Source organism: Gavia stellata, chromosome 2 (genome assembly GCF_030936135.1).
Source record: "Gavia stellata isolate bGavSte3 chromosome 2, bGavSte3.hap2, whole genome shotgun sequence".
In the NCBI taxonomy this organism is placed as follows: domain Eukaryota; kingdom Metazoa; phylum Chordata; class Aves; order Gaviiformes; family Gaviidae; genus Gavia; species Gavia stellata.
In genome coordinates this window covers 91,501,545-91,645,723 of record NC_082595.1, presented here as the reverse complement: position 1 = coordinate 91,645,723, position 144,179 = coordinate 91,501,545, and positions in this window count along the sequence as shown.

Below are 144,179 nucleotides of genomic sequence, written 5' to 3'. Positions count from 1 at the left end.
CCACCCTTTGATTTTGTTACTAAATGCTATGAGTTTGACTGACAGCATACTGTGGAGGTGGGATGAAGTAATGAAGTGTTCATATTCTGTTGTACTGTCTTCACAATTATATACAGGATTTTTAAAGTGTATCTCTAACTGGGAGTTCAATCCAAGTCAACTGTCTTGCATGTATTATTAGTGCAGAGCCAAGGAATTTTTATTCTTAATGGAAGTGAAAGGTAATCACAAAAGAGTGGCCCAGAAATATCTTGAGGTGCAAAATATTCCCATACCCCTTAATTGTTGTAATTAAGGTTCAGTGAGGAAATTAATTATAGCTGGTTTCATGAGATAAGATAAAGGAGCTAACATTGTAGTATTCATCTCACCTTCACTCAAAACCATTTCCAGCAACAGACTCTATTAACATTATTTGCAATATACTGATAGTATACAGCCTCCATTTGCATTTCCCCCTAAGACAGTTTCTAATTCATTTTAAAGATCATTAAGCAGGCCAATGATTTTCAAATATGTATTCATGTTTATTGCTGTTTATTATTTTAGTAAAACTAATCATGTTTTTCTTGTTCTTTCTTTGCATGCATGTTCAGTTCTGAACATCAGTGCTCCTTGCAGGGCTGGGGCGTCTACTGAGTTGCTTAGAATCATTCTGATTTCTGTACCCAAGAAAGATCTGTTGATAACAGATACAGCTTCCTAATTTTCAAGCCTAATGTTTTTAGGATGAAACAGTAGCCCTGCTTAAGTCAACACATCAATCAGTTAAATCATGTAAAGCTGCCATATGACCTATTCTGCGTATATTGCGTGTCAACATTTCAAGCTAAAGTCTCAGCTAAGTTTTCTGCAGTGTTTGTGTGGGAACTTTTTCAGTATTTCTGGCCAGAGGATGCTGAAACTTTTTTCATTTTATAAAATGGCTTAGCTGTTAGGTTAACTGGCTATATTATAATAAACTCAAATGGAGGATATATAGAGGTGGAGTAAGTAAGATACAGATATAGATTGCTTACAGGTATAGATTTCTGAACCGATTTAGCTACTACTAGAAAGGAACTGATATATCTAACTGGGGTTACCCCCAAAAATAGTGAACAATTTTCTCTAAACTGAGGGCTCTGATACTGAGATCACTGAACTGTATTCAGTCTCATATTACGGTTCTCGTTCATGATTCTGGGCCAAATTCATGAAGTAATTTAAATGCATATGTTCCAGTGCAGAGTCCTAAAACCAAGACTTAGGCATCACTGAGATCCTTAAAACTCCCCATTCTTAAACTGCCCATATCTGATATCTTAACGGCTACAAAGGTGTTAGGCACCCAAATAATCCAATTTCTACTTAGGTGTATTTGTATTACCTTCAGTAGGTGTGAACACTTATTTTCTGGTACTGAACAAAACCGCAGCTACCCAAGCCTTAATATTAAACTTTAAAAAATAAGCTTTCACTTGCCTATAATACCTTTGGCAGTGGTTTTTAAAGTGGTGATTTTGCCCCTAGGTAGCGGGAGGGGACATCCATTCCTTAAGCCAGAAATACCAATTTCAGTTAGTAGGAAATGTTTTGGGTGGGAAGAACACATGTTCTTTCTAGCCTCCCAGACTGAAGACTACAATAGGGCTGGGTGAGATGGGAAAAAAAATCTGTTTGAAACAGAGAAATGAGAGGGGTCTGGAAAATGCAGATATGTACAATATATGTCCTGAGAGAGGATATCAAGTTTCCCAAATGAGCACTCCAGCCAACAACCTGTAATGATGCTTGATTTTTCCTCAGCCTGGTGAACATGCTAATGATACACCCACTCAATCTGTTTGTGTTGTGAACCATGGGCTTTTTGTAAGACAGCACTGGTCTGCCTTTAAGTCTCCAAAAATAAGGAAAAAAATATGTGGCTGAACTATGTTCTGGTCTAGAATAGATGCATCTCCTCAGCATTTTCTATTGACTAGTTTAGGTACATAATTTTTCAGTCTATTAGATTCTGTGAATGTTTTTCTTTGATATGGAGGGTTTTGTTTACTTTTCCCCTGTTCCTTTTAGGAACCTGACCACTGAACTTAAGGTAGAAGATTTCATTTGGTGACAAGAGTGCCAAAATATTTGCTACTGAAACATTTAGCAGTGTGACTCTGGTACCTTTGTAGAAATTCTCTTAATTTATGACTTCACTTAGTGTGCCCCCCTGTTACATAAAAGCAATTGAGACATTATGAAAATAAAATGAGGATGATGTGGGAAACAGGAGCTAGAGAGAAATAAAATATCTTGCTCTAAATGCTTTGTGTTTCCCTATTCTGTCATGGTGGAAGATTAAAGAACCCTTTGCATAGACTCATGACTAAATTAATAATTTTTTTTTGCAATAATTCCTATTATTCAGTCTATTTAAAGTAGACAACTTTAAAAATAGACATGCTGTCTTACAGTTCAAACTTGCAAAGTACAGACTGTTGTCTAAGGACTGCTTGATTTCTGCTGATTTCAAAGGGAAGTGAAATCTCTCAGCTTCACACTGATTCCTTGGATCTTCTGTGAAAATTTTTAAAGCTGTCTAAGATCCTAACTAACTCCCATGAGAACAATTAAACCTAAATAGCTTTAAGTATCTGGACCTTAGGCTAAAGTCTAGTTCCAACTTTCAGTAAATAAGAACACTGATACTTTCCTTGGGAAAAAAATATCACATACCTTTTTCAGTGATTTAATGTATATATTTCAGCCTCACTCTTCACTAATTAATGTAAAAAATGCTTCTGTGTTTTTAAGAAAATGCAGCTGGACTCTCCCAGGTTTTGTTGATATCTCTGGTGGAGATACACTTTAATGATGAAATTAATGCATAACAGCATTGAAATGTAACTCAAGTTACTTTCTCATCAAACATAACACAAAGCAATGGAGCTGGGAATAATGAAATTGTGATCCTCAGCATTCTTGAGGTTTCAAGTACAGGTGCTCTTAGAAACAATTTATGTGCAAACAATTCCATCTGAATTATTGTATAGCACACAATTGTAATAGATGCTGTAAGCCCATTGAAGTCAATAGAGTTCCATCTGGGATGAATTTGACCTATTCTGTATACGATTTCAATTTTCTAAAATTTGTATTGTTTGTCAGTCTTTACGTAACTTCTAACATTATTACAGTTCCTGCCTAAGCGATATAAGCAGGTTGAATGCTTTGTTTCCTTTGAAGAGAAGTAATGTAAGAGGTGATTGCTCTTTTCCATTAATAGTCTTCCTTTTTTAAATGATCTTAACTTACAAAGTTTAGTTTCTTAGTCATTTTGAGTACAGATTGTTTGAGTATAGTGTAACAAAAGAAGAACCATGGTAATTTTTTAATACAGTGGAATACTTTCTGTTCAGGGAGGAACAGCCAAAGGAAACTAAACAGTATTTTTAGCATAAAGCTTTCATATAAGTTTGCTCTTTTTTTCTAAAAAGGAAATTCCCTTAAGAAAAAACCACAAAATCTACTAAAAATTTTATGCTTATGTTTACTGCAGTGGCTTGCCTTATGCTGTTAACCTAGCCTGACTCAGTCAGAGGAAAGATTCTCCCTGCAATCATGTTTCAATCAGACCTCAGTTGAATAATATGATATTGAGATCCCCAGTCCCTAGTTTTACAGAAGGTTTTGTGTAGACTGTTATAGAAACAGAAGGTCATCACTGAATAATTATTCTACTCCAAGCAGGATTTAATTCGTTAGTAAGTGCAGGGGATTATCTGATGTCCTACCAATTTTTATCCTCTTTAAACAAATCTTCAGGAACTGGATAAATGAAAAATTTTCATGGATGTGGCACCAAAACAAATAATGTTCATTTCATATTTCAATGGAGACAAGATTTAGCCTTTTTTTTTTTAATATCAAATATAAAATATGTACTATTACTAGACATGAAAATCAAAGCTCTGGTTTACCTACTGGTCCCTGTTGGTATTTATAACATGGGACACAATTTAGCAAAGCTAGTGTAGGAAGGAAAAGAAAGCAAAATCTAATTTCCTGGCCAAATTAATGTCCTATGCTGTTTTACTTCTCTGCCTTCTACTTTCCATGAGACAACTTGGAAAACTCACATAGAAGGTAGGCAGACCAGGAATATGGCTACTTCTTACAACCCCTTGTTTCCTCGGGTAGGAAATCACCTGGAAAAAATTTTACATCCTTCCTGAGCAGTTCCAATTACACTCTGAGTGGTGCAGAAAGTAGAGGTTTCAGTAGAACTGCACATGCGACTAAAGATAAGTATGTGCACAGGATTGGGAGGACTGGACTCAAAACTTTTCTAGCTACCAACATGAGGAACTACTTACAGCTTGACGACACCATTTTGTTTCCAATATATCTGTTATTTGTGGGTGAAAAGCTGTTATTCACCCAATGAAACAGTGCAGAAAACAAGTGACTATAACCAATGTGTTCATTGTTTTAAGTTGGAAAGAAAAGTTTACAAAACTATTACCTTTTTGAACAATCCTTGAAATGGTCACTTGCCTTTAGGGTTATTTCTAGCACACACTAAACTAAAACAGACTCCAGAATGCCTCTCTTGTGCTGATGAGCCTGCTGCAATAGACAATGGCATATTAGCTGTCCTAAATGCAAGGCAATATCATACCTAGGGCTACAATTTATGAGGCAGTATTTAGATAGATTAGAAATGTTCATGGTGCGTTTGGCTAGCTGACATTTAAAGTGATATTTCATTAATTATGACAAGGCTGACATTCCCATGACTATTTGTTTGTTTGTTTGCTTCTTTTTCCAGACTTTGGGTACGAATGGAAGGAAGTGGAAGACAGATGATCTAAGACAACCGAGTTTCCTGGCTATTGGAAATGAAAAATACATGCAGCTATACCTAATCTGTAGGGATTTTCTTATTTTTCTTAGAGTACAAAACTGCCACGTATAATCAGTGTCTAAATCAGTGGCTATTCTTTCTTTCTAAAGGTAGAATGACTTTGCAATGCAGCCTCCTTGTATTCCTTTATTTCTCTGCCCTGGGCAGGCGTTTATGGTTCAATGGGAACTGGAGCAAGAGGGAGTCTGAGTTCAAATCAGCTCGGCTTTCTGCTGTCTAAAGCAGCATATTTATCTTCTTTCACAGTGCTGAACATAAGCCATCTCTGGTCCTTTATGTTTCCTGAAGGAGTTTTTCCCTGAGCACCTAGTTGTGAGAAGTGTTAAGCGCACACCACTCAGCCAAAGACCAGTACCACTAACAGTGGTAAAGCACCTTACCATGCTGTTTCTATGCAGATCTTTGAAATTTGATGAATTTTGCTTCAGTGAAACAGCTGAGGAGCCATGGGCATTACTTTATTGGGAATATGAACAGACATAGACTTGTATGTATGAAAAAAGGTTCAGAAAACGTGGTTGCTGAAAGCATAATACGGAAGTAAAAACAAAAGACTGACATTCAAGAGCTAAATCCAGATAATCCATTAATACCTCTAAACTGTAGCCAACACTTTTAAAAAGTGATAAAACTATTAAGAAAATGTTGTTTGTTGGAGAAGGAAAAGAGATGAAAGTTGGAAAGAATCTCTTAGCAATACAGTTTCTGATTTGTCATTTTGATAAATTACTGAACAGAGTTTCTGCAAGCAAAGAGGCTTGATAGAGATGCCCAGATTCATCACAGTCTGAAAGAATCTGCAGTCAGATTCTTCCTGGAAACTTCACAAGCAGTTAAGTCCTGGAGTACCTAAGGAGCAATTGCCCCTATCTTTTCCACCCTCATTTTCCACCTGCCATGACCAATACCAGAAAGGTGTCCATTAAAGGTTAAAGATTTGCAGGAGAAATAGTGTAGAAGTAATCAGGCCTTATTTATACAGCTACCTTACAACAAGGAAAACTGAATTTCAAGAGATATATTTACCGGTATAGTTTGTGTAATAAAAAAGAAACACTTACAATCACAATTAAATGGGTCAGCTGCACAGCCACAAAATGTCTCATATAACATTGGAACACGTTCTTCTATTGACCAATCCCAATGACGGGGAAGAGCACCAAAATCCCCTAATCTTCCCTTTTTCCTAGTGAATTTGTTCCCATACATTATGGCTTATCATTAATCTTCACTTTTGATTCTAGACTGTCACAGACACTAAATGGGTATTTTGAAGCATTATATAGGCAATATGTGTGTATATAAGTAGAGGTTGATGGGGAAGGGAGAAAAATTCAGTCTGAATGCTGATCTAAGATCTTTGGTCACTTCTACACTCAAGTCACAGGATACAGATAGGAACAACCAACCTCCTCTTAGCCCAGAGTTATACAAATTACACAAACCAACTGCATCAAAGAGTGCATCTACTGAAATTATTAATGCTGCGGTTACAAACTGCATAGGTTAGGTTGTGCTCTAATGTACATTAACCAGATCAAGAACTCAATCCAGTTCTGATATTTTGTTTCCTGACATCAACCAAGTCCCTATATTTGTGCTCCATAAACATATCCAGTATACACCCTAATGATTCAAATGGAGAGGAAGTTTGCCCAAGGCAATTTAGTAGGAAATTTACTTTAGGACATAAAATAGCAGAAGCAATTTTCTCTTTAAACAGAGAGCCTGCAAACTCAAGATACCCACAACTTAATGAAAAAACTTCCTCTGCCAAAAGAATTCACCTGTCTCTTTCTGTTTAATTCAGAAATTCTGCTATGTTCATGTCTTTGGTCTCTCCTAATCACTTGGCTATGGTCATATTCCAGCTCCAGGTCTGGCCTTGTCATGCTGACATTATTAGTGACGCTGACCTATCTTGTCCTCACAAGCCATCTAATTTTCTCAAAGAACCGAGCAGGTTCACAGGGGCAGCACCAATTACATGTGCTCAAGACAGTAAAAAAAAAGCAGTATGGCTCATTCACATACAGTGAGTATCCAGGAAACTAATGGTCATATTGCATAAATAGGAAATTCAGTGTACTTATAGACAGGAAAATAATAAACTGTCATGAACCAGGATGCTTTGTAAATAGGGGACTTCTGCATGCTGTCTTTGTAACTGAATGCTGACTGAGACTATCTGTGATTCCCAGGTCAGTATCCATTAAGCAAACTCTTAAGCTGTACTGTGGCTTGTAATTTTAATGAAATAGCCTTCTGGTGTTGCACTGTTTTGTAGCTGGGTACTCCCATTACTTGAGCTTTTCTAATTTTGAAGCTGAAAAAAAGGAAAGAAAAATCTTGCAACTGGTAAGAATTCTGTAGAATTTCTTTTCTCTGTGCGTGAATTAAAATGCATATATGTAGCATCTCTGATGAAAACTGTGCTGTGCTGAACATATGAACAAAATAATGTCTCAATGCTCTGTTCTTTAAACACTTTTTTTTGCCTAGAACTTAGATATTCTCTGTGTACCTGAGAGAAGTGCAGCTTTCAAAAAGGATGCAGATTTTGGGAACCAGGTCCTTCTTGTCCCTGAGTACTCTGAGTCAGAAACACATGGAGATTAGAGCCCAAATGACTTCTCATCACTAACTTTTTTATAAATTGTTGGGTTACTTTCTCTTGCATACAGTTACCAAAAAAAAGCATCAGAGAGATGAGGGGATCTATATTCATAACAAACCCTGCTGTGGCTTGCCCACATGGGCACCAGAGAGCACTCAGGTTCTCAAAGCCCCTATGCCTGAGGCAGTCTTTTTAACCTAACAGTAGTAATGGTAGGCAAATGTGGATGATGGCTGTCTTCAGATTCCACTGGATGGAGTATGGACCTCACCCTGGATTTCAGCCAGCATTAAGGATTTGGTTGCACTTATCTTTTAAACATTTCTCACAGGTATTCATTATTTTTATTATTTAGTTTTTCTCCCTTCTGATTAATTCATAAAAGTTTTTAGCTCTTAAAAAAAATACTATTTTAAAATACATTAGAGATCTAATACATTTTGCTTATTAAGATTGTATATGATCTGCCAGTAGAAAATCATAACTGCCTGAAGTTAAGCAACTATTTATTATTGATTCTCTGATCACTTCTTTTTCTCAAAAAAATTAACACAATGTAAACATCCTTCCAAGAGTTTCTATCATGTGCAATTGTCCTACAGGGACAACTATAAGGTAGGAATTGACTTCATGTTCCCAACTTATCCATTCTTATTTTCTTACTGTCAGAATTTAAAATCTAAAGAGACAAAACTGAAGGAAAATGGTACTACTATCTCTATGTATTTTAGCACTGTGAACTAGAAAAGAATAAGATGCATTCCCAGGGTCTGGTGAGAAGGCTTTGGTATGGAACACAAGGTGATCTTCTCTCATATGAAGCATTCCTCAAGGACAATGATTGGTGACTATAGTCATATTGAACTACTTACAGGCAGGTTGCGAGTTGGAAGATGGTTATATATTGTTAAGCATGTTTTTCACTGTATTTGAAGAACCCAGCTGCCTTTACAACAATGAAAATTCATAGAGATGGCAGATCAAGAGCAGCAGGATTTGAAACTATTCCTGAATCCACTACATAAAGCCTTCAGTCTGACACATTATTATGATGGGACTTATACATCCTTATGTATCATGCTATATAAAAACCCGAGAAAGCTAAATACCTTCCTCCCCCACATCTAGACCATACTGAATGCCATTACTGAATGTCAGTCCAGTTTGGCTGATATCGTGCTTATATACCTTTTCATGATATTTCTGTTGATGCAAACAGTGTTAAAATTAGAACAGGTTGATATTTGTAAATTCCGCTATGCAAAGGAAATTCATCATTTTAACATTAATCTTCATGCCATAATAGGGCATTTTTCATAGGATGGACATTCAGCACAGTGTATCTTTGATAACACTAAGGTGATTTTTAGTTATATCACACTGACTGGATATACATAAAATTAAAACATTTAATTTTATTTCATTTTATTTTGCTTTGTTGAATTTATCCAGAAGACTTCATTTTAGACTATGGAAGCAGTAAATTGTTTGTAACACTGCAGTTCAGGACTCATTACCCCTTTTGCCTCTGACAAGATTATAAGATACCTTCTGCTTTAGTCATAATTACTTCCCTCATGTAACATCTGATGAAAAACGTAGTCTTCCAGGGACCTCAAGGTTCTCTGACAGTTAACTGCTGGGAAAGACAGCCTAACACTGTTGTGAACTGTGAGATAATTCATGTTTCAAGACTGAAATATCCTAATTTAAGATGATAAGAAATTGAATACTTCAAGATTAATAAATTATTGAAAAAAACTGAATTTGTCAAAGAAAACTGTGTAAGTGCTAGGGGATACAAATAATTTTGATTGACAATTCTGCATCAAATCTAATTAAAGCTTATTTTAGTATTTTTAATCAGAACAATGTGGTTGAGATCATACTAGCTGCATTTCCATTCATTCCATTGGGTTTTTTTTTAAGATACAACTGTGGCTTTATTCAGAATTGTTTGGTATTTAATATATACTATCTGATGTAAAGGAACAACAGCCATCCATTACTTAACTATTGCACAGGATGCAATTATGTAGACATAACATCTGATAATGGGAGGAGATAATTTTGTGTAGGAGGGAGGAGAGAAGGAGATTTTGCCTGATGTGCATCCCTAATGTTGCCTCTTAATAGCAGAAAAGCAGCAAGGTATTTTAACTACTTATGTAAGTGTCTGAGACAAGAGTTAGCTTTTCAGTATGCAATAATCAAACATACCTGAGAGTGGAAAAAAATGAACTTTCATGCCAAGATATGTGACCTTAGAAATACCTGGTATCACATTCTGAGATGTGGTCATCTACGATGTTGATGCATGGAAGTTATGACGCCGAGTACTGCTGACTCCCTATGCAAAGCATGAAGAAAGCTTTTGATTGGGGCCCACAAGAATCTGTTGACTTAAACTGTTGAACAAGCTTACAGAAATCAAAACAAAGCAAAACAAAATAGGGACATCTTGATCTTTATACATTTTTACATCACAAGCACGTTACATTGGTTGCCACTTAAGATCTATAGCCTTGAACTGTGTCAGTGAATAAGTCACTCCGTATTTTTCCATTTACCTTAAGAATTTATTCGAATAATGAGAAATCCAACAGTTCCTTCTGCTAAGGATATGTCATAACTACCCGGCTAAGAATCAAGCTCTCTTCTTTTCTTTATTTAAGGATTTAAATATTTAATTGTGTTAAATGGATTGGTTCACCACAGAAAGTCAGGAAGTGATTTATGTTGGGGGCATAGTTCTAGCAGACTCCTAAGAAGCAGTTTAAGATGAAATCCTGTCAAGCAGAAGTAGGACTTGATTTCAGCTCTCCAATGTCTTAGAGGGTCTTTTACAAACTGTGCTCTGAGAGATGATCAAAATGAGCTATAGCACTAAGGTGCATGTGACGCCTATTTTGTGAACCTAGGTAGAGTTTAGTTGGACTGCAGGAAAGGAACTTTATTTGCAGATTAAAATGATGTTCTATTAAAAAAAAAAAGGTTGATTGATTATTTATTTATTATTTTCAGGGTTTCTGAGCTTTTGTCACGTTATGGCAGGTCTCTGATAAGTATATCTGGAGAAAAATTCTGGAAGTTTCTGATGATTTGCTGCAGGTGTAAAAAGCATGAAAGCTGTAGTGAATTCAGTCCTGCAATGACCTAGTAAATCTTCCTGTAGCTATTCAGTAATAGATACTGTAAATTCTGGGCACGCTTAGCAGGAAACAGACAAAACAGCTAGCTCCATCTGCACTGTAGGATTCCCAGAGATACTGAATAATTGTAATTTCTGGAAAAAAAAAATAAATTCTGTTTGTTTCAAATCAAATTTCAAAACTTTCAAATTTGAGTTTTCCAGTCTTTCTTCAATCAACTATAATCATCAGTGCAGACAGAACTGAAGTGGAACTGTAATTAAGATTTTGAAAAGAGCCTAATCCAGAGACAATCCATATTAGTTGGACTTTTCCCATTGCCTTTGGGGTTTATGTCAGGACCTCAAAGAAAGGTTCAATAAGATTGGCAGCAAGCAAAAAAGACCGGAGAGAAAACTGAAAGAAATTATTTATTCTTTAGACAGAATGCGATTAGTTGTATTGCACTCTAAGACTATGCAATGTCATGAAAAAATGCTTGAAAAATAGTTGGAGAATATTATCTCTTTTATAAAAGTAAAAGTTGGGTAATTATACAGTCCAGCATCTGTGAAGTTTTGCCTTTAAGTTTATGAAAGTCATGTACTCAGAGGCAGTCATTTATGTGTAAAGGAAAGTGTTCATAATGGTGTAGCTTGACATCTGTGAGCTTGAAAATTTCAGAGCTGGAGTCTAACTTGATCTAAAACCCCTTGACATTGCTTGGACATGTAAAGGGGGCTAGAATGGGCAAACCCCATCTTCTTAAATTCCCTTGGCTATCCATTTGAATTCAAAAGTAAATTTCAGTAGAACCGTAACATTGCTGTTTCATGTTTGCTTTCAGTATTCTTTCAAGTAATCGAGCCTTACTGGCATGAATAAGTACAAAAGCAAGAATTAAGTTCAAAGGCTTGAAAACTCAAACAACACAATATAAGGCATAATAACAATTTCATAAGAACCAATAAATAAAACAGCAAATTTCTCATAAACTACTTACATTGCACTACTTACACAGAAAAAAAAAATGTCAAAAAAATCACCAATCATTTCAACTGATGGGTACAGTTCAGAATTTTGCCATCAGCACAAATTAAAACTTGACAAAATTTTGGTAATATGACAAAATATTTAACACCATTTTGCCCTGTGAATAAGCCCCATTTCTTCTTGGCTTCCAGCCGGGAAAAGATATAAAAAATTTGATTTCTTGACAGAAGAGGCTTCTTCTCTTACCCTTCTCATGGTGAGGTGATTGTTCCTTAAAGAATATGCTCTTCATAAGGATTTAGTTTTGGAAAAATTCGGATATGTTGGCATACTGTAATTCATGTAACTACGTATCATCAACCAAGTTAGTAATTCAGATATTTATTGCTCCAGAATCTCCAGAGCCACTTTTAACTGCTTTTGATACCTATAATATATGAAGCTAAAAAGTTAGTGATGTTTAAACACTTTTAAACACTCAGTACTGTGGGAAAAAAAATGTGGTTATGGAACTTAATTGATAAAATATCTTGTAAACTTTTCCATTATTTTAAAGTTGCAGTAATGGTATCTATATATAAAATCTTTATAAAAAAGTGGAGAAGCTATGCAGTTGTACTATAAGTGATACTTTTTTCTGTTGAAAAAAATGAGATAATGACAGTACAGGTTTCCAAACATGTGAAATGTTCCTAAGACACTGATTCTCATTAATTGTTATGTTATATAGAATTTTAAAGGCTGCTAAGTTGTCAAGATGACAACTTTTTAGTTAATCTTAATGGCTTGACACATCATAAAGTTTATCGCTGTATTTCTATTAGCCAACAGACACTATAGTGTCTTCTATTAACTAGTAAAATCTCTTTGCCTTTCAAAAATCTTAAACATCTTTAATAGTTACAATAAAAACACTTGCTCAGTTTAAGGTACTTAGGTGTGATGGCGTGCTTCCCTGGCCCCGTAACCTGACCTTTGTCTTCCATAACCCTGCTCAAGCGATAACCACCAGTGGTGGTCGTAATGGCCCGCCCAAAGTGGATTTGGGGGAGATGGATAACAACACAATAGCCAAGGGCTAATTTGAGCAATCCGCCCACCTAACCACAGTGCTGGTCAATGTAAAATCTGTGGTCGGTGTGCAAATATGACTATGAGTCAATCATCTTACCCCCATAAATAGTGAGCAGCCCAAGAGCCTTTTGAGCTCTCCTGAAACAACAGCGGGCTGCACACCAGGATCTCCCCTTGAGTAGGGATGCCTTTCAGGGTTACTCTTTCAGGTTGAGAGATCCCTTGCCACAACAGACTCTTGGTAAGTGACTAATCGCATGCTAAACTTTGAAACCTTAGCTAAGTGAGATGAAGGATTCGTTGCACATATATATAATCCTTTAGACATAAACGGTTGACCAAGTCTGGGACTAAGGCTGAATCCAGCCACACCTAGACTCCTCTCTGAGGAGGAGTTTAGAAAGCAAGGGGGTTCTCTCTGATCCTCATGACTCAATGGGAGGGTCTCACTGACAGTTTTGTCTGACCCCGTCCTCTATGAGGTAAATAATCAAGTGTATCTTGCCATCAAATCTTGTTAAACTACTGTTGCATTTACCATTGAACTTTGTTAACACACTGTCTTATATCACAGAAGTACAGAATGTTAAGGGTTGGAAGGGACCTCTGGAAATCATCTAGTCCAATCCCCTGTCACAGCAAGTTCACCTAGAGCAGACTGCACAGGAATGCGTCCAGGCGAGTCTTGAATATTTCCAGAGAAGGAGACTCCACAACCTCTCTGGGCAGCTTTTTCCAGTGCTTGACCACCCTCAAAGTAAAGAAGTTCCTCCTCATGTTTAGATGGAACTTCCTATGACCATGTTTGTGCCCATTACCTCTTGCTCTGTCACTGGGCACCACTGAAAAAAGACTGGCCCCATCCTCCTGGCACCCACCTCTTAAGTATTTATAAGCATTAATAAGATCCCCTCTCAGTCTTCTCTTCTCCAGACCAAAAAGACCCAAGTCCCTCAGCCTTTCCTCATAAGAAAGATGTTCCAGTCCCCTAATCAGTAAATATCAGTAAAGTATGTTGTTGCTTCTCTCTTATGAGTGAAGTGCATTCCCTATCACTACATCCGTGACATGAGGCTCCTAAAAAACACCTCCCTCTCAGTTGCCCACTATTAAGCCTCCTGCAAAACTTCATTTTCTTTGGTGGAAGAAGCTTCCTAACACCTTCAAATCCTTCAGTAGCAGCTCCTGAGAAGATTGCCTTTACACTTCCACATTTTTCACATCTGTTGATGCTGTCCAACAGGCAGCAATTTTAGGCAGCTTTTCATAAGAGTGACAAGAAAAGGTGACTGTTCCAGGCCTAAAAGAATCACAGAATCATTAAGGTTGGAAAAATCCTGTAAGATCATCAAGTCCAACCATCAACTCAACACCACCATGCCCACTAAACCATGTCCCACAATGCCATGTCCACATGTTCCTTAAACACGTCCAGGGAGGGTGACTCCACCACCTCCCTGGGCAGCCTGTTCCAGTGTTTCACCACTCTCTCAGTAAAGAAATTTTTCCTAATATCAAGTCTAAACCTCCCCTGGCACAACTTGAGGCCATTTCCTCTAGTCCTGTCACTAGTCACTTGGGAGAAGAGACCAACACCCACCTCTCTGCAACCCCCTTTCAGGTAATTGTAGAGAGCGATGAGGTCTCCCCTCAGGCTCCTCTTCTCCAGGCTAAACAACCCGAGTTCCCTCAGCCACTCCCCATAAGACTTGTGCTCCAGACCCCTCACCAGCTTCATCGCCCTTCTCTGGACACGCTCCAGCACCTCAATGTCCTTCTTGTAGAGAGGGGCCCAAAACTGAACACAGTGTTTGAGGTGTGGCCTCACCAGTGCTGAGTACAGGGGCACGATCACTTCCGTGCTCCTGCTGGCCACAGTATTTCTGATACAAGCCAAGGTGCCATTGGCCTTCTTGGCCCCCTGGGCACACTGTTGGCTCATCTTCAGCCGGCTGTCAATCAACACCCCCAGGTCCTTTTACACCAGGCAGCTTTCCAGCTACTCTTCCCCAAGCCTGTAGCATTGCATGGGGTTGTTGTGACCCAAGTGCAGGACCCGGCACTTGACCTTGTTGAACCTCATACAATTGGCCTCAGCCCATCGATCCAGCCTGTCCAGATCCCTCTGCAGAGCCTTCCGACCCTTGAGCAGATCAACACTCCCGCCCAACTTGGTGTCATCTGCAAACTTGCTGATGGAGCACTCAATCCCCTCATCCAGGTCATCGATAAAGATATTAAATAAGACCAGTCCCAAAACTGAGCCCTGGGGGACTCCGCTTGTGACCGGCCACCAGCTGGGTTTGACTCCATTCACCACAACTCTCTGGGCTCGGCCATCCAGTCAGTTTTTCACCCAGTGAAGAGTGCACCTGTCTAAGCCACGAGTCGACGATTTCTCCGGGAGAATACCATGGGAGACAGTGTTGAAGGCTTTACTAAAGTCCAGGCAGATAACATCCACAGCCTTTCCCTCATCCACTAGGCAGGTCACCTGGTTGTAGAAGGAGATCGAGTTGGTCAAGCAGTACCTGCCTCTCATGAACCTGTGCTGGCTGGGCCTGATCCCTTGGTTGTCCTGCACACGACCTGTGAGCACCCTCAGGATGAACGTCTCCATAATCTTCCCTGACACCGAGGTCAGGCTGACAGGCCTGTAGTTCCCCGGATCAATTCTCTTTCTGGCCCTTCCTGTAGATGGGCGTCACATTGGCAAGCCTCCAGTCATCTGGGACCTCCCCTGTTAACCAAGACTGTTGATAAATGATGGAGAGTGAATTTGCAAGCCCTATGAGCTTTGTTTTTGTTTTCTTCAGAAAAGGAATACAGTCTTGTAGGTTATGGTACCTTTGGATCGAAGGAGTATTTGCTCTGATGCTGGCCTTCCCTCATATGCTAGATATGTACATCATATGCTAGGTATGTATATCTACCTGTTCATTTGCTCATTTACTTTGTGGTTTAGTCTAATTTCAATTGAGTAAAGATTTAAAACACATTTAAAATTACATGGGACAAGTAGAACTGAAGGAATCTTGTAAAATGCAGAAATTTAGCAGGGAATCAAAGTCAGTTATAATAGTGGATCCTCTGCCTTAGGTTTCATTGCAAAGTTAATCCTGTACTTTTATTATTTAATCCTCAGTTTCTCTATTGTATAATTAGGAAAGTGAAAGCTTCCCTCTGGAAGCTAGTCTGCAGCAACTAGGGTTTGGACTAAATGGATGGGCTGGTCATTAAAGGAGTCAGATAATTAAGTTTTTCTCTGTAGTGGTTTAACCCCAGCCTGCAATTAAGCACCACACAGCTGCTCGCTCACTCCCCCTCCCAGTGGGATGGGGGAGACAAGCGGAGAAAAAGTAAAACTTGTGGGCTGAGATAAAACCAGTTTAATAGGACAGAAAAGGAAGAAAATAATAATGATAATGATAAAGGACTATAACAGAACAAGTGATGCACAATGCAATTGCTCACCACCCGCTGACTGATGCCTAGCCAGTTTCCGAGCAGTGGCCCTGCCCCCTGGTTTTTTTCAGCATGACGTCATATGGTATGGAATATCCCTCTGGCCAGTTTGGGTCAGCTGTCATGGCTGTGTCCCCTCCCAGCTTCTTGTGCACATGGCAGGGCAGTATGAGAAGCTGAAAAGTCCTTGACTAAGTGTAAGGACTGCTCAGCAACAACTAAAACATCAGTGTGTTATCAAAATTATTCTCATCTTAAATCCAAAACACAGTGCTATACCAGCTACTAGGAAGAAAATTAACTCCATCCCAGCCGAAACCAGGACATTCTCATTCAATGCATTCAGTATTCCCCTCCCTTCTACCACAGATACATGACAAAACCCAAACAATTTTGCATGACTGGGAGGTGGAATATTCAAAAAAGTTCACCTGAACTTCTTCTAAATGCACAGCTAATCTAAGGAGAATATAGCTGTTGAATTGGGGATGATAGCAATAAATATACTTTAGATAAAGCCTAGACTAATTTTTTTTCAATCAGAACTCCTCTCTTTTAGCATCCTAAACTATTTAGTTGCTGTCCAAAAAGTGGAAAAATGGACAAGCAGCTTTATGATCAAGTCAAAATAGAATCAGGAACAATATTGTACAGTCTTTCTTCACATTATTATAATTGTCTTGTGCTATTATATATCATTGCTCATCAGTGTATATCAAAGTACATCACAAGTTTGGTACCATTAATTTCATTTAAAGAAAAAAAAAGAGACTTTACCAACATTGCCCATCAGGCCAGCCAGGAATGGAGCAATGGATATTTAAAGCCCTTCCCAACAGCTTTGCTGTTAGGTACATTGTTTCATTTGGAAGCAAATTGAGTAAAACCCCTTTGAAGCAGGTGGAAGGCTATTTTCCTCTTGCAGATAAACATAATTCATAGCTTAGACGTAATTGTTTAAAAGACCATCTAGGTTCTTAATAAAGCTTGTTGGAAATAGTCCAGAATTTCATCAAAAAGGTCATATTCACAGATGCTAACTTAAGCTTAACAAGGCTTACCCTTCACATGGCTTCTACTGTCAATAGACAGGCAGTTACTCTGGAGAGCAATTTGAAGCAGCAGACTCCTTTTGCTGTTCTGAACTGACCTCTGGAGGTGCCCATCTCTCTTTTTCCATTTCAGTCATCCTCCACAAACAAATCGAGTGTGGGTTTTGCAGGTTTTTTTTACCAGCCTGTGACCAAACATAACCAGGAATCCTGCTCTTAAAGATAATGTCTTCTATTCTTTTTTCACTAAGGATAAATCTTTCTACCTGTTGGTGATAAGGTTAATTTTTGTCCCACCCCCTGCCTGAGACGACTCTTAGCTTATTTGGATCCTGCCTGTCTGTAAATGCTAATCTTATCTCAATATTCATCACAGGACTTTATCGTCATCCAAATGGCCATCCCATTCTCCATTTAATAGTGTCTCTGCTAAAACAAATGTCTTCATGCACTCAGCTTACATGATAACTTTTCTCACTGTTCAGTTTACCTCAAACTTTGTCTTCCTACTTCATTTTGTATCTCTTTAACTTATATGCTACATAAACTAGATCTCTTTTACTGAATATTTCACTTATTACACCTGAGCTAATTTTCAGAGGTTTATACCAGTTTACCTGAAAATAACGTTAATTTACAAATGGTCCTTCTTTGGTATGTTCTATGCCTGTAATGTCCTTTGCCTGGGCCTTCTGAATTTTGCTCACTATGTGTTCTCCGCACTTTGAAATATAAATTTCAGAAATGTTAAAATTATTTTAACATGTGCTTTTAAATGTAAAGCTTCAGATTTCTGCAGGTCAATGCATCCATAAGAAAAGAGAAATATGAAACAAAAATGGTCTGACTAATTATTATTCTTGCAAGAATAATTCTTAAAAAATATTAGTCTATGCATACCAAATTTGCAATTTCAGCCAGTGTGTTAAAAAAGTTAAAAAGTTAAAAAAAAATCAAAGCCTTAAGGCTAGAGTTTATTCACAATCATGAACTTCTAAGCCAGGGGAAAAATCTTATCCATGATGCCTTTGATACCTTTAGAAAGCCACCACAAAGCTGGCAGCTGCAGAGGGCAGTGCTACCCCTTCCCTGAGAGGTCTCCCAGTTTGGTGTGCAGCCGCCAGGCACCTGCAGTGAGCTCAGCCTCTTCGCCTTGCGCTTGGGGTTCTCCAGGCACAAGAAGATGAAGTTTCACAGCTTAAGAGGCAGCAATTGCAGCACACTGAACAAAGAACCAAGAACAAGAAAATGATCCCAGTCCCGACACAGGTTTCATTTGTCAGGACTGACAGGTCGCAGTGGGAAACACAGAGACCTGAAGTCCATATCAAACCACAGAGACTGGAGGGCTGCCCAAGCCGAGCAAGTGTAGGTGTAGGTGGGCACAAGCAGTTGCAGAAATGTTGGCTTCGTTTCTGTGTTTTATTCTGTGTGCCCAGCCTGTGAGGGTAACACTCACAGAAAGTTTCTGACAACTAAAAAATGAGTGTTTCTAAAGTGCTACGTAGGGGCAAAGATTCACTATGATTTATACAAAGCCTTCAGTGTCTGGGGACCCAGAAACTTCAAGGGTTCCAGCTGTGTTCAGCACCATCTCTTGCAAAGCTTTTCCAAATGCTGGCAGCAAGCAGGTGCCTTCCCAGGATCTGCTGCATCCTGCTGCAGTGGTACAAGAGTCTCAGAGCGGAGAGCTGGAGGAAGAGCTGTCCATCGTGGCAAACACTGCAGAGCCATTATCCTTGCTTTAGCTGCATCCCTGAGCCAGTGAATTGCAGCTCTGGACCCCTAAGCATGGAAGCAGATAAAAGAAATTTATAAAAATAATCTCTTGGTCCTTTGTTATACATAAGAGGAAAACATGAACCCATTGTCCTTCTTTAATATGTTTCCCTTAACTGCTATATTGTGTAACATGAAAATATGGTTCTCTGAAGTCTGTTTCAAACCCATGCAATTATAATTTTAAGTGTCATGCATTCATTTACAACACATTCTGTTAATGTTCTCTTTTTCAGTGTGGTACTTACAACAGAATGACTATCCAAATGAGAATAGCTTTTGCCAAACACCATACACAATACACTCAAGCTCGTCTCAGTAAAAATATTTCTGAAGAGAAAAATATTAGAAATCTATAAATACTGATATATATATAGAAATAGATATCAATATATAAACTTGCCCACACAGACTGTAGATTTGCTAAATGAAGAGTATTTATAATTTGGCAAAAAAAAAATGCAAAAAAAAGCTTATTAAATAGAAGTTAAACAGACTTTGGCATTTGGTTTAAAAATACATACTTATTTCAAGAAAACCATCATTTTGTAATATACTCAGCATTACATTTTATATCACTTTCTTGTAAAAAACTTGGACTCTGATCATAAAACGTTTCTTCAATAGTGTCTCAATTTCCTCTTCAGAGACTAAGATTAGCTATAATTTCTAAATATTTGCTGAGGAACACATACATCAATTTGATTATAACATTATCATAATTTATCACTGATTTTACCTGAAAATAAAAGCACATTGCTGGTTATAGTGGCAAGAAGCACACACCACACACCCCCCTGCAATGAATGGTCACTGCTTTGAAAACCTTATTGTCTAAAATCCTTTGTAAGGAACATATTCTTACCCAGATTGCTATACCATTAATTGCACAATATTATTACTATCCTACTGAGGTAATACTTCTGAAAATGCAGTTAGCTGAGGAGAAACTGCAGGTAAAGAAATTAATTTAATCAAAAAGTCATTGCGATCATTGCAAGATTTTAGTGGGTCTTTTATGAAGTAACAAGGTTGTCATCTAGTAAATACAGTTTTGCTAGAAGCAGGTCACTGCTTTGTAGTAATGTAATATTTAGGTTTCAGAACTTACCTGAAATTTTCTGGAATGGTCAATGGTTTTTTTTAGCAGTAAGTGTAAAAACTGTAAGGGATGGGGTGGGTCGGGCGGGCTATTTTCTATAATAATGCTTCTTAATGTTTTATTTTGCTTTAGCTTAATGCTGAGGCTGCAGTGGCATGGTTTAACTTCATGTGCTATAGGTACCAAAACTCAGTAAGTATTATGTAACTGAACTGTGGGCCAGTAAGAAACAAGCACTGACTGAAAGACCATGCAAGAGCACAGAAAAATAATCTTAGGAAGACTCTGGATCCCTCAATATCAAGATCACAATTTGTGCTATGACTGTTAGTATCCTTGTAACTGAAATAATAACTAATTTGTTTAATTTTGATTAAACTACTAATAAATTTGTGGCCTGCTTATGAGATGTCTTTCATTGTCCTCATAATCTATATGAGGTGTAGTGATCAAAGTCTTTACAGCCTTTACAGCTTAGCAATTTTGGTAAAGAAACATTGTCACCAACGCCTGGTTCAATGCCCACTGAAATTTCTGTAATTTCATTAAACGGGAGAGAAATTAGCCATTTTTTCGCTGCAGTTGATAGTGTCCTGAGAGCTGGTAATCAGTGCATTTTTCTTTTAAAAGCCTCAATTACCAAGACATGTAAGGAAGTATTGCAAATAAAGGTGACTATTACTATGTGCTAGATGACCTGGCAGTGCTGACAGTGTGGTACCTTCCCAGCATTCAAAGCTTGTATAACCACATTCTTGCAAATGACCAAGAATCTGCACAATGAAATTGCTTTTCATTATGAAATGAAATTATTGTAATTATTGTTGGAACATTACAAAATTATTAAATGAAATTATTTTTCAAATTCATTGAACATAAAAAGATGCTTGTAGTAAAATATGTTAAATGGCTAATAGACACTATCTCCCACATCAAGTGGTTCAACTCTTGGAATGATGAGGTCAAGTGCAAAGACCAAAGGTACACAGAAGAGGAACAGTTAATATATACGAGCACCAAGAATCCTCGTTGACTTTGCCCTGTGGAGGCCACTCAAGTCAGTCAGAATACAAGGCTCAAATGAAAAGAGAAACAAAATTAAAAACAAATTCACAGAAAGATGATCTAAGGTGTTTACTGACATTAGAGCCCCTTACTCTCTTCTATCATAAGTGTTCTGGTTTCTTTAGGTAATTCCTGAGGCATCATCTAAGCCTCAAGCCTGGAGTGCTCAGTGCAAGGAAAAAAAAAGGGGGAAAACCCCCCCCAAAAAACAATCCAGCAGAAATATGTAACTTTAAATCAAATTAGCAAATGACCTGCTTTTTATGCCAGTCAAGAACTGGGCAGTTCTTAGCATAATAATAAAAACTCTTCTAACTTGGATTCAGTTGTCTATCCTGCAAAGCTCCAGCAAAGACATTTTAATCACATCTCATTGTCCTCAAGAACCCCTTCTTTGCTGCAAACTTGAATTGTACCAGTCAAAGTCTTGTGTTGAAAAAAAACTGGGAAGAGAAAGAAGATGTGATTACAGCAAAGTGAAAATCTAGACAAAGGAGGTAGTAGCAGGTATGCTAATTCAGGTAACAGTGATTATCATACATTTAGCAACAATGTTTTTCTTAAAAATTAATTAGATCATATCTCAGGACACATGCAATTTTCTGGAAGAAATTTAATGCAGAATAATGCTAAAACAATTAAATGATTTAGAAAATTTCTCAAAGTTACATTATCATTGATACTTTTTTTCAACTATATGCAGAGGACTGTATTTAAGCAGCAGCATAAATATTATGTTACTATTAATAGTGGCTAATGTTTTAAAAACAAATGAGTCTTTCAAGGTATATTACATCCCAGTAGAGTGCTGAAAAGTGAAATCTCATGAAACTGAAAATGATAGCATGCCTTGTTCCAATACTGGTGAGAAAAAGACATGGAATTCAATTAGATGTCTTCTGTAGGAGTCTCCAGTGATAAATCAGACACTGCTTATTAATCCTCAGTAAGCAATATCATCTAGTTAGAAAAAAAAGGCTATATATATAAAAGAACAGAAGGCAATTCTAGCAATATATGTGGAAAGAGCCCCCTGGAAATTCTCTGTGTAGGCAGGCTGGGTGGAATCCAGCCAAAAAGGGAATTGTTTCCAGGAAAAATGCACATAGGAGCACCACTGCTGGGATCAGTTTCCCATCTTACTTGACCATGAAAATCACTCAATATGCGGTCTCTAGGGGATGATTTTTTCATGGTGGCCCAAAACCTCACGCCCCACATTTTGGCTCTTGGTGAGATGTCCACTCTGCCTATGCAGCTAGTGCTCTGAGCTTTTGAAAATATCTTGGGCTTATGGCAGAACCAAAATGATGTCTTTCAAACTGTGTGCTCCGAGAGCTGATGACCAGGTCAAGGTTTTGAGCCCTGTGCTTTCTTCAGTGTGCCCTTCAATCTCAGTCCCAGTAAGACTGGGAGATCTGTCACCATGTGCTGTGGCTGCATCCTGGCCTATATGCTCGGTGTTATAATATTTATTTTCTTTTTTTTTTTTTCATACAATATTTGGAATCAATTTTTTGTTCTCAGGACCACTCCTGAATGATATAGCCTGTTAAATTCTCTTACTTTTCAGATTAGGGTGACCAAGTCCCAGCTGTTGATTGGTAAGGACCAACAAGGATGTAAGAAAAGGAACACAAAAAGGCAACTAAAATAGTAGAGGGGATGGAGTGTGTGGAGTAAACTGTGTTTATTCAGTTTGCAAAGGAGACATCTGTGGGATGTATAATTGAGATTTTAAAAGTCATGAGGAATAAGTATGAATATATAACTTGTTCACAATCCTTAAATAATGTAACTAGGAGGCACTCACTGAAGCTGGTAACATACTAGGTTAAATCAGATTTAAAAGCTGCTTTTTCACTCACCGGGTATTGAATTTCTGGAAGTCATTATCACAGGAGGGTGCGAAGGAAGATAATATCTGCAGATTCAAAAAAGGATCAGAAAATTTGTGACTAACAGATCTCTAAACAGATATTAAAAGATATACCTTTCACTACTCCTAACGTAATGCTTATGGATGCTAGAGAAAATATGAAATAAATTGACTAAAGGCAGCGTCCAGGTTTGTCTGCTTGTTCCATCTCATTTTGACTTTTTCTGAAAGTGAGTATTGGGTGATATGGACCATCCTGATCCAGCAGGGCATTTCTGATGTCCCTACATCATTGCTCAGCCTCTGCCAACTCCCATACCATTCTCAGGGAAAGCCCAAGAGATTCCTACCTGTCCTAGGCCAGATTGTACCAGGTACCATCTAACAATTTGTCAGTTTAGATGCAGAAATTCCAGAAACAAAGTTCCCTGTCTGTATATAATTTTATAATTCAGTCATACTTAAATGAACCAGCATTTATGAGCTTGAAGGAAAAACTTACATTACATATTTATTTCACATCTCAGCAATTAACTAAAACTTTACTTTTCCTGATTCTTAATGCAGTTCATGTTGAAGATAATGTATTATTTTTGACAGAATTTGCCATCTAAATACAGATCTCTCTTCAATTATCTAATCCATTTGCTGCTTTAGATCCATAAGCTTTGCTACTGTACTGCAAATTTTCTCTTCCAAAATTATGTATATTGTTTAGTTATAAAAAATGAAATATGATTATTTCAAGATTCACCTCCAGTATAATAGATTATCAGAAGACATCAGCAGATTAACAGAAGCAGCGTAACATTGATTATCCATACTGGTGTTTGATAAAATCTTATTTTGCCTTGTTATTTTTGTAGATTGAAATACCTAAACTGAATTTGATTTTGATGAAGATATTCTTAGTTTATTAAACAAAGGGGCAAGTAACAATATAATTAATAACCTTTTAGTTCTCTTGCCTGATGAATATTTCAACCCAGCTACAATAATTCCCCAAGCTCTTTGATAATGTCATGTAACTATCTTGTGTCTAGCAAATATCCACCCTATTTATAACAGAAATAAAGGAATCTTGCAAGTTTATATAATCCTCATAATAAATTCCTATCCAATTTCATCACTCTGGCATACACTCCAATGTTACCATGAGCAGATTCAGACTTTACCAGAAATCTTTTCATGCACATTGTCACCTTTTTTTTGTTGCATGCACAGTCTTCCTCTACAAGTATCCCCTGCCACTCATGGAATCACAGAATCACTAAGGTTGGAAAAGACCTGTAAGATCATCAAGTCCAGCCATCAACCCAACACCACCATGCCCGCTAAACCATGTTCCTCAAAGCCACATCCACACATTCCTTGAACACCTCCAGTGAGGGTGACTCCACCACCTCCCTGGGAACCTTACTCCAGTGTCTCACCACTCTCTCTGTAAAGAAATTTTTCCTAATATCCAGCTTGAACCTCCCCTGGCGCAACTTGAGGCCATTTCCTCTTGTCCTGTCACTAGTCACTTGGGAGAAGAGACCAACACCCACCTCCCTGCAACCCCCTTTCAGGTAATTGTGGAGAGCAATAAGGTCTCCCCTCAGCCTCCTCTTCTCCAGGCTGAACAACCCGAGTTCCCTCAGCCACTCCCCATAAGACTTGTGCTCCAGACCCCTCACCATCTTCGTCGCCCTTCTCTGGATGCGCTCCAGCACCTCAATGTCCTTCTTGTAGGGAGGGGCCCAAAACTGAACACAATAGTCGAGGTGTGGCCTCACCAGTGCAGAGTACAGGGGCACGATGACCTCCCTACTCCTGCTGGCCACAGTATTTCTGATACAAGCCAAGGTGCCATTGGCCTTCTTGGCCACCTGGGCACACTGCTGGCTCATATTCAGCCGGCTGTCAATCAACACCCCCAGGTCCTTTTCTGCAGGGGAGCTTTCCAGCTACTCTTCCCCAAGCCTGTAGCATTGCATGGGGTTGTTGTGACCCAAGTGCAGGACCCGGCACTTGGCCTTGTTGAACCTCATCCAATTGGCCTGGGCCCATCGATCCAGCCTGTCCAGATCCCTCTGCAGAGCCTTCCGACCCTTGAGCAGATCAACACTCCCGCCCAACTTGGTGTCGTCTGCAAACTTGCTGATGGAGCACTCAATCCCCTCACCCAGATCATTGATAAAGATATTAAACAAGACTGGCCCCAAAACTGAGCCCTGGGGGACTCCGCTTGTGACCGGCCGCCAGCTGGATTTCACCCCATTCACCACAACTCTCTGGGCTCGGCCATCCAGTCAGTTTTTCACCCAGTGAAGAGTGCACCTGTCTAAGCCACGAGTCGATGGTTTCTCCAGGAGAATACCATGGGAGACAGTGTTGAAGGCTTTACTAAAGTCCAGGTAGACAACATTGATAGCCTTCCCCTCATCCACTAGGCAGGTCACCTGGTCATAGAAGGAGATCAGGTTGGTCAAGCAGGCCCTGCCTTTCATGAACCCGTGCTGGCTGGGCCTGATCCCTTGGTTATCCTGCACATGGCCTGTGAGTGCCCTCAAGATGAACGTCTCCATAATCTTCCCTGGCACCGAGGTCAGGCTGACAGGCCTGTAGCTCCCTGGATCCTTCTTCCAGACATTCTTGTATATGGGCATCACATTGGCAAGCCTCCAGTTGTCTGGCACCTCCCCTGTTGATAAATGATGGAGAGCGGCTTGGCAAGCTCCTCCGCCAGCTCCCTCAGCACCCTTGGGTGGATGCCATCAGGCCCCATAGACTTGTGAGTGTCCAGGTGGCATAACAGGTCGTTAACTCCTTCCTCCTGGATCACGGGAAGTTTTTTCTGGTCTCCATCCTTGTCTTCCAGCTCAGGGAGCTGAATACCCTGAGGATACCTGGTCTGGCTATTAAAGCCTGAGGCAAAGAAGGCATTAAGTACCTCAGCCTTTTCCTCATCCTTGGTCATGATGTTACCCCCCCGCATCCAGTAAAGGATGGAGATTCTCCTTGGCTCTCTTTTTGTTGTTAATGTATTTGAAAAAACATTTTTTGTTATCCCTTAGGACCATGGCCAGATTGAGCTCTAGCTGGGCTTTTGCCTTTCTAATACCCTCTCTGCATGACCTAACGAGGTCCTTGTACTCTTCTTCAGTTGCCTGCCCCTTCTTCCAAAGGTGATAAACTCTCCTTTTTTTCCCTGAGTCCCAGCAAAAACTCCCTGTTCAGCCAGGCCGGTTGTCTTCCCCGCTGGCTCTTCTTACGGCACATGGGAACTGTCTGCTCCTGTGCCTTTAAGATTTCCTTGTTGAAGAACATCCAGCTTTCCTGGACCCCTTTGCCCTTCAGGACCATCTCCAAGGGACCCTCTCAACCAGTGCCCTGAACAGGCCGAAGTCTGCCCTCCGGAAGTCCATGGTAGTGGTTTTGCTGTCCCCCCTCCTTACTTTACCAATAATTGACAATTCTATCATTTCATGTTCACTGAGCCCAAGACGGCCTCCAAGCATCATTTCTCCCACCAGTCCTTCTCTGTTCGTAATCAGCAGGTCAAGCAGGGCACCTCCCCTGGTAGGCTCGCTTACCAGCTGCATCAGGAAGTTATCTTCCACACACTCCAGGAACCTCCAGGACTGTTTCCTCTTGGCTGTGTTATATTTCCAGCAGACGTCCCGTAAGTTGAAGTCCCCCACAAGAACAAGGGCTTGCGATTGAGAGACTTCTGCCAGTCACTCATAGAACATTTTGTCCGCCTCTTCATCCCGGTTGGGTGGTCTATAACAGACACCCAGCACGATATCTGCCTTGTTTGCCTTCCCCCTCATCCTTACCCATAAGCACTCGAACTTGTCATCACAATCGTTGAGTTGTATACAGTCAAAACACTCCCTAACATCCAGAGCCACCCTACTGCCTCTCCTTCCTTGCCTATCCCTTCTGAAGAGATTATAGCCATCCATCGCAGCACTCCAGTCATGCGAGTCGTCCCCCCATGTTTTAGTGATGGCAACTACGTCATAGCTGTCCTGCTGCACAATGACTTCCAGCTCCTCCTCTTTGCTGCCCCTGCTGCGTGCATTGGAGTAGATGCACTTGAGCTGGGCAATTGATTTCGCGCTCGACATTGGCATGCCACCCCTAGGCTCATCTCTAGGGAGCCTGGTTTCATCCTCTTCCCCCTTCTGTTTAAGGGGGAGATTCTGTATAAGTAAAAACCAAATCTTGTTTACTGACATATTTCAATATTGACTGTAAAGGAGATAGGTTAGCTAAAGAAAATGAGAATAAACAGTTAGGTCCCCTTAAAACCCTGGGAATATCGCAATGTGTTTTGGAGAATATTAAAAATCTTTCAAGCTATCTTAGTTAAGAAATAGTACCATCATCTCTCAAATTCTATATGCATACAGAGAAGTGTAGCATTTTCATTCAGTGTTTCATTATACTGAAACACTAGACTCATTTGTATTTATTGTTGTTTGTACATAATAACATGCATATGACTGGTATGTTCTCCATAAAGAAGAATCCTACCAAGAGGGGTTTACTTTTCAGTGTTGTTAGATAATATCGAAGAAAGAAGAAAGCAGAGTCAAATGGGCTGTGAGACTAAAGGACCAGGAGAAATGCAGTTAGACAGGAGCTAGTCTGGTGAGCACCCATGGAGAGACTATTTGTCCAGGCTGGATTAAAGGACTCGTTTGAGGAGGTCGTCAAGTGTGTAAGACATCTGTGGTAGAAACAAACAGAAAATGATGAAAGTAACACTGAGATGATAGCAATCAGAGCACAGAGCATGTGCATAGAGAATGAAGATAGAGATGTAAGCAGAGGCAACAGCAGTGTAAGCCCCAAGGGTGGGCAAACATAAAATGTTTGAGATGGTATGTCATAAGCCAGGAAGCTGGATGGAAGACAATTGTTGTAGGAGTAGGAGAGAAAGTAGTCATTAGCATGGCACATTGACATACAGGAGAGAAGGAAGTTGGTTAGATACAAGGAGTGCCAAGGTGAAAAATAACATGCCCATGTGGTAGCACAGGAGAGACAAGGGGGGTGGTGTTGCCAACTACAGGGTGAGACACAGGGAGACAGGAGCTCCTGCATTTCTCTCAATGACAACGTGCTTCCCTGCAGAGGTTAGGTCTCTGTGCAGGACAGGCTACGTCAATGAAAGGAAAAGGGGACAGAAGCAAACAGCCACAGAGATTCACTAGGGTCCGAACTGGGAAGCCTTGGTTAAGTTTGTGCTGGGAAAGAGGCAATATGGGGCTAAGTAGGTTGAAAGATAGGAAGAGAAAAATAGAAAAGAGCAAATCACAAAGGGAGGAATCAAAGTTCAGGGGAAAACTAAAAATTTTCTTAAAAATTTGCTATGGAACCATTACCACTTCTGGAAAACACAGCTCCGCTGTGCTTGGGAGTGAGAGGATACATCATCCCCAAAATAAATAGAACTGCAACATCATCAGTAAATGCATGGAGAAAGTAATAAAAACGTAATGCCAGTGGTGTCTACCTTATGTAAATTGCAGTATGTGAAATGAGGAAGAGAGAGGACCAGTTATAGTATCTGGGACATGTATGATGCTTTCATGGCACCAAACAAAAAAAGTGTGCCACTGATGACTGTGCAATTGTATCATTTATGCACTATACAGTTATTTTTAGGAAGATATAAAGCTTTAATTTGTGAATGGTCATGCTGTGACAAAGAAATCAAGCTGGCAGCAGGAATGCCACTTTTATGCCATAGGTAGCTACCAGTCACATAATAGGTATCTAACAGGTACACGTCTGTCTACTCTGTCACACTTCTACGAGCAGTATACAGCTGAATTGATTTTTTTTTGCTTTCCTTATTATTTTTTTACTTCTGACAAACCAGCAGAAGTGAAAAAAGTTTAAATAAGGATTCTTGAATCTGCCTAGATTTCCAGTTTCACAGCAAACAGTCTCTATTTGCTAGCCATTTCTTTCACTCTTATTGTCTGTCTGTAGCTGAAATAGAGATAAGAAACCTAGTTTAAACAAAGTTTAGTGATTGCAGCATTGGCTGAAGATTTCAAGGCTACTTTAATTTGCCCCCCTCATTAGCTGTAAAGATAAAGGCATCTTCTCCAGGAGTATATTAAAAGATTATGTATACACCTTTTTTTCCATATATCTGTGTGTATATCTATATGTTTTGATGACTTTGCTTTTCAAACAGCATTTTCCTACCAGACTTTGTCTTCACATGATTTTTCTTTCTCATGGGCAACTTTGCAGGTTTTGCAACAAGGAAGTTGTTTAATAAGGGAAATAGCTCCTGAGGGCCTGCTTCTGATTTCACATCTGCCTGCATAAGTGAGGAGCATCTGCACTGAAGCCAAAGTAAAACTAGTGTCAACTGTCATCAGCCATGCACCCTGCAACTTAAATTTCAAAGCCAGTAGTGCCTACAAATTTAAAGAGCTTTAGTTCATTTAGTGGGGGCCACTTTTTTCAGTTGTATTATCTGATTGACAGAGATTGAAGTGAAGACCATGACCAGAACTATTAGACCTCATTATACAATGTAAAACTGATATTTTAATCAATTTATTTTTCAACAGGCTTCTTGTTTCAATACTTATTCAGCAAATACTCATTTGCAATAGTCTACTCAGGCCAAATTTCAGAGGAACAAGAGAGGTGTTAGACGAGACCTACCTGTCATCAATACTACCTTATGCAGCTACCCTCAATACCATACGCCTGGAAAATGTTAAGGCTCTGTTCATTTCCGTCAAGGAGATGTCTAGATTTAGCTTCATTCTTCTGTTCCAGCAGGTTGAATTCAATTGGTATTTCAGCTAGTTGACAGATTAATTCAGCTGTTTATCTGTGCAATTATATCTTGGCATATATACATATATATAAATATATATGACTTCCTCCTGGGAGTCCTTCCCTACCTATCAATGCCCATTTTCTCTGCTCCCTAAGGTAGGAGGTCAAAATCCTTTTGCAGCTACAAGAGTCCTCTATGTAAATTCAGCCAACATTACCCTATCACCAGAGGACTCCTGTCCAAAACATTTATTTCTTCCCATTAGCTTGGATCAGGTTTGTCACTGCATAGGCTTTTCCTTCAGTTTGGAATTACATCTGCTCTGTCAGGTAAGTTGATGCATTTTTAGGACCCTTTCTGAATATTTCAGATCCAAATTTCTCAGGTTTGTATTGGCTTCTGTTTCTCAACACTGTATTGAAAGCCTCATTGTTCTCAGTATGAGAACATTACCTATGTTGCCCCGATTAAGGACATTTCTGAGGAAGACAAAATAGATGATACTAGACTTCATTTGTCCACAGTAAAATGTTCTGTATTTACCCAGGACCAATCTCAGATGTATTAATTGGAAAAAATACTGAATATATTATAGTTATGTTTGAAAAAGCATTATAGTTACAGGGCTATTTATTTCAAACTAATATTGACACAAGTATCTGTATGCCCAGAGTTGCTTTCACACTGTACTTTGCATGATAGCAGAAAAGACTATTTGCTAGACATGATTAATCTGGTACACCCTATATTTCACTAGGTTTCTGTTAACTGAACATCAGCACCTTAAATGACTTCTAACGTGAGACTGGAACAAGGTAGTTTGTGATTGTATGGTTCCATAAACATTCCTCTACGGGAAGCCCTATTAGACTATAATATACCCTCAGAGGGGATGTGGAGGGGTCCTGGATCTCTTTATGTTTCACCCTTCATCTTCCTACCAGACAAGAGAAGTCAGAAAAAACTTGAAATGAAGATGTTCCTCTGCTCTTTTGTCACTACTGGCCAGGCAAGACCACAGGCGGGGCATCCGGTGATGCTGCATGAATTGCAAAGAGATAAAAATCAACTGACAGAATGCAACAGACCAAAAAAGACCAACGTTACACAAAACTCAGGAGCATTATGCTAGTGTCTCTGTCCTCTGTCTGTATTGTGGTGATCAGGAGGTGATTTGTCATGAGACAATATCAGCTGCATCTGATTGCAGGCACTGCTGAGATCACCAAAATTGCTCCAGCAATTAGCATGACCCTTACAAAGAGACTATTTAATATGAAGCCCTAGGAAACTTCACCAGAGAAGAATCTTATTTATCAATGAGGTAGCAAGCCCCATTTTCTTTGAAGGGCTCTTTATAATATAAGCATTTTTGTAATATCTCCCTAAATTAAATTATATTGTAAACTATTAATTTATATACTCTTCCTACCCTTCATGTCCAGTGGCTCAAAGAATATTTTGTTTAGTTATTTAACTAACTTTATGGCCTACACTGAAAAACTGTGTTAACATCAGTCATTAACAGACAAAAATTAATAAGGAGCATTAAAAATGTATCCATACATAATGCTATGCACATACGAAGCACTATCTGACATTAAAGTATCTCTTATTATAGCAGACGTTCAAATACAGATCATGAATAAGAGAAATTCTGATACTCAAATTCTTATCTAATGATACTCAAACACACAGACCAAAAATGCTTTGAACAACAGCAGATTGTTCTTCTGTAAATGAAAAAGTGACTTGTAACTGAAAAAATATTAATCTTTCCTATCCATTTTTACTGCTATTGGAGACATGATTTTTCCTGTAGCAACACCAGAAAAATGCGGGATGGATTTACACATTATATAAAGCCACCTGTATATGTTCTCTATGAGCTTTATTTTTTTGTTTTGTAATTACATTTATTTAAAATGGTACTGTATTTATACATTCATAGTTAACAATCTTTTCTCAAGTGTGGCTAGATCATTCTTCAGTCAGAAGAAGATGCTGAAAGACTGAGGAGGTGCATTATGTCAGTACAGAAGGAAAAAAATTCCAGATGTTACCCACTGCATCTTTGTTTTTGAGAGAGACTGAATTGAATAAAAGGGCATGGATCTCCAGCCACTAAACTTATTCATAAGGTTACCAGACATAACAGAACTTCTCTTCATTAACTGAAAGGGTATGAAAAAAGAGGTCAAAAAAGTCACCTCCTCATAAAGGTTAAATTTACCTGCTCTGTAACTTATCTATTATATTGAATACTTCATAATACCAACAATCCCGTAGGAAATTTCTTTCGTTACAGAATGAATTCCTGTGAATAGCTGTAAGCTCCTGCAAAAGTCATCCCTTCTGTATAAGCTGTTTGAAATATTATGAGTTCAGAACGCTATCAAATTAGTCATTTTTATACATATTTTACAGACTGCAACAGAATAGTATTGCATAGCTACATCATATGACTTTGATTCTGAATGTATAATTTGATTTTAGCATTTGAAAGCTGATATCGTGATCATCGCTTCATCAGCTTGGTACAATGGAAATATTACAGGCAGAGGCATCTCATTCATATTCTACATTACTTTTCAGAAACAACGATGCGGAAGACACCACATGAATGCTACGTAAGTATGTAGGAGGCAATTTGTAAGCAGGAGAGGATAAACACTTTTAGAATAGTAAAAGAGTTGACTGGGGTGGTTTCTTTTCTGCTGATGTTAATTTTCAACACCAGAGATAAAAAGAGATTGGCACTGTACTGTACTACTGCTAATATTCAGCAAGTGAGGACAACATACTCGGATTACAGAAAGACTCACACTGTAGTATCAGTGCTGGATAGAACAGGAAATTATAAATAACTGAAGGATGGAAGAGATTTTATGGAAGAGAAACCTTGACAAATAAATCTGACTATGTGGTTGTGGCAATTATTAGTTTGTCTCCAAAGAAAAATTAAAATAGTCAGACATTTGAAAAACACTGACTTAGTAAAACATAGTATTATGATACAGAATTGGCACTATATGCTATATTTAAGAATAGATTATATGATCTCCAATATAACTGTGAATGACACAGTCACATCAATCTCAAAAGGGAGATTTTCAAGAGGACTGGTTTTAGTCTTGATTCTATTCAATATTGTCATCAGTGACATGGAAGCTAATATAAAAATTGCTGCTGATGTGCAGATTGTAAAGACTTGTATAATGATAAAAAAGAATGAATACAATGCTATTATGTTTGCATAAGCATTTTGGAAATCTGAATCTTCCTGGAAACAGAATTCATTCAAACAGATTCATTTTAGCATCACTATCTATGACTGTTTTAGGCACAGGAAGGAAAAGAAGTGTACCTATACATATGTGTGTGTATGTAGACAGACACGCAGAGTTCCGTGTCCACTTGGATTAATTTGAAAGTATCAGACAGCTTTAGAGCTACTCTGACTTCATATAAGGAGAACTTGGTAGACTAATCCATGGTCCTTTTAATAATGTACATAGCTTTATTGAGTTTTATTCTGATTCATCACTGATTCAGCTACATTCCCACCCTCAGTACTTGTGTTCTTCATTGCTTATGGGCAGCACGTGGAAGGGTTCTTTTGTATGCTATGGTCTAAACTGGTCACACACATCATTTTAGGAAGCAAATCAAATAAGAATGCATAAAACCATGAAAACATCATAACAGCAAAAGATTTCTATACTAAATTGCTCTAGCAAAAGCCACTATAAGGAAACCTACAGAGAAACAAATGCTGCATTCTGGATCTTCTTCTTAAAATAAACAAACAACTGCTGAGGGACCTGATCTGCCACTCCAAAAAAGACCTTCTAGATCTTCATCTTCACAACTCTCCAGAAATCTTAGTAAACAAAGTGATGATATTTGGACTTTGCTTTCTAATAAAAATCCATTTCCAAAGGCTGAATCAAAGGTTTGTCTTACTCTAGTAATACACGTAATTGTCGGCTCATAAATCTTAACTTGGACTGGACCACGTGAAGTATGGGAGTCTTCTAAAAATGAAGCAAATGCCATTTCTCTAGTTGTCACAGAACTGCATACGTGTACCTGGTACAGAGAAACAATACGGTCAACATAAGCAGTTCAGTACAAAAATGTATCACTTGAAAAAGTAAACATGAAGAAAAAACCCTCCAGTGACTGATAAGCTCATGTGTCTCTTATCAAAATATACAACTCTTTCTTGCATTTCATTTTCTGAAAAAAACATCACTGACTAAACAAAGTTGCCAGCAAGTCAAGGGAGGTGATCCTGCCCCTCTCTTCAGTGCTAGTGAGGCCACAGCTGGAGTACTGTGTCCAATTCTGGGTTTCTCAGTACAAGAGAGACATGGACATACTGAAGAGAGTCCAGTAAAGGCCCATGAAGATGATTAAGAGAATGGACCATTTCTCCTATGAGGAAAGGCTGAGAGAGCTGGGACTGTTCTGCCTGGCGAAGAGGTTAATGAATTCAAGCCAAGCCTGATTTTAGTCTCCTGCATTTTTTTCAAACCCAGGCAGGAGTCATGTCAGTGAGAATCCTGTTTATAAAGGATTTGCAGCAACGTTAGGTTACAGACTGAAATCATTGGTGGCTGCTCTATGATTCACAGCAATAGGAAGTCCATGTCAGAAGACACAGAGGGCTTTAAGTTCATATTATCAATATGTAAAGATTATGTTAGCATTTCAACATTGGCAAAGAATCTGGTTGATTGATAACTGCAGCATAGAGGAAGAAGGATGAAAGGCAGAAATAGCAGTAGTTGCAAAACCGACAGATATTTTCTACACAAAAATCAAAAGCAAAAATGTTAACCTCAAGCCTATTATATTTTGCATGATAAAAAAAGGATTTCAACTTTACTTTTATTTTTGTATGTCAAAGTTTGCATGTGTTGCTGTAATATTTCCAGTCTGAGTATTTTCTTAAGTTAGAATTTTCAGAAAGGCCTAAAGGCACTTGAGATAAAGGTTAATTGGATTTAGGTGTCTAGGCACTTTGAAAATCCCATTAGGTTTCTCTATATAATCTTTAACAACCCTTGAAAAATATTTTTCTCTAAAGTGAATTGATAGGAAGTTAAGGAAATGTAGAGCCAAGATGAATCTCACAGGCCTTCTGGCTGCAAACTCATCTTTTGCTCTCTGGTGGCCAAATTCCTGATGATATATAAAATGAGTAAGAGTCAGAAAATTAGGTGGTAAAACAATGCATAATACTCGCGAATCTGGCACTTCATAGATATGTGTTTAATAACTTTACATCTCTAGGGAGTACAATGGGTTATACTAGGAAAAGAAATTCAGTCAAAGGCATTAAGAGATGAAGCAGGCAGGTTCACCATCCATCTTCACTTGTATTCAGTCTCCCAACTTCTTGTGTCTAGATTCAGAATCAGTATTATTTATATTCGTTAGGCTATAGGACTACAACCTGTTAACAAGAGTAGCTTACATGCCCTACCCTGACTCAGTACCTTACCATCCCATTCTTTTTATTTTACATTCCTTGCCCAAGTTTTTAACTTTACTTGTTCTTCACCTATTCTTCAGGTCTTTGCAACCTGCTTTCTTTCCCCTCTCCCCGCCCCGACATATATCAAACATTTAAAGAGAAACTTCATCTTAAAAACATGAATAGGTCCACCTTAATAAAATATTTTATTTTCTGGAACAAATCATCTGCTCAACTAGGCCATATATAGTACATTATAAAAAGTATCCAGCTGTTTATTTTTACAAGATGCATTGTACAATGGTTTTCAGCTATATTTACTGAGTCATTTTCATTGACTCCTGTAAAGTAGCACCCATTTATGTCAACTGAAAATTTGCCCCATAATTTATCTTAATTTCTTCTTAATCTTAGTTTTTCTTGAGCATTGATGTGGAAATATGAATGGCAGATAATTTAAATCATAATGTAACTATGAAAACTGAGCAGTGGAGCTGCCCAGTTATTGGCTGTAAAAGAGCCAATCTTGCAACAAACTGTACTGAAAAACAGGGTAAGAGAAGGCTTTTACTCCTAATTTGATTTATATGATATCCACTTTCCATGAAAAAGATTGCAGCAAAATAATTTTGGGGTAGAGTCAAAAGGTTATCACATTTATGGATTATCAAGCTATTTAAATCACAAAGGGACACAAATCTCCTGTGGATAATTGACAACTTTATTTTGTACTTTGTACATTAGTATTGAATGGCAAAAAACAAACAAAAAAAACCCCAATGAATACACAAAATGGATTAGCTTTCCAAAGAATTAATTGATGTTTGCTTTTTAAACAACAAAGATTTTCATATGATCCTGTGTGATCTTGAAGTTGGTACCTTTGCTATTGCACTTTTGATTATGAATATAAACTTAATTAAAGGTAATGGTGAATGGAAAAGTATGTTACCTGGATGATGAAGTTTATATGCCTTTTGGTATTGACAGGTTTTGGCAAATCTGTTTTGCCAACTAGCATAAATTTTGAGACTGTTTTGCATTAGCACAGCATCTGATCACTCCCATGTTTATTATTATACTATTAAGTATACCTAGTTTAGTTTACAGAGTGTGCATGAGTGTGTGTTTTTCAATATTTATGTGTATATATACAAGTATACATACATATGTAGTTGTATAAAAGTACATGTTTTGTCATGTTCATATGTATGTGTGTATATACACAGAGCTATAGAAGCTTCTCTTAATCCTAAGGAATTGGTAATACAGAACAAATAAGAATGGCCAAGGTGAAGCATGAGATCACGAGAAGAGACAGACAAAAGATATTAAGTTGTTTAATGATCCTCCCCTCTTCTTCTATCCTTCCCCTTCCCTTCCCTTCCCTTCCCTTCCCTTCCCTTCCCTTCCCTTCCCTTCCCTTCCCTTCCCTTCCTCTGCAAGCAGTGGGTAGAACTCATGGAATCTTATATGAATATTATAATTATGATACCAGAGCACCACAGAAACAGTACTTTAAAATTTGATTTAAATTTTGGTGGGAAGCCATTACAGGGAGGAACTTGCCAATGCAATCAAGGTCTGTATTATTGAGCATGGAACCTGCAGCATTATGTAGTAGTCAGATTAGCCTCTGCACAACAGCCTTTATGCTGTGGTATGCTACATTGTTGAGAGAATAAAAAAAAAAAAGACCAGGTCATTTTATCCTCAGGCATGTGGTACATAAAACATTTATATTTTGTAATCCCCAAGAGTCTAAATACTGACTAACTTGCTTGGTTCAGTGAAAGTATAGATTAAAAAGATGGTCTCTAACTGTGAGAATTTCCAGCGTGAGCAGAAAATATATGCCTAATGTGATAGAAAGGAGCAGCAGGAAAAAGATTCAGTAACTAAGATGCCTGTATTTAGATTTCTATGTATACATGTCTTCAGATACATCACGTATATTGGGACTCATGCAGGACTCAGCAACCTAAACAAAAGCATCTGGTGTACTATGTGGTTCATTTTATTAGTGGAGTATTTTCCCCAGGGCTCCAGTTGCTGTTGTAGAATGGCATGGATCTCCTGTAAATTGTGTGTCATACCTGCAGCCCCACACACATGTCCTGAATAACCTGAAATAGCACAAAACACCACTGTTTAAACAACTGATTCCTGAACAAAATTACTGTTTTAGAGTGAGATAAGTTTCTTTCTAGGTTCTGTTGACTTTATTGATGAACATCGTATTGAGTTGTCCAAGTACAGATACCTAATTTCATGTGAGACACCACAGAGCTTTCAAGACATCTGCTTGGGGCTATCGGACATGGCACAGGGTTTATGCGTTTCCTGCATGACACTGGAGCAACACCTGGAAGCCAGGCGCCCCATCTGAAATGACACTGGATCCCTGTGTTCAGAGCACTGTAGCCCTCCTTAAACACCCATAATGGGAGATAAATGTCTACTACTAGCACACATATGGACACCTGCATGCAACTGTCTAATCTTGAGCTGATTCTTCCCCTGGGTGCTTGATTCAGTTGCCTAATCATAAGCTCCTTGCACTATCTGAGAAGCCCTAGCATACAAGACGTTTAGAGTAGAGTAGAGTAGAGTAGAATAGAATAGAATAGAATAGAATAGAATAGAATAGAATAGTTCAGTCGGTGGACCTACAATAATCATCTAGTCCAACTGCCTGACCTCTTCAGGGCTGACCGAAAGCTACATATTACTAAGGGTATTGTCCAAATGCCTCTTAAACATTGACAGGCATGGGGCATCGACCACCTCTCCAGGAAACCTGTTCTACTTTTTGACCACCCTCTCTGTAAAGAAATGCTTCCTAGTGTCAAGTCTGAACTTCCCCTGATGCAGCTTTAGACCATTGCCACGCTTCCTGTCACTGGATACTAGGGAGAAGAGATCACAGAATCACAGAATCAGTACGGTTGGAAAAGACCTGTAAGATCATCGAGTCCAACCTGGGGAAAAAAAAAAAAAAAAAAAAAAAAAAAAAACCACACACCACAAAACCCACGCCACACAACAACAATAACAAGCCACAACCCACCCAACACCACACAGCACCATGTCCATCAAGCTACATCCCACAATGCCACATCCACACGCTCCTTGAATACCTCCAGGGAGGGTGACTCTACCACCTCCCTGGGCAGCCTATTCCAGTGTTTCACCACTCTCTCAGTGAAGAACTTTTTCCTAATGTCTAGCCTGAACCTCCCCTGTCGCAACTTGAGGCCATTTCCTCTAGTCCTGTCACTAGTCACTTGGGAGAAGAGACCAACACCCACCTCTCTGCAACCCCCTTTCAGGTAGTTGTAGAGAGCGATAAGGTCTCCCCTCAGCCTCCTCTTCTCCAGGCTAAACAACCCCAGCTCCCTCAGCCGCTCCTCATAAGACTTGTGTTCCAGACCCCTCACCAGCTTCGTCGCCCTTCTCTGGACACGCTCCAGCACCTCAATGTCCTTCTTGTAGTGAGGGGCCCAAAACTGAACACAGTATTCGAGGTGCGGCCTCACCAGAGCCGAGTACAGAGGCATGATCACCTCCCTGCTCCTGCTGGCCACACCATTTCTGATACAAGCCAGGATGCCGTTGGCCTTCTTGGCCACCTGGGCACACTGCTGGCTCATATTCAGCCGGCTGTCGATCAACACGCCCAGGTCCTTTTCTGTGGGGGAGCTTTCCAGCCACTCGTCCCCAAGCCTGTAGCGTTGCCTGGGGTTGTTGTGGCCGAAGTGTAGAACCCGGCACTTGGCCTTATTGAACTTCATCCGGTTGGCCTCAGCCCATCGATCCAGCCTGTCCAGATCCCTCTGCAGAGCCTTCCTACCCTCAAGCAGATCAACACTCCCTCCCAACTTGGTGTCGTCTGCAAACTTGCTGAGGGAGCACTCTATCCCCTCATCCAGATCATCAATGAAGACATTAAACAAGACCGGTCCCAAAACCGAGCCCTGGGGGACTCCGCTTGTGACCGGCCGCCAGCTGGATTTCACCCCATTCACCACAACCCTCTGGGCTCGGCCATCCAGCCAGTTTTTTACCCAGCGAAGAGTGTACCTGTCTAAACCACGGGCCGCCAGCTTCTCTAGGAGAATACTGTGGGGAACAGTGTCAAAGGCTTTGCTGAAGTCCAGGTAGATCAGCATGTCCCTCTCCATTTCTTCTCCTCAGGAAGCTGTGGAGAGCAATGAGGTTGCCCCTCTCCAAACTACGCAAACCCAAAGTTCTTAGCCACTCCTCATAGGACATGCCTTTCAGCCCTTTCACCAGCTTTGTTGCCCTCCTCTGAACACATTCAAGGACCCTAATATCCTTCTTGCATTGTGGAGCCCAGAACTACACACAGTACTCAAGGTGAGGCCACACCAATGCTGAATACAGCAGGACAATCACTTGTTTTGACCAGCTGGTTATGCTGTGTTTGATGCACCCCAGGATGTGGTTTGCCGTCTTGGCTGCCAGGACACACTGCTGACTCATATTCAGCATGCTGTTGACCAGCACCCTCGGATCCCCTTCTGCAGGGCTGATCTCCAGCCACCCCTCTCCCAGTTTATACTTGTGCCCAGCATTACTCCATCCCAGGTACAGAATCTGGCACTTGGACTTGTTAAATTTCATGTCATTGATGATTGCCCAATGCCCCAATCTCTCTAGATTCCTCTGCAAGGTATCTTGTCCCTGAAGAGAGTCAACAGCACCTCCCAGTTGGTATCATCAGCAAACTTATTAATGGAGCATTCAACTCCTATATCCAGTGCTTCTGGATCGTTTGGTGTTGCTGTTCCTAGAAAACATTCGCTGTTGCAGACTTGGGCAATGCAGACAGGATATTGGCATGAAAGGAGTGGGGTTTTAACAGCATTGTCTTGTCAGCAAGGTAGGATGCCATTTTTCCACAAAAATTTGTTCTTTGGTGAAGTTCTTCTGGTGAAGACTACAGACCCTGTATGTTTAGTGTGGTGTTGTGGTAGGCTAACCTCAGCCAGCAGCTAAGCACCACACAGCTGCTCACTGAAGGAGTGCCCTCATCCCAGTGGGACAGGGGAGACAATAGGAAAAACAAAAGCAAGGGTCAAGATAAAGATAGTTTAATAAGTGAAAGAAGAAGAAAGAAAAAAAACACCCAAGTGATGCAACAGCAATCATGTACCACTTCCCCCAAGTAGACTGGTGTCAAGCCAGTCTCCCAGGAATGGCTACCTTCCCCAAAAAACTCCTTCCCTCACTTTTTATTGCTTAGCATGATGTTTTGTGGCATGGAATGTCCCTTTGGTCAGTTCAGGTCTGCTGTCCTGCATATGACCCCCTCCCTAGTTCTTGTGTACCCCCCAGCCTACTCACTACAGGGGCAAAGTGGGGAAAAAGATAAAACCTTGACACTCTGTAAGTACGACTCAGCAACAGCTAAAATGTTGGTGTGTTATCAACACTGTTTTAGTCACAAATCAAAACCACAGCACCATATGGGCTGCTATGGAGAAAATTAACTCCATCCCAGCCAGACCCATTACAGGTATTCACCAGGTAAAGTGGTTTACCAGTTTAGATAGCTCCTGTAAGATAAGTGCTATTAGATTAGTTTTAACAATGTCAACTTTTATTGGCCTATGATATTGCTTCATTTTGAAACCTAGAGGCTATTATGGAGGGATTCAATTCTGTCTCAAGACATTTAAATTTTTGTGTCTAAAAGTGACTAGACATCAAACTCTCATTAGTCAGTGTAAAACCTGAGACATTCAGCTCACTCGTGAGTCATGTCTTAGGTGGGATATAGTTGCATGAAATTAGCCAAGAGAAACTCAAAACAACTCAGTTGGGTTCAAAGATGTGACACGGGTGTCAGTGAGACCTGAAGACTTCTGGAGGCTGTAGTGGGATGCCAGTCTGGACGTTCTGCAGGACTTGAAATAACATTAGGGCTCAGTTCAGTTGGGTTAATAGGTATCCAGTGCTGTTTGACATGCTTAAGGTTACCTGAGATGACCCCAGGGACTTGGAGATTTCACACAAGACTTCCAAGGCACCCTCACCCTTCTGGAGAGCAGCTGGAAGCCAGGCAGGATGCCCTAAGGCATCTAAGACAGCATTATTGTCTTAGTCAGTTGTATCTAAACTACACTTTATATTGAGTCCTGCACCTTGAATCCACCCAAGACCTCATATTTTCATGGGTGACAAATGAGGAATGATGTGTGTTGCATAAGTTTTTGTGATAACCCCGCAGTTTCCTCCTTCTCTATATTTTCTCAGAAAAGAGATTAAATAATCTCAATTTTTTTTGCTTTTATTTTCTGTTTTAACAAAACTTGTCTTATGTCACTGCTGGAAATGAGGACTTGCTTTCTGGAGTGGAGTCAATATGGCCTTTTTGCAAAGATCTGAAATTTAGGCTTTGAAATTCTTGATTGAAATTCTTGGCTCTTTGAGGATTAAAAGCCTGGGAAAGCTTAGATCAGTAAACAGTAGTGAGAAGCTAAAACTGCTATTCAGTTAAAAATCCATACATTTATTTTGTCTTCACTGTTTAAAATCTCTGTGTAGTCCTATAATCAAAGTCAACTTGCTTTATGTAGACACCTGCAGGAATTATGCCATCTAAGATTTAATACTCAGTGAAAAAGTATAATAAGCTTATTTCTGAGTATTGCCCAAGCCCATAGTAATTGATATCCAAGATGCTTCCAAGTCAAGACTATCATTTCATCCATTATGCAAGACACTACCGAATCTTCACGTTTCCCCAGTGCTAAGCTAAACATTCATACTATCAGATTTATTTGAAAAGTGGAAGATAGTTTTACATATAATCCTAGTGCTTAGGCAATTTTTTAACAACACAGTTCTACCTTCACTAAAGGGAATATCAAGGCTAGAAAAGACAGCCTAGAAATTGAAGATTTTGCTTTGTTTTTTTTAGCAGGGATTGAAAAGCCAGCCACATCTCACCTCCAGAACCTCCATCCATGAAGTAAATCTAAGCAAGATTTCTGTAACTTACTAAGCAATGATAAGCAGTTTGGGATCTTATGCAATTGACACTAATCACTACAGTAGTGCTGCAGTAGGGAAGTGATGTGAGTTATGTGATGACTGTGTTTGTAAGCCTCCAGCTCCCAAAAGCTTCTGGCTAACTCTTGAAGTCAACTTAATTATTAATTAAAAAAAAAAAATAAAAAAAAAAATTAAACCTCAGGCTATGATCTGACCTTGAAAACCAGAATGAAACTAAGAATCCCAAGTTCATTATACATTGTAATTTTTTTACTTAGAAGGTATTTATATTTCTTGTGATACTAGTCTGTTTTCCATAGCTTCTGACCATGATTTCTGATAATATTCTGCAATATTCATGTGTTACAGACATTTAGTAAGAAAGCACTTTTTGATTTATATTGCAGGAGAGTATTTTTGATTGTGTAGTTTGCAATTGTCTTGTATTACCCTACCTGCAAGATTAACCCAGGGTGGAAAGAAATCACAAGAAATCTGATAAGTGTATTATAATTTCTCAATCAAAAGGCTTACTAATTCTGTGGTTCTGACTTGTATCTGTTGTGTCCATTTTAATATAAGTTACATGATGAAATTTAGGAGGAACAAGGAAAATGCTTGCATGCACACGGGCAAAGTAAGTCTGTTTAGCACCATTGACACACAGCAATGAAATGTGACTAACTTTCCTGGCCAAAAAGCACCATATCTATCTATCTATCTATCTGTCTGTCTGTCTGTCTGTCTGCCTGCCTATTTATTTATTTATTTATTTATGCTAGGGAAAAAGTGCATGCAGGTATCCAGGCTAACCCAGCCTTTTTGTCATTCTCATTTACTCTTTAGTTTATTACAAAATATTTGAAATTGTGTATCATTACAAATCTACCTTAGAGCCTACTGCTGACAGTCTATTTGTCAGAGACCAGAATGTTAGAAAACATTTATAGGCACATGAGTTGCTTATCTCTTACTCAAAATTTCACGGAAGTATATTAGTCGTGGTGAAACTTTTGTCTACGGGAAATTCTTGGAAAAGCCAAGGAGTGAGAAAGAAGAACAGGAACATACAGAGAAGGCAAGAAGGAAAACATTTGAAGGCAAGTAACAGCGACTTATATCAGGAAGGAAATCACTTTTCAGCTCAGTTCAGAGCTAGTTTAATACTAATGGCAAGTACTGATTGTCAACTACACTATTGTATATATCTCAGGTGATAACATTTCTTCAACACTTTCAGTCTTTGTATACTGCACTGTAGTACAGTATGTTTACTCCACATGAAGCCACTTCCATGCTGTAAGAAGTCCTTATAAAACATACTTGTTAAACCAAGCAGAGTGATTTTTAAGTTCCTTGTTAATCTTTAATTAATAACAATATTAGATATTTTATTCAACCATTTAGTTGGTTTTTAATGCAATTTTTAAAGTAGTCCTACAAAGTATATACAGTCTTCTAAAATGCATCACAATCTGTAAGTTTACCTGTACTCTTTCTTCCTCAATGCCTATCCTTCCTTTATCTAAGTTGGTTGCTTTGGGTTTTTTTCTGAAGAACCTAAATCTAAACCTAAACCTAAATGTTCGTTTGATAATGACTCCTAACAGACCATTATCTTTTAAGATCTGCCAATGAGAAATCTCTTAATCTACTTAAGAAATTTTTTATTGAAAGAGTGCAAATTTTTAAATCAGTACTGGTTTCAAAACCACAGGAATTATCAAGTATGGGAAGGTACTACCTACCACTGTCAATAATTAGAATAAATTAGTTTTTGTATTATGAATAAGAAAGTTTTATTTAATATTAATATACATTCTATTTAAAACAATTTTATGCATGACAGTATTATCCAAAATAGTTTTACAGTTCCCACATAAAGATAACTGCCACTTTTTTTTACTATTTCTAATGATAGACATATGCTAAAATTATTTCAGGATACCATGACTGAGAAAAAGACTGACATTCACCAGTCTGACAGAAAAATATCTCCTTGCATCCAGAAAGAAAGGCAGCAACAGGTTTATATGATTATTCCCCTAATGTTAGATTATTTTGTTTACCACTGCTTTTACCAACATTCTTCTTTCAGGATAAACTATCCCATTTTGTGTTATTTGAAACTTAAAAAGCAGTAATTTAATTTGGGCTGATAGACAGAAAGAAAACTATTTTAAACACTACCATCATCAGTACCAAAAGCAAAAGGTCTCGACCTTTTTTCTTTTTGTAAAAGAGTTAAAACTTTCTATTAGTCTGTTAGCTGTGATACAAACATTAAAAAGTTCTGGCATTAAATCTCACATAAGAAAAAAGTAGTATGTCTGTTAAATATTGCTGATCTGTATTACAACTAACCATGGGTTTCTTTTAACTGTATGTGGCCAAGCCAATATGGACATTGCAACAGCTCCTGCGTTTCACTCAGGTCTTAAAATAATAACAGAGTTAATAAAATGTTGAAGTTTTAGATGAAGACAATCTTTCCTGAAAAACAAATTTAAATCTTAGTAGTATGTTTCACTGTTTACAACAAAGAGGCACTAAATTTATCTATATTGGTTGTTTTATTTGTCTCCATAACTACTTCATCTATTATAACTGGGTTTTAATGTTTTGATTTTTATTAGTAAAGTAGTTATCATCACTGAATTTTTGATGACACAGAAACACCAGTAAACAGCCCACAGTGACAAGGATAACTGCTCTCTTTGAGTATAACTAATTGAGTAGCATATGTGAGAAATTAATCTTTTGCCTACTCTAGACAAAAAACTGCATCCAAAAATAAAAAGAGGACTGGATGGATGTCTCTGGTAGCAAGCAACATCCCAGCACAGGTTGCAAATGCATTTCAATTTATTCCTTCACCTGTATGCACAGATGTGATCTGTGATTATATTAATGTTAGCACTGGGATTGTTTTGAATGCTACTTACCTGAGTGGTAGGTAAGCACAGAGTATAGAAACATCGCTGCTTTATGCCTATTTAGTGGATTATCCTGCAGCAGTCCAAGGCAATATCTCAAAAGCCTTCAAATGTAGATAAGATGAAAATTATTAACATAAAATGTACATATTAATACACTAATAAATTAAACCAAGGGATTCTTAGTAATCCTTCCATTATTTTGTTTTGTCTTTTAATTGTCTTTCATTTCTGGAGTTCCAGCTAAAGAAGAGCTGCTCCTTGACTGAAAGCCCTGTGTACTCCATGGAAAAACTGATGCTGGCAGCAAGGAGTTTTTGGCAGAGTCCTAAATTCTTTTCTTCTTCCCTGGAAAAAAAGCAGACCTGAGCTCATCTTCATGACTCTCTGATAAATCACCTAGATTCCTTGTCATTCAAAATGCGAGGAAAAAAACAGAAGTGAAATACATTAAGACTCTTTTCAATGTATTTCAAACTCTCTGCAGAAAATAAAAATCCCAAAGCACCCTGTGCTGTTTTCCTTTCCACAGTGGTCCAGTAGGCTACTGCTATTATCTCAAGGGGCTAGAAATGCAAATGTTTTTCACCAGATGTTTTTCCTGAACTGTAGAACCTTTATGTGGCAAAGAGTTGGAGTAATGGCAGAAGGTGTTGCTATATTATATCCTTTAGAGTTTGTCTAGGTACCATTTCCACACATCCTAGATATACTTCCTTGGAAAGAGATCCTTGCCTCCTTGCCTGCAGGAGCAAGGGCATGACTGTTATTCCCAAATACTCCTCGAGACTCAGAAAGTGGAAAAAGCACAAAGGCAACTTGCTTTATTTTTTTGTGTGCAGTTTCATGATCTGCAGTCATGACCCTACATATCTTAATAACAATTGCTGTAACTTTCCTTCTCATTATTCTTCTTCCCCTTTATCAGTGTCCATCTTTCTGATACACTTCCTCCATATCTTCCTGCCTTACAGAATACAGACTCAGCCATTGAAATGGTATCAGGATAATTCAGTTATGGTATACTGAAACTTGACTTGTACTTAGGTTTCTTATGATTAAACAAACAAAATTACTGCTAAGACACAATGCATACAAAGGAATGTAAAAATGGCAGTGTATTTATCACACAAAGTTAATAAATTGCCCCAACAGCAAAACCTTTCATAATAAAATTTCAGTACTTCCAAACTTTATAGCACAAAGTGAACAAAAATGTAAATTATACTAATCACTAGCCACAGCATCAGGAGATATCACTATGGAGCCAGTTCTGTCTGCAAACACACATGTGGCTTCCACACTGTTTGAATTATATAAATTATCTTCATCTCTATATGCAGCATGGGTTCAAAGTTAATTGTCTGTTACATTAACAAAGGGAAAAATGAGTATGTATTATTTGGTGCGGCAGGGAAAGAAATTTTTAACAAAACAGGAAAAATACCTCTCGTGTATTACAATTCATATTTCCACACAAACAAACAAAAAAATTATATGCTTCAACACCATAAATAAACTAATTGGAAAAAACTGTTACAGAAGGTGATTTAAGGTTATCAGAGAAAAAAGATGGGAATAACCTAATACAAAATAAAGACATTTTTTCTACTGACTTATAAAATACAGCTGTGGTCCCCAAATTTCCTAGGCATTTTCCATCCTTATTTGGGAAGTTATAAAATATATAGGTTTCACCATTTTCTAGAAGCAATTAACATCAGCCTAAAAGAAAAAATCCCCACAGGATGGACAGAAAAAAAATTAAAAAACAACAGAGAGAGAACCTTATAGCTATTAAAGGGTGAATCAGTTAACACTTAAAAATATCTTAATAATATTCTTCTTTAGTATTTGATTTAAAGATTAACCAGCCTTCCAATTCCCTGTGCTTCATAAACTGCAAAACCGAAAGGAAAGAAACCATGAATGCCTCCCACTCCTTTCTAACTATAAAGTATGGTATATGAGTTATGAATGTGCATGAGAAAATGTTTCAGAAAAAAATAGGTAACTTAATTGGCTGAAGACCATAAAGCTGAAAAATAATCTGTGAAGTAGGTTGATGACAACAAGAGAAGCTCCACTTGTATTTATTCAGTCAAGAACATGTATTTGTTGTGACTGCTCAAATAGTATCTGGATGTACATATTTCTGTGTTACATGCATAATTGATTTTGGCCCAATATATTTGTCTCAGTGTTTGTTAGTGTCAAAATTTCCTTTTCCAGTACAAAGAGCACCGGACTTCAACTGAAGTTTTACTCTGGTCTAAGTGATGAGAGTTAGCCACAACCCATAACAGCAAATGCTAATTTCACAGTTTTCAGGAAATATAATGCAACAGTACAGACTACTTACCTTATGGTTCCCCAAAACTGATGCCTGCCTGCTCTTCTTCCTCGCTGCTGTGGTTTTCGGTCATACCGGACACTATTTTAATCAGTGCAGCAAAGATTGAATTGGATGTGTCCGTCTAGGTATAACAGGCAGATAATTAAAGACCATATCCAAATCAAACCTTTCTCAACACCTATAGAGCAATTTATGATCAATACTAATTGCTTAAATAGCCGTAGTCTTAGTTGTTGACAAAGTTGCATGACAGAATACTTAAAAAGTACACTTAAACAATCAGATCAGGTTTGTAAATCATCCTCTGAGACTCCGATGCTTAAACTCCTTTTCAGCTGGGTGTGACAGATCATGTGCTATCTGTATCGGGACAGAGAGGGAACTAATACATACTTACATATTTAGTCAGAGATAATCTGGGCCAGTAAGCATTAAGTAACAAGTTTAGAAATGTTACATTAATTCCTTATTTTCTTAAAGTTTTAAATAATTCCCATAAAAGTTCTCTCATTTTCTGTTTCTCAGTCTACTATGATTTTTAGTAGGAGGGAACACCTGGGCTAGGGCAGCTCCAAGCAGTCAAGGTTCTTGGCCAAAGGTTCTGCATATGAGGATGAGGGATTTTTCTGGAGCGTTCCTATTAATCTACAGAGCTTAAAGTTGGATGCTATTGCTACTGTCTTCATTCAGCTGGTAATACAGGTCTCAAAACTGGCTCCAACTGCTGAAATTAGAGGTTCAAATAATTTGCATTATGAAATGTATAAATAAAGATAACATTGTTCTAACTTCTTCTAATTTAGATATCTTTTGCTGGAGCAGCTAATCTTAGGACTCTTCTTACATAAATGAACAGAGATTTAAATAAAAACTATGTATGCCGTTTCATTAACTCCCAGGGATTCTAGGTCTAAGAATACCTGGTGACTTTGGCACATTTCCAAAATGTTTGTTAGGTATTTAATCTGACTTAAAGCTGTTTGGCTTTTGCTAGTTAGTTCCTTTTTAATATTCAGGATTTCAGGGGTGCTTGCTGTTTTGTTTCTGGATGCCTCTTTATGAGTCATTTTGAACATGGGACCCTGAAAAAAATGCTAGAGCTAAATGAATATATGTATTTTGTAAGACTTTTTAAAATGAAATTGTAAGTAAGTGCTTCAATTTCTTAAAAACATTATTCAAATTTTGCTGGAGACTCAATCATAACAAATAAAAAAGAGTTCTTCCATCTCCTCATCACTGGAAAATATAAAATAAGGGAGATACTATTGGAACTAAGAATAGAATCTTTTTGTTTATAGGTGATTTTTAGAGTGCCAGAAAATATCACCAAAAGTTGTATTTTGAGGTAAAAACCATGAAGTCTTTTAAAGGTCCTTTTATTTTTGAAAAGGAAGAACTATGTACCTCTAATACTAAGTGCCTCACAGTACATCTTAATGGCATATGAATTCTGATCAAGAAATTTTACAAGCTGTCCTCACATGTGACACCACAAAAACAACAGGCAGGTGGCTGAGATAAACTGCAGAATACTCTTGTCATTTCTTCAGAGTGGGTTTTCACCTATAATTTGCCATGAGGTTAATATACTTCTTAGAATTATAATCACCAAAGTTTTCTGAAGTCTTCTAAAATCTGAGTTTCTATGGAAAGTGTAGGTTATTCTTTCTTCTGTGCATTGCATTACGTTTCATTTATAGCACTATTTAATTAGCTCTTCTACTACCTAAATTCTCTGTTGGGTACAAGTACACATCATCCAGAAATCTCAACAACCCATTGTCACCCACCTTTCCCAGCTCTTTTATTAAAATCGTGTATTTTAACCATTAATGTTTTCTTTGAGAATCTCAAATTAGGTGGCAGAAGAGGGACAATGTCCACGTAATACTGCCACCTGACAATTCAGTCTTTGAAATAAATAAACAGAAAAGATGTAGACAGTCAAAAGGGTGTAATAGTGTAAGATCTGTAGAGATGGGAATGGCTGTGAATAAAGTGACTTGCTGTGTGTAATAGTCATGTTCTAAATTTGGTACTGTGAGTGGGAGAAAGCTACTGACGATTCTTACCATCCTTAAAAATGTAGGATTATATAATGCATGCATGCACATGTGTCGCTGAAGCCTACTTGTTGAGGATTTATCATAAATCTGAAAGAAAAAAAGCCCTGCAGTGATTGCAAAAGCTAGTAAGTCTGGAAATGCAAGGCAAGGGAAAGAAAGTGTGAGAGAAAGGAGATAATGTAAGAGTGAACATCTCCATTTTTCAGCTTTACTTTCTGGTTTTAGCATATAGAATATTGTTCTTCAATTCCAATATACACCAAATTGCCCACTTTACAATTAACACCCCCCAAACCATTCACCTGACAAATACAAACTACTCTGCACTCTATAAAGCTGGTAAAGCCAAGTGGGGGGGGGGGGGGGGGGCAAAGGAAAAAAAAAGACAAAAAAGAAAGCTATGAGAGGTTTTCTAGGCAGCATTTTCTCTTAAGATCTCTAAACTTTCAAAGCCACCTTGTGAACAGTGGTAGCTGTAAGAGGCAGTTCCCTCAGTGTGACAAATAGCTATACGCTGCAGGGATTTATACTTTTTTGGGGGCTTTCTTTTTTGGCCCTGCATTAGAGATAATTGTCTATTTTCCCCATAGTAACCAGGAAAAAAAGGGAGATTAAGAACAAGCTACTTGCCTGAGGCAAAGCAGCACCTTCTACTTTTTAGGTTGCTTGACTTACTTGTTCAGGTAAAAGACTCATGGTGTTTTAGAAGAACCTCACAGTAAAATGGGCTATGGCATAGATCTGTCAGTAACATCCCTTTTGCCCCCACCTCTTTTTTCTCCTGCAGAACATGTAGACACTGCATTCTCCTGTTTTGGGTGAGAGCGTGCATCTGGACAGCCAGACTTGAGAATCCCCAACAACATAAAAAGGAAATACCTACTGAAGTGAATTCATTCCTACATAGGGTAAGATGTATTATCTGTCATGTTAGTCATTATTTCATCTGAGCCTAATAATGTTCTCAGGTTGAAATGTTACTCATTACCAAGACACTAGCTTTCAACCAGGAGAGTATTTAAGAATGCACTATTAATACAAGTGAGGCATTAGGTGAACTAATTAATCATTCAAATTCTCATTTATTGGCTTATTAATAGCTTCTTTCTGAACACTTGGAATACAGTCCAAATGTTACAAATATAGGTGTGCTGATGTAGTTAAACGCAATTTATAGTTGCCCTGACCAACAGAGTATCTAGCCACTGAGCAGTCTGACATAGGTCGGCAGTCACACGGAGAGTGGCATTAATCTACTTTCTCCTCCGTCATAGCACTGGCGCTGCTGTACCCCACCAGCTGGTAACAGCATGGTGGCTGGGGGATCAAGACATAGCAGCTAACAAAGGAGACATGGGTCTCTTGCTATGGTGGTGGCAGCTCAGGACAGTATCAGTAACCTTGATGAGACCTCTATGTCAGACATAACCCCAGTGCTCCAAGTAGCTCTTCTGCAGACATCTGGTCCTAGGACATGGCTCCTTTCACGAATCTGTGTCTTGGGTGATGGAAAACTAATGGCCACTACATATTAGATGGACTGAAGGCCACATCCACCCTCAGTTTGAGGTATTTATCCTCCTGCAGCCACTGTGAGGTCAGAAATTGCTATTAGTCAATAGCACATGAAAACTAAGCAACTTACTGAAGGTGACTTAAATCGTTCTAGCAGAGTAGGGACTCTAGCGAGGGGCTGTATCTGTACTACCAAAGGGCACAAAGACCCAGGGAGGTCAACAGAGCAGAGTGCCTTGAGTCTACTCTGCATAAAGCTTAGTACCCTCTAGAGTGCCTTGAGAACATACATAACATACAGCTCTTAGCTTGGGATTCCTTTGAGCCATATACAGCACAGCAATGTCATTATAATTAAGTATGTGATAGGAAGAGGATAAGTTCAAAGCTTTTCAGATAAGGTGCGATTTTTATCAAAGTTGTAAGAGTGGAGTTTTTGTATGAAATAACCCAACCTGTTCTCTGCCCTGCTAATGGCGTGAAGACACGTGGGAGTGCCCTGTTGGGACGTCAGAGAGAGCAAGGCATGGCAAAGCAGCACCCGTACTTTCTGTTGGGAACTGTTTCTGGAACAAACTTTCTCCAGAATCAGACCTTGGCTTATCTTACGGGGAACAAACTGGTTGGCTCCAAAACAGACTCAGTGCAAAACCACAGGCACAAAAATAAAACGACTGTAAATCATGGAACTTTGCATGTGGACAACCATGCAATGATAAGTGTATTGACAAACATTGTTAATGAAAGGAGAAGCAAAGTATTTTCGTCTGATTTAAGAAAGCAATAAAACTGTTTAAGTCACTAGAAGTAATCAGGATTAACAGCTGAGTTCATAAATTGAGGTAGGACATAGGACTGCATTTTCAGCTTGATACGATGCATGTATCTAAAAGTTGGCTATTATTTCCTTGCATCAAAGTAATGAAAACAGCCATCAACAGGCTTGAAACTCTACTGAGGTAAACACTGATGGGAGCCAGATCTGATTATGAATGTCTAAAGTATAATTTAAAATGTTCTGCTGCGACAATAGGAAATTGTCCACAGGACCATAGGACCCTTCAAGGCCAACTGCAGTAAAACTTTCTGAAATGCATACAGTGTGAATACAGGGCTCTTGGCACCAACTGTATCACTCTCAAATATATTCCTATTGGGGTGCATCTTTTGTCAATATAGAGAAAACTGGACATAGCTTTCCTGCTCACTGAAGTGCAGCAGAAAATTAGTAGTCTTGATTCTCTTTTGAAGAAAAAATTTATCCCTTGAAATCAGTCAGATGAGGCTGTGGTGAAATTGGGATAATAGAGGAGTAAACCAGATTCAAGATTAAAAAAATATAGAAGAGACTTTCATATTTTGTAATAGTTACATCTCAGATGAAAAATTTCTCAACTACGCCTCTGTGTGTAATCAAACTATTATTATCATGTATAAGGGGAATACATTTTAAAGCAAACACATATAAAGTCTGAATTATTACCTATTTCTCTATGAATCATAAATTCTTTTAGTCACTGGTAAGCAATCATTTTCTATTTCCAAATAAATTGTTAACAACCTCATGAAACTATCATTGCAAATGCTGGATAAATTAAGATCATAAAGATATTTGTAATGTGAATAGTATTTGTGATATACGTTATTTTTAATATGGCAGATGAAAAAAAAAAAAAAATCCTATCAGGTAACACTTAGGTATGCCTAAAATGTTGAAGTATATATTCCATTGGAAAGTTGAAAACATCAACCCAGTGAGAGCTGAGGTGGAAAAATCTTAGAATTACAGAATCCCATTATAGAATGGATTTGGGCCATGGCTGTATATTTGCCTAACATTCCTGTGTCATAGAAAAAGAATACAATCATGTCACCTTTTACACCTCATTGGTATCTGATGCATCTTGTAAACATACATAGCCTGCAAGGAATCAGCCAGCAGTGTTTGACTTCAATAGCTTTCCAATTCTGCTCAGCTTCCATTAGGCCCATCAGCTTTTCTTTCATTACAGAACTCATTAGCTGAGTTATTATCCTATTCCTACAATTATTCTGCCAGAAAAAAAAGTCCAGATAGGACTATTCAGGAATTGATGATCTTCAAAGAAGATTATGGGAAGGAAGAAATATTTTACTAGAAAAAGAAATATTTAGTAGAAATAGTAAATGAAATTTATCTTCACCTACAAGTCACAAAGAATTCATATTTCATAAATTGTTCAAAGGACCTGTAAAAACTCTAAAATACAAGGCACGAATTTTACTTTGAATGTCTAAATATTTAGGAAACAATCTACCAGCCTGGTGCTTTTCCTTTCTGGACCCTGAACATTCAGTCATTTAAATATTAATAATCAGTGATTTGCTTCAGTTTACTCTCTATTCTTTAATCTTTACTCATTAATTAATGACATGTTCAAGGTGCTTTGGCAAAAATAATATTGAACTGGGTCTGAAGGTTGCATAGCTGGATGAAGTCAGACTGTTGAAAGTACTCCAGAGAACCTGTTTGTTGGAATGTCTCATTTAAAACCTGAGTTGCATCATTGACTCAATATAATAGCTAACTTTATTTAAGAGCTGGTATACACAAAGGAGAGGAAATCATCAGGCCTATTTTGACTACTGTAGAGTGTTGGCACCTAATCAAAGATGATAATCTAGAACCTCTTTGCAGACAATGGAGAAATTAAAGAAGCTCCATGGTGTATGTCTGCATGCCTGTGTGTCTGTGTGAATTATGATGTCTTGAGGTATGTGCTGGTATTATTTCATCAACTAGAAATATGTCCAGACAATCAGGTCAGGTTAGAGTTCTGAATTGCATCATTTCAAGATAGCTTTGCTTAAATGAGGCTTAATAATTGAAGTAAAATGAACAAAGGTATGCCTGGTTTAGAGGACAGTGTTGAATCTGGCAAGCAGATGTCTGATTTGGAGAGAGGTTGTATTTGTGTTTATGAAATATTCAAAATAACTGTTATACTTTCTTCTAAGTGAATAGAACCTTAGCAGTATTTCTGGAATTCATGTAGTAAATTCAGGTGAAGGTATCTCAGAATGCAACATATATAAGCAGAGCTTTATATATATATTTTTAAATGGAAAATATTTAATCATTGACATGGTTAGAAGATAATATTTTGTATTTATTTATATTTTTGTTAAAAAGAAAATTTATTTTCATTTAAAAAAATTCATTAAACAATGAGTAACAAAGTAAGTTGTATTATATATCTAAAAAAAGTTAGGATTATTTATTTACTGATTGGAAAACTATTATTGTAAGATGCACAGAAACTAAAGTCCCATTTCTTAAGAAATAAATTAATTAGTAATTTCAACAGGCACTGTTCAATTATTAGGATTTGCTTGAAATGGAACTCAGTCAACAGCTATGCATTTAAATTGTCAGCAGAATTAATTCCAGTGAAATTTAATGGTATTTTGATTCTCAAGACCTATAGCTTGTAATTTTATTCCAGACAAGAAGCGAAATATCGTGGATGTGCGCTTAGACTAAAAATAAGTAATAATTTGTTTCAATATGAACCAATTTTATGCTAAAAAAAGCAACATATTTTTTCTTTAATTATCAACCCTTGTTTTCACATAAAGTCTGATTTAAAGTTAGAATTTTTTCTGGACAATGAATTAGGATATTTCTAGTTCATCTAGGAACTGAATGTGAATCACGAAAGCATTGATCTCAAGATATTTAGCCTGGCCTCTATTTTGAATAAAATTCAATATGTTCCAGATGAGACAATAATTTATAATCTCAATTTCTCTTGAATTAACTGTTTGAAGTTTGAGATTCTTCATTTAATATAATGAAAACTATTTATTAATTTCTTAATTTCACTAAGAAAAGTAGAGGTAAAAATTTTTTTCCATTTAAGTTTCCTCTCTGATGTTGGTTTTTGAGCCAAATTTGACAGTAACGGAAATGGATAAAATAACTGATAAATTCAATTTAATGAGTTGAAGCACTGTGCTATGTTTTATTGACAGATGTCAGTCTGATAAATTGACGAATGTCAGCATACTTAATCTGCTCAATTGCTACACTTGTTTTATCCTGTTTAGCATACCCTAAAACAATTGAAATGGTCAATAAAACCTGGAGCAATTTAATTGTCATTATCATAAATGCAATGGCACTGTGATTTAATAGTATGATGTCAAGATGCAATAGCACAGTCTTTAAGCTACTAGATATTCGAACGTACTCATACACCTAAAGCTTTTGAAAAAATTTTTTGATAGGTTTTCGGGTTTTTTAAAATGCCAAAATAGCAAAAGAATCTGACTTGCAGTACTTGTTTAGACAAAATTCCTAGTATCTGGTATGATGTTATTACCAGACCTATGGCGGAAACTTTAATTAAATGATTTTACTTACAAGCAGTAGAATAGACAGCTGTCAAAAGAATGTCACCTCAAGTGAGAAACCATAAAGAATATTGGACAGATACAGATGAATCTGTAAGTAATTGAATTAAGCAACTATTCTATAATATTGCCATAATTAAATTCTTGCATCTGTCAAGGAAAATAAATGCGTTTCCCTGGTTCAAGTATTTTTCACAGCACAGACTTGGTCATTCCCTGGATGAAATTTAAAGTAAGCAGAAAAGCAGAATGCAATTTAAAGATTCAGTAAAAAAAGAATAACTTTAATATGGGTGTGGGTTTTTTGTTGTTGAATGATACCAATACAACCAAGTTTAAATGTCCCGCAGAAATGTGCTAATTTAATTACATGCTTTTAACTTTTCTGTCACCAATCCTTGATTTTTGTGCCCATTAAGTTGACTCCCCTTAGGCCTGACAGTAGATAGATCTGCAATTTTTGTCAGTGTTGATAAAAATGTCATTTTAATTTTTTTCTTTTCAAAATAAGATTTCAGAACTTGCACTAGACACAAAATGCAAAGGTTTCATTCCAAAGCAGAAACATTCATTTTCCCATTTCAGTATTTTCTTTGGAGTGAGTGGATTCTAATTAGCCCAAGCTGCATTAAGTCTGTGGCCTCTGTAGTACCCCCAGATGACCCAGGAGCCTTTCTGTAAGCCATGCTGAGAGTTGTTTACAAACCTGCTCAGTACCAGCTATCACTGATCCTCCCAAGCCTTTTAGAAAGCCACCTTACTATCATTGTACGCAATATTTAAGAGTTTCATGGCCGCCAGATAATTATTCACATTCTGCAAAGCATCTTTATAAATACTCTAGGTTTAGTAACTGTCGTGTTAAAGGGCAAGGCAATCTGGCAGAAAATAAACCCCTTTGCGTTCCAGCTTGTCCTCAGATATCAGAGGGGCTGGGCGCGGCTGGGCTTAGATTCTGAGTGATGCCCAATTTTTCTGTGTTACAAGTCCGGTCGCGTTCAATGTATTGAACTCTCACGATTACGGATACACTCGTAACACCATCAGGATGTTACAAGTCCGGTCGCGTTCAATATATTGAACTCTCACGATTACGGATACACTCATAACACCACCAGGATGTTACAAGCCCGGTCGCGTTCAATGTATTGAACTCTCACGATTACGGATACACTTGTAACACTGCACGCTTTCAGTCTAGTCGCGTTCCATGAACTAGCACGGCCACACTTAAGGGATTTGGTGGCGTTCAATGAGAACTCTCACGGCTAGATTAGTGAATAGTGCAGTTTATTGAAGCAACAGATACACAAGTTCTTTTGGATTGCCGGTGATAAAATTACTGCTTGCAAAGCATGTGCAAATACCAAGAATGTGAGTAATATAGCCTGGCTACAAACATGTTAAGTTATAAAGCAACTCTATAGAGATTTCTAAGTTTCCCGGGGAAGCACTCGGTATAACCAAGTGTTCAAATCTTACCCAAAGGCGTCCCTGTGGAGGGGGAAGAGAGGCTCAGCCTGTCGACTGATCCCAGGTGTCAGAGGTGGTCTGTGATGGTATCTTCCCTGGCATCCTTCCTCTCTTAAGCCATTTTTATATTACTTGTCCTTACAGGTGGAGCTTGAGTGACTCTAGTCATACATACCTCTATTGTAATTGGTGTAAAAGTTTCTCATTTACTTTTAAAGGTATAGACTAAGAAAAATCCAGAGCGCAAGCTCAGTGAGGGGTGGTCGCACCTTGGAGGTGGGTAGCTTTGGGATGGAGGTGTGTTCTCTGGTATTATAATGAGATTATAATGAGATTATAATGAGCAAAGTTCACCCAAAGGATAGTATTTTGTCAAAAAATGACAGACCGTTGGCTCAGGGTGGTAAATGTGCAGCTCAGGGTAGTAAATATGCAGCTTGTCAGTTCCATAGTACCTTCCAGTTCCCGTCTTATCACAGAGCCTGGCCGCGGTGTCTTCACTCCGCTCCACCCTCCGTGTAGTTTCTCTTAGAGTCAGCGCACCAAGCTCCCCTGGTGTTGCCAACATCTAAGGTTGCCTAGGGAACTTCTGTGGGATGGATTCCTTGCATATTTGCCGCACTCCACCCTGAAGATTTCTTCAATGCTGTACCTTTAATATAAATTTAATTCCTAAATTACCTCCAGCAATTATTCCACAGTAACCTAGGGGAAAAATTATAAACTCACTGAAAACACTCCTCATCATGCCTGTGCTCATGTCCTGCAAGTCCTATGTAGAGTGGATAGAATTTTCAGTCTTACTTATGCCTATTGTCTGCATCAAAGTATCTCAAATAATATTCCTCTTCCCTCCTTCAACTGGCTCACTTAGGAATAATATTTTTTTTCCTGTTTCCATCCATTAGTTGACTAATTTATTGACCCTAGCTCTGTTGATATGGTAAGAGTCAGATGCTGAAGTCTCGAGTAGGAGGTCATCAAACTTGATGACTTTTTGACTTCTATCTTATATGAGATCAGATATGCAGATATGAAACATCTCTCTTGCTTGCAGAGGCTTTGAATTAGCATGGTAGTTATGGCTATCAAAATGAAAGCCAGTGAAATACAAGGCTGAAACACAACTGTTGTTTTTTAATCAGATTAGAATTGCAACAATGCGGTTTATTAAAATACTATTTTTAAAGAGAAGCAGATAATTATGAAAATTTCTTCTCTGTGCAGAAAACTAATTTGATAGTATTACATGTATTAAAAATGCCCCCAACAGATGTTAGTGTTTGCCAACATAAAAGCTGCTAGTGTTGTTTTATTCTATCAAATTACTTTGTTCCCTCTGTTTTCCATATTGCAGAACAAAAACGTTGTGATGCGCAATTTACTTAAAATGAACAATTTGAGTTGACCTGCAGTATATACCTTTCATTATTCAGTGAAATCTTACAGTATTAGATCTCAAGTATCTTAATCTTTTCTTCTCAACACAGCAAAATATCAAGAATATGTGCATTTATCATGATGTTTCAACACATTTCTTTAAAAGAGCAAAATAAATATTTCCCTTCCTTAGGAAACAGGGGAGGAAATATATAAATTGGGAAAAAAAAATTACAAATGAAGCTGCACCCATTTTATAACTGAGCGATCAGAAAACCCATGAAATAAATGCATTTCTCAGACTGAAACAAAAATATGATCTATAATTGTATATATACACTATAATAATATAACACTGTAATGGCTACTGACACATCTTTCTTCCACTGACACTTTCTAACTAAAAGCTGGCACGATAGGTAGGATTACTAGACTGGGGGATTCAGATTAGAAAAGGGAGCAATAATCCAACTCACAGAAATCCTAATTTAGCAATCAGTAAAAAGATTGATGTTTAGCCAAATTATTAATTTTTTAAAACAAATTTCTTTTTATGCTTCTTAAGCCAGCGTTGAATCTTTTAGATACTGTATGTAAGTCAGTGAGATTTCCAAACTAGCAGTGTGTCACCTTGGAAGTAAGCAGAATGAACATAGTTTGTCTGTGGTAAGACCTGAATTGTCTAATTTAGTTTTCAAGTCAAAACCAAAGGTAATGCTGCCTCCCAGCCCACCTCTGGATTCACAGACTACTGAAAACAGTGCAAGTTCCAGGGCTTTCCAGAGAGGCCCCATCCAGGTACAGTAATAGATGCAGATATGGCAGGGATTGAGCTGTGGGGTAGTGAAGAACTGTGTAAAGAAAATGTTAGTTATCTGAAATGGGAAAGAAAAAGCAGACAACTTTTGGAGATACTGAAACCAAAAGGGTCTTTGGCTGCAGAGAAATGCAGCAAAATGGCTCATTCTGCAAAGTGTAGGCTGTTTTTAACAGAAAGTTATACAGAGCCACAATGGGGACTTGTGTCCTTCATCCACGTGCTGAAACCTAACCTCCACTGAAATTGCAGAGAGTATTGGGTTTCACTTTAGGCCAGTAATGAGTTTAATTTTGGGGCCAGAGACTCACAAATACTTGATTTGCAACTGATTCCAAACAGAGCTTCATGCGTGCTCAGTCAAAACTGCCCATGCAGTTGCTCAGTCAAAATGGCATTTCCACTGCTGAATCAATTTATGTGGAAAAGGAAGTGACCTCTTTGGAAGGAACCTACATGAGAAGTTAGAGAAAAGTTGTTTCTCACCTCTTTTTCCCGTCTATGGACAATGCGGTTTCGTACAAATGAAGATCAAAACAACTCATAAACTGTTCTTCTCTTGCTTTTCCCTCCAGTAGAAAGTGTTATTGGCTTGTTCATAAGGATTCACTCATTTAATAGCACACAAGCACTTTTTATAGGAAGTGTGAGAATGCCAAATATTTGTCAGACCCAGACAGCATTAAGTAATTAAAGTTTTTACTGTGTGATGCTTCTGAAAGTCAGTGGTTCCTTTGTATTGCATAGTAGCTGCACAAAGGAAGACACCAGCAACAGGAACAGCATGCACACATGGTGTTTGAAATTGCACAGGAAGGAAAATCCAAAGGAGCTGTTGGGAATTTGCTAGTATGTTCTTTTTGAAAGTATTAAATTTTTGTGGTCTTGATTACTGAACATAGCATCCCATCTCATCAGGCAGTGAATTCCTTAATATATATTCTCAAATCAAAGGCATTGGCTCCCACCTACTAAAACAGTGTATTATCAGGACTCGGAAAAAAACAGATAAATCCCTTGAATGCCCCTAAGCAACACTGTGTTTCTGCATTCTGAAAGCTTTCCATATGTCATGTAATGCTTTCCAAATCATCCAAGCATTCCATGGCTGGATTAATAAAATATTATTGCATATAAAAATAGGCAGATATGTAAGTAAGCTTCCAAATTATCCTAACAGAGAAGGAGAAGGAACTGCAAGATTTTTAATTGAGAGTTTGTACATTTTCAGGTTTAGCAAGTAAAATTACAGAAACATCTGGAAGATATTATGCTTATTACCATGTCTACCTCTATCAAACAAGGTATTTGATTTTGTTTATTGCCAGAAACATAGGGGTGGTGGCGTCTGAGTTGCTTTTGATGGTGTCCTTTGAATCTCTTTATAAAATGCCCAGAAATACTGTGAAACTCTAGTGGGGTTTTCATGTGTTTGGTGAAGAAAGAGAGCAGCTGGACATCTATAGGAAGTATAACAGCTGGATCTGACCATTCAGCATGATGTATATTGTGGTAACACAAACAATCCAAGCATGTCTCCATCTCCACAAAACTTCCTTTTTATTTGAGTTAGGTATATGACAGGAAAACTATCTTTCTGGTATCTTAGGGTAATATTTTTTCATTGAACATAAACAATGTATATTGACTTCAGTGAGGCATCTTGTGGAACAAGGTACTACTACACAAAGCGTGTATTGGTTTTAGTCGCACAGGTTCATTTTTAGTTGTTGTCCTGGAATATGAAAAACTGTATTTTAGTTACCAAAACTATCCTGCATAATGTATTAAGTAGGCTACTCAAAGATACCATCAAGTTTTCCTTCCCAGTGAGTTTCCAAACGTCATCTCTCCACTTGTTTTAGATACACCCATTAATATTTAAATTTCAATCAGTGACTCTAGATTTTTTAAAATTTCTTAGAATCATAGGTTCACTTAGGTTGGAAAAGACCCTTAAGATCATTGAGTCCAACTGTCCAATTTGTTTATCATGTGGTAGAATTTGGGGTAAGATATCTTATTCTTGTGGTATCCTAGGTCTCTAAGGAAAGGTTGCTAGCATGTAGGGTTAAGTTTACTTTTATTTTTTTTTTTTTAATTTTATTTCCTAAATTCACCTTGTTTGTATTGGCACAATAGTTTTCCAACTGCCTTTGCCGTATAATTGTATAGACTCTTAAGGTGGGATTTTCTCCTGAGTTTAGCTATCAGCAACATAGATATTTACATCTAGACAGGTCAAACCACATGCTCATTAGTCAATGGATAGACAGTCCTAGGACAGAGTTCTGAAGTCCTATTTTAGAACTGAAGATGTGATCAGATAGCTTGCAAGTTCAAACAATTTTCTTCCTAGAGGGCACAAAGATGGTAAGTTCAGATATATAGAGACTTCATCAAAGGAATCTCAGGATAAAATTTTGATTAGTATCTATGATATTCAAGATTGTTAACTGGAATTTATAATGTTAAGTCCTCTGGAAATCTTTGAAATTTTCATCTGCAGACACTTAAGCTGCACTGACTTCTGAGCGGTCCATGCCTAAATCCCTACAAAACTCAGTGGTATCTTTAAAGTCTAAGTATTTTATTTAAGACATCTGGCGGATTTTTGAGTGAATTTATCAAGCAATTCTTAACCTAGTAGTTGTATAAGTGGTGGATATTGTGTATTCTTTGTAAATTCTAAGTCATTGTATCAGGCAGCTTCCTGGCTCTCTTTTGAATATTCGAAATTCTCATCAGCTCCAGTGCAAGTTGCTGAGTAATGGAACATTCAAAGCAGGCACAAAGAGCAGCTGTAGACACTATTACTCTTAAACAATGAAATTCACAAAAATGTTCCTTTTTATCAACATACTTGAAAAGTTTACTTCAAAAGAAATTGTCATTTTCAGCTCATGTTGCATCATACTGGCAGATAAAGTTAGCAAGGGCAAGATATCATCATGTAGTTTATTAGATGCAATCAAGCGTACAAGCAGAAGGGACATCCTGATGAGAAGTCAGAAGTCTTGAGAAATTACTGTCATTGTGCATGAAACCGAGGTCGTGCCTAGAGAGAGGCTTGGATTAATGATCTGTCACTTTCTGTAAACACACATTTCAAATACCATGAACCATCTACGACTGCATGACAATTACTTTATATAGAGAATGTATTTAATGTTTGTTGGTATTATAGCTATAAATATCAATGAGTTGGTTAAAAAAATATGCTTGTGAAATATGGGCTTTTTTACTTAAAGTATATTAAACTGTTGAATTGTTAACTATTACTTATCCTCAGAAAATACATACCAGTAGCTACTAAGAACAGAATCACAGGAGCTATTACAAGCATATTTCTTGATGACTGATGTGTTCATTAAGTTATCAAAAGTCAGAGCTGTGGTGGTCACCCTTCAGCGCTCTGCAGCAGCCAATGAAGTCAAAGGGAATTTGTTCACTGGCTTCAGGGGGTGGCCAATTGAGCTTCCTGCCCTTCTTGAGATGTGAAGGATCTTCTGGGTAAAAACTCTCTGAATTGCTCCCTGATTACATTGAATTCTGTGCTCTCTCTCTTTAAATATTCTCTAGTTGTAGCATTGTTATACACTAATTCAGCAGAGTTTCTAAGCAAGACTTAGCTTATGTGTGAATGCTGGGTGACAAAAATGCCTCCAAAGTTTTAATCAGCCAGTGTAATCTGTTTTGGCAACTCTGTGAAAATTTACTCCATCTCCGGGAGTCTGTTTACTTTTCTGCAAATACAGGACAATAAAACAACTTTCTGCCATGGGTTGTTGATGGCATGAGGGGCTATTTTTGATTACAGAAGGGATTTTCTGAAATCATAAACAACACAGAAGCCTACTCATTTACACGGAAAAACAAGTGACTTTATCCGACTTCCCCTAAGAATGATATCTTTTACAAGGTTATTGTCCCAGGCTTGGAAATAAAGATTATTTTACTACTTAGGAAGAGTTAGGAAGAAATTCAGAATAAATTCCAAGAAGAAAACAATTAATAATTCAACACTGTTTTGGCTTAGAAGCCTGAGTGCCTTGGACATTTATAGTCGTGACATTAGGCTTCTCAAAGGGGTAAGTAAATAACCCAATCTAGCATCTAGCCAGTCCTTTCCATCCTTCTCTTCAATGCTCATTTGCTCAAACATTCTTGTTTAACAGGCCTACTCCCTATGTCAGCCTATGTTGCAGCTGGTTAAGGCGAACATGACAAGGTTCCTTTAGACCAAAGATGTATGTCTTTGGTCTAAACTGTCTCCATTCTAGCAGCTGTAACACTGCTGTTCCCACAGTACTTAAGGCAGAATAGATCACTTGTTACCACAAAGGCTCATTTAGTTGAAGTTGGGATGGGTGGCTGCAAAGAGCTCTGCTGTTTTAATTCCTCACCCAGGACATATTGAGGTCATTTTTCTTACCGTTATACAAGAAAGGTGATAGTGTTTTAATCTTCTTACCCAAATACCCAATTACTCAAATACCCCAAATAACTTAAGTGACCAAGAGTCAGAATCCCATCTGTACTAACTTTCATGGTATCTTGTGTGATACAGCATGGTGTCACTCTGTGGTAAGAACTCTTTCTGTCACACCCATTTAGTCAGTAACATTTGGCATCCTGTGAGATGCAATCCAGCTCGGAAGGCCAGTTCAGAAACCCAGTCCATAAAGAAACACAGAAAACAAAGTCAGACTCCTAAGTGGTACTAGAAAAGAAATGCCAAAGCGCAAATATTTCTCCTTTTCAATCTTTTGGAGGAGAAAGAAGAATTAGATAAAATTATGACACAACATGGAGAGGAGAATAATAATGAGAGTGAATCTTGTGGAAATTCAGTTTTGCCTTTTCTCCTTCTTGCTATGTAGCAGACAGTTAATATTTTCATGGTCCCGCACCTCAAATGTAGCAATTGTTATTGCATATATTTTTAACTGTAGCAAAAAAAAAAAAAAAATCTATATTCTCCACCAGAAATACTATTAAGTTGTTATGGATAATAAAAGGAATAGCTTGACTTACTGCAACAGGTGAATAGTCTGCATGTACAGCTTTCAGAATGCCAGTCATTCTACATTTAGAAAAGTCAGACTTGCTTGTTCGTTTGCAGCAATGTTCCCTGCTGCACCAAAATGTGCTCAGAATAAACTGTAGTGGAAGAAAATCTTAAATTTCTGTTTTTTCTCTCTCAAAAACAAAAAAAAAGTGGAGTTGTTTGGGATTTTAACAATTAATACACTCATTCCTTTCTATTCCTTCTTTGAGACTCATGTAATTTTCAACCCACCTCTGGAATCTTCTTTTCTGAATAAAGGTCAATATAATTCCAGAGTATTGGTCTGTCAATAGGATTTTTGAAAGCTCAAGTCTACACCAGGAAAGGCATAAAGTTGATGCTTTTGTGGACGTTAAAAGACATTTTTCACAAACAGACCAGTAAGAACACAAATAGTTCTAAACCCCAAATATAATTAATTGATTTGTTGGAAGTGAAGTATTTATGTTCCTCAGCCAAGCTAGAAATAGTATTGGTACAAAGCAGTTTATAGGTATTCTACACCTTAATTCCAATATGCCACCCTCAGACTAAGAACAAGAGACACAGAAAAAGAAAAAGCAGTCCTCCCCGTTGCCCAGTCCATAGAAGAATTAATGTATGTTCTGGTGAGTTTAAAAAACAATGTTTAAAAAGAAATAATCTGTTTTATGTAAACAGATAAACTGAATATTTTACTTAAATTTTTCAGACTGTGAATATTTTTACATGAAATCATAGACATATTGAAATAAAAAAGTAAGGCCATGCCTTAAAAGAATGATACTTTTGAAGGTGACTCAGATGTTCTGAAATCCTCCCCTAGGAGCGGGCTGATTATTCACCAAGGATCTGACCCATGTTCAAGGCAAAGGAACTCTCAATGAAGAGCTCTTTCAGCAGCCTAAGCTTTCCTTTGGTGGCCCCTCAGCAGTCAAATGGAAATCTGGACTTTTTCTCTCCCCAGACACTAAACATAAACACTACAGCCATGGTCCTAGCCATTGCCAAAGATCCTTATGTATATCACAGATTTTAAATCTTAAACCTGGGCTGAGCCTTTGCCAAGGATCCAATTGAAAAAGTTGTCAAGAGAAATTATTTTTGCAAGCTAAGCCTTCATTTGACAGACACTCTACAGCCCCACTCCAGATGCACCTCAAGTATTTGTGTCTTTCCTATCCTCAACCTAACCCTAACCGTAAACCTAGCCCTAACTCTAGACATATTCTGAGCATCAGCCAAGGACACCCAACCCTGGCCCAGATTAAACAGTTATCAGAGAAACTACTTGGTACAACCTACCCTTCTTTGGCAGACTCTTTGCAGCTCCACTCCAAATGGTATGCTAGGCTTTGACTATCTCCTCTTCCAAATTCCTACTGTAAACCCAATCCTAAACCTAAATCTTTGTATGGGCTGAAAACAAAAATTACGGACCCGGGCAGGCCTATCCCAGATGAAAAATTTACCATGGTGTGCTGGTTTTGGCTGGGATGGGGTTAACTTTCTTCATAGCAGCTAGTATGGGGCTGTGTTTTGGATTGTATGGGGCTGTGTTTTGGATTTGGGCTGGAAACAATGTTGATAAAGCAGGAATGTTTTAGTTACTGCTGAGCAGGGCTCACACAGCACCAAGGCCTTTTCTGCTCCTCACCCCACCCCACCAGCGAGTGGGCTGGGGGTGGACGGGAAGTTGGGAGGGAACACAGCCGGGACAGCTGACCCCAACTGACCAAAGGGATATTCCATACCATATGACATCATGCTCAGTATATAAAGCCGGGGGAGGAAGAAGGAAGGTGGGGACATTCGGAGTAATGGCGTTTGTCTTCCCGAGCAACCGCTACGCGTGATAGAGCCCTGCTTCCCTGCAGATAGCTGAACACCTGCCTGCCGACGGGAAGTGGTGAATGAATTCCTTCTTTCGCTTTGCTTCTCCGCGCAGTGTTCTTTTGCTCTACCTATTAAACTGTTTTTATCTCAGCCCACGAGTTTTCTCACTTTTACTCTTCTGGTTCTCTCCCCCACCCCACCTGGGGGGAGTGAGTGAGCGGCTGTGTGGTGCTTAGTTGCCAGCTGGGCTTAAACCGCGACAGTCCTTTTTGGCGCCCAACGTGGGGCTCGAAGGGTTTGAGATAATAACAGATTCAACAGAACTTCTATCTTTTAAAAGTTATAGGTCAACATTAGTCTGTTTAATTTGCACCATGATCTTCTTTTTGCTATATCTGTTAAAGATTGGCCTGCGCTTTTTCAGTATGCTCTGCTCTGCAGTAATTAGTGACATTTTGCCTGGAAGATTTGTTTTCAAAACGCTGACCTTGAGCTGGATAATCTGGTGTTTGGTCTCTGGGCTGAAGCCATTACTGTATTTTGGGTACCATCTCGTGGAGATACTTAACAATTATACTCCTTCTTCTGAGAGTTTTTTTTTGGAGGAAATACAGAACAGCACCCTTGCTTCCTTCTTCTGTGATGTTGTCTCCCTCATGACAATGACCTCTCAGTACCTTGAACATCCTTGGGCAGTTAAAATACTTCTATTGATATTCCTTAGACATATTGCTTCAGTTTTCTCTAAGGTCAACAAGCAATTTAGGAATATGACCCAGGTTCCACGAGAGTACGGTCATGGGTGGCACGGCATGTGGGAGAATATGGGCAGGTATCTAGAGAACTTCTCACCTCCAATGATCTGGACTTTCACGCCTGAACAATTACAGGATCCTGATGAAGTGGTAGAATGTTTGAAAAAAAAATGCCAGGGCTACTCCAGAGAGGCACAACTTACCGCACTGTGCTGGGCCCTCGCCAGCATCTACCAAACACTGCTTGATACTATGCAGCACCCTCAGGGAGAAGAGAGGGGAAATAAATCAGGCACTGTATCTGTCGCCCCTATAACTAAAAAGAAACAGTGGAAGCGGAAATCAGCTCGTTTAGTAAGGGATGAAGAAGCTTCTCCTAAGAGGGAAAAAGAATCAGAAGAGGCAGCCTCTTCTGCAGCAGAGCAGCCACAGGAACAGGACGAAGATACTGAGATAATCAATGAAACGGAAACCACCCGCTCCCTATCCCTAAGTGAGCTACGAGACATGCGAAAAGATTTCAGCCGTCAACCAGGTGAGCTAATTCTCAGCTGGTTACTTCGTTGCTGGGATATTGGGGCCAGTAGTCAGGAATTGGAGGGTAAAGAAGCCCGGCAGCTGGGATCGCTTGCTAAGGACAAGGCCATCGACAAAGGTATTGGAAAAAAGGCAGGAGTCCTCAGTCTTTGGCAGCGACTCCTATCAAGTGTGAAGGACAGGTATCCCTTCAAGGAAGAACTTGCAAACTCTCGAAGGAAATGGACCAACATCGAGGGGGGCATCCAGTATCTAAGGGAATTAGCTGTGTTGGAGGTAATCTATAATGACCACGCATGCAAAGACCCGGATGAAATCCAATGCACACGGTCCATGTGGCGCAAGTTTGTACGGAATGCAGCAACGTCTTACACCCACACCCTGGCGATAATGAACTGGACAGACATTGAGGCACCAACTATAGATGAACTGGCCAGGCAACTCCGAGAATACGAAGATAACCTTGCTCCCTCCATGTGTGCTTGTGTCTCGGCTGTGGACAGACACAGACTGACTCAAAACATGTTTGAGCAAGCTGAGAAGGGTAGGTTTTCCTCATCCACTCCAACCAGAGCCTCGGCTATTAAGAGTCAACTTTTCCCTGTTCAGGCGAAAGGGTACCGGTGGCGCACACCACGTGCAACCCTGTGGTTCTTCCTGCGTGACCAGGGGGAGGACATGAGGAAGTGGGATGGTCAACCTACCTGGAGACTAGAAGCTCGGGTGCAGGAACTGCAAGGAAAAACAACAGCTAAAAAGCATCCGTCCAGAAAAATAACTGCTCCAGTGTCTGTTGGACAAAGTAGAAGGGCTGACGGTACTTTTGATCCTGATGAAGGGACTTCTGTTATGCACGTACAAAAAACAAGTAATGAAGACTCAGACCAGGAGTAGAGGGGCCCTGCCTTCGGCCAGGCGGAGGAAAGGGACAACCGAGTTTACTGGACTGTGTGGATTCGATGGCCTGGCACATCAGCCCCACAGGAGTATAAAGCTCTAGTGGACACCGGTGCACAGTGTACTCTAATTCCATCAGATTACAAGGGGGCGGAATCCATCTGTATTTCTGGAGTGACAGGGGGATCCCAAGAACTGTCTGTGTTGGAGGCTGAAGTAAGCCTAACTGGGAATGAGTGGCAAAAGCACCCTATTGTGACTGGTCCAGAGGCTCCATGCATCCTTGGCATAGACTATCTCAGGAGAGGGTACTTCAGAGACCCAAAAGGGTATCGATGGGCTTTTGGTATAGCTGCTTTGAATACGGAGGAAATTAAACAGCTGTCTAGCTTGCCTGGTCTCTCAGAGGATCCTTCTGTGGTGGGGTTGCTGCAAGTTAAAGAACAGCAGGTGCCAATTGCTACCATGACAGTGCATCGGCGACAATATCGCACCAATCGAGACTCCCTGGTTCCCATCCACAACTTGATCCGTCAACTGGAAAGTCAAGGAGTGATCAGTAAGACTCATTCACCCTTTAATAGTCCCATATGGCCCGTGCAAAAATCTAACGGAGAGTGGCGGTTAACAGTGGACTATCGAGGCCTGAACGAAGTCACACCGCCGCTGAGTGCTGCCGTACCAGACATGCTAGAACTTCAGTATGAACTGGAGTCAAAGGCTGCCAAATGGTATGCAACAATAGATATCGCCAATGCGTTTTTCTCGATCCCTCTGGCAGCAGAGTGCAGGCCACAGTTTGCTTTCACATGGAGGGGTATCCAGTACACCTGGAATCGACTGCCCCAGGGGTGGAAACATAGTCCTACCATTTGTCATGGGCTGATACAGAGTGCACTGGAACAAGGCGAAGCTCCTGAACACCTGCAGTATATTGATGACATCATTGTGTGGGGCAACACAGCGGAGGAAGTGTTTGAGAAGGGGAGAAGAATAATCCAGATTCTCCTGAAAGCTGGTTTTGCTATAAAACAAAGTAAGGTCAAAGGGCCTGCACAGGAAATTCAGTTTTTAGGAATAAAATGGCAGGATGGGCGTCGTCATATCCCAATGGATGTGATCAATAAAATAACAGCCATGTCTCCACCAACTAACAAAAAGGAAACACAAGCTTTCTTAGGTGTTGTGGGTTTCTGGAGAATGCATATTCCAAGTTATAGTCTGATCGTAAGCCCTCTCTATCGAGTGACCCGGAAGAAGAACGACTTTGAATGGGGCCCTGAACAGCAGCAAGCCTTTGAACAAATTAAACAGGAGATAGTTCGTGCAGTAGCGCTTGGGCCAGTCCGGACAGGACAAGATGTGAAAAATGTACTTTACACCTCAGCCGGGGATAACGGCCCCACCTGGAGCCTCTGGCAGAAAGCACCTGGGGAGACTCGAGGTCGACCTCTAGGGTTTTGGAGCCGGGGATATAGGGGATCTGAAGCCCGTTACACTCCAACTGAAAAAGAAATATTAGCAGCATATGAAGGAATTCGAGCTGCTTCGGAAGTCGTTGGTACTGAAGCACAGCTCCTTTTGGCCCCTCGATTGCCTGTGCTGGGCTGGATGTTCAAAGGGAAGATCCCCTCTACGCATCACGCAACTGATGCTACATGGAGTAAGTGGGTTGCACTGATAACGCAACGAGCCCGGATGGGAAACCCCGACCGCCCGGGAATCCTGGAAGTGATCATGGACTGGCCAGAGGGCCAAAACTTCGGACTGTCACCAGAGGAGGTGACTCGTGCTGAAGAGGCCCCTCTGTATAATGAATTATCAGAGACTGAGAAGCAATATGCCCTGTTTACAGATGGATCCTGTCGTATTGTGGGAAAACATCGAAGGTGGAAAGCTGCTGTGTGGAGTCCTACGCGACAAGTTGCAGAAACTGCTGAAGGACAAGGTGAATCAAGTCAGTTTGCAGAGGTGAAAGCCATTCAGCTGGCTTTAGATATTGCTGAACGAGGGAAATGGCCAGTACTTTATCTCTATACGGACTCATGGATGGTGGCAAATGCCCTGTGGGGGTGGCTACAGCAATGGAAGCAGAGCAACTGGCAGCGCAGAGGTAAGCCCATCTGGGCTGCTGAATTATGGCAAGATATTGCTGCTCGGGTAGAGAACCTGGTTGTAAAAGTACGTCATGTAGATGCTCATATACCCAAGAGTCGTGCCACTGAAGAACATCGAAACAATGAGCGGGTGGACCAAGCTGCTAGAATTGAAGTGGCTCAGGTGGATCTGGATTGGGAACATAAGGGTGAGCTATTTATAGCTCGATGGGCCCATGACACATCAGGACATTTAGGAAGGGATGCAACATACAAATGGGCTCGTGATCGAGGGGTGGACTTGACTATTGATGCCATTGCACAGGTTATCCATGAATGTGAAACATGTGCCATAATCAAACAAGCTAAGCGGCTGAAGCCTTTTTGGTATAGAGGACGATGGCTGAAATATCAATACGGGGAAGCCTGGCAGGTTGATTATATCACACTACCACGAACCCACCACGGGAAGCAGCATGTGCTTACAATGGTGGAAGCAACTACCGGATGGATGGAAACATACCCCGTGACCCATGCCACTGCCCGGAATACTATCTTGGGCCTTGAAAAGCAAATTTTATGGCGACACGGCACCCCTGAAAGAATTGAATCAGACAACGGGACTCATTTCCGAAACAACCTCATTAACACCTGGGCCAAGGAGCATGGCATTGACTGGGTGTATCACATCCCCTACCATGCACCAGCCTCCAGGAAAATTGAACGATACAACGCAATATTAAAAACTACACTGAAAGCAATGGGTGCTGGGACATTTAAGCATTGGGATACACATTTAGCAGAAGCCACTTGGCTAGTTAACACTAGAGGCTCTGCCAGTCGACCTGGCCCTGCCCAATCAAAACCCCTGCGCACTGTGGAAGGAGATAAGATTCCCGTAGTACATATAAGGAACTTGCTGGGAAAAACAGTCTGGGTTATTCCTTCCTCAGGAAAAGGTAAACCTATTCGCGGGGTTGTTTTTGCTCAAGGACCTGGGTGTACTTGGTGGGTAATGCAGAAGAATGGGGAAGTCCAGTGTGTACCTCAAGGTAATTTAATTCTGGGTGAAACTAATCCATGATTTGAGTTATATGTTACAGGAACTACTATAGCAGGAACCACCTGAACCAACTGAGGACAAGCCTTACAAGAAGCAGTGCAAGTGTAGCAGTGACCCGACCTGAGCTAGCTGTGGTGCCCAATAACTCCATGCAATACAACACCTCTTCTCTCCTGAGTGACCACCATAACAGATGGAGCCCAAAGTTATGGACTACATGAACTCAATGGACATTTATGGACATTTTACAAATATTTCACCGGGGTGGTCCATAGACTAAGGGAAGGATATCTGTGTACTATATCAAAGGATGGGAAGGGCGATGATAGGGAATGAGAACGTTTTGGATGGTGTGAGACCTGAACATGATGTAAATGGTATGGAATAAGGGGTGGAGAATGTGCTGGTTTTGGCTGGGATGGGGTTAACTTTCTTCATAGCAGCTAGTATGGGGCTGTGTTTTGGATTGTATGGGGCTGTGTTTTGGATTTGGGCTGGAAACAATGTTGATAAAGCAGGAATGTTTTAGTTACTGCTGAGCAGGGCTCACACAGCACCAAGGCCTTTTCTGCTCCTCACCCCACCCCACCAGCGAGTGGGCTGGGGGTGGACGGGAAGTTGGGAGGGAACACAGCCGGGACAGCTGACCCCAACTGACCAAAGGGATATTCCATACCATATGACATCATGCTCAGTATATAAAGCCGGGGGAGGAAGAAGGAAGGTGGGGACATTCGGAGTAATGGCGTTTGTCTTCCCGAGCAACCGCTACGCGTGATAGAGCCCTGCTTCCCTGCAGATAGCTGAACACCTGCCTGCCGACGGGAAGTGGTGAATGAATTCCTTCTTTCGCTTTGCTTCTCCGCGCAGTGTTCTTTTGCTCTACCTATTAAACTGTTTTTATCTCAGCCCACGAGTTTTCTCACTTTTACTCTTCTGGTTCTCTCCCCCACCCCACCTGGGGGGAGTGAGTGAGCGGCTGTGTGGTGCTTAGTTGCCAGCTGGGCTTAAACCGCGACACATGGGATAATTTTTTGTGTAGCCTATCCCTTCCTTTGGCAGCCATTTTGCAACCCGAACTCTAACCCTAAGGCTACAGACAATTTTCTTGGCTATATCTTAGCAAAGTGCAAGGCTGAGTTTTAGGGCCAAAGAGAAATCCTTGAGTTTCTGTCATGTATGTACGTATACTTAAACATGTATATGAATATACAGGGGATGGAGGGGTTGAAACTAGATGATCTTTAAGGTCCCTTCCAACCCAAACCATTCTATGCTTCTATGATTCTGTGATTCTGTGATTCTATATCTGCATGTGGTTCTAGTTAAGTCATATATATATGACTGATGTATGCATATATATACATATGTGCTTACGTACCTACATGTATAAGCTAAAATGCTCAGTAATTCCAACACTACAAGACTGAGTTCCACAAATGTATAACACTACATGAGGTGTTTTTCCCCATTCCAACATTTTATGTTCTGTCTTTAACACTGGTGATGGCCCCTGGCACCCCTGGAGACCTGTATTGGAAGACCATGACAGGGGGAATGCTAAACTCCCAGATGTCCCTGAACTTGTTTGAGACTCGCTGCTCCAGCTGGATGCACATAAGTCTATGGGGCCTGATGGGATTTATGCCAGGGTACTGCAAGAGCTCGCTGATGTTATCGTGGGCCCTCTCGGCATTATTTTTCAGGGGTCTTGGGAGTCTGGAGAGGTCCCAGTTGACTGGAAGCTGGCAAATGTTATCCTAATTTTCAAGAAGGGTAAGAAGGAAGACCCTGGTAATTACAGGCCTGTCAGTCTCACTTCAATGCCTGGTAAAATTATGGTGAAAATTATTCTGGGAGTTATTGAAAAACACTTGTGAGACAATGCAGTTCTTGGTCATAGCCAGCATGGGTTCACAAGGAGAAAGTCCTGCTTAACCAACTTAATTTCCTTTTATGACAAGGTCATCCATCTAGTTGACCAAGGGAAGCCAGTAGATGTGGGTTTTTTGATTTTAGCAAAACTTTTGATACTGTCTCTCACAGTATCCTTCTGGACAAAATGTCCAGCATACAGCTAGACAAGTCCATAATACGTTGGGTGCGCAATTGGCTGATGGGTCAGGCTCAAAGAGTCATAGTAAATGGGGCTGGCAGCCAAGTCACCAGTGGGGTTCCCCAGGGCTTAATTTTAGGGCCAGTGCTCTTTAGTGTTTTTATAAAGGATCTGGATGCAGGAGTCAAATGTACATTAAGTAAGTTTGCTGATGATAATAAATCAGGACGAGCTGCGGACTCCCTCAAGGCTAGAGAGTCCTTACAGAGAGATCTGGATAGACTAGAGAGCTGGACAATTGCCCACTGTATGAATTTTAAAAAGAGCAAGTGCCAGATTCTCCACCTGGGATGGGGTAATCCTAGATATACATACAAACTGAGGGATGAGAGGCTGGAGGGCAGCCCCGCAGAAAGAGATCCAGTGGTTTGGGTTGATGGCAAGTTGAATAAAAGTCAACAGTGCTCCCTGGTAGACAAAAGGGCCATCAAGCCCTGGGGTGCATCAAGTACAGCATAACTAGCTGGTCAAGGGAGGTGATTGTCCCACTCTACACTGCACTGGTGTGGCCCCACATTGAGTACTGTGTGCAGTTTTGGGCGCCTCAATATAAAGAAGGGCATTAAACTATTAGAGTGTGTCTAGAGGATGGTGACCAAGGTGGTGAAAGGTCTCAAGGGCAAGACTTAGGAGAAGCAGCTGAAGTTACCTCGTTTGTTCATCTTGGAGAATAGAAGGCTGAGGGGTGACCTCATCACAGTCTACAACTCCCTCAAGGGGGGCAGTGGAGGAGAAGGTGCTGATCTCCTCTCTCTAGTGACCAGCCACAGGACATGAGCAAATGGAATGAAGCTGTGTCAGGGGAAGTTCAGATTGGACATTAGGAAAAGGTTCTTTACTGAGAGGGCAGTCGGTCACTGGAAGAGGCTCCCCAGGGAAGTGGTCATGACAACAAGCCTGTCAGAGTTCAATGAGTGTCTGGACGACGCTTTTAGTCATATGGTTAATTTTAGGTAGTCCTGCAAGGAGCAGGGAGTTGGACTCGATGATCTTTATGGGTCCTTTCCAACTTGTGATATTCTGTGATTCTATGATTCTACGTATTTGGTTCATTAATTCCATGTATTCTGGATTACTGCTGAATGGGAGAGGGTAGAGGGAAGAGGATGTATATTTGGCTGTGGGCATTCTTTCCATGATGAGCTAAAGGAATATGTATACTTAAAACATTTAGTTTTAAACTGTATCTTTTTCAGACACTAATGTCAGTTAAGCTTTTTTCTTTTTTTTTCCACTAAAAGTGAAATAATAGGAACCAAAAATTTTTAGACCAACTGAGAGTGACATTTATGTAAATTGATACTATAGCAGTAACAGCTTTGAAAAATTTGCTGATGCATGTGGGAGGAACACGTTGTAGAATTGCTAATAAAGACTTCCTCTGAATCTGTGTTGGCGTATGTGACAATTCTGTCCCAGGCAGTCCCAGGAGAATCTGGCAGGATGCTTCTAACAAATGAGATTCTTCATGTGAATGGTGGAAAAGTCGTGAGTTTTGATTGTGTTATTTGCCTGGGTTTGTTAGATGGGTGTGAACAAATTGGTACAGATTCAGTTACTAACTGACATGGCTGGGACTCACACAAAGAAATGAATCAAAAAATACAGTTCCCTTTGCCAAGAGCTACTTAGCTCATAAAATGAACAGAACATGTTTCAGTATAAAAGGTACAAGAGATACTAAACAACCTACAGTTCTTAGACAGCAACACTTTCAAGATAGGAAGACTATTGAGAAAAATAGAAACATGCAAAAATATTGCAATTGGTTTATAAAAACATTCTGTAAAATCTATATTGCAACCGCACTGGAGTTAAATCCAGTTGGTGGCTGGTCACAAGTGGCTCAGTTTTGGGGCTGGTCTTGTTTAATATCTTTATCGATGATCTGGATGAGGGGATTGAGTGCTCCCTCAGCAAGTTTGCAGACGACACCAAGTTGGGTGGGAGTGTTGATCTGCTCGAGGGTCGGAAGGCTCCGCAGAGGGATCTGGACAGGCTGGATGGATGGGCCGAGGCCAATTGTATGAGGTTCAACAAGGCCAAGTGCCAGGTCCTGCACTTGGGTCACAACAACACCATGCAATGCTGCAGGCTTGAGGACGAGTGGCTGGAAAGCTCCCCCGCAGAAAAGGACCTGGGGGTGTTGATTGACAGCCAGCTGAATATGAGCCAGCAGTGTGCCCAGGTGGCCAAGAAGGCCAACGGCATCCTGGCCTGTATCAGAAATACTGTGGCCAGCAGGAGTAGGGAGGTGATGGTGCCCCTGTACTCAGCACTGGTGAGGCTGCACCTCAACTACTGTGTTCAGTTTTGGGCCCCTCACTACAAGAAGTACATTGAGGTGCTGGAGTGTGTCCAGAGAAGGGCGATGAAGCTGGTGAGGGGTCTGGAGCACAAGTCTTATGAGGAGTGGCTGAGGGAGCTGGGGTTGTTCATCCTGGAGAAGAGGAGGCTGAGGGGAGACCTCATCACTCTCTACAACTACCTGAAAGGGGGTTGCAGGGAGGTGGGTGTTGGTCTCTTCTCCCAAGTGACTAGCAACAGGACAAGAGGAAATGGCCTCAAGTTGTGCCAGGGGAGGTTCAGGCTGGATATTAGGAAAAATTTCTTTACTGAGAGAGTGGTGAAATACTGGAATAAGCTGCCCAGGGAAGTGGAGTCACCCTCCCTGGAGGTATTCAAGGAGCGTGTGGACGTGGCATTGTGGGACATGGTTTAGTGGACATGGTAGTGTTGTGTTGATGGTTGGACTTGATGATCTTACAGGTCTTTTCCAACCTTAGTGATTCTGTGATTCTGTGAAAATAGAGAAAAAAAAAAGGAGCCTTTCTTCTTGGCAGATCTTGGAAAACTTGCAATGGCAAAAGTAGATTAGGGGTGTCTTATGACTCACACTGCAATATAACACATGATTTCAGCAGAGATATACATGAGTTAATTACCTGATATTAGTGCTAGTAGTGTGGCAATAGTTGAAGACAGCATATAGCCATATCCTTGGTGCAGTAGAGAGTGGTTTACCAGAACTGTGACTGGCAGCAGACAGGAATCTGCTAGTGATTGGTACACTTAGGATGGAAATTAGAAGGCCTACAGCAAAGCTCTGTGATTCTGAGCAAAAAGGCTAAAGAGATATATTTTACTCTAGCTGGATGCTGGCCTGTGTTATATTAGTAGATTTTTATAAATAAGATGTTGAGGAAGGGAATATGTCAACCAGGACTGAGTAATGTAGTGGCAGTATCTTTGTTCAATAATTAATAACTGCCTTCTTCATAGGTAGGCATGTCCTATGAGGAGCAGATGACGACCCTGTGTTTGTATAGTTTGGAGAGAAGAAGGCTGAGGGGTGACCTCATTGCTCTCCACAGCTTCCTGAGGAGGGATAATGGAGAAGGAGGTGCTGAGCTCTTCTCCCTGGTATCCAGTGACAGCATGCGTGGGAATGGTTCAAAGGTGTATCAGGGGAGGTTCAGACTTGACATTAGGAAACATTTCTTTACCGAGAGGGTGGTTAAATACTGGAAGAGCCTTCCTAGAGAGGTGGTTGATCCCCCAAGCCTGTCTGTGTTTAAAATGCATTTGGACCATGCCCTTAATAACCTGTGGTAACTTTTGGTCAGCACTGAAGACGTCAGGCAGTTGGACTAGATGCTCAATGTAGGTCCCTTCCAACTGAAATATGCTATTCTGTTCTTGGGCCCTGTTTTGACCGCCTGCAAAACAGGATAATGCTATTGAATGCTTTTATAATTTTTTTCAGGTTTAACACTAAAAATCATTAAAGAAGAGCCCTTGAAAGCTCTTATCACTCCACCAAGCAACATTCCATGAGAAGTGATGGAGCAAGTCAGAGAAACTGAAGGTTTTCCTTGCCACTTATGAAGTTAGCACAATTTTTCTGTCTTCATTTAATTTCACTTCCTGTCAGATGCAAGAGGGATGCCTTAGAAGGAATGAAAGATTAATGAATTAAAGATTAATATTTTAGGAAAACCTGTTTTAGTATTTTCAGACATTGATCGATCTTCTGTGTGAAGACTTAATTCAATACAACAGAGGAACTTGAACTACAAGTCTGAATTCAGTTATGCAGTGTAAGAATTCTTAGAAAGTTGTCTCCTCTGCGAGTTTGTCTTGGTGCCACTGAGGCACCTGGTAAATTCCTCTTGACATCAACAATGTAATACTAGTTGTTTAGAAACGGTGGCAGAAAGTCAAATAATTGATACTCTGTGACATGCTCCATGGTTACAGAAAGTAACCCAGTATTGTGAAGCTTCTGCTTCCAAACTCATCACCAGAGCCTACATACAAGTGTACACGGGCTGGTGCAGGTAAAAAAGAAGGTTAGAATAGCTTTCAAAATAGTAATATTACTTTGAATAACTTCATTTTAATAATTTGATACTGCAATTTCAAAATTCCTGGTCTAGACTCCTAAATCTTTAAATAGCAGTAATATAAATCTGCAGTGAAAATTTTGCAAGATACTAAACCAGGATGCTTAGAGATACTAGGCAGATTCTACATATGCCAGAACAGCCTCATAAAGTCCCTCATAGATTAGCATGCCCTTGGATCTATTCCAAAAATTGTCTTGTTTTGAAAAGTACTATAATCTGAGGGGTTTCATGGTTCAAGTGCTGGGAATGAGGTAAAATATACACAAATAGAAAGGAGTGTAGAATGCCATCATTCTGACATATCTTTCTAAAGGAGGCCATCTGATCGATGCTTTTTTCCAATGGTGGAGAAAAGGAGAAAGAGAAACCCACAGTAATGCATGCCAGAATTAGACAGTCTCCGAATGGAGAACCAAGATAACAGCATGAATGTCAGGACAGCCTGCTGTCACTGGTTTTCAACTCCTGATGATGCTTTTCTTGTGCTTTAACCAAAAGGCACCGATATCATCACCAGAATTTACACTAGCAAGATGGGAGCAGACAGACCTTATAAGTAATGGCCAGCAGCGGGATCTGAATTCCCTGTGGGAAGGAGACACGAGTCAGAGACACCAGCGGCTGCCCCAGAAAACAACCAGCCTCTCAACAGACTGCAGGGGCTTTTCAGGAACAGTTGTCATGAAACTCTCAGAAACCAGCTCATGGGCTTTCCCTCTCCCTCAGTCTGAACTAGTTTGTCTATATCTTGTTGCTCTTAACAAAGCAGATCTGTGATTTTGAGATTCAGAAAGTTTGTCCATGTGTGTAATAGCCACAGTCCCTGAAGTGGCAGAACTATGCACAGAAAACTGTAGAAATTAGCACCCTTAATGTATCTGATATTACTCTGCTCACACTCATTGGCACCTACTCATACCCGCAGTCATTATTCATTAAACAACTTTTGTCTTAATTATATTCAATAATTTGGGCAATGACTGTGCTGTAATTTGATGGAAATAAAATACTGTTTTCTCTCCCTGTACATTTGTAGCAGAAGGAGAACACCCAGAAATACTATACCTATTTAAAACATCCTATAGACACCCCTATCATGAAGTACTGCTTAAAAGCAAGGTTAAAATTTTACTGTGCAGAGAAATGCTTTAAGCCATGATTGATAGATTACTTAATTCTTTTTCGACATATAATTTCTCATAGATTATAAATGTCTGTAAAGAGTTTGAAGCCTGAAGTACCTCTCTCCTAAACGCTTTCCTAAATTGTGGTCTCTGTTATTTACACAGAATTACTTTGCATTGTGCTTAGAAAGGGTGTTTTTACTAAGGGTTTTTGGAATGAAACAAAATTTCCAAACTATTTTTAATGCACTACTAAAAATTCAATTTAATTTTATATTTACATTATTTGCCCTATGGTGGGAAATAAATATTTTGTGTTACTGGCTCACAAAAAAACCCAACCAACAAAAAAATTCACTCTTCTTTCTTCCCATCTGAGTGTTCTCAGTGTTCCTGAGAAATACATTTTGTTTATGTGTAGGATTTAACTGGGCTGAGTTACAGAGCAAGGATATGAGAGGTAAGGGGAAATAGTCATCAATGTGTAAAGTTCACATAGGAGGGTCCTTTTTAATTTGACAGAAAAATTCTGTAGGCCTATATAACATATATAACATGCTGTAATGTTGTTATAATGATAGGCAAATCTGTCATCAGATATTCAGCCTATGCCTTGGCTCCAGCAAATATCCTTTATGCTGTTTTGCTGAGAGAAAGAATCCTAAAATCCTAAAATGCCTTATGTGTCATGTTCAGTCCACCAAAGTACCAAGTCTAGTTTTAGGCTCTTTGTACACTAATGGAGCCAGCAGAGAAAGGTATGCACACCTATCCCAATTACAACCCAGAGCAATTAATTTCACCTGCCTATTTTAGAAAGGGATAAAACTACTTCTGGGAATCCAGCTTCCCTTAACTGATTTTACAGAAAGTAAAATAAATTCCTTAGAACTAAGATTTAATTGTTAGATAGTTAAGTGAGAGTGATCCTCTACTCTCAGTACATACAGATTATGGCATTACAAAAGAGATTTATTGAGAGTTTAGAATGCAAGCACTGTACTCCCAGTAACATCCCTTTACCATCTGTCATTTACAGCTCTTAATCAGTAGTTAATAAGCCATGGGCCTCGGGTAAGGTTATTAAGACTGAAGAAGGGTTGAAAATAAATAAAGGAAAATTGCAAGTGGGCTTGGTAGGCAAAGAGTCATTCAGCCTGTGGTCAGTGGACCACATGTGCTTTGTAAAGCATCTGGAAATACTCTACAAAATGATTACAAAAACCAACATGCCTGCAGACATTGTCAGGAGCCAGTCCTTGGCAGCAGATGTCATTCATTCTGTTACTGCACATTAGCAGAGCAATTGCAGATTATTAAACAGTGGCAATAAGGTGGTCCATGCCTGGAGGTTTGGTGTTTCTTCAGATTAAAAAAAAATTAAAAACTCCTATTCAAAACAGCAGCTATCTGTGTAACAAGAGCTGTGTTTAAAAGAGCGACTGTATCAGGAGACCTCAGAGTTAGAAGCACCACGAAAAATGAACCATCTTTTCAGTTTTAACAACAGTTTCTAAGCTGATGTCAAGAAGTGATTTGTGGCAGTGCACACATTACCTCCACAGCTATGGTGCTTGTGCTATTATGGGCTGTATTTTTGATTCCAAGGTTTTCATTCTGGATGGTTCTTTGAACAACATGCTTATTTTTTAAAATGCTCTAATCAATCTTATATTGTTTTCTTTTTCTTAAAGTGATTGTTGTAATCATATTACCTTTTAATCACATTAGCATTTAAAAGCTCCCAAACTAGATTCTTGAATTAACATCTTCTTGGGTTTTATTCAAATTTTAGCAGGTATCACAAAAGTAGATAAGTAAATGATAATATTATTGTGAAAATGTAAAGCTGAGTGCAAGAAAGGACTACAAACTGCCAGAAAAAGAGCTTAAGAGGCCTTCAGTTCAATAAGGTATGTCTGCTTTCCTGCATGAGAAAGCTGAAATGGGAATAGGGATCAGAAAATTTAAAATCATTTTACATTGATTTATTCCTTATTCACAGTAGTGTGCATTTCCCTTTGAAGTAGAAACATGCATAGAAACATAGAAACATGCACAGTTTATTCATTAGCTTCTCATATAACAACTCCTGTTTGCGAAACCTGACAGATTGATGCCTTGTCTTTCTTTCACAAAGTGCAATGATTCCTTCAACATATACTATAAATTTGTATGTTTTCAAAGTATTTTTTAAGGACATATGATAAAACAATTAAATCTGGTATTTTTTTCAAATTTAAAGTAAATTGCAATAAAAAGTACCAGCTAGCTGGGTTGAATCTCTGTGTGTGAGCTATACCCTTATTGACAGAGATTTAAAAAAAAATCCTGGAAGTTTAGGCTTTCTTCAAAGAAGATGAATGTGTTTTCATTTACATATTTGAGATTGCTTTGCAGTAGACATTGATAATGTCATGGGTTTTTTTCCTCAACAGGAAAATGTTAGATATATTTTCCCCAATTGCAGAAAATAGATTGAATTAGAGAATCTAAGATGTTGGGTGTTTGTTCTACATCATAAGATAAAATTCACATTATGTTCTCTAAATATTTTATAAACCATCAGTTTATCTTCTCCATTCAGTAAAGCTATTACCCTTCCCATTTTTATACATGGTGACATTGTAAGGTAAAATGTGCCTGATTAAGGCTGATGTTGAAATTAAGAAAGATATCTGAGGCCATTTAGCAATTAATCACTGCAAAGAAAAAAAGGCCTCACATCCCTCCTCCCTTACTGTGCCTTTCTCTTGTATAGCCACATCTGTGTGGTTTTACTTTTCCCAAAGCAGTGTATCTGGTACACACTAGGTACCTTTCTGTGCCAGTTCAACTCACTGATCCTGCAACAAGTAAACCGTAAGAAAATTAAGACATTTCTGCCAGATGAATTGCCTCAAAGTCCCAAACGGCATCAGAGTGGCACAGGGTAAGAAATGTGTGTGCAGTTTGTTCTATTTTAAAAAAGTTTAATGTGAATGTCCTTCCCTTCTACTTCTAGTACTTGCAGTATACTGTGAACATACATGTGATCTCATACAGCAGTTTAGCTAACAGGTGTTTTATTGTATTGAAATAAGAAAACCCAAAAGAGTCAATTACTAAATTTGTAAACTATGTTCCTAAAAGCTTAAATTATATTTTAAAAATCTGGACTTTTTTTAACACTTACCATTTATTTCACCCAAACATTTATTTATTAGTTATTTACATATTTATTTATAAATTCATTTCACGTAAACAAAGGAAACTGTTCCTGTGACAAGCTTGTTATTACAAACAGAATCTAGTAAGAGTTAATCTAAGTAACTTGTTGATCAGGAGTCTTATCACTTTAATCAGGATCATTATAGAAAGACATTTGCATGGCTTATTGATGTGTGAATATTCGTGGTCCTTAGTTACTTGTTGATGGCTCTCCTGCAGAGAGCTGTCTGGCTTTCCATGGCTGAGCAAATGCTCTCAAGTGACATTACAGTTTGCATATTCAGGTTGAATATCTGAGAAAATGTACTTCCTACAAATTTCAAAGACCCCTTTTGCTTGCTGCTGAAACAGCATTTATGAGCAAAATATTCTCATTTGGGCATGAGCAAAATGGATTGTTTTGACTAGTTGTGGTGCACATAAAAATGGACAGAATTCAGCCTAATGGCACATGAAATAACAGTTTAGCAAGCGACAAAACTGCCTTGAGATTTGTTGAGATTTCATATTTATGATCATATGCTGACGCTGGAGGTTAGCTGCAAACTGTATAGTGGTGTTATTGCTTAGGCTTCTTGCCATGAGTCAATGTGAGGCAAGTCAATTAAAAAAGGAGAGAAGGAGGCAGGGAAGGGTGAGGAGAGGAAGGGAGGAAGGGAGGATGGCAGAAAGGATGGCAGCAAAAAAAAGGACAGAAAGGAAGAATGGAAGGAAAAGGAGGCAGGAAGGAAGAAAAAGAGCAAGCAGAGAAATGACTGGAAAGACTGGGGCAAAATATGTTTCAATACTAACAAGGAAAGGCAAACTATCAAGGAATTATTCACAAGAAACCCAGCAACACATCACCTAGAAAAAAAGTGTTTGTTAAAGCCCTAAGACAAAGTATTATCAAGGTAATGGCATAAGCAAGAAGTTTCTTTTCAAGGGAGAAAAAAAAGGTGTTTGCAGGAAACAGAGTCCTCTTTCTTTCCACCCCAAAAATCACAAGCGAGCAAGAAAAAACAGTGACTAATAAAATGAGAAATGCTAAAATTCAAAGAGGAGGACAGTATGCATAGACCAGCTAAAATGGAGAATACCAAGTATCACTGTAGACAGCAAGGCAGAGATTGTGGTTATTTATGCTGCCATCGTGGAGTGCAAGAGGCTGTGGTGATAAAAGTACAAGGAGGTAATACTTAAGGAGACAACAGGCTGTGTTCTCAAAGCAGCTACACTTTCTGATTTTGATTGCATTTATTACTCATAGGGAAGTGGCCAGTGTTTGATGATTAATATTGACTGATGATGAGGAAGCTACATTATTCTGTGAAGGTAGAGAAGAGTCATTACCAGACCAGCATTGACCAGCACAGAAATGGAGGACACCACTTCCGTTTCACTGCCAGAGAAAGCATATGAGCAGTCACCGTTCAGGGGCGAGTAGGAAAGCCCTGGAATTTAAAAAAAAGCTAGTGCCCATTCCTTGTCAAGGTATGAAGCAGCTTATTTAGAGTTCTAGAGTGTATTTCTTTAGGGCTATTTATTGTCTTCTGTATAGTGTTTCAGAGCCAATGTTGATACGAATGGTTTTCAGCTAACTCTCTTCTATGGCAAATTTCCCGTGTTTTGATGAAATTTCCTGCGTATACTACTTTTCATAGCAATCCCCAGGGTACATTAATCTCAAAAGTCAGGGGAAGAGATAGGAAAGACTAGACATTCTAAAGTTTTCCCAAAACATCTGTTTTGACAGACTTTGACGATACAGCAGTAATACTCATTGAGTAGTCTTCTTCAGAATATTATGCTTACAAGAACTCTCTACATTTTGAAATATATTTCCACTTCAAATCCAATCAAAACCACAAATCAGACTCTTAAGTTGTACTAGATCTTTAACAAATGCATTTATGGCTTATAATGCTTCAGACTAGACATTCCTACTGTATTATCACAATACTTTCTTTTTTAATTTCTAAAAATACTCTCACAAAATCAAGAAGTGTTTTCTATCCTTTTATTTCTATTAAGCCTACAACAACAAAAACAAATAATTGCACTGATTTTGACAGAGTAATGATGTGATCTTCTATAAATAAATAAAGCCCTTTCGAATTGAGTTATTTCCTGGCAGTTTAAAATAGCTACTATCTGGTACGTCTCTCAATAATGTAACTAAAATCTCTGAACTAGACTTTATCTGCTGTAGTATTTATAACAAGGCCCTCAGGAAGGTTCTGGAGCATTTTTGGATGCCAAACAGAAAAATGGACTTTTCAGAATCATTTGAAACATTAAAAGAAGAAGATCAATGTTTTGTGCAATTGAAACCACATACAGCATGGTTCGTACCAACTTATTTTAATGTTGGTCAATATCTGAGAAGCATAGGTTTGAATGAGCAAGTAAGAAAAGTAGGTTTAGGAAGAAATATCAGTAAACCAACACATGTCTTTTGTGAAACTCAAACATAAGCAGCAAAACCTAAGGCAAAATAACGAGTTTAGTTCAAATACATTATGCTTATTAAAAAGAATAAGCGCTATTATTTCAGAACCTCTTCTGTTATGAAATTTGCAGCCTCAGTAGAAGGTAAAATGAAGAAATGGTCTACGTTTTAATACTACTGCATTCATTACATGGCCTGCAGGGACCACTGTGATCATCTTATCTGACCTTCTGCATAGCACAAGCAAAAAGTCTTCACTGACTTCAACCTTGTTTGAAATAGAGAATATGGAAGTTTTACTTCCATGAGTCCACGATTTTATCACAGACATTAAAAAAGATCTATGTGGCAATCTGGGGAAAGAGAAGAGTGGTGAGCATGCAGACAGCTGTTACTAGACATATCACTGAATCACAGAATGACAGGGGATGGAAGGGACCTCTGGAGATCACCTAGTCCAACCCCCTCACCAGAGCAGGTTCACCTAGAGCAGGTTGCACAGGAACGCATCCAGGCGAGTTGTGAGTATCTCCAGAGAAGGAGACTTCACAACCTCTCTGGGCAGCTTGTTCCAGCACTCTACCACCCTCAAAGGAAAGAAGTTCCTCCTCATGTTTAGATGGAACTTCCTATGATCAAGTTTGTGCCCCTTACCTCTTGTCCTGTCACTGGGCACCACTGAAAAAAGACTGGCCCCATCCTCCTGGCACCCACCCCTTAAGTATTTAGAAGCATTAATAAGATCCCCCCTCAGTCTTCTCTTCTCCAGACTAAAAAGACCCAAGTCCCTCAGCCTTTCCTCATAAGAAAGATGTCCCAGTCCCCTAATCATCTTTGTAGCCCTTTGCTGTACCCTCTCCAGCAGCTCCCTGTCCTTCTTGAACTGGGGAGGCAAGAACTGGGCACAGTACTCCAGATGTGGCCTCACCAGGGCAGAGTAGAGGAGGAGGATAACCTCCCTCGACCTGCTAGCCACACTCTTCTTGATGCACCCCAGGATGCCATTGGCCTTCTTGGCCACAAGGGCACATGGCTGGCTCATGGTCACCCTGTTGTCCACCAGGACTCCCAGGTCCCTTTCCACAGAGCTGCTCTCGAGCAGGTCAGCCCCTAACCTGTACTGATGCATGGGGTTATTCCTCCCCAGGTGCAGTACCTACACTTGCCTGTGTTGACTTTCATCAGGTTCCTCTCTGCCCAACTCTCCAGTCTGTCCAGGTCATGCTGAATGGCAGCGCAGCCTTCCGGTGTGTCCTCCACTCCTCCCAGTTTTGTGTCATCAGCAAACTTGCTGAGGGCATGCTCTATCCCTTCATCCAGGTCATTGATGAATGTATTGAACAGGACTGGACCTAGTACTGATCCCTGGGGAACACCACTTGTTAACGGACCTCCAACCAGTCTCTGTGCCACTAATCACAACCCTCTGAGCTCTGTCTATCAGCCACTTTTCAATCCACCCCAAAGTCCATTCATCTAACCCACACTTCCTAAGCTTGCCTATGAGGATGATGTGGGAGACAGTGTCGAAAGCCTTGCTAAAGTCAAGGTAGACAACATCCACTGCCCTCCCCTCATCTATCCATCCAGTCATGCCATTGTAGAAGGCATATCTCCTTAAGCCTATCCAGAGGGATCACACACTTCTTCAGAACCCTGGCTGTGCTCTGGACTCTCACTGTCATTTTTTATACAGCTAAGGGAGATTTCTGAGCAGAAACTCCAAGAAATTCAATATGGCCTTCATTACATGGCATTTATATACCGGAAATCATCGTTTGGGATTTTCATATAGATCATGCTTTTCAAAATGAGTTTAAAGTCCATCTTTCCCATAAGAACTAAGGAAGAAAATTCCGCTTCTTTTAATACCTCACCAAAAAGTATGTAAGACTGTTAAAACAGTGCTTATTAAAGTAATCAAGAGACTATTTATTTTATATACAGGTTTACAGCTAATAAAAGAATGACCTTTATCTTCTATAAAGCATATGAACTAATAAAACAATCTTTTCCATGCTATTCCAGAAACACAAAGGAATAATGTTGGCTGTCAGAAACTATGTCTTACATACTTGTTGAGACTCACATATCTGCATCTATTCAGTCCTCAGAATTGTTCCAAAATTTACTGAAAACAATTTTTCAAAATGCTGTTATTAACTAATGAAGAAATATATTCCTGACTTTCTAGATGAGTGCAAGTTTTGGTATTGCTTCACCAAAGCAAAGTCATCCCTTCTAGAGTAAAAGTTGCTCCATATTCTTTCCTCTTCTGATAGTGTGACTTGACTACTTCTCAGAAGGAAAAGTTGGACACATTTTCTTACAAGGAGTTTTCTTGAAATTTGCTCTAATTAAGCTTCCCCCCCACCCCACCCCCCTATTTTTTAGACACAGAGAGCATAAGAACTAGAATTTGCGATTTGAAGGCATTCATGCACTTCAGTGTATTTCTCACATGGTCCCCTAACCTGAGCAGAAAAATGTCCCCATCAGCTGATCCTTAAACACTGTGCCAGACTGTGAATTTAGTCTGTAACCCACTGGTAGCTCACCTAGTGCTCCATAATCATGGGGATGGACAAGACAGGAAAATATGAACTTAGAGTCAGAGTTAGTTATCAAGTAAATATTATGTTCATAATTTTCTTTTTGCTTTGTAAATAATTTCATTTTTTAAACAATTTTTAATACTGAAATGGGATTGAGTCTGAAAAAGGCTTTCTTGTTACGTATGTTAAACCTGTTAAGGGAATGGTGAGATGCAGTAGTGAAATTTTACTGGCAAAAACTTAGCAGGTTTCCCTCTGGCTAGAATATACTATTTGCTTTAAAACCAAATAACAAGTCAAACTGCTGAATAGAAAAGATGAGGTTATTATCTCTGATTATAAGAAAAGTATTATGATTTCTCTTTTGGGCTTCCAAAGGCATCTTTAAAATATCTATGCTAAATATGTTTGTGTCTGAACTCAGACAGTGCAATAATAACAACTGACAGTTATATAGCATATTCCAGGCAAAGATATCAGTAAATTCTACAAACTAATTAAAAATTGTATTTGCAGGGATCACTTTCCCATCACTGAAATCCTGACAACTCTGGGGTGAAAATCAGCAACACTTACAACAAGAACACAGAAAACAACATATTCAAGATGGAAAATTATAAATGCTGTGTCCCATTGAAACTTCAGTACAAATTTAGACAGACAGAAAACATAAGCTCTAGTGCAATTTAGCCAGAACATTAGGTGAATGCTGCAAAAACAATCTGTATCATTTTGTGTTTAGAAAAAATAATGTCTAAAAGAATCAGCACGTATATCTGCTTTACATTCCGGGTCACTAACCAACTAAATTAGAGCAATCTATGCATTTGCACCTTGTTCTAAAACTGGATTAAGCAGAGGTGAAGGTGTCTGAAGACTCCAGGTATAAGTACTTCAGAGCTGTGGGGCTCAGCAAAGGCTATGGGTGATTCATGCTTTGTCTGTCCTAAGTCTTTAAAGAGCAGTAGCCTTACTACAATGTCGAAGAATACAATGCTGATGTTCTTAAAAATCATCGAAGTGTTCTCATCTGGAAGGTTTCTCATCAGCCTCCCCCAGCAGGAACTCAGCCTGTATTGAATGAATGGACTGTTTTGCTCTGACGTGCTGGAGCTCACATGTCAGCTTGCATGCACGCATTTTTCTTACAGACAGCTCAAGATCACATTGTCATTTAATAGAAGACAATTTTGTACATTTATAAATAGTCTAGTAAGACCCCAAGAATAAGTGTGTGCAAGGGTGTGTGTGTGAGATGTGTGGCAAGTGCCCCTGCAGAAGATGTGGATACCAAAACCCCAGAGTAAGGGACTGCCTCTGGGCATTTTGCTGTCAGAAGGTGGTCTTCCTGTCAATATACACAGCACTGAATGAATGAAGAAAATGAAAGGTAATTCCATCAAGCTCTTTAAATAGCCAAAATAGGGTAATCACAAATTTAGGCATTAAGAAATATTTCATAGGAAAATGCTTTACTTTGTTTTGTTTTTCTGGGATATTTAGCCTCTTTTAGCCCTTTCGCAGACCTCATGCTATACCAATGATATCAGAAAACATTACCAGCACAGCTAGCTTACCTGTACAAATAGTTCTTTTCTAAACAATTAATATAATTTAAACCCAGTATTTCGTTTTCATGTATATTTTTTAAATTAAGATTAAAGTGAGTTAGTTTAAAATTAAGTTGTATCATAAATACAATTCTCAGTTCATTTAACCTTAATTTATATTCTCCTTTTTTTCGTTATCTCTTCAAAATAATTGTCTTCTATTTCCTTGTCATTACCTTAGTAATTTCCTTCACTGCTTGATTTAGAAAAATCTTATTCAAGAGGGTAGTAGAGAATGCATGGGCTAAGATTCTGTTTATTGTTTTACAGATTACAGGGAGCAATTTATTTTATGAAGCAGCACAGAAGAAAACAGGCATTATTCTGGAAATTAAAGGTCTGCCAGTGTGCTGCACAATTTTCTTCTGAATTAAAGCTTAATTAAATACTTTTAAAAAAATCAAAATAAATGTCAGAGGCAAAAAGCTGAAATTAAAGAATATAGAATATCTATTACAAGCATAGCTAAGACAAAATAATTTGAAATATTATCATAGATAATGCATAAAAATATCTGAAAAGTAATCTCTTTTTCAGGTCCAGGATTCAGCATAAACAGATACTGATACGATAATAATGATATGTTGGCGCATACTTAATTACTGTGGGTTTAGAATTGAGGATGTTGCTTTCCTCTCATGTATATTAAACTACTTACTATTTCCAAATAAATAATAAAGGACCTTAATTATTTAAATGGTTTTGATTGATGAAAGTCTTCTAGATTTTTGTTTCTCCTAGGAAAAGAGCAAGGAACATGAATGTTTTAAATTGAAAAGACAAGGTCTGAAATCCTTTAAAAATGGTCAACTGTTAATGCAAAAGTGGGACATCATAAATGAGATTTTTCTCCTATCAAACTATTTTCCCCGTTACTCCATGATTTACATACTGACTGCTGTGAAAGTTAAGCCTTTTTTAAAGAAAAAGAACCAGACCCAAAAGTGACTAGAAAGCTTCTTTCCAATTTGCATTTTGGTAAAGAGCGTACTAGAAGGGGGGGAGGAAGACTGTTAAACTTCGTAAATATGAAAGAAACAAAGAGCAGCTGGATTTTTGCAGCCTTCTTTTCCACTTCTCCTTCCCTATCCTAATGTTTACATATACTCCTTTCTTTTTGCATTTTTCCCAATCTGTTGCTTCACATTCCAGCTCTTTTCATCTTCCCCTTTCTCTTCTACATAATTTTGTGTAGTCTTGTAAATTCTGTAATTCCCCTGTTATAACTTTCCTATTGCAAATTACTCCATTTAGCTAGTCAAGATGTTTAAGAACTGCACAAAAACATAAGCTCCACCTTTGCTTGTGAACTGTGGTGAGCATAGACCAACTAGTCTAGCATGACATTCCTCTTAGGCAGAGAGAAAGAGACCCCTTACTGCTCTCTCTTGCTCAGAAAGATGCTGACTTGTATTCCTCCTTGGACAGGATTTTTAATTGTTTCTAATTGTTTACAGTCTATAGGGTCTGGTCAACATTTTCCCAGTACTCTGAAATGTCACCTGCCCCACTTAGTAGATTAGGTAGTATTACATGGTGACAGACGAGACTAAATCAAAGGCCCTGCATACGTGGATATTAAAATATTTTACTGAACCTACAGATGAAAGAAGGGTATTCAAGTCATTGAATACACTCTTCAAAGAGTCTTAAGCAGCAGAGAGCTGTGCTTAGAACATAGGCAAAGAGAAAAGGAGGAAATCAGATGGTGTATTGACTTGCGTTGATTAGACACTCTTTCACTGAGCTTCTAAAGATATCTTAGATATTCATTTGAGAAATGAGGGATGGTTTTAGCTCAGCAAGTATGTGCATTATATGCATCAGACTTACTGAGAACAAATTCTCACTGTGAATTATCATTCAAGCATCTTGGTTCTCTATATACATGTACTTATGAATTTGCATTTCAACAGAACGTGAAGCTGAATTATATGTAATGTATTTTAGATAACATACTCAAGGTTTGAGGGAGAAAATCTTTTCTAGACCTACAAACCTTTTATCATTTTTGTCTATTTTATGCTTGCCATTTTACAGGTAAAAGACAGGAGCTTACTGCTAGAGGTAATTCACTGAGTAGTGGAAACAAGCAAACAAAGAAGTGAAAGAATAAGCGTTATATTAATATTTTTTTTAATTATTTCTTTCTTTATACATTTCAATGGAATCTGTTGTGTCTGTATGGGCATGTGTGTGTTTTATGAAACAGATTTTTAAGTAAAATGATGGAAATCAATTTTTAGATCAGATTACATTGAAGTGTGTAGCAACACATCAAGGAGGGACTGTAAAGAACTGCCTATCGAAGATGACCAGAAAGAAATTTTAACAGTTATGTTGTCTTTAGCTGTCCGTTTAAATTTTTAAGGGAGGACAAAGCTTGCATGCCTTGAACTGATCTCTCAAAATATGAGAATATAACAGGAACAGAAGGGAAAGGGAGCAGATAATTGACTGGATGCATTTCTACATGTGTCATCTCCTTCTGATATTAATGCCTATAAGTCACTTTTAAAACACCTTCAGAACCTACCAGGGGAAATTGTAGTAATGCTTGCTTACCTACATTCATTTATTTCTGACTTATCTGTCAAAGTAATACTGGTTAATTGTGCTTCACAGAATCACAGAATCACAGAATGGCTGAGGTTGGAAGGGACGTCTGGAGGTCATCTGGTCCAACGCCCATGGCTCAAGCAGATCCACCTAGAGCCAGTTGCCCAGGGCCATGTCCAGATGGCTTTTGAATTCTTCTTTTTCATCTGACTTTCAGGTAATTAATTTTTATTGAGCTACTTGATTTTTTATTTATTTAAAATTGTCCTTTCTTACTTTAGTAATAAAATGGTCATAGTTAACAGTTGTGACCATGAAATCTGATGACCACATAAACTAGCAGGAAATCCCGTCCCTGATTCGATATTACAGTAGACAACTATTAAGCTTTGGGGAGTGTCACTAACCTGCCACTATTTGGCAATTTTTAGACTAAAAATTCTGATGCTTCACACTTGGAAACAAACCTTTCTGCTTAGTGTTCTTTGGGGTTTGTTTAAAAAGATCTGTATTATCTCTTGCTGCCACTATTTTACACATTGCACATTTTAGTAGTCCACAAATATTGCTATAGTTTGTTCACTATTTCATGTTTAAATAATTGCTGAATTTACACCTATGCTTTGTGATCAGCTAACCACATTCAAGGATATACCCTCAGTAGTCAGGCCGAAGATCTGCCCACACATCAAAGAGATTACAATGCATATGGCAACTCAAGAGGTTTAAGGTTTCTAACACTACCTCTGCTATGGTGATAACATCATAATCTCTATAGTAAAAGAAGAAAAACATATGGCTGGTGGATAGGCATCCATAAATCTGAAGGCACTGCTAAATTTCTTGTAGAGGTAGATGAGAACCAAACTCATGGGCAAACCCACAAATCTTGCTTTCCATATTTTACAGGTTCTTTGGCTGTTTCCGAAATACTATTTTTTTCCATTGCATTTTTACTTTTTTCAGCTATCTCAGAGATATATGAAGGTATGCAAAAGGTGCCACAACATTATTGACACTCACTGAACTGCAAAGCAGATTTGAGTTGTGCTCTAGTTCTGTGCAGTTTTAGGTGAACTTTGACTTTATCCTAAACAATTCACACAACTCCTTCTCTCCCACTCTATCTGGTGTTCACCAAGGGGAAATCATTCCATTACTTCAGTGGGTACTGAATCTAGCTCTGAGTAAATATTTCAGACTTGACCTATGAAGCCATTTGCTCAAAAGTATTTTCAAGTTGATTTTTTCAGCTCGGAAATTGTTTATATCCACTATCAGTGATTTTCCTAGGGTGCTTTGCACTGGAACTTTGTTCTAGTAACTAACCACTATATACTTATGCTGTCTTCTACTCCCATTATTTTTCCTAGTTACCCACTTGAGACAGAACAAATTTAAACAGTTAATATATGTCAGCAATGATACAATATTTTTCAAGGTATGCAAGTGTGACAGATGTGAGATTCTTTTACACAAGAATAAATCACTGCCAGGCTGTCACCTTCACCTATGTAATTTGGAGACAGCATTTCCTAATTTTCATAAAATGGCAGATTTCAGGTCTTCAGACTTCTTTGTGAATAATTGCTGGTTTCAGGAGAGTCAATGCTCTCCTTTCATAATGATCTTTAACACCTCGCGAATTAATTCTGTTTTATAGAAAGAAACCTCCACGCCTACTTCCTCAAAGTCTAGGTAATTAATCTAGTCCATGAAAGGCAAAAAAATGTAAAAACTGAGATTTTTCTAGCACAATTTTTAGTTATAACAGATATTATAGAAGTCTTTATCTTTATATCATGTCTTTCAGGAGTATGGCACAACCAACTAAGCTTAGTAACCACAAATTTATCTGGTTTTAGGCACCTGGGAAATCTTCATAAATTTGACCTCTCATTCTAAATTCACACCATTTGTACTCTGTGACCTCAGCTGAATTCAACCAAGATAAAACCGGGCTTCTTTTTCTTCACCTTTTAGATATGAGCTATCTTCATCACAGGATATTACATGACTTAATTCTGTTATTCATTCATTATTTTTCATTAAATGCTTTGAGATTCTCAAACGAAAGATGCTGAAAAAGTGGGTGTTTTTTCTTATCATAAGAGGATTGTAAGTACATATGTAAGGTGAAGGACAGGTGGATACCTGAAACGTAAGGACACGTGGTTTTTGAGGATATCTGGTTAACAGCTATTCAACATAAGAAACAAAGACAAGAGACTGGAAGACTAATAAATTAAACACCAAGGTACACAAGCCCTAATGAGAGATAATGAAGACAATAACAAAAATGAGAACACTTATGTCACTGACTGATGTACTCAAGAGAGTAAGGGTCTAATAGGCTGGAAAGGACCAGGCAGTCTGTGCTTCTCATGTCTGTATGAGTGCTGTTGGTGCTTTTGTGGGTGATGGAGAAGGTATTGCTCTGCCTGTGCTGGTCTGTGAGGCTGCCTGGAAATTTGGACTCATTCAAACAAATTCATTTGAATAGAGGTAAATGCAAAACTGCTTAGTTTTAGTTTTCCCCTAGAGGGTAAGTAATCTTAGCTGTCATTATCTGCCTCAAATGCAGGTATGTGGACTGTTATAGTCTGCAGTCAGAGGAGCCCTCAGACAGTCAATTCATGGATCTTAGCACTGGATTAATCAACTTCTGTAGGTAACCATCTCTGTCCATTCACAGCAGAAGGAACACAGGTGACTTAGGCAAGAAAAGTAAATTTTAGAAGGCTAAGGTTAAGTGAGGGAAAATCTTGACCATAGGCGCCAAGAAAAAATAGAAGGCTGTTTTCTGGAAAGAAAACAATTTAGAGATCATGGAGCTTCCAGTGCAAACCTGTAATTAATGTGACCCTGCACATATAAACAGGGTGGAAAGTATTAGGCAGATAGTCCTCCTTTTGTACACAGTGCTGATAAGGTCAATATAACAGATTGTTACCAACAGAGCCTTCTTAAACAATTTGAAGAGGATGCTGATAAACTAGAGATTGTGCAGGAAAAGCTGTAAAAAAAACAGTTCAAGGACTCAGTATGCATAGAGTACATGTCACTTCAGGACATCATCACATGAAGTCCTAAGGGTCTCTGGATCTCTGACACACATTTAAATGTATTTCCCAAACATATAAGGGAGATTAAAATATTCTTTGATTTCTCTCTTAGCCTGATTGCTCCAAGTTTATAGTTCCTATACTACATCAATGTTACTCACAAAATTCTGTAAAAATATAATTTTGAGTGTAAATCCTGAGATATTCCAGAAACAAATTACAAACACAGTTCATCGTATTAAATTAGTATTCACAGATTTCATCAGCCAGTTTGAAAGATCTTGATTTATGACACAGACTTTTGTCTCCTGAGCTCCTGAAGTGATTGACATAAATAGTTATCATCCTTTGGATGAACAAGCCAGTAAAAAGAATAAGATACTAAACACCTATGTTTCACAGGTTATTCTTTTCGCAGGGGAAAATATTAAGACTCAGATATCTTTGGTTCTGTTCTAGCTATTTCACTCTGTCATGCTCAGCCCCATACTTTTTGCATGTTGTCTTCTACTCCTTGAGTTTTCTTCTGCAAAGCAGGTCTTCCTTTTGTGAAAATTGTTATCCAGTTCTATTCCTGGATAAAGTCTGTAACTTTAATTTCCAGCATCACCACATTCAATCCCCAAAGAGATCATTGGCTCAAGAAATTTGTCACTATAACCTGCCTTTTTAATGTCTACTTTTTTTACACCCCCCCAGACAATAACTGAAACCAGAAGACTTCTAGCAATCAATGTCATAGAAATAAGGCTTTCACAGAAAGAGATTCAAAAATATTGATAAACTGAATAGTCAATACTGTGAATAAAGAACAGCACAATCCAGATATGACATAGACCATTGTTGATGTAATACAGTGATGTAAAAATCATCACCACTGATTATATGGATATTAAATGAAATATGTTTTCAAGCAGAAGGGAAAAAAGGGACATTAAAACTATGGAAAAGTTTCATCTCAGGCTGCTTCAATTTTGGAAACATAGCCAAGTCTTTGATACCAAGTGAGACCAAGGTGAAATAAGAACAATAAACCCCAAGTGATACTACTGGGAGATGCAAAACTAACCCTTGAGAGAAGAGTTATAATTTGACATATACCAGAGTTTTGTTAATGTCACTGAAGCTGAACAGTGTTATTAAGTAGACATGAGAGGATATAAAATATATAACAAAGAACACTCCTTGAGCAAAGAGTTGCACATGTCATGGTATTCGGTATAAGCCAAATTAAGGTGAAGGCAGTGGATTACATGTTTTTTCAGGAGCTGGTAAGCAACAGAAGAGCAGATAGCAAAATAAACATTATTGTTACTAAATTCCTTATTACATATTGTCTTCATACAGGATAATAAGATTATCTGGTTGGGCATTATCATGTAAATCAATGCATTCCTAAAGTCATTGTTAATTTGCTTTTCCACAAACACACAGCTGATCATAAGAAAGTAAATCTCATGGTTTTAAGTGCTGAGTTTAACCCCACTGGAAAAATACATGATGGGCCAAGATAACCGTTTTAAAAAGGTATATTTGCAGTGATATGGAAAAAATGCACTGATTACTGCATTAATCTCATGTCAGCATTGAAGTTGAGTTTTTGGAGAGATAAATGAAAAAGATAATTAAGGAAGATGAGAATGAGGAATATACAAGCTCATCTCTGAGTTCTAAAAGAAAAGAAAGAAAAATATCCACTTGTCTCAAAATATGCTTCTCTAGGAAAGGTTCCCTTCTCTTAAGGCAGAGGCTGATAGGACAGCTGGATAAACTCTTTGCTGAGAATCAGATAATCACAGAGGATCAGAGTAGGTCTGCTCATTGGCCATTAAAGAAGAAAAGACAATGTAAGCCCTCTACCAGGTTTTAGATCTGGAGAGCACATAAGTCAGTGAAGACATGCTTTTTAATAAGGTAGCAAAACAATAGATGTCTTTATAATAGGAAGAGCTGAACAGCACAGTTGTAGTCTCTCCTGTTCTTTGAATTTATTGGGGATATTATTCTTCGTCTATTCCACCAGTCTCTAAAAAACTCATCAAGTTTCTGTACAAAATCAAAACTTCTATAGATATCCATTATTTAATAGGCTTTTTGCAACTAGCTTCCTATGGAGTATTTTGATTTTTATCACTTTTATCATTTGTCTGCTTTGTTTTCAATAGTGAGGGCTTTTTTATTATTATTTTTAGCTTTATCTATGCCAAATTCTAGTTAACATATTATGCTGTCTTATTCTTTTACATATACCCTGTAGAACATCCATTATCTGACAGCACACTCAGAACACCAGATGATACTTGCATTGCTTATTATGTTTAATTTCAAAGTAGTTCCCATCAGTTTTTCAAGACTATGTGAAGAAAAGTCTCTCTATTCTGCCTCCAGCAACGTAAAGCACTATATTACTGCTTCCTTCTTGTGCTTATCATGCAGCTATATTAAAAGCAAGACAGGAGTTGATATAACTATCCTGTAGAGAAGTTTACACTGTATTTAATGTGGTCCAAAGGTGAATATCATTCTTGTTTATACAGCACTAAATTGTACTTGAGGTTTTAGAGACAATAAGAAGACACACAATTTGCCTGGCAGAATGTAGGATCTCAAAAGAGAAAGAAAGTCAAAAGGATGAAGAATGGGATGCAATGCAGGAGTAGAAGGGATCTCCTGAATCATTGGGTGGGGTCCTCAGCTCTAGCAGGCAAATCTGTCACAGAACAGCTTTTATTAACTGGCCAGGCTCTGCCTTCATATTCCAGTTCCCTTCTCCTGCTGAAAGACTCTCCTAGAATCTTGTTTCTCCAGTAGTTAGAAATCAGCTTCTATTTTCCAGTCTAAAGGTGAATATAGACAGTTATCCTGGTTATTTGGTGTCAAGAATTGATTTTTAACATACGCGTTGTGAGTAGATGGAGCTTAGTGCTGTTCCTAGGCTTTCCTGGAAAATACTCTCTACGTCCTACAAACGTAGGAGCACCATAAAGGAGAAAGATGGCAGTGGGATGTGGTAAGGGAAATCTAATGCAGAAAGATGTGAAGCTTAAGAGGGTAGGGGTTTCAGGCAGGCAAAAGAAAGGGGGCTGTTCTTGCGAATCCCCTAGGGAAACTGGACTCCCTGGAAGGAGAGAGAGGGTCATGGAGTAACCCTCGGGCCAAGCAAAGGGGGGGCTTGACCAAGTAGCGCAGAAGTATTCGGAGGCCAGAGTATAAGGGCACAGGAAAGTAAGGGTGGGGAGTCCAAGACAGGAGGACTGAGCAAGGGAGGGGAACCTGTGTGTGTCCATGGGGAGTGTCCCTGAATCCTGCTGTCACGCACACCCTGCCCCACACTGATTGCTGGGCACTCTCTTCTCCAGCCTCATCCTTTGCCGTTGTGAGTGCTGTGATCCTAAGCAAAGGATTTCTAGCATGTTTGGGTTTTTTTTACATGGATCTATGTAAAAAATAGATGGACCTGTAGCTGTATAAGGGATTTATAAGCTCTCATGTTAGTAAGATGAGTGATTCATAAGACTGATAATGCTAAAGTATAGACAAGTATAGACTGAGAAAAATAACTTTTACTCTGACTGACTCAGCTCACCTGAGAGTTTGATTGATTTTGCTGTGTTAAAAGGAAATATTTCCTTTGTGTTTTGTGGTCCACAACACCTTCGCATTTTACTGCATCTTGTAAGAAAGAAATCTTTCATGGGCACTTTTCACTTTTTGAAGGTTCATGTAAAAATAGCAGACAAGAAATTTTTTGCATGAGATCACAGCACAGCAAAACAAGAGGCTGAAGAAGAGTGCCCAGCGATCTGTTTGGTGCAGGGTTCAGGGACACTACGTAGAAGTACATAGTTTGGTATCAAAATAAACCAAGACTCTCCTGGCCCAGATCCGACTCCCATTCTCTGTTGTTGACAATGTATAGCTAAGCGTAAAGAGAACATTTTCAGCAGTACACTGTTTTCAAAGAAATGCATGTCTGAGAATGTTAAAATCACCCAACACTGGGATTTTGGCTTCTGGATGCCTTAGAAACTTCCATTAAAAAAATAAATACAGAAACTGTGTAGCTGTCATTCTTATTGATTAAGACCTTAAAATTCCAGTTCTACTTTTGAAAGTAGTTAAATCACTCAAGCACTTTTATCACAAAGTTCCTTTCTAAACTATAACATATGTTCAGTTTACAACTCTGAATGTGCACATATTCACATTACCACCTGCACTGGATTTGGATATAAATATTTATTACAATTCAGTCTCCACTTGGAGAATCACTCACCAATCTGCAGATGAAGAAAAGCCAAAATGACAGGACACAGATGAATGCTAATACATTTGAACTTTTGCTAGCAGTAGTCAGCTTTGATATTAACACAGTCCCTTCTTTTGTCATGCTCAGTATATTGAAAAGTTATTTTAACTGTCTAAGTCTAATAACATCAGCAGTCATAATCCATTCCAGAATCTGAGGAAAGTCATTGACTTTTTCCACCCTCAGTCATCTTCATCATCTACCTAGATTGAACAAGACAAAATTATTTTCACTTACCAGGAATTTCATAAATCACTGATACTGTAATAATTGCCAAGTATCACAAGAGTTCTGCTGGTATTTAAGGAAGTTTAGCTTGAAACTCATGCCATTGATGAATGTAAAAGTTTTCAGAGACTGGTTTTATACATTTTTCATCAGGTCACTGTCATATGACGTCAACCACAACAGAATAAACATTATTTAAGTAATATCCTTTATATTACTTAACGCACTGCTTTTAAGTTGGTATTAAGCTGAGAGTCCGGGGAAAATTTAAGAGTATTTAACAATTCTGTTGTGATAAATTCTGCACAACTGCTCTGTTATGACTGTCCAATCTGGTTTCCTATTTATTACTACTAAGACAATGATGCTTACTACAACTCCTTTTGCTTTTAGAGCTTGCCTGTTTTGTCACTAACTAGTCTGGAAACTCCTGAGAATTTCCATCCATCTTTTTCACAACTTGCTGAATGTTAGCAAAGCCGGTACACCTTGCAAAAGATATAGAACACATCCACCACCATGTCCTCGAACTTTCACATGCTTATCACATTTTTGGTATTGTATCATTCAGCATATAGGAGATTTGGATTTCTTTTCTTTCAAGAGTTCTTAGGATATGTCTCTAGTCTCCCAAATTGCATGCAATCTTGGGGTTGCAAAATATGATTTAAAGCAAGCATGTTAAATAAGGAAAAAAATAGCAACTTAATGCATAAAAACAGTATTTTGAAACTAAAAGCCCATATATAATTGGATAAAGAAAAATATTTCAAATGTCACAATATTTAATTAATTTATTAATGAAAGTACCCTGTCCTCAACATTAATAGTGCACTTTACCTTGAGAAGGCAAAAACAGTGATTAGCCAAGTGTATCACACCATGAGTATGCAATAAATCACCGTAAAGATTAATACAAAGCAAAGCCCATCAGTTATTCATTCAGGTAACAAGTGTTAACAGAGCACTTCACAAGTAAGAGTCAATTAGAAGTCATGGTGCTCTAAAAAGATCAAATAAATCTACAGTCTTTGAGTAAAACATAATTGATTTTATTAAAAATAATCCTTGATCAGTCATGATCAAGATTAATCAGGTAGTTGTACAGGGGAACATACCAACTAAGGAATCATAATTTACAGAATCACAGAATCACTAAGGTTGGAAAAGACCTGTAAGATCATCAAGTCCAACCATCAACCCAACACCACCATGCCCACTAAACCATGTCCCACAATGCCACATCCACACGTTCCTTGAACACCTCCAGTGGTGGTGACTCCACCACTTCCCTGGGCTGCCTGTTCCAGTATTTCACCACTCTCTCAGTGAAGAAATTTTTCCTAATATCCAGCCTGAACCTCCCCTGGTTGGGCCTCCCCAACTTGAGGCCATTTCCTCTTGTCCTGTTGCTAGTCACTTGGGAGAAGAGACCAACACCCACCTCTCTGCAACCTCCTTTCAGGTAATTGCAGAGAGCGATAACACAAAATTTAGAGGAAGAAGAAAGAGGTATAGCTAATGTTTTTTTCTACAGTATGTAGACGATAGCATTACTGTCATGACTTAAATTGGCAAATTTGTTCCCAAGACACAGAAAGGTAATCAACAAGTATTTGACTGAATGGAACAATAACTTAAAACAATTTATTAGCTTATGTGCTTATCAACTGCACTGTATGAAAAAAATAGTTTTATCTACAAAAAACATCCAGTAAAAATGTGAGGTTATATCATCTGTCCTAATTCCAAATGTAAAGTAAGTAAGTACTTTAAAATTATAAAGACCTAGTTCTAGACTTAAAACAGAAGAAAACAAATAAACAGAGACCTTTGGATGGGCAGAGCTGCAGCAGTGTTAGTCAATTAAATAGTTCTGGGATGCTGGCAAACCCTGGAAACCAACTAGCACGTACCTGCACACATACTCATACATTAAACTCTTTTGCTGTTTAGACCAAGGTGGCCATATTCAAAATGACTCTTCAGATTAAGTCCTAGCTTTTGATATAGTCTGACTTGATGCTAAGGGTTGTGCAGGAGACAAGTTGTCGCTATGGGCCAAAACCATTTTGTGGGATGTTAGTTACAGCAGTTCAGCATATAAGCTGTCTTCTCTGGGAATGGTCTCTTTCAGCCCTTAAGAAACAGGTGACTTCTCTGAGGTCTGTGTGTAGTTTCCAGGGATGCCCCTTTTCACTTTGTGACCCCAAAAGCACTAGAGAGGGCGTCATCTCACTTAGCTTTAGACCCTAACTGCAGCCTAATTTTCTGTGCTCCTATAGTAAAGTGATGCCTTAGGGAAGCAAATCATCTCATCCCTATGCAAGTGGAATGAATTTCAGTAGGATACCTTTCTATAATCGTTACCTAGAGAGAAACAGAAGACAACTAGCTTAGGCTAGATGTCTAACCTCTAGGAGACTGCAGTTAGGTGGAAATATATCCCACCTGTAATCTTAGTTACCCGAATGCTAATAATGAGGTAAACACAGGGAGAAGATCTGAGACAGTGAATATTGTATGAACATATGGTATAAATATGACTCTGCATTACATATACAGATGAAGTTTCAAGACACTGAAGTGGCTTATAATACACAACACTAAATGTTATAGAAAACTGTGGACCAACTGACTTATGGGCCAAGTTGAAGCTCTGTAACTGCTATGTGAACCAACATATCTAGTCATTTGTATTTATAAGTTTATTGAATGTCTTCTGTTCTTGAAACGATTTAAAAATAGGCAGTGAACAAAAAAAAAAAAAAATTATAGTAGGATAATGCGTGCAAGATCTCACTTTTCCTGTGCTGAAGTGCGGATGAGCCATTTATTAAAAACATATTACTGAGTTGCTGGCAATAAGAATGAGCTGTTCAAGAGCAGTCTGTCAGATATTATATGTGCTTGTAATGATGAAGTCAGGTGTAGTTTGGTAATAACTTGGTGATTAATTAACAGGTTTGTTTTTTATTGAGTGGAGTAGTATGAAACTCGTAACAGTTACTAACCAAGATAGAAATAATTTTTCATCAGTGGGTTCTTTCAGTACCCACAGTTTGCAGGACTTTAAAGAAAGTTTGCTGCTTTTGCCTTTAGCTGTGTTTGTGTTAAACCCATTATGGCCTAGTACTCCTCACTTAGGTCCTTCTGCTCAGTCTTTTGTGACCAAGAATGACTTCAGTGGGACTCTGTGGCAGAAGTCTACACCATCTTCCAAAAAAATGCCCTGAATTGTTCTCTGGATCAAATATGTTCTCAACACATGCCTTGAACATGGTGACAGAAGTAGCAGAACTCTGTTCGTTCATACCTATGTGTCCAGGGACATCCAGTGATAGTTTGCTGACTGCAGATTTTTCTCTGTATTTCTTCTGCCTGCAGTACTTACACAGAACCTGGTGCTCCCATCAGCCAGACATCACACAAGACCCATCTGCCCCTGTGACGGGCATTGCTGCACAAGCTGTGGGATACTCAGAGTGCCAGGGTGCGCCTGTACTCGCTGGCGAGAAGCATCCTGGGGGTTGTTGCATGGCAAGCAGTTCCCAGACACAGCCTGCCTCCCTCAGAGTGCCTGCTGTGTCATGCTACACAGCAAGTGTAGGTGCCCACTGCTCCACACAGTGTTCACCGTAGTTGTTTTTTCTATCTAAGGGTCAGGCTAGCAGCCTTAGTGTTCCTTTGGTATTGGGCTCTTGGTTTTTTTGTGATTTTAACTATGAAGTGTAAAATCTGGGCTTTACACTTGGTGTAGTTTTCAGTTTAATCCTGATAGAAGGCTGTCCCAGACTTTATGTGAGACAACATCAGCCACTGCAATGGGAACAGGTTTCTGTGGTGATTTCAAAGTAGGAAGATTTTTTTTTTTTATCTGAAAAGCAAATGTTATATAAAATATCTGAAGCCACTTAGCTTTTTGGGCAACATTCCCAGTCATTTGCAGCAAACAGTCCACCTCCTGGAAGGCAAAAACAAAATTCCCACCCAGTAGGGAAGGAGCTGCTGTGTGCCACTATCTCTCACTACCATCAAGAAAACAGCAAAGCGGGGCACATAAGCTATTTAACAAATAATTAAAATTGCTGGAAAAAATGCCATTGTTAAGACAAAAGCTGATAAATCAGACAAACTCTCAAAGGTCTTACCACCCCTTGGGTATTCCTTAGTGTGGTAAATAATTAATACCGAATGTATTGCTGCATGACAAAAACAAATGGAGCCTAACAATACTGAAGGACAAAATAATATGTCTGTATTTCTTTTTTCTTTACAGGTGTAACATTATTTGGCACAGCTGAAAGTTAGGTGTTTAGAGCAGCTAAAGAAGTTTGAAAGATTTAGTCCCTCAGAAGTGTAATCTCCCCTGAAGTATACATAGGCCCAATTTCAGCTTTCACATAGTAAAGGTGACTTATTTTAAGCATAAACAGGACCTTTGTGATTATATAAAAAGAATAAAAAGATCAAGTGTTTCCTTCATCATTTCCCAGTTACAAAGTAAGGTATATTTATGGCACCATTAATGAACCAAGTAATAATTTGGTTGCTTTTATTTCAGCAAATGATTATTTTATCTTTTGAACTACCTACTGAAACTATTAAAATTTGTTTTCCAAGCTTCTGTCCCAACATATATGTGGCTTAGATGGAAATATTAAATTACTAATGCCCAATAATATAAAGTGATTTAATTAACATATACTAAAATATTAAAAGTATAAACATTTGTTAATATTAAAGCTATTATTGGCTGATATATATTCAAAGTAAAATAATTTTTTCCATGCTTATGAATTTATTGTCTTTCACTCTTTTGGCGAGCAATATTCACAATGCACTAAACACAGAATAGTGAGAAGTGCTCCTAAACCCCTGATTAACTCAGCTCAGCACAAAGCACTAGTCTGTGTACAATCACAGAAGACAGAACTTGGTCTGTCCAGAGCCAAACTCTGCACTGTGAATAATCCTAACTTTGCATGTGCTTAACATAATTAGAAATGTCTTTGCACTGACAGTCATTCTCATCAGGCACTTAGTAGTCAGGTGGACTAATTAATATTTAGCTGTAAAAATGCTGATTTTGCCAGTGTTGTGGTAGAGCTGATGAACCTTTGCTTCTATAACACAGAGTATACATCCTCAAATACTACTTTGATGTAGCTGGGCAAAAGACCTCTGGCAATGCGGCTTCTCCATGCTCTTTGTCTTCAGCTTGTGGTGACTAAAGTCAGCAATAGCCGTTCAATATTTTTTATAAGTAAGTTGGCAAATATTTCCAATAGCACTGAGTCAACACTTCTAATGATGACAATTATAAGACAAGCCAAATTGTGGTTGTGAATTGTGGTTGCTGCTTCTTTCTTATAATGAATCCTTAAGCTGCTTCTGCACTGATAACTTACTCTAGCCCTTTCTTCTTAGAACAATATCCACAACACAGTTGCCTTGGTCAAGACAGCTAATATGGAGCCCTACTATACAATGGAGCCCTAGATATATATAAAAATATCACCGTTTGAAGTGGAGAATGCACCTGTCTAACTTCAAAGGCAAAATCAACAAGCTCAGATTCACATCCTTTTCAGATTAACCTTCTCTTTCACTCAGTGCCACTGAGCTCCTTTCAACACATTATAGATCGTAGGACTGTAAGGTGAGCCTTTGAAGTAGGGTCTGGCTCTTCCAGCTTGTCATGGGATCTACATAAAAAATGCGGTTTCCCAAATTTGCTTTTTCCTCAGAAATCCTCGAATTCATATTTCATTGTTATGGTTCCACATTTTGTAAAAGTATAAAGCCCAACATGCTGCTCCTAGTCAAAACTCATAATTATCAAGTGAATGTTTCATTTATTCCAACAAAATCACAGAATCACAGAATCACTAAGGTTGGAAAAGACCTGTAAGATCATCAAGTCCAACCATCAACCAAAAAAACCCACCACCATGCCCATTAAGCCATGTCCCACAATGCCACGTCCACACGCTCCTTGAATACCTCCAGGGACGGTGATTCCACCACTTCCCTGGGCAATTTTTTCCAGTGTGTCACCACTCTCTCAGTAAAGAAATTTTTCCTAGTATCGAGTCTGAATCTCCCCTGGCGCAACTTGAGGCCATTTCCTCTTGTCCTGTCACTTGTCACTTGGGAGAAGAGACCAACACCCACCTCTCTGCAACCCCCTTTCAGGTAATTGTAGAGAGCGATAAGGTCTCCCCTCAGCCTCCTCTTCTCCAGGCTAAACAACCCCAGCTCCCTCAGCTGCTCCTCATAAGACTTGTGCTCCAGACCCCTCACCACCTTCATCACCCTTCTCTGAACACACTCCAGCACCTCAATGTCCTTCTTGTAGGGAGGGGCCCAAAACTGAACACAGCACTCGAGGTGTGGCCTCACCAGTGCCGAGTACAGGGGCACGATCACCTCCCTGCTCCTGCTGGCCACACTATTTCTGATACAAGCCAGGATGCCATTGGCCTTCTTGGCCACCTGGGCACACTGCTGGCTCATCTTCAGCCGGCTGTCAGTCAACATCCCAGGTCCTTTTCTGTAGGGGAGCTTTCCAGCCACTCATCCCCAAGCCTGCAGTGTTGCATGGGGCTGTTGTGACCCAAGTGCAGGACCCGGCACTTGGCCTTGTTGAACCTCATACATTTGGCCTGGGCCCATCCACCCAGCCTGTGCTATCACAAGTCATTGTGTTATATAGTAAATCTGCATAATAAAACAATACTTATTAGTGGGCAAAACATTATAAAAGAAAAGTTTAAAAGAAAAAAAACAAAACAAGAAGATAAACTTTCATTAATATGAGCAGACACAGCAAATAAAAGAATTCTGTATATGGAGAGACAAATGTTTCTATCCTGGGCCGCCCTAGCAGTGGTAGAGAAATACAATATTACAGATAGATGGGAAAGCTTGAGATAGTTCAAACTGACTTAGTTATTTTTGATACCATGGGTTGAGTTAGGCTCCAAAGTAATTTTGGCAGTTTTGAAAAATGTACCCTTTTACACAAAAAATTTGAGAATTGTCTGATGATTCAATTTTCTTTACTTGTAAGTTTATAGTTTGAGATACCTTATGGAAATCTCCAGAAAGCTTTGCATACATTTCTTTGAAGTCAGGCCTTCTTGTGATATTTTACCTTCACAAATGAGTAGTGTCATCAAAACCAATAGCCACTGACTATAAAGGTAAGTATTATCCATCCCTTATTTGCTCCTGGTTCCCACATTGATACCAAGGAAACTGAATGAAGAAAACTGATGCTTTACTATCTTTTGCGCCAAGAAAAGTACAAACAAGAATGTGCAACTAAATTCTCCCTATTCCTATTTCCTACATGCTTAAAATATCCTAAACCAATAAGAATAAATGCTAATAAAAAGAAAAAAGGCTTGGTTTCAAAGAATGGAAATATGTTATATTTCTTATATATGGAGAAGTTATAGACTTACAGTTACTCTACAGTGTAAAAATAATACAAAATAAATACAATTTATTTGCAAGACAAAACAATACCTAATGGAAAGAAAACTTGATGAGTGGAATGGGAAGAAGGCTCTGGTCTATGCATAGCACATGGGCTCAAGCCCTTACTTCCCTTCTGTTAGCAATGAGTTTGCTTTGGCATGCAGCACCAGCATTGAATGCTCAACATTAAGCACCCTGCTATGACAAAATACCAAAGCTCTTAAGAAGTGTTTTATCAATGCATTTACATTCATATTTAAATTTGAAAGCTTAATTCTTGGGCCTTACAATTTAAAAAAATGTTGAATTAAATTTGTTTGATGCCAATTGTTACTCAAGTGGCTTTTGGTACTATGGACATGGGAATTACTTGCTTTCCAGGTGATCCTTTAAAATACTTCAAAATGTTAAAATTTAAGGCTGTAAATACATAAGAAGCAGGATAAGGGGAATCTTTTAGTTTATCCGATACAACTCCCTTATATTAAAGGCTGCTGCAATTTATAATGCCTTTCATAAAATGAACAACGTTCTCCTGAAGGTTCAATAAGGCTAGCTGTTCCCTGTCTCTACCAGGAACATTGTTCTGATACAATTTATATTACAATGGCTATGAATTGGCATAGCTATTTTGAAATGAAGCTTGATAGTTGCCCTGTAATTGACTTTCTTTTCTTGCTCTGATCATTCTCTGCCCTTTCTAATTGATTAACTGTCTCCTTATGCCAAGAATTTCCATAGGCTTTGGTTAAGGTCTCGGGCAAAGGAACGTGTTCACTAATCAGGTCCTCGGAAGCAGATTTAGAGCACTAAGTACAAGCAGCTGGACCCTCTAACCACTTATAGTTATGATTACACAGCAAGTTAGACAAGCAGCTTCATCTCTGATTCCTGCTAAAGGTTAACCAGGACCTATTGCCTTCCTGATAGCTGACTTATCTCTACCATGTTAAATTAAAGTGGAGATCTTTTACAGTAAACCTGTCACTTAAGCAAAAGTGGTCTGTATGCATACTTCACAAGTTCCTTATTATTTGCTACATAATCCTATATAATCAAATTAATTAATCAGTTTCCACTGCTTTCAGTGATGGATCAATGAAACAAAAAGCAAGTTAATATTTTTTTTTTTATTTCTTTGATATTCTTTTTTAGCTTGATGGAATGGAATCTAATTTTATTATTGCTTTATACAAAAAGCATAGAGATCATGTGGATTACTGAAATTTGATAATTCTTAATTATACTTCTTTAAGTTTATACTGAATTTTGTCCCATATTTGTTGACATAACTAAACACTACATACAGTGTGTTTGACAATGTGGTAGTCTTGTTTAATTAAGTTCCCCAGAAGAAATAAAATACTCAGTATGAATACAACATTTTTGCAGAAGATTTATGATTTTTTCCTTCATCATAGAAAAGCCCTTGTAAAGGCAATTAGTTCTGATCCCTTATTCTTTACCCACTATCTTCTGCCTATCATATGGGTTAAATCCAAGTGCATTTCAGGCATGTGGATCACTGACAGTGAATGTCAGTCTGGAGGTGCGAGAAAATTGTTTCTCATGCTACCACCCAGAGAACAGCAGGGCAGGTAGGTCAGGGCTACATCTATGCTTAAAAGCAATGAAACTCCTGACTGAGAAGGGGGAGAGCAGCCCAGAAATCTTAGGACTCAGTGTGTTCTTGACTAGCCTCATTTATGCAGGGAAGCGGGGTGCCAGGTATGGTTTCATTTACAAAGGCAGAGCACTTACTTTAGTCCAAACCTTATGATTGTTGAAAATTATCTCCTCCTATCCAGCTAAAAATTTCTCTTATGCTGCACAAGCTGAGCATTTCTGATTTCTGAGAAATTTTCCTCTCCATGAGTTGTTGTTATGAAGAGAATAGAAACCCGTCAGTCTTTATCCAGATCATTTAGAATCTATTACTGAACTGCTGGACCAAATCAATTCATCTATTGAAATTTGCATTTCCCTCTACGCATAATGAATATGTACATATGTAAGGTCTAAGTCTTCCTTATTTTGAAGTAGGAAGCTACAAACATAAAACACAAGAATAATTTGGAAATAGAATACACATAGATTTCATGGGATTTTCTTCATGGTTTCTTGCATTCCTGTGCCACCACCAGGCAGTGTTTTAAAAGAGAGGATATTTTCTCTTTATTGCCAAAGAATGGCTCTCTTGAATAGTGGACTGTGGTACCCAATCTTGAGTCAGTGCATCCTTGTCAGGAGGATGGAAGAAAGAGATAAACCAGATCCTTGTTCTTCAGCAAGGGCTGCAGTGTCTTGGCTATTTCCTTAGTGACAATTATCTCTGTCACCCTGGCACTGTATGAGGGATCCAATCCTGCCAATGCGACGTGGGTACCCAGAATGTGTGCTTACCAGAGCAGGTCCCAGACACTGGTTTCTAGATCTTATTCAGGCTTCTTTAATATGACAGCTTTGGATTTCAAAATCTGAATTTGCATAAATGCATAAATTTAGATCTATCCCTGAAGTTTCACTTGTAAAAAAAATAGCACACAACCTTCCCCAGAAATACATTGCCTGTGTCATAGCTGTGTAATACCCATATATGGAATCTTAGCTTATAACGTGTAAACTGTTTCAGTTCAGTCCATAAGTAGTTGTATTTGAAAGAATATGCTATTTATTTAAGTTAGGCAATATATTTCTTGGCAAAAGATACATTTTGTAAGAAATATAGAATTTTATTTCACATTTTTTTCCTTGAAATCCTTACAGATTCCGTTATAGTTAGTCAGGGGCACTATGTACAACAATTTCAGTAGTAAAAGGAAAAAATTAGGTATGCCTACAATATACCTGCTTCTACTTCTGTTGCAATAAGTAGGAGCTTGCTTTCTTTTTCACTTGTCTGGGAGCATATAAAGTATGCTGGTTTTCAACTTCTCTGCACCTTGCTCCTGAAGGAAATGTACTATAACAAGCATTCATGATGTCATTAATACACAAGTATAAGTCGTATAGCATTTTACCCAAATCAGTGCTGTGTGGCTTCCTGTAACGTTTTGTATTTTAAGCAAACCAAGCAAGCTGAAATAAGAACTTAAATAAAAGTTGGAGGGGCAAAAAGAAGTATGACAGACAATCTCTGTGGTACATATTCACCAAAAATACGCTCAGTTATCAAACTACTCAGAGTAATGTTATAGGTCAGGTTCTGACAGATATTTTCTGTTTGTGTTAGATTTGTACTCAAAGCAAGCAGACATAAACTATATAATACATTAGTAATTGGTATGACCTGGTAGTGAGCATAAATCGGACCATTCACTCTTAATTAAACAAATTTGAAATACTCCCTCAAAGCAGCTTTCAACAAAAACAAGTTTTCAAAACTTAAATTTTGATTTATGCAATCATTTGACTAAATTAGGGCTTTTTCTGCAAAGATGCTCGTCTCATTTTGATAGAAGCAATTCCCACTCTCAGTTTCTCTTCATCCACCTCTCTGTCTGAAAAGAGTAAAACAACTTATTTCAATGGTTTTCATTTTTCAACTCATCAGGAAATGGGAAAAGTTAAAAATGTTAAAGTTCCTTTTGGTCACTGGAGAAAAGCATTCTTAAAAAAATAAAAAGGTTTATCTTTTCAAAGCTTACACTTTTATAAATGAATATATTCTCTGTATTTCCATTTACTTTATGAAAATTATTTGAAGTTCAAAAATAAGCCATTGCAAAATTAGTCTCATCTATCTTACATGTTATCACAGTTTAATTAACTGATACATTATAGAATCACTCCCCTGCATTTTTTTTTTTTTCTGAAATAGTTATTCAAGATAAAAAGTTGTAGTCAAAATGCTTGTCTAACTCAGCTTCTGCTTAGGCTGCACGGAAATGCCTGTCACCGGAATGTGCTTTTAACCTATGAGCGACCCACCCTGGTTTTCCTACTCCTAAATTTATTAACTTCTGTAGGCAAACACTGGCATGAAAACTGATTAGAGGATTGAGCCTGCTCTTTATCTCTGTGGCACTTCAGGGGTGAATCCCAATCCTTCTGACTGTTCTACTGATGTTTTATTGACCTTTAGCTGCCTCATTCCAAAGCGGTTCCTCTGGATAGCACAGACCATCATCTCATCCTCACCAAAATACAGTAGCTTTACCCGGGATGTGGATCTGACCCTGTGTTTCCCAAAAAACAATTCTGTGTTTAAAATACAAAATGATATGCAGAGATGGAGCCTTTCCTCAGACCCTGGGCCCAGCACCACTGCCGGTCTGGCCGTGGTTGCTGCAGCCACTGGGCCAGACCAAGGCAAGAGAAGGAGCCGTGACTCCATCTCTCCAGGAAATTGGGCTGGATTATTTTCAAACAGTCTTTTTAAAATACTTCAGAGCAGCCTGTGTACCACTAGGGATAATGGTATTTGCCTGCGTACCTCTGCTGTCTATTCAGACAAGTATTTGGATTCAGCCAGCTGTCCCTTTCGGCCAAGAGCCTCCCTACCTGCCAGGTCTCTGTCACAAAAATCCTGAAACAACTTTTCCCCTCTTAATTAGGTTACTCAAACAATGTGTTTTACCCCTTTCTTCCCTACATGGCCTTCAAGTCCTGCTCCCCTGACTTTACTCATTTATAGCTCAAACCATTGCTGGCTGACAGCAGGGTTGGCAACTGATGGTCATACAGCCATTCCTCATCCCTCCCCTGTCCCTCGTCACAGCTTTTCCCACCTCTGAGCTGTCACCACCTTTCCCTAAGCTATGCCAAGGAGAAGAGGAGAAAATTAATTGTGTCATTTTCACATAACATCCTTCTACCATCATAACCCTGGAAATACTATCTGCTTGCAATTACAGTGAGTTTGCATGGGTATAACTTCTTTTATTTAAACAGACCTACTTCTGATTGACACATGCAAGTATGTGAGGAGAATCTTGTCCTACTTCTTTGTCATTGTGAGTTATTTCAAATATAAGAACATTATTTACTACTTCAGTTAAATAAGGATAAATATAAATAGACATATATTGCTGCTGTCACTTCTCCCTAAAAATGCAGAATTAATGAGCTCTGACCAGACAGTCTTGGCTTGTCTCAGGTGGATTTGGTGGAGGTTTTGGGGGCAATATGGACATAGCTTTTTATTGAAGGAAAATACTTTTACTAGTTAAGTTTTAAATTTGCTATAAATCTTCAGTTACAGGTTATTTCTCAAACCATAGCATGAAACTTTTGTTTTGCTAGAAAATTCCTCCTTTTCAAATCTGACCTGTGGAACAGCAAAGGTTTTTCTCTGGTGCTTGCCTTGTTTGTGACTGGATCTTTTCACTCTTGGAGGCCTCTTTGAGACTGTGGAGTTCATTTGTTCCTTTGTTGCATTCAAGATCCTGCTATAGGAAAAAGGAAGCACACATTATATAGCCTGAAATGTATTGCTAACTGTAGATGAAAATTTCACAGTCAAAACGAAGAATTATTATTAGTCCAGACCTGATTTAACAGAAAGGGAAAGAAAAAAGAAATAAGAAAGAAAATTCCCTTATAAGAAAAGTCTCAATAATAACAATGCAATTACAATTGTTACACTCAGGCTTCCTAGTATCTGCACCTTGCTCTAGCATTATGCCACCTCACATTCTATGGTTGTTGGTTTCAGACCAGGGTGGCTGGGAGCTTTACAGCATCCCCAGTCTCTCACCAGGAGGAGTGTGACTTTAATAATGATGGTTTCCTTCTCTGTATTCTAGGGTGCACTTGCATACTTCTGTATACTTTCTGACCCTTTTTATACCTTGTTCATTCTGTACTGATCTAAAACGCCACATTAAACCTCAATTTACTATATACGGAGTGTGAGCTATTCTGGATACATGCTCTTTGTTCTCTCTTACCCTTATAGCTGGTTTTGCTCAACTCCCTAAGTTGGCATTTTTGCAGCTGACCACTGGTGACCTGTTCCTAGGCTTGGGGATGCAGGATCCTCCTGTGCCCAACTGTTACCACCCATGCCATGTCTACCCCACACTGCACCCTGTGCCTGTGTTCCCGTTTCCAACACCTTGCTCTTATCCCATCCTTATCTTCTACATCATGACACTACACAAATATTTCATTCTACACAAAAAAGCTACTTCCTACTAGTATTAATTTTAAAATTATGACATGGATATGCACCTCAGTTGTAAAAAAAATATGTGAACCAAATTAGGTAATAATAAATGTTCATTATAAAACTGCTCCTACCGATAAACAAATTAAAGTAAAACTCTAGGTAGACCAAGAAAAGCCTAGACAATAAGTTTGACAAGTCCTACTTCTAAGGCCTTACAAAATTAGTACAAAGCAAATCTGTCTTGCAAACATAGCTTTCTGCTGGAAAAAAAAAAAAACACAAATGAAATATTCCCTATCAGTTCTACCCTGTGCAGAGAATTGCAGTATAGTACAGCCTCCCAAAATACCTTTGAGCTGTGATTCACTACATAAGCATTTTAACATAGATCAAATAATTTATGTTATTAATGAACAGTAAGATCTAACTAGAAGTGTTAACTTGATAAGGTACCAAATATATTGATTGTATCCTGGTTTTATCTCATATATTTTAAAAAAAACAAAAACAAACAAAACAACTAACAGAGGTATTCCATTTAAGTAAAATATAACCACTTCATTGTCACCTGTTTTGAAAATTTTTCTTGGAGCAACAAAACCTGAACAATCATTTGCATCAAATAACCATATATGACATAAATTGACATATTTTGGTATACTATATAAACTTAATTTTTCTTGTTAGCTATTTTCTGTTGGTTTTCACTTCTCCATGTTTCTTTTGAACAGGTAAATAAGTACTTAATTACTGAGCTTTAGATAAATATAAGCTTAGTATAGATTCACTGATTAATATTAATAAAATGATGATTTGTTAAGATGTTAGGGTTTTTTTAAACAATGATAAATTATCACAGAAACTAGATGAGTTGTAATACCTGTTGTTTCTGTCACAAAAGAAAAGAATAGAAAGGTTCCGTGCGTTCCTATGTATCATTACATTTCAGTACTGGTCAAGAAAAGACATGCTGGAGAGAACTGAAAAATGTATCAAAATTAGCTAGTATGTCTGTGTTATTGAGCCTAGATGGTCTAGGTAAAGCTCAGAGAAGAGAGCTTCAAAATGTAACATTTCAAATGAAGGATGTAAGTGAAACTAATATCAGTTTTGGTATCTTTTTAATGATTTTTTCAGTAGATCACGTTATTTGTTAAAATTAGAACAGAACAAAAAATTAGAACAAATTGATTTTTTCCAATTTTTTTTTTAATCTCTATAAGCTTTCTTCAGGGTTACTTTCAAATGGAATGAGTGTTTTCCGTTCATTGTTTTGGCAAATTTTATGGAAACAAAAAAGATAATATGTTTTAACTTCACAAGAAATCAGTTATCAGTTTTATTCTTCTGAAAACTAATCATATGAAATATATTTTATAAGAATTTCAGAAATCTTTCCATTCTGGTAAGAGAAATTAAAAAAAGAAACCCATAGAAATTTCATTTCTATTGTATGAATCAGTGAACTAATTCTCAGCTAACTTACACAATTTTATTTGCTTATTCTATGTCAGTGAAAATACTTTGTACCAACTTTAGAGAATGGTATCTCTCAGAAATTAAAATGAAGTAAAATTTCTTCACAGTGATTGTCTTGTTTTTCGATTCTTCAAGAAAAATGTTCTGCAGTTGTTTTTATTAATACACTTGCATATGGAAAATAGTAGTTAGGTTCAGATTTTGTAAGTCTTTATTCTTACCATACTGGATTCTGTAATGATGGTGATGGAGGATGGATGTTGGTGTCATTTAGTCCTTTATGACATTTTCTGTGTGATCCCAGTAAGTGGCCAGATGGATACACTCTGTTGGTAAATTTCTGAATATGCTCAGAGGTTTAATCTAAAAAATTAGCATAGCATCCTTTTTTTTTTTTTTCTCCTGTTTTGGGCTGAGGACAGCCATTTATATTTTCTCACTATTAAGGACAGTTCCTCATATAGTCTTAGTGTAGTTGTTGCATACATTACTGAGCTCTCAATCTCAACCAAAAATACTTGAAATTTCCTATTTTACTGCCCAGTTTACATTAGCTGACCTACTTCTGTTTGTTCAGTCTTTGTATCTCATTTGTATCAATGTTAATAAACATTATAAATTTTTAAGCATCTTTCTTGTAACTAATCTCCCTTCTTCTAATCACACACACACACGCAGTGACATGCAAACGTGTGCCCCCTCTCCTGGGCTCCTCCCTTGACACACTATGCACTTTCATCTGCCGCTGGAGACGTGGGTGCTCCTGGTCTGCATGTGCCCTGCAGCTCTCCACAGCCCACTGTGGCTCATGATGGTGCAAAATTCCTTGCAAAGTCCCTCAGCCACACCGAGGCATGGATCCCCATGTGTACTCCCCATCCCCAGCACCCCAGCTCCATGCAGGTGGCTCATGGTGGCCCATGGTAAAGCTGCGATGCCACGGGGCAACTTCAGACAGTGCCACACAAAGCTCTGGCTGCTGCTGTTTCCACTCCAAGGTCTCTCCTCCTGTTACAATTTTCTGTATTTCTTTTCTTCTTCTTTTCCAGCTAACCCCTTCTTTGTTTCAGTCTCTCTGAAGTTCCGTGGTTACCCTTTAATCCTTCTGGTGGTCATCTTCCACTTTAAATGGCCAGCTTGGAGCAAAAACCCTCCAGATATTTCTGTGTATTCAATCCACACGCAGTGCCTGCATTCACAGTCTAATCTTTGCAGGTATTGCTATCCAGGCCACTCGCCAGTGTTGGCTGTACAGGGACTCACAATATTTTTCCATACTTCAGGAAAAAAAAGTAATTTGCTCTTAAATATCTCTCGTAGTCTAAAGGGTAAAACTTAAGTGTATGAAACACTGAAAATAAGGAAACATACACTAAGAGAAAACCCTAAGGAATTAGAAGATACTCTGATTTGAATTTCGGTAGACAGAACTATCGGTGTTATCATCTTTGCTTTTCTTGACTGTTATTATTTAGCACATACCCAGATAAAGTCAGAAACTTCAAGCAGCTGAACCGGGGTCCTATGTACTGTGTAATTTAGAAAATTTTGCATATTAATATTTAATTGTTTTCAGAGTTGGTTTTTTTTAGCATCTTTTAAATTTTATTAAAAACACTAATTCTGATGCTATAAGTTTCTGTGAGTTTGGGGGCAGGAAGATGAAAAATTTTACTGTCTCCTTGAATGTCCATTGATTGTATTGAACTAAGTAAGACCGTGAATCGACTACCACACAGAGGTACACACAACAGAAAAAAACGTGACAGGTATAAAGTTCTTCCATTCCTTCCACAAACTGCTTTTTTTTTGTCTCAGAATTCCTCATCCCTTTGGATCAGAGAGAAAGATTTAAGAGGAGGTGCTGCTGAGCTAGTTATGTAAAATAAATTTTGAAAGAATTCAGGGACAGGTATACCACAGCCTGTCTGGGCAATCTGCTCCAGGGTTTCACCACTCTCACAGCGAAGAAGGGCTTCCTTGCACCCAGCTACAATTTCCCTTGCTGCAACTTGTGACCAGCACCTTGTCCTTTCACGCTACACCTCTGGGAAGGGTCTGGCTCCATCTGCTGTATAACCCACCTTTAGGTAGTGAAACATGGGTGACAGATCCACCCTTAGTCTTTTCTTCTTCTGAAGGATAAACCCAGCTCCCCCAGCTCCTCCTCATACTTTCTGTGTGTGAGCCCCCTAGTCATCCCCCGCTGGCGTCTTGCCTGTTTGTAAGTCTTTCTTCTGGGGGCCCAAAACTGGTGTGGTCTCATCACTTTCTTTGGCTTTACAGTCTCATAACACAGCCCAGGACGCAGTTGGCCATCCCTGCTGCTCAGGGCTCACCACTCGCTCCAGTCCAGCTCTCTGCCCACCAGGAACCCCAGGGCCTCTTCAGCAGCGCTGCTCTCTGGGCAGGCAGGCCCCAGGCTGGATTGGTAATTTAGGGTTATTTCTTCCTAGACGCAGGACTCTGTGTTTGTCTTTGATGAACTTCATGACATTCCTGCTGGCCCACTCCTACAGCTTGCCCAGAGGTCCCTCCGAAGGGCAGCCCTGCCCTACAGCACAGTGACCGCTCCCTCCAATTTTGTGTGATCCACAGGCCTGCTTAGGGTGTATTTTGTATCATCATTCAGATAAAGAGAAAATAATTTAGTTGGCTTTTAGTGGCTTAGGAAAGCCGTAGTTAAAAAGACTGCTAACAGATAGAGCAGTTCAATACCAAAGACTACGAGTGGCATTTCCCAGAATGTGGTGGACCATGGTAACTTAAACTCCTGGGAGGAAGGCAATATAGACTGAAATTTTAGAACACAGAAGAGGGAACTGAATTTGGGACTCCCATTTTTGGGATAAACAACTAAAAGCCCCCAAAGATCAAACTTTTTTTCCTTCTTCTTTGGCTTGGATTTTATTACATCTGGACAGAAATGTATAACAATTTTAAATTTCTCATTTTTATTTTAACTTTGTGTAAATCTTTTTTTTAGTAAAATTTACTTGGATTAATTGATAGCTTCAGCTGCCTTATAATAGAACTCCACAGTTTTTCCAGGCAAATGCATCTAGCCTTACTGAATAGATCAGTGTTACTGAATCTAGGAAATACAGTGTGCTTGGTGCTGTTTAAAGTCTGATGTCTGAAAGGCCACAAAATATTTTATGGCTTCTAAGGCGCACGGCTCATCCAAGAGGCAAAAAGGATTTTGCTTGTCAATTGCAAATCCAAAGGTCACTTTCATTTTATTAACAATAGTCGCATTATAGTGTCGATTACTATAAAACTGTCTTTCCAATTTTGCTGGGTTTTTAACTTCTTCCTTTGCATTACCAAACAGCAATAACATACAAGAGCTTCTCTAACTTCCATCTCACAAGGTGAACTGATTCTTGCATCAAAAAATTTTCAGCAACTCAATTTTATACAACATCAAAGAAACTGTGTAGGACAACTCTTTCAAATACTTTCTTTTTTGTCTCAAAATTTTCCGGTCTGCTGTCAATATAGCAACATTTCTAATGCTATCACTTCATGAAGTCTTGCATATTAAATATGTGGAGGACAGAATTATTATTATTGTCTTGGAATATTATCTTGCATAACTCATGCAAAGTATCTTCTTAAAGAAGCAGCCTGAATCAGGAATAAAGCCCTGCACCTTATTGTTTAAATTCCTGGGATTTTTTTTGCCTTTGGTATCAAGAAACTGTTAATTTTTAATAGGATTAGCTGTCCAAATCCCCTCACAAGAGTGTGAGAAATTGGTCATGAGGATATGTGTGCAAAAATTCTGACTGCATGATTAAATACAATACTGAGATTCTCTGATTCTTTCATTATTTTGGCCATATTTCTTACTGGGGTAAATGGGAGGATAGAATTTCAAAATAGATTTTTCTCTTTGCACCAGAACAGGACACAAAACTTCACTACTTAACAGGGAAAAATGGCATGGATTTGAAGGATAATGAAAAAGAATTCTAACTGCTTTTAGCATTTATTGTAATATGAACTGTCTTCTCTCTGGAAAAACTTTGAATCAAAATCTCAAAATTTAAATATTTTTTTTCTCAGTAGTTCATTTTTATTCAAGTCTAGTTTAGATTTAGAAGATTTATTGGCTTTACTCAGTTTAGAAATAATTAAATCATATCCCTCTATTATTACCTCTGGGTTGAAAACGTTCCCTTCTGTCTCTATTAGGCTTGTACCCAATTGCTCACATCTTTCCTCACTGGCAGTAATTGTTTCATGCAGAGAGTCCAGCTGTTAGGCCATAATATCATTGTCCCAATCTATCATATTCAATGAGTTCTGGAAAGTTAAATCACTTCTGAAGCCTACAATGAGGAGATATTTAAAGATAACTTTGCATATATAGGACAAGATGCCTTTACTGATAAAAGTGCTATTTATTCTTGTTTTCAGCAATCCCAAAAAGTAGTTGCACAAAAATCCCACATTTCAACTTGTGAAAACACTGATTTTTTAATTACAATGATAGAAATTTATACTCTTCTGCATTTTATTTACAGGAAAATGTTTTCTCTTTTACTACAGAAGGCAAATCTTTCAGGTTTTGCTGAGGCCAGTCAGCCACATCATAATTTACTTTATGGTGTGGAGTCAAAATCTGCAATGATTACTTATTTTATATGGTTTCGACCTTGACCTCAAACTTAAAATGTTTGGAAAATTCTTGGATTTGACCTGCTTTGGTATTCAACAATAATGTAATTTATTCACAGTTAATATTGTTCTTTTCTCTTCCTAAAATAATGAGTTTGGTGCTAATGTTGCAAATGAAAGGCAAAACCCTAGTGGACTGCCAAATTTTGATCTTGGGGAAAGTGGGTCCTAAAAATATGGACTGTAAAATATTTCAAAAGGTTTTAGATTTTAAAACCTCATGTACATACAAGTTATTGTTGTTATCATTATTATTAAACATGTTTAAGCAACACTAGATTTTAACTGTGATGATGTATTATAAGTTTACAAAAAATGTCGTATCTTAACTTTTATAGACCTAGGAGTTGACATGATGCTCGCTTAACATTCTTCACTCATACTGTTGAAGACTTAAGGCAGCTTGTCATCTGAGGTGTATTAACCAGCATGACAGAGACTATAGGGATATTTTGACACATGTCAAATCAGAGTAATAGCTATATTAGCCAGGCAGCATAAGGAGATTATTATGAAATTCCACTGTACTGCAAAACTGTCACCACCTGGAATAGAACCTGAATTTTTACAGAAAAGTTGGGGTTTTATTTTTGTAAGTACAAATATCTTGTAAGGCTGTACTACCTATAATTCAGCCTAGGTATAGCTATATTTCAGGTATAGAATTTTAGAGTAAAGAATTTGATGCCTTGTGCCAATGGTATTACTCTTTAGAAAAAGTAAGAAACCTGTTTGAATTATTTTCCTGAATTTATTGTAAGGGATGAGTATACTGAACTCCTATGCCTTAAATATTTTAATGGAATTGTATAATTGTATTTATAGCCCAGCTTGAAGCATGTTAAAGGACCCCAAAAATGCAATACAGGGGGCTGCTCATTTATTCAGACAATTAATGCTGTTGTAAGGTAATATTCAGATATGTATACTAGTAACAGGACAAATTCACCATGTCCCAGAAGCAAACTAAACAGGGCCAAGACACAGGCCCAAGAGCTACTGCTGACTCTTCAGGGCTGTTGCACACTCAGCAATATCTGGAGCTCTGTTTTGGCCTGAGCTGACAGCTGTCTCTCGACACGGTGGAGGGCATGGTCAAATGAGGGACCACACCAGCCAGGTTGCCTTTGGCAGAGTTCAGCCATCCTGTTAGGCAGCTGTGTGGACAAAAGCAGAGCTATGGCACAGCTTGCTTCAGAGGCAGAAAAATCTCCCTGGACTGTTATACTTACTAATAGCTGCTGTTTCTGTAGAGCAATGCTGTCTTGTGCCAGGGGTTGTGTGAATGCAAGGGGAGGACAACATAGCCCTATGTAGCCTGCTTCTTGCCATGCAACTGCCCCACTATATTCACTCTATGCTGCAGCCTTCCTGCCCTCTTAGAAATGCATTAGAAAACCATAAAACACCCAGGCACAAAGGCCCGCATCAAAAGAGTAGATGGTGAGACAGCACTAAGTCATTCATAGTAGAGAGATGGGTCACTTTGTCATGAAAATGAAGGGAGAAGGGGGTAAGTACTAGTGTAAAGGATCTTCATTTGAGGCATTTTTTCTCTGTTGTTCAGGTCACTGACACTGTATATGCTACTATAAGGATGCATGGATGCAGTGATAGGCCTTCTCACAGGAAGGGGCTGAGTTCTCCCAAATACAATCTAACAGACAAAAACATGATTGTGTGAGCTCTAGTTACAACCCTGCCCATAACATCACTGTAACATTTTTTTTCAGAAAGCTACAGGGAGTAAACAACGTGTTCAGTCCTTAACATTTCTATATATGTCCATGTCAGGGGAATTTGTATTGAAAATTGCCATTTGCTATATGAATACTATCTCATTTTCCCATGCAGATACGAATTAACTAGAGGAAGAAAAGGGAAAGAGTTTACTGCAATATATATTACTTTACCATGTGATACAGCAGAAAGACACAGCTAAGCACATTATGCTGAGGTGGCATCCACCCCTACCTACATCCTGCTTATTTTCTAAAAAAATTTATAATTTCCATATGTTACCTATGGTGTCCTTATTAAAATTCCTTGGAGAAAAGGCCTGTTCTCCTGCATTATTACATTTGTATGCAGTGATAATTACTGAAATGACAGAATGGAGTAGAGATGGATTGCAGCCTGGGCAGGCTGGAGAGTGTCTCTAAGGTAATGTCAAATATAAGGTATGGAAGACACATTCCTTGAGCCAGAACTAGTTTGACTTCTTATTTATGGTATTTTGATTGTCTCTTCAGATATTAAAACAAAGTAGCTGATGATCTTTTTTTTCAGGAATGAAAAATCTCAACAATCTCTCCCTTACTTTTTTCCTGAGAATATGTAAAACTCAAGACACACAGAAGTATTACTTTGTCCACATTACTAAAAGGAACATCACATTCTTTTGTTCCAGTAATTATTTTGTTAGCGTCATTTTAGCAAGCATAATCTTCTGACAAGCTGCTCTTCCCTGTAGCGCTTTGAAAATCCTACTTATATAAGAATGGAGAATAATTTGCATTTAAGATTGTTGCCAGTAAGTCTATTCACTAGTAGAACTTTGGAGACATTTATTTAGGGCCATTTATTTAGACTTGCACTTAGTCTTGCAAGTTATCACAGTAGCTAATACACAATGTAGGTGCAAATCTGGCCCAAAATAAATAATTCCATATACTGAATAACAAAGATTTACTAGCAATAAACTCAAATGCAAATTATTGAGCTACTCACATGAATACGAGGTAATCAACTTGAACGAGTAGGAAACTCTGGCCCATTTAAGTATCAGCATGGCAGCAAAGAAGTAAGAAAACAATATAAATCAGTGAACCATAGCCAGAATTATTAAGAGAAAATTGATTTTTAAATATATTGAAAATAAATCTTAATAGCTATGTATGCCACTGAATTTAGCAAATTTCTCCAATAGAATAAATTGATAAATCTAGTCCACTTCACTGCCAGATGTTACTAAAATTATTTTAGGATCTATAAGCAAGAGTGTTGTGTGCATTATCACATGTCACAGATTTGGCAGCTACTCTTATCTTTGCTTCATTGCATTGCATGGTTCCCATTTGTCATTTAGTGTCACAAACCCTCAAGCATGAGCCATTAGAGCGCTTCAGCTAACATGCTGCTACAAGGGTTTAAATGAAGATCAGAAACTCACTTTCTAAATGTAGTCCTTAGAGACAGACAAGTAAGATTATTCATAAATGCCTAACAGAGTTGATTAACAGGTATGTTTCCAAGACTCATCGCCTTAAATTAGACCCCAAAAGTGCAAAAATGATCACACCTTTATCAATTAAGCTAATCCATCTATTAAAGCTCACTCTTGAAATTAATATAAACCCATTTAAGGATGATTATTGTACCTTTCTTTCATTCTACCTTCTATTTAACTTGTCATTAAAGTCTTTTATGTCTCTGATTAGTTTTGAACCCATTAATTACAGGGCACTACACTGAAAGAAACTGTCTCTGCAAATGAGTAGCTAGACAGGGATTTTATTTTAAGGCACAATCTAAAATGAAAAAGATAAAAGAAATATTTGGTTTGGTTGTTTTAATTTCTCCAGGGGCACTGTTAGAACAAAAGGCAAAAGTTTCAATGCTCTTCTTTTTGAGATGGACTATCATGTTTTATAATGCAGTTTTTAAGATTGTCTACAAGGACTTTTTTAAGCAAACACATGCCATGATTTATTGGAGAAGAAGAATCCCTTGTTTGTGATTTTAAAACTGATGAACTCCCATATATAGTCAAAAGGTATTTCAAACCGAACTCACTCATGTTTGTCTACAAACACATTCATACATACCAGAATTTGCTGTCCTGTGTTCATATCTCGCTCTGCAGGGGTGGCTGCAGAGCACTGCAATACTATAGTGTTTCAGCAAACAGTGAATTGTTTTATTTTTTTTTTCTATTACCAATCATGGTATTACTCCTACATATTCTACACAAGGCTATGATGAGTTTGTTATGATTATGCCATGTACAGTCCTTTCTTCTGCATCATTTTGTTTATTTCACTTGTCCTTCTCTCTTACATTTAGACTAAACTCATCAAAAGTCATCATAACCTTGTTCTCCAATTTTTTTTTCCATTTGAAAGTACTTGTCAAAAATATGAATTGCTTGCTTCTCGTAATTAGGAGGAAGTTAGACTTACATACCTTTCATAGCTTCTTTTACATAAAAACTACTATAACTACTATAAGACTTGGTCTTTCAGCCATGCTGAGTTTACTGATTCACTGCCATTCCTCTTACAGCTGTGTATTTCTGGTAATTTTTATGTATCTTGTACAGTGACACTAGTGTTTGTTCTGAATTCACTTGTATTAATCATAATTTTCAGCAGATGTACTCCTAATTCACTGTGGTATACATAAATGTTATTCTGTCCCTTATTTTTTCTTTATTCTTTTGCATAACATCTATATTAAACCATTGGTTATGCTTTAGGTACAAAATAATACACTACACAAATAAAATTAAAAAAAAAGATGAGTCAAAAGACTATGACTATGTTCCAAACCTCATTTGTGTTTATATGGGGCAGACAAATAAACTGATGCATAACTCCATTAATCATAAAAATAACTGTGTTGATTCTATAAGACCTTTAAAAATCAGAGTAATGTTCATTTCTTGTCCTCTTACTTTTTTGTTGTTTGCTCAGCTGAGGAGAGTTTTATACTTACCCGAGCTCTACTCTTCTTTGCAGACATCAAATGCCATACAGTTTTGCAATGGCAAACTTTGCAAGGGAAACTGTACATTAGGAAAAGAAGAACATATTTTAACTGAATTCTTACCTAATGTGATTATATATACTTACATAGACATTATATATGTGTATATATATATTACATTCTATATGTATTTTTTAATTCTGAGCTCAAACCGTAACGTAGATAAATAGAAAATTAGTAAAATATGTAAGGTGTATGGAGAGTTTAAATGTTAGAGGAGTACATGAGTATTTCAAGCTCTTGTTCAAAAATCAGAGTTAAGATATTGTGGCATAGTAAATAACACCTCTTTCATACAAGAAGATCTGTAACACTTTGAAAATAGCTAGAATACTGTAGTTCGTTTCACTTACTCCAAGTGGTTCAATAATGTAATAACAACTTTGTACATACAAGAAACAATATAGAATTAAATAATTAGTGGATGAAAACTTAGAGGTAATGAATAGCCTAATTTCGGGGGTCTTTGGAGGCCACTTGCTCATCACAACCTCAGCAGGTCTCAGGGTTTGTCTAGGAGGGAGCAGATGAAGCGTGTGCAATGGAATAAAGTCAGGCAGAAGAAAAATCATAACCTGTAATAAAATAAACAAAAAATAAAGATGTATTTTCTGCACTGTACCACCACAAACAAAATTGTGCATTTGGATAAAAGACTCTAGAATTTCTGCTGTTTGTCATTCTTGGGAATTAAGATCTCAAACCTGCAGGTGTGCAGTCATAGCTAGGAGGGACTAACAGCTAAAAATCTACCAAGAATGCTAAATGCCATGTAAAAATAATCCAGTTTGCTCACTGACTGTGAGGATCTGCAGTTTCCACCTATGCTATTTAAAGTGACAGAGGTTCCCTTTACTGGTGTACTCATCATGTATGGTGTGTGACATCATGGAGGGCATATCTTAAGGGATGTTTATGCACATGATTTCACTTTCCTTACAAACTAGTTTTGGGTTACTCTCATGTACTCCTCCTGCAAAAGAGAGAATTTCTGCCATCTCTCATCACCTCAAAAGCATTGCCAACAAGTCAGAGAAAGTGATCCTTCCCATCTGCTCAGCAGTGGTAAGAGGCATCTAGAGATCTGTGTCCAATTCTGGGTTCCCCAGTCCCTGAGAGACATAGACATACTGGACTGAGTCCAGCAAAAGGTCTCAAAGGTGATGAAGGGACTGAAGCATCTGACATATGAGGAGAGGCTGAGAAAGCTGGGACTGTTCAGTCTGGAGAAGAGAAGGCTTCTTATTAACATGTATTAATACCCGATTGGGGAACATAAAGAAGTTGGAGCCAGACTCCTTTCAGTGATGCCCCGTGAAGGACAAGAGGCAAAGGGCACCAACTAAAACACAGAAAATTCTGTTTAAACGTAAGAATGAAGCTATTTACTGTGAAGGTGGTGAAACACTGAAACAGGTTGCCCAGAGAGGTTATGGGATCTCCATCATTGGAGATAGATACTCAAATACCGACTGGACACAGTCCTGGGCAGCTGTTAGGTTTTGTGATAAAAGATCATGTGAACCCACAGAGGCCCAAAGGCATGTGGGGAAACCCAAACGGTACCTTGCCCCAGCTACTCAAAGGCCATCACAGGACACTGATCAGCCCATCAAAGGTCCTTCTCAACAAGCCCAGGGAAGCACAGGAGCACAAAGGCAGCAGGAACCCAAATTAAAGACTCAGAAGAAGGGACACCCTGCCTGGGCCCCTCCCAGGGCTTGCCCAACAGAACCTCAGCCCCAGTGTCCAAGCACGAAACACATCAAGATGAGTCAAAGCTAGACTTGGACTTTAGGACTATGAGAGGTTACTGCCTAGGGGTATGGGGTACATTATAGGATGCTGGGGAAGAGAATTTTGGGGATTGCACAGACCTTTTAGGAGATATTTAGGGGAAGAAGCAAAAGTGGGGAAAGGTATGGATGCAGGTGACTTGGGGAGGAGCAAGGGGGGGAAAATCTCTTTCCTGTGTCTGTGTGTGTACAGGAGAGTCGGTGGTGCCAGCAGCTGGCATCAGACCACAGGCTGGAGCACCTGTGTGTCTGTGGTGCCAGCAACTGGAGAGACTGGAGTGAGTGAAACAAAGCAACAGCCCCTGGAGTGGGACCAGGGGTCAGAGGCCCTAATGTCTATTGTGCCAATGACTGGAGTGAGTGTGGGTGTGTGAGTGAGTATGTGATCACTAGCAAAGATGAAGCTGGAGTGGTTGGCAAGTAGGTAAAGCAACATGGGATTCAGGTGTGTCTCTAAGGGTGAGACCACGAGGCAGTTGTCTAGTGAGTAGCCAAGGTGTCCCTGCCAGCTTCTGGAGATGGTGTGACTGTGTGTGTGTCTCTGTGGAAGTGTCCCTAGGGGTGAGGCACCTGCAGAAATAAAAGATTCAGTGGCAGCTCCTGGGCAGACTGAGTGTCTGAGCCCAACTGCTGGAGGGATCAACCTTGAACATATGCATATATGTATTTCCCACTAATGGACCTCCATCCCGCTCAGCTGGAGAGGGAATAAGATGAAGCTATGGGTGCTGTTTTTGTCTGTGAGTGAGGACTGTGTCTGTCTGTGTTATCTGTGTGGCCATCCATGTACATATGCGTATGTGTTGGATATGTGTGTTTTTGTGTGCCTACAGGGAATACATGTTCAGTCTCACTACTGGTTGGACCTGGGAACGTGGAGCTGAGACATACTTGCCTCCTGGGCTGCACGATTCAGCCCCTTTAACACCAAACAGCTCAAACAGACTCTGCTCCGGGCAGGGTGTTGGACTGGATGATGTCCGGAGGTCCCTTGCCACCTCAGCCATTCCATGAGTCCATGTTTCAAGAAGTTCTCTTTTACTTTGTAGATGGGTCAATTTATCTCCATGAAATGTGAAATGTCCCTCAGTATAAATAGCACATCTTGCCCTTTAAGGACCTGCAAAGAAGAATTAATGAACTGTTTGGCAGATGATAGTATACAGTGCTGAAAGTGGAGGAAAAGAGTTGGGAATGATACAGCGGAAATTGGAGAGGCAGTTCAACTTACGTTACAGCTTTTGCCTCTTCAGGGACTCAGGAGGAGTTTGGATTTGGTGGCTTGCACTGAAGGAAGGTACCTTCTGGAAGCTTCTCCTCTTTCCTGTGGAGTTTCTGCAAGCCCTGTGGAACAAATGGCTTCAGACATAAAGTGTGGTGACCATGTGGGTGCCCATGACTTGTTAAGCAGCTGGCAGACATCAACAGGAATGCCACTGGGCTGGGCATGTCAAGTCTGCTGTTGCAGTGTTAGACAACTGGGCAGGGAGAAGGGAAGCAAACTGATGAAGTCTCACCCATGCTGTCTTTTGGGAGCAGTCCTAGTGTGAATGACATGTCTTGATGTATTGTAATTGAAAAAAAAAAAAAAAAATCATGAAGGCAAAACTGCTTTTGTGGTCCAGCATCTTAAGTATGCACATTTTTCTTAGAACAGGGTCTTTCTTCTCCAACAACCATGAAAAAAATTGTGAAGTTCTCTGTCTACACATGGTGTGACTTTATGTGGTATCATTACCACAGTCTCTGAACACCTCATGGATTTTTAACATCTTTACATAAAAATGTATTTATCTTCAATGCTATAAATAATTTTGTTCTTCCTACATTATCCTCCTTCTTAATTTTCTTATGCACTGCTACTCTCAGTACTCATCCACATAGGTCAATTGTCAGTTTTCCCCACAGTCATTATTTCACTGTCCTCTTATACATAGCTCATTTGCATGGTACAACTTCCAGGTCTTATCTGTAAAACTCATACCGATTCCTCATTAAACATCACTCATAGACCTATTCTTGCAGTGTGCTGCCTACAAAGGAATTAATGTTATTCAAAGCACTAATATTAAAAGTTTAATATTAGTTCTCAATACATCTGTTCCTTATTCTCTAACCTTTGCCTGTTTGTGTACATTCACCACGAAATTCTCAAGAAGCAAATGCCTGTTCCTGAATATTAAGTACCAAACAGACATGAACCAGTAATAAATAATGGATAGCTGTGGTAAAGAAAATGAGATTCAGATATGTATTGAGTCAGCAGAAGCTTGTGGTAATGCCTGAACTTGTCTTATCTCCTACTGTAAGGAAGTTCATTGGATTTTTGTCTTTACTATACAACACTGTGTTTACGTGAAATTTAACATTGTGTTCTATGAACAAACTGTTAGCTATAACAGTGAGAAATAATGTGGAAAAGTTCTTTCACATCTGTGTAATTCCATGAATTTCTTATTTGTGAAGATGAGGTTCAGGCTCACTTTTTAAAGAGTGACTTGAAGATTGTAAGGAATTTCACAGAATTAGTGAAGGGAGTTCATTGTCACAGTCTTGACAATAACGTTCCCACAAAACACAGAAATGCTTGCTTATATATGTATTTAATTATATTGTACTTATAAGAATAGAGATTTTGAAAGAAATTAACAGATAAATTAAAGGGACTATTTTTATTGATGTATTTTTCTTGCATTACCTCTGACTGCTATTCTCTTCATCTGTATAGACATCAGAAAAAAATCAGTAGTTTCCCATGGTAGCAAATGGCTTATTTTAGAAGTCTACTTGAGGATGAGATTAATATTACCACAGAAGTTCCACTTCGTAAGTGCTGACAATAAAGGACATACAGACAATTAGCTCAGATATAAACCTCTGCTACATACTAGAAATCAGCCTTTGGAAATACGAATCTCTTGTACTTTAGCAGAAGCAAAAATTTGGCCTTTTCCCTCCAATTTAGTTCATTAAATTTCCACTTTCACTAAAACATAAGGCTGGTAAGATCATATTTTTAAGCCTATATTATATCAAGCCATATTTGTGTATTTGCAGAGATATGGAACAAGCTCCACTGTCCTCAGTTGTATCCTGCACCTTCAGAGCTTTGCTCTCATGCCCTTCAGTATCCTGTTTATTCATATTTGCCCTTATGCTTACTAGGAAATAATTGAAGTCATGTCTTACATTGATGTTTCTATAAATCTGAACAACTGGAGACATCTTTTTCCATTGTTGATCTGGAGGGGTACAGATCTTTGGTGCTCTTATAAGCTGCCCTGAACACTTAAGGCATGTTTTATCTGACCACCTGGGCTAGTTGCCTAGATCCCCTCTGGAGTCAATTTGAAAATGTGCCTGTAGGGCATAACTAATCTCATTCTAAAAATCAGATTAATTCTAATCTAGAAATGCCTATTTCTCTCCCTTCACTATAAAAGAAGTTCAGACAATTACCTCTGAAATTGTTGAATTATTTCCTTTGAGCTCACTGTTCAACACAATAGCAGTGGCTCGCTCCAGGCAATCATTAATGATGACAAATACATGTGCTACATCAGAAGTTATAAAACTATTGTGAGTTTTGAATGATGCGAAGCTGATCACCTGCAATGCAGAGCTATTTACACTTCTCATGACATTTCAAATTTTAGCTGAAGGGAATATCTCAAACTCATTTTAAATTTTACACTAATATCACAAAACTTTATATTAGCAGTATCATGGCATATTTGTTGAGTGATTTTTGTGGATATTATTGTTGTATGCAGCACTAAATGAGCTTTCAGCCAAATTTTAAGATAACATTCCTGCCTCAACCATTCAACGTATATAATATACCACATACTGGACTTCTCTCTGCCTCTCTCAGATAACCACATGAACATCTCTACTTTTTTCAGACAACAAAACTGTAACTGACAGGGTGATATCAGCAAGACTACAAAGATCCCTGTGTAGACCATGCCTTCTAAGGCATTGATTTCTATGCTTATTTTATCTTCATCTCCTTATCATCAACACTAAAATGATAGAACCTGAGTGTGCCATCTGACAATATCGTGACATGCTAAATGAAAAGCTGCGTCACAGCTGAATTTATATAAGGTTGAAAAGAAATAAAAGGACCATATACCTTGAATTACATTCTCATTAGCTCTGTTTTCTAAGCTCCAAATTCTGCTTTCTTAGAAATTCAAGCAACTGAGTCAATTAACATTTAGGTCAATGTTTATTTGAGTCCAATATCTCTCTGGAGCAAAATTAAAGAAGTTGTCATCTATTTTTATCAATCCATCTTTTTGTCTGCTAGTGAAGATATTAATATAATTAAATCATGACCAGAAGTAGCCTATGGCCTTTGAAACCTCACAATATTAATTGGAAGAGATGGCCTAGAAGTTTGATTCATGGATTACTAACACAAAAAGGTGCTCCTTTTCAGATTTTTTCTCTACTTTTTTTTCCCCACTTTTCCCCTCTGCTTCTAGCACACTGAGGAACCAGTTTAATAGTTACTAGTGGGTATTATTTCAGTGCTTGCTGTTTGGAGCGCAGGCTGTGACAGCAAAGGCTGATGGATTGCTCCCCATGGTACTGAATGATTTTGCATTTTAGTACTCTCTGCAATTTTCTCCCTCCCAACTGACATTAGAAAATGAGGAAAAGATTTAGTTTATTCTATAAAGGAAAAATCTGTGGAATATATGCAGTTCATTTTGTAGTATATGTGGGTAAAGGAGTTGATAAACCTGTGGATACAAAAGGTAAATGTCATTGAAATGAGCAGTACCTTAAAATAATGACTTTTTGAGGCTTTACAATAGTTGGTATTATCAAAGGATGCACCAAAGATATATTATTTCATTTTGTTCCCCTTTCTGTTTATCAGCATAATAAGAGCATAGCAGTTATAAGTCTCCTAAGAAAACTAGTCAGAGGATCACCAATTTACAAAACCAGTAAAGGCAAGGCACAAAACCCAGATGTTTCTATTGGTTTAGGAAAATTACTTCAACTTCTATGTTCTGTATTTTATTATATTTTAAAAAATTAATGTCTTATAAAGATGGGCTGATTATTTGTGAACTTCAGTAGTGGGTTTTCACTGAATTGCACATAATTATTTTATTTAATTTAATTACCAAGTTTTAGATACAATCTTTAGATACAATTACCAAGTTTAGATACAATTTAGATACAATATTATTTCATTAGTTTAATATTATTTCATTAGGGGGAAACATAGTGACTAAGGATGAAGAAAAGGCTGAGGACTTAATGCCTTTTTTGGCTCAGTCTTTAATATAAGACCAGTTGTTCTGCAGGTACCCAGCCACCTGAGCTGGAAGATAGGGCCAGAGAGCAGAATGAAGCCCCCACAATCCAAGGGGAAATGGTCAGCGACCTGCTGCACCACTTAGACACCCACAAGCCTGTGGGACCGGATGGGATCCACGCAAGGGTACTGATGGAGCTGGCAGAAGTGCTCACCAAACCACTTTCCATCATTTACCAGCAGTCCTGGCTAACCAGGGAGATCCCAGAGGACTGGAGGTTAGCAAATGTCACACCCATCTTCAAGAAGGGCTGGAAGGAGGGTCTGGGGAACTAAGGCCTGTCAGCCTGACCTCGGTGCTGGGGAAGGTTATGGAGCAGATAATCTTGAGAGCCATCACGCAGCATGTACAGGACAACTAGGTGATCAGGCCCAGTCAGCACAGGTTTATGAAAGGCGGGTCCTGCCTGACCAACCTGATCTCCTTCTATGACAAGATGACCCGCTTAGTGGATGAGGGAAAGGTTGTGGATATAGTCTACCTAGACTTTAGTAAAGACTTTGACACTGTTTCCCACAGTATTCTCCTGGAGAAGCTGACTGCTCATGGTTTGGACAGGCGCACACTTTGCTGGGTAAAAAAATGGCTGTATGGCTGGGCCTAAAGGGTTGTGGTGAATGGAGTTAAATCCAGCTGGTGGCCGGTCACAAGCGGTGTTCTCCAGGGTTCAGTTTTGGGGCTGATCTTGCTTAATATCTTTATCGATGATCTGGATGAGGGGATCGAGTGCACCCTCAATAGGTTTGCAGATGACACCAAGTTGGGTGGGAGTGTTGATCTGCTCGAGGGTCAGAAGGCTCTGCAGAGGGATCTGGACAGGCTGGATCGATGGGCTGAGGGCAATTGTATGAGGTTCAACAAGGCCAAGAGCCAAGTCCTACACTTGGGTCACAACAACCCCATGCAATGCTACAGGCTTGGGGACGAGTGGCTGGAAAGCTGCCCTGCAGAAAAGGACCTGGGGGTGTTGATTGACCGCCGGCTGAATATGAGCCAGCAGTGTGCCCAGGTGTCCAAGAAAGCCAACGGCATCCTGGCCTGTATCAGAAATAGTGTGGCCAGCAGGAGTAGGGAGGTGATCGTGCCCCTGTACTTGGCACTCATGAGGCCGCACCTTGAATACTGTGTTCAGTTTTGGGCCCCTCATTGCAAGAAGGACATTGAGGTGCTGGAGCATGTCCAGAGAAGGGCAATGAAGGTGGTGAGAGGTCTGGAGCACAAGTCTTATGAGGAGCAGCTGAGGGAGCTGGGGTTGTTTAGCCTGGAGAAGAGGAGGCTCAGGAGACACCTTATAGCTCTCTACAACTACCTGAAAAGAGGTTGTAACGAGGTGGGTGCGAGTGTCTTCTCCCAAGTGACAAGTGATAGGTCAAGAGGAAATGGCCTCAAGTTGTGCCAGGGGAGGTTCAGGCTGGATATTAGGAAAAATTTCTTCACTGAAAGGGTTGTCAGGCATTGGAACAGGCTGCTCAGGGAGGTGATTGAGTCACCATCCCTGGAGGTATTTAAAAGATGTGTGGATGAGGTGCTTAGGGACATGTTTTAGTGGTGGACTTTTAGCAGTGTTAGGTTAACGGTTGGACTTGATGGTCTTAAAGGTCTTTTCCAACCTAAATGATTCTATGATTCTATGATTCTATGATTATCATTCAAAGAAAACCCAGTAAAAACACGAACACACTCAATGTCAGCAGTGAACTCACACCAAAGAGTGACAAATCGATTTTAGAGGTTTTATTCTGGATGGTATCAATTGATCTGGGAGTTTGAAAAACATTAGTAAACCTTGCCCAACAGATAATTAAGGGCTCAAGTCCTAGCACTAGCTGAGTATCCTCCATCAAGTCTTTCAGTAATGCTAGTGTGACATCGGAAGCAATTCTAAGCACTAATGAGAGATCTCCAGCCTTCAGAGGCCAGTGGCCTCTGCCTACCCAGTCCCAAACTTATGTATGGCTATCAGAACAAACATAACTTAGATTTATCAACCCCTGCAGGCTCCTAGGCCAAACCCAGTGCCAACGTCCACACCAACACTAACTCTAACTCTAACCACAGTCTAAAAATTTTTATTAGACTTTTCAAAGACGTCTCCATCAGTCCCTGATGGGTTAGACCTTGACCTAATTCTAACTGGTTTATGTGTTTGTTTCTACTCAGGTTTAAGACAAACTTCATTGCCTGAATTTTTTTTTTTTTTTTTTTTTTTCTGGAAGACTCAACCTTTATGGTACTGCAATGGTTCCTGTTGGTTCTTGTTTGGTCAAATCCAATTCCTGATCTGAGTCCTAACACTGGTCTGGTAGACCATTAAATATCAGAACTGTCATAACCTGTCAGCCTTTCCAGTCTCAGCTCAAATCTGTAGACTCTAAATCATCTTCCCCAGCAGGAAAATCTTTTAATCCTTGCTACTGGATCATCACCAAACAAAGCTCTCCCTTGACCCCCTCTCTAATTTTGTTTGTAGATCTCTCCATCTCTTTTCCTACTATTACTTGATTAGCTGCTAATGAGCCCAGTCATAAATGATACTCAGCACTCTTAAAGTCAAATTTGTCACAGCCTCAAAGATCATGCTGTCTGGTAGAATCTAGATCATTAAAATTTGTGACTGAACTGTAATCCTAATCCTGAAGTTCCTAATTCTGAAGCCAGTCTTCTTCAAAAAGCCTATGTTCTCGGTACCAAGGCATCAGAAAAGTCTTTTTTCAGCCCAAAGTGAGGAATGCGAATATTAAATGTAGGAAATGCCATGTTGTGTGCCTTAACCTTTTTGGTTAGCTGTAGAGGCTTTTCTGCTTGCTGCTCAACAATGTGACTGCTCTGATTCCCACTAGCATGTCAAAGTCATCCACTGCATAAGGACCCAATGATTCCCAGACCTAGATTGTACCTGTTTGGATGCAGGAATCCTTTACTGGGACTCACCTATAGTGATATAATGAGGTAATGATTTACAAGTCATATATTTTAACTGTGAAGTATCTGCACCTTTTCATCCACAAGTATTAATGAGGAATAGAAGAAAATATCATTACATTTAGAGTTTACAGGTTATTTGTTAAAATTGATTTAGAATTCATTTAAGCCTGATAAGTACCTAGTGGTACTTATAAGAAATTGTATTCAGAATAAAAATGTAATGATTTCATACTGTTGCTGAGAACCCTTCCTTCTCTCCTAATAGAATTAATTTCTATGCTTATTAGGATCAAAGTAATTCTTTTCCTCACCATCTTATATTGGCTAAAACTGTTCTGTAAAATCTTTAGTGGCCTTTTCTTTACTGTTTCTGATAACATCAATAACAGCAAATAGATTATGGTCTAATTGAGGTGTCACGGAAGTGTCACTACTTTTACTTTAGTCATAGGTTATTAGGTTCAAAGATGTTGCTCTGCAAGTACTTCAATATAATTTTTCTGGAATTGTTCTGTGGAGTAACTGATGGCCTCCATGTGATAATACTGATACCCTTTCATGTGATCCTCCTCCCACATTCATATCATACATAATTAATTGTCAGCACCATGAAAGTCATTCTTAGTCCTTTCATCAACGTTTTCTTTTGTGGATGATGACACCAAGACTTTCTCACCAGAGTAGCATTGCTTCTTTATACATGGCTGATGAAGAATGTCCCTGAAGAATAATTTCTGTCTCACATCCTTTTATTTTAAGGGATTTAATTTTTTTCCTGAATGTACCATCTTGAGAGAGTTTTCTCACTCACTATTAGAACCCAGAAAACTTAAGGAAGAAATTCATCACTGAGATGTAATCTGCATATATTCTTAAGAAACTGAGAAAGACGAGAGTTAAAAAATGACCTGAAATTATTTGAAGCAAAAAAGTGGTGGGTGTGCTGGTTTTGGCTGGGATAGGGTTAACTTTCTTCACAGCAGCTAGTATGGGGCTGTGTTTTGGATTGTATGGGGCTGTGTTTTGGATTTGGGCTGGAAACAATGTTGATAAAGCAGGGATGTTTTAGTTACTGCTGAGCAGGGCTCACACAGCACCAAGGCCTTTTCTGCTCCTCCAACCACCCCACCGGTGAATGGGCTGGGTGTGCACGGGAAGTTGGGAGGGAACACAGCCGGGACAGCTGACCCCAACTGACCAAAGGGATATTCCATACCATATGACATCATGCTCAGTATATAAAGCCGGGGGAGGAAGAAGGAAGGGGGGGACATTCGGAGAGATGGCATTTGTCTTCCCAAGCAACCGCTACGCGCGATAGAGCCCTGCTTTCCTGCAGATAGCTGAACACCTGCCTGCCGACGGGAAGTGGTGAATGAATTCCTTCTTCTGCTTTGCTTCTCCGCGCGGTGTTTTTTGCTCTACCTATTAAACTGTTTTTATCTCAGCCAACAAGTTTTCTCACTTTTACTCCTCTGATTCTCTCCCCCATCCCACCTGGGGGGAGTGAGTGAGCAGCTGTGTGGTGCTTAGTTGCCAGCTGGGCTTAAACCACGACAGTGGGAAAGTGCTATTTGTTCCTTCAGAAATTCTGTCCAGATGAAAAATACAACAATTAAGAAAATACTTAGGGAGAAATGCAAATGTATATTTATCCTAAAATGTTGGGGAATATTCTACACAAAGCATACCACTGAGGTGCCCATCCTCAGTTTGTCAGTTAGACAACTCCTATTGCTCATGTGAAGAGATAAATAGCCTCAGAAAACAATTTACCCACTTATCTTAAATATTTATATTAGGCTAAGATAAAACACAATCAGGACATGCCACTTGCCATCTCTGTTTACTGACTTGGGGGCCTTAAATTCTTGACTGTTCAGCTTCACTCTTACACAGTATGAGACAGACAAAACGAGTATCATCAACCTAACGTTGCATGTACTGATACCACCCAGTTACCAAGAAATACAATTCAGGTGAATTATTCTTGGCAAATACAAGTTTGATACAATTAAATTCTCTGCAATTAAAGAAATACGATGAGCCTTGTATTGTGTTGCATAAAAACTTTCAGGGCTGAAACAATGAAAGCAGGAAAAGCGGTAGCATTTATATTAAATAAAACCTATCGGTATCCTCTATCCCCAAGTATATTGGGGAAGAAAAAAACCAAAAGCTTGTTTCAGGAAAACATTTGATGATTTTGAATTCAAATTCAAAATTTTAAAATATTTAGTTGTGCTATCTTTAAACTCTGTTTGATCTCCAGCTGTCTAAAAATCTAAAGCTTCCCATGCTTTTAAATGCACTGAGTGGATTTTCAGTCTCCAAAAGAATTAATATTTGATCCCAGTTACTAGGAGGAGAATAAGTTCTAATAAATAAGTGCTTTTGATAAGGCATTCAGTTATTCACTCTGAATCATGTCTGAGTAAAGGGATTAAAAGAGAAATTGTGGTATGAAATTATTTAAGAAAGTCATTTTACTACATAAATACAAGGGATAATGTGTGCCAAAATTAGTACTAAAAAAAGTTTATAAAATTCACTGAAACTCAGCTTGAATATTAATAATTGGCACCCCCTTTGTTAACTCAAATCAGATTCTACTTAACTGATTTTCCATAAATTCAATTTTATAATTAAGAATATCTCCAACCTAAGTAGATTTAAGTATTTCACACATTTCCATATACCAATTAAACTCTGTATGTTTTATACACCATTTGAACAGTCTCTTCAACATTATTGTCTTTTTCTTCTAATGATATAGGAGCATATTACTCAAGTCTCTTTGTTTAACTGAGGTATCACACTCTAAAGCCCTAACTGCTTGGAAAACATTATAGCAAAGTCACATTTAACAAATCTAAATTATTTTTTCTTATCTCACTGCATTAAAAAAAGAATAGTTACAGAATTAAGACACATCAGCTGAATAATGTCTGAACTCCATATAGAGCTAACAATTTCTGGGACTATGCAGTCTGTCTAGGCGACTTACATCTCTCTAGCTCTTTTAAAAATACAAAAATAAAAAAAAAAATCCCAATACTGTTTCTTCAGAGCCATATAAGCCAATCAAACACATTCAATTAAACTATTTTAATAAGGTGACAAAAGTTACATCAGAAAAATTAACACAAAATGAATTAGGTCAGGGTTTGCCTGGAGCAGAGGCTCCATATAAGTAGCAAGTTGGTTAAGCAGGTTGCCATTTAAGCCATGTCTAAGAGCCTTCCTCTTATATCTAATATGTTTAGTCTGACAGCACGTATTTTACCAAGAACTCACCACCAGAAGCTTAACAGACTGCCTAACAACTTTTAAATGTGATACATAGACGTCTTTATACATCTTCTTGTGATTTATAATATATAGGAACTTAAAATCTTTTTGTGGTTATAATAACGTGTTTTCTGGCTAATTCAGAAGAAGGGAACGAATCTGAAATACCATCAAGGTGTGAAGTGGGACCCATGAATACTCCATTTGTACTGTATTTGGGCCAGAAACCTGGATGAGCATGTCTCAGGGAAGAAACAGAGGAACAAATCTATAGCCTGAGAGGATTCCCCAGCAGCACATTTACCTCATGCATTGTGGGTTGCTTGCTCCTCTGGCCAGTATTTGTCACAGCAATTACAGGTGAGGTATACTGGAGGAGCTAGGTATGTTGGAAGAGTAACTTTAATTTTTTGAAATATTTTATTTCTTCTCTTATGTATTGTTTCTGTATTCTCCAAGTGATGATAAGATCATTTTTAGACATCATGTGACATTTAATTAAATTACCTCTTCTAAACTGGTCAACATGTTCTTCAAATAATTTTTTTCCCCTTCAGTTAGAAAATGATACTTGAATCACGATATTTTCCAAGTTTCCATCTTTCCTTATTACTTTTAAGATCAGTTTAACATAATCTATTTTTTTTCAGATTAATAATAAAAATCCTTCCTCTTGATCTAAAGATTGAATATATGCCAAGCTTCTGTCTCCTTTCAGGCTCCTCGTTTTCCTAGTTCTTCAGTTAAGTGTGATCACATTTAGCTCTGAACAGCCACTGGAAAAGGAACTTTGTTTAGCCTTTGTGTCCAATGTTGGCTCCACCAGACTTGTGGCCAGCAAAGATGGACTAGCAAAGACAAAATCTGCCCTGTCCAGATGAAAATGCACGGCTGGCTGTAGCCTCCATAATAAATTATGGCATTCATCATGTGCAGATTTGGACAAAATGTAACTGTCCTCTCAGTTATGGAGCTTTGCACACTTGGAAATTGATAACTTGGTAGGAATGTGCTGCTATAAAGGACTGGGAGATATACAGCATAGAGGCAGATGTTCTTACCATACACGTACGAAAGATCCAAATGGTCCTTGGAGATAGTAGAATAATATCATTCAATGAAAGTGGAAGAGGTACTTTCAGAGAATGTGTTTTTTTAAATTGAAGAAGTTAATTTAGAAGAGCCAAACCTTCCACTGAAGTCAGTACATGGTCAGCTATCTGAAGAATTCAGTAAAGACTGGGGATCTTCCTAGCCCCAGTATAAACAAAGACATTCTTCACAGTAGTGTGCAGCATATGCATATTTATGATTTGTTAATTTGCAATTAGTTTCCAAAATAATCTTACATGTATTGTCAAATGCATCTTTGATTTACAGTGTATACCAACTAAGCAGTCAGCTGCATAATGCAGTTTGTCTACAATGTTGATGCATAATCACTGTCAGTAATTTTGAATTAATTTTGAAGCACAGACTGTGCAAATCAGTTACTATGCAGATGAATGGTATTTTAGTCATTCCATTTCACAAGTATGCATAACTATACCAAATAATATCAGTCAGGTGATGACATCTCTAATAATTAACCTTCAGTCCACAGGGCATGCAAAAAGAGGTGTTGCTATGGTACACAGCAGTCACATAAGGTTCTGTAATACCAATAAACTTTACATCATTTCTCCACAGATACAGATTTGAGCTAGTCTACTTAGGATAACAAAGTTATACTGACATGCAACTGGATTACATAAATCAGGGCTGGGTAAGTGGCTAATAAAAACAGAACTTAGTTTAATTTTTACATTAAAAATGTTTTGAGCTTCAAAGGACTATTTCATCTTTTTAAAAAACTGACAATTTCAACTTTTATTATTTATGTTGATTACACTGTTGCCTGAATATGAAGAGAAAATGTACTGGCCCATCATAATTTTTAGGCTTTTTATAAATTACTGTAGTTTTTATCTTAATCTAAACCAAGGAAATTGATCAGATATAATGACTTTTTTATTATTTTAGTGCTTGATATTTCACACTTGATTCTGAAATTTATCAGAAATGTATTAAAAACATGAAAAAAATAAAATTAAGGGAAGTTTTTGGGAGGATTGTATTGTTGTCAATAATTTTTGAAAATGTTACTTACATTTTACAGAAATCTGAACATTCTTATATGCAAACATCAATTTTGGAAATGTTCACTATTATAAGAGACAGTAAAATTTGGCAAATGCTAAGCCACTTACCATTTAACAAGATGATTGCCCCTGGAAGCTGTAATCAAGCATCTGTAGGTTTTTAGATGCTTTTCTAACAATGAATACATTCTGCCCTAAAATTAGAGAGGCTGCTATGATTTTCTCAATTTTCACATTTTACTGGAGAGCTGGGGAACTGTTATAAGGTGATGGAGACAACTTTTATTTAGCAAATAAACAATCTGAATTCATGAAGATTAACATTTTCAAACAATGTATAGGTTTAGACATATAGCTAATGGATGTTTCATAGCCAAATCCCTTCTACAGTTTAAAGAAGCATTTACCTGTCTCAAGATCAGTCCCAGTTTTCTTATAGAGGCAACAAGAGAAGAGAACATATGCATACAGATATGAAAATATATAAAGAACAGGGCAAGCAGTCAGTGGGGAAAAGAGAAAGATTTTGGTCAAGGCAAAATAATTTTCCATAATAAAAAATCCATGAGCAGAAACTGGTCTTACTCATTCATCAGGAAAATGAACATTTGCTATGGTGACAACAGCATTAAATGCACTATTTATTACACTGCTGTACATATAAGTGCACCCAGCACTTATCACAAAGGCCATGAAAGCCCAAGAAAGGGAACAGGTTCTCTGAAGCATGACTAGCTAGTAGATGGCTTTCAGCAACTCAGGCTGTGACCACCTGATCCCTGGATTTTTAGGTGGCTCAAAATCTGATCGTCTTGCTGAATGCAAAAATGCAGGTCCTTAAAAAGTCTTTGACTTTGAAAGCCTGGCACAGTGAGGCACTTTATACTTTTGAAGCAGGGGCTGCAGAAAAGACAAAGAAAATATTAGGAGAATCCACCAGTTTTGTATCCACACGTTTCTGATATATATTTTCCCTTTTTCCAACATTATAAGGCAGCTCACTACATCTAATTGCAAACTGATAAGGTGAATGGGACAAAATGTTTCAACATCAGTATGACTGCAAAGTCAATTTTATTGATTTTTAAGTATAAAACTGTTCAAATAGCCTTTAAATAATGCATTTTTGTACCTAATCAGTGTGATCTATGTATATTTTTCAAGTAATGTCTTATGTTTGTTGTACCAAAACCAGGCAAATATACATTAGTTATCTAATTCTGGAGTGCTCCTATAAGTGGCCTTCATAGACATTACAAACAAGCTTTGTGATGTCTTTGTAAAAAGGGAACTAGCTATTCTTCTGTAACTCTTACACATCTAAATCCAGGTAGCCTGAAGCTATGGCATTTCTTCTAAGTGCATTTGTTTTTCTTGAAGTATTTAAGGCTAGCTATCAGGAGACAATATATTAGGCATAGAATAAAGATCTAACAGCACCATAGTTTGGAACAGGAGGGGAGAGGAGTTTTCCTAGGTCATAGCATGCAATTTCCAGCCTAGCTCATCATCATCTTTAATGTATGCAGGTTGGTTCCTCCTCTCCTGGTACTGGGAAGCTACTCCAGAATTAATTCCCATGAGGTTTAGAATCAATCTTCTAATTTATAGTGTATACCAAGCTACATCTATACAAACAATGTGCAATGAGAGCACAACCCTTTGTCAGAGAAAAATATCAATTTATAATTCTACCAAGTTATAAATAAGGGCTGTCGTTGGCAGTGGAGCCATTACATCTCCTATAATGCCTGTGGAGTCATTACATCTCATCTATAACTCCTGGTATTATTGCAAAATAATTTCTGGCAAACACTGTCTACATGACATTATGATTTTAACGCATATGAGAGTTTATCTTCACTTTCCTGTAAATACCATCCATTTTTTTCTCTTGAGTAAAATGTATATAAAAATGTTATAAATTTCTGGGTTTGATATTTACAGCATTTTTCCTTCTTAATTATGTTCTCCTGGAAAACTGATGTAATGGTATGAGAATATTAAGAAATCCTAATTGTCTTTTTACAAAAAAACAAAACAAAAAACCCAAACCAAAACAAAAACTTCAAGCATGTCAGAATTTGCTATATATAACATTTGATTTGTGTAAATAACAATATTTAATATTGAATTGGTCACCCTATCTTCTTTTAAATTCTCATTCTTGAAACAGAAACACATCAAAACTTTCAACAGATTATGTATCATAATTCTCCCTAGAATTTTTTATTTGGTTTTTAACCTGGGCCACAAATCTGGTATGTGCTGGCAATCCTCTTGTTCTATGCCAGATCGAGACTAGATGATTATTTCGGTGCATGCTTGCTCGGGCAGCCTTCTCCCTTTCCTTTTTATTGAGATTATTAAAGTTTATAAGTTTTATCATCTCCAAATGATAATTCACATAAGTGGTTTTATTATGTCACTGAGATGGGAATCCAGAGCTATCAAATCCTGCTCTGAAACACATCTTCTTTAGTAAGGTTTGGATTTATTCTACATGGTATTTCCCCTCACTTCGCCACTATAAATTTATTTAAACAAAACCAAAGTCTGAGAGAACCAAGGATCTTTGCATTGTCACTTATTCCCAGTTACATACTGTTATAAGCAATGCAAATGCACAAAAGCTCAAATTGATATTATTTTAGGTGGAAGCTCAGGAACTTCCTACCACTGAGACTAAGCCCACAATATCTACTCTGGGGTACCATTTGAGTCTTTTCTGAAATGTATTTGAGCTATTTGTGCTATAAATGGAATAACTGCTGTAACATCATTAATATTTACCCTTAACAATGATATTTTTATTTTCAAAATACTTTATAAAAATGTGCCAAAAAAAAAATCTAGTACTCCACCTAAGCTAGCATTTTTATTTATTCTTATATTGTCCTTCCACATAGGAGAAAGGGAGTTTAAGAGAGCTGGACAAAGCTATGCCAAGATTGACAGATAAGAACTCTTGATTCAATGTTCAAACTACTGAGCCAGAAACTGCATGTTTAATTTAAGCTACTAAGCAAATCCTAGAAATTTATTGTTCAGGATTATCATCTTGGACTAGACGAACCAAGCCTTGTGAGCAATGTGCTGCCCAAGAGACTCATTCCATTACCTCAGGAGGTTAGAAAGTTAAAATTAAGACCAAGAAAGAAAAAGCAAAGTATAATGTAGTATGGAGGTTATTTAATCAATATTGCTGTTCATGACCCAGGAAATAATGGGCATCGCTGGATAAGAAACTTAATTTTCTTTGTCTTATCAAAGCACTTACACTGATGCCTTTATAGAACAGAAATGATCTGTGAAAGACTAATGTCTGGAAATCCCAAGATTACTGAAAAGGTTGTGTTGAAATGATCCAAAAATATTTTTCTTTTCTATGGAAATATTTTTCTGCAAATGTAAATTTATGTCAATTTTCCATAGATGATTTTTGGGCAGAATATTGAACTGCAACATTAAAAAAGTTAACAACTGAGAATTATGATTAAAAATATTGCAGCAACTGCCATATACTCCACTTCTCTCTAAAGAACAGATCAGAGCAGATTTCACCTTTCCTGAAAAAATCCTCTTGGGAAACTGAAATATTTCAAGATTTTTGACCAAAGGTTTTCAACCTCCCCAGTCAATATCTTCAACAGCACTTTTCACAGAATTAAAAGAAACACACCTCATTGCATTATTTGATATCAGCCTTTCTATTGCATGTTCAGTTCACAGGAAAACAAAGATGCTCAATTTCATAACCTTCAAAACTGAAATATCTACATGGTAATTACAGAAAATGCTATTGCCAGTCTTCCACTAGTTAATCACGTGAGGATTCAGATTTTATGGATAATTTGGTGAGGTATATGCCTGATACTTTCATCACAAGAGCTACATGCATGAGAAATAGCCTCCTGCTTTCCCTTGCTGTGTTCTGTGCTGTACAGTGTCAGTCAATTTTGCTCATTGGCTTTGACAGCATCAGTTCATAATCACTGGCACAGCAGATCATTTTTTAGCTGCAGTGTCCTGTGTTGTAGAGCTAATGGCACACAGCTGAAGATTTGCTTTTCGCATATCTGGTTAACAATTCATTGACCGACCTCTCAGCTGTACACACATTTTAAAATAAGAAAATAGCTCTGAGCAATCATTTTTCTGAGATAAGCATCAGATGCTTGGACCAGCGCAGCTCAGCCCTGGAGGAACACTGCCTCAGTACTGCTTGGGATCATATCGTGCTATACATTTTAACACCATTAAGGGCAGAAAGATAACTCACATGGAACTGGCTGGAAGGCTTTATGTGAAAAGTGTTAATTTGTCCAAGTATTACAACCATAGAGAAGAATGGTGACAACCACACAGTGCACATTAACATTTGTTTGAAGTCAGATGCCCTTTTAATTCCAGACGTGCTGATTTAATCTCTCAAAAGCTGCACCAGCTTTTGCTATCCTCTGCGTGACTTCATCATCAGGAGAGGTAGTGAGAGAGGATGCTGCCAGACTGGCAGTTTGTCTACAGAATTCCATATTATATTGCCAGTACTCATGGCTGGGAGAGGCAGAGACAGGATCACTGTTTCCCTCATGCCGAGGTGCAGGTTGAGATGCTCAGTGGTGCAGACAAAGCAGCCAGTAATGAGGTCTGCAGCCTGTACCAGGATCAGCCCTGTGCTGGCAGGGCGCATTCGCTCTGTGGCTTTTAGGTCAGCTCAGAGTGTCTGTAGGTCGAACATGCCACCGTCCACACTAAAGGATGTGGGACTGCATAGCATCGTGCCTGAGTGTAAGAAGGAGTTTTGCTCACGGCAGTCTTATACTAGTGGAACAACCAAGTCTTACTGAGGATGGCGTGAGACAGCAAAAGACCCTGGCACTGCTGCTTGCTTACAGATTATGGCTGTCATGCCATTGTGGAATAAGTGAACAGTCTGCACGTTAACCTGGATAGCTGAATGAAGTGAAGGTCTCTCCAAGAAATCCTGACAG